Raw genomic sequence first — 144179 nt, forward strand, 5'->3', positions numbered from 1 at the left:
AGAAGTGAGGAGTTACTGTTTAAATCTGGACACAGTATTTTCTAAACCAGAGTTCCATTATTCCACCCATGCAAACAGGTAAAATTCTCCAGGAGGTGTCTTGTATGAACTGGAGTGGGTCTGACTTACAGGCATCAGGAGGGAGTGGTATGCTGGAATAAAAACGGTAGAGTTAGGTGAAAGTCTGAATACTGAACTTGAAACCCATAGCCCCTGCATTTTCACAGAATTTCTGTTTCCTGGCTAATTCCCATCATATTCCTAATTCCTCAAAGGCAGAGGATTGTAAAAACAATTGTCTCAGAGAAAAGATCTCTAAATAATAACATTTGGGAGAAACATAACTAAAAAATGGCATGTTGTCTATCACTTGACAAGTAGTTCTTTTTAAATATTTTATTTATTTATTTTTAGAGAGGGGAAGCAAGAGAGAAAGGACTGGAGAGAAACATCAGTGTGTGGTTGCCTCTCAAGTGCCCCCTGCTGGAGACCTGGCCTGCAACCCATATGCGTGTGCCCTGATTTGAGAATCAAACCTGCAACCCTTTGGTTTGCAGGCCAGCACTCAATCCACTGAGCCACACCAGCTAGGGCAAACAAATAGTTGTTCTCAAAGTAAGGACTGTGGACATGAGTAGTCCTGAGATCCTTTCAGGTGGTTCAAAAGGTCAAAATTATTTTTATAATAATACATCAGGTGCTATAACATAAAAAGTGATATGTTAATTTTTGCATGGATTTGGCATGAATCAAGGCAGTGGTACCAAACTGTACTAGTAGTCATTTTCTTCCTTACTGCCACACACTGAAAGGTTTAAAAAAAAAGCCAGTTTCACTTAATGTCCTTGAGGAAGTAAAGTTTATTAAATTTATTTAAATCTTGACCTTTGACTTTTTAAAATTCTCTTTAAAAAAAATGGGAATTAGCCCTGACGGTGTGGCTCAGTGGATTGAGCATGGGCTGTGAACCAGAGGGTTGCGGTTCAGTTCCCGGTCGGGGTGCATGCCTGGGTTGCAGGCCAGGTTCCCAGTGGAGGCCATGTGAGAGGCGGCTACACACTGATGTTTCTCTCCCTCTCTTTCTCCTTCCCTTCCCCTCTCTCTAAAAATAAAAAAAAGAAGCAAAATCTTTTTTAAAAAAATGGAATTATGCACAAAACATTGAGCAATTATTTGAGTTTGTTAGCTTAAGTAGCTGCTTTTTATTACAGAAAGAATCAGTTTTCCTTGAAAGAATTACATACAAAATATGTGTGTTCAGACTTGGGTATTTGGCTTTTTCTCAAAAACTAATAAAACGAGCCTGTCACTCGAAATTTGTAAATGCCACGGAGAGTTTGTTAGTGCCCCAATACCTAAAAGTGTTTCTGATAAGATCAGTAGTAATATTAATGATATTTTGAACTTATAAATGAAATATGTTAACATTTGAAAGACCTTCATATCTTAGTAAACTAATATTTTCCAAGTAGCCAATGCATGATGGGACAAACTTATGTATGGGTAAAAAATATTTATTCAATGTGCAAAAATAGCCTAATGTAATGGATTTTAATGTAATGGTATGAGAAATTTTTGATAGGTATTTTAGATTCCACATTGCAACTAACTTTTCAGATGCTATCAGTTCTTGAATTTAGGTGTTATATCAAAGCAGAATAACCATAATGATCCTAAAGTGCTATTAAAACACACACCCCTATTCCAACTATATATTGGTATGAGGCTGGGTTTTCTTCATGTACTTCAACTGAAAGAAAGCATATCACCACAGACTGAATGAAGAAGCAGATATAAGAAACTGCTTGTCTTCTATTAAGTCAGACTTTAAAGAGACTTGCAAACATGTCAAAAAATGCCACTCTGTTCCCTGTTTATTGTTTTGAAAAGTAGTTTACTTTTATAAGATGCTATTTATCTTAACATGTAATAGGGTTATTATTATAATAGGGTTTTTAAATAAAATGAGTATTTAAATTTTTTCTCAATTTTAATTTCTAATGTGGTAGATATTTGATACACTTAAACAGAAATTCTTTGATGACTTCAATAATTTTTAAGAGTCTAAAGGAGTCCTGAAACCAAAACATTTAGGAACACTGCTCTGGAGGTTATAATATACATCTGTCACTTACTGCCTACCTTTAAAATATATCATACTACATTGTGGGCAATGTAAGAACTGTGGTGACAGTGTACTTCCAATGCCCACCCCCGCATACTCTGGACTCCTGTTGTCATATAACTTACCTATATGCTAAATCCTGACATTATGTTGTTTTTCCTTTAAACAAGTGAGGAAGCTAGGAAGTGTGCTGCTCAGAGCTGCCTTTAAGAAAAAACTTTCTGTTCAGCTGTGAGAAGTGCAGTTACCTGGAAGCCTCCAGTTACAGTGCCTTCAAGCATCTGCCTCAGCTCTGCTACTGAGACCAGGATTTCTCAGGCTGGCCCCAGCCTTCTAGTAAGCTTGCTAGGCACGCCATTTCAAGCAAGTGTGGGGCCCTCTACTGGGCTCTTTTTGCTATCCAGCTCCCTTTTAGGCTGGCTGAAGTTTCAACCGACTTCTTTGCCAAATCCTGCTTCCTCCCCCATTCCTTTCTTTCCTGTTCAATTTACATTGTGATCTGAAGGCTTCCACTGCCAAATTCTAACCCCTATTTTTAATCTTTCACAGATATCACCCTCAATAAACCTCTTGCACTTCTAACTTTGTCTTATTTGCTTTCTGAAAGATCCAACTGACACAAACAGTCTGTGTTCCAAAAAGATTTTTACTCTATCTGGTGTTTTTCTTTTTTCTTTTTCCTTTTTAAAAGTATTTTAAGGCCCTGGCTGGTGTAGCTCAGTGGATTGAACACGGGCCTGCGAACCACACAATCGAGGTTCGATTCCCAGTCAGGGCACATGCCTGGGTTGCAGGCCAGTTCCCAGTTCCCGGTTCCCGGCAGGGGACGAATGAGAGGCAAACTTACATTGATATTTCTCTCTCTCTCTCTCTCTCTCTCTCTCTCTCTCTCCTTCCCTTCCCTTCTAAGATAAATAAATAAAATCTTTAAAAAAAGATTTTATTTTTATTTATTTACCTTTAGAGGGAAAGGGAGGGAGAGGAGAGAAATGTCAATGTATGATTGCCTCTCGTGAGTCCCCTGCTGGGAACTGGCCTGCAACCCAGGTATGTGCCCTGGCTGGGAATTGAACCTTGATCTTGTGGTTCACAGGCTCGTGCTCAATCCACTGAGCTACACCAGCCAAAGCTTATCTGGTGTTTTTCTATTTCTCCCTGCAGAACTGAGTTTCTTCCTGGTATCATTTCTCTTCAGGAGACTCTTTTCACATTTTGTAGTTCCAGTCTAGAGACAAAACCTTTTATCTTTTATTTGCCTGACAGAATCTTTATTTTTGAACACTGTTTCCACAGAGTACAGAATTCTAAGTTGACAAATTTTGTCTTTCATCTTTTAAAAGTAAGATGTAGTTCATTGTCTTCTGGCCGCCATTGTTTTTGATGAGATATCATTTATTTTTTTCACTGTTCCCCCATATAAATCATATATATTGAACAATATATATATACTGAATATATATATATATACTGAATATATATATATATATACTGTATATATATACTGAACATATTGAACAATATATATATAATGTTCTGCCTGCTCTCAAGAATTTGTTATAATCTTTGGGTTTTGGCAGTTTGACTGGAGTGTGCCTGTATGTGGATTTCTTAAAATTTTTTCTGTTTGGGGTTTTCACAGACCATCTTAGAATTGTGGGTAGATATGTTTTATTGATTTTGGTAAATCTTGGCCACCACATTTTCAGATATTTCATCTGTTCTATTATTTCTTATTCTTGCACTCCAGTAACACATAAGTTAGACCATTTGATAGTTTCTTCAGAAATTCTGTTCTTTTTTAAAAAAATAGCTTCATTGAAGAATAATTGACGTAAAATAGGTAACATTTTATTTTTATTTTTTAAAATAATTTTTTAATTTAATTCTTGTACAAGTACAGTTTTCTGTCTTATATTCCCAACCCTGCCCGCCCCCCACCCCATGCTCCCCACCTCCCTCCCATTTCCGCCCCCCACCCTTTGCCATTGTCTATGTGTCCTTTATACTTGTTCATGTGAGTCCATCCCCTTTTCCCCTATGATTCTCTCCCCTCTCCCCTCTGGACCCTGTCAGCCTGTTCCGTATTTGAGTGTCATTGGTCCTATTTTGCTTGCTTGTTTGTTTTGTTTAGATCCCTGTTAACGGTGATATCATATGGTATTTGTCTTTCACCGCCTGGCTTATTTCGCTCAGCATAATGCTTTCCAGTTCCATCCATGATGTTGCAAAGGGTAGTAGTTCCTTCTTCCTTTCTGCAGCATAGAATTCCATTGTGTAAATGTACCATAGCTTTTTGATCCAGTCATTTACTGATGGGCATCTAGGTTGCTTCCAACTCTTGGCTATCGTAAATTGTGCTGCTATGAACATCGGGGTGCATAGGTTCTTTTGGATTGGTGTTTCAGGGTTCTTAGGATATACTCCCAAGAGTGGAATTGCTGGGTCAAAAGGCACGTTCATTTTTAGTTTTCTTAGAAAATTCCATACTGTTTTCCATAGTGGTTGTACCAGTCTGCAATCCCACCAACAGTGAACTAGAGTCCCCTTTTCCCCACAACCTCTCCAGCACTTGTTGTTTGTTTCTTTGTTTATGATAGCCAATCTGACTGGTGTTAAGTGGTATCTCATTGTGGTTTTAATTTGCATCTCTCTGATAGCTAGTGATATCGAGCATCTTTTCATGTGTCTCTGGATTCTCTGTATGTCCTCCTTGGAGAAATGTCTGTTCAAGTCCTCTGCCCATTTTTTGATTGGGTTGCTTGTCTTCTTTGAGTGGAGCCGAATGAGTTCTTTGTATATTTTGGAGATTAAACCCTTATCTGAGGTATCATTGGCAAATATGTTTTCCCAAGCTGTTGCTTCTCTTTGTATCTTGATACTGTTTTCCTTAGCCATGCAGAAGCTTTTAATTTTGATGAGATCCCATTTGTTTATTCTTTCCTTTATGTTCCTTGCTCTAGGGGACGTATCAGTAAAAATATTGCTGCGTGGAATATCTGAGATTTTCTTGCCAAGGCTCTCCTCTAGGGTTTTAATGGTTTCACGGCTTATATTTAAGTCTTTTATCCACCTTGAATTTATTTTGGTGTATGGTGTAAGTTGGTGCTCAAGTTTCATTTTTTTGCATGTAGCTGTCCAGTTCTCCCAACACCATTTGTTGAAAAGGCTGTCTTTACTCCATTTTATGTTATTGCCCCCTTTGTCGAATATTAATTGACTGTAGAGAGTTGGGTTTATTTCTGGGCTCTCTGTTCTATTTCATTGGTCTATGTGCCTGTTTTTATGCCAGTACCAGGCTGTTTTGATTACAGTGGCCTTGTAACACAGTTTGATATCAGGTATTGTGATCCCTCCTACTTTGTTCTTATTTCTCAAAATTGCAGCTGCTATTCGGGGTCTTTTATGGTTCCATATAAATTTTTGAAGTGTTTGTTCTATGTCTGTGAAATATGCCATTGGTACTTTAATAGGTATTGCATTGAATCTGTAAATTGCTTTGGGTAGTGTGGACATTTTGATGATGTTAATTCTTCCAATCCATGAGCATGGTATATGTTTCCATTTGTTCGTGTCTTCCTTGATTTCTTTCTTCAGTGTTGTGTAGTTTTCCGCATACAGGTCTTTTACCTCCTTGGTTAGGTTTATTCCCAGATATTTTATTTCTGTTTTTGCTATATAGAATGGGATTTTTTTCTTGATTTATGCTTCTGCTATTTCATTGTTGGCATAGAAAAATGCCTGGCATGGCCCAGCGGAGGTCCTGCAGCCTCTGTGCTGTTCCCTCATACCTTGTTGATCTTCGGTCGTCTCCTCTCCTCAACCTCTGGTCATTCAGTGTCCGCTACACTTTCTGGGGTCCTGCTGTCCCATATGCTGGGTCCCTGTTGGGTGTTCGCTGTGCTCCTCTGCATATCAGCCTGGTTTTTCTCCGGTGCATGGTGGGAAGTGAAATCGTTTGTCCTACTCCGCTGCCATCTTCCTCTCTAGATAACATATTTTAAATGTGCATTCAGATTTGATAAGGCATGCATTAAAATTGATATAAAAATTTAAATTTGTTAAGTTTCAACATATTTATACATCTGTAAAGCCATCACTACAATCAAGATAGTAAACATATCCATCACTTCCTAATATTTCCTCATGTCCCTCTGAATGCTCTCTTCTGTCTCACCAACTCCAATCACTTCTCTCTATTCTATAATTATTTATTATCTTTTTTACAAGAGAACAAATCCATTTTATTTATTAATTTTCAATAAGTTTAAATCTTTTAGGGGAACAGCAATACATGTATTTTGTTTCCATCACCTTGGTAGGAAGGTTCCTTTGGAATTTAGCATGAACCATACTACTGTTTCCATTAGCATGAGCTACCTTTCATTAGATTACTCTGTTTTGGTTAGTTTGCCACCAGAAGTCATTGTGTTATTCTTTGCTTTGTACACACAAGCACATCTCTTGCCTACACAGAATCCAGTTTCACCTCAAGCATAAACACCTTCGATTTTAAGAAGAGCTGTGTTCTGCCCCTGGCTCCACAGACCCTACTTATAGCCAGAAAAAATGGCCTTGGACCACAGCCTTCCAGACATATTTGTCATCACAGAAGTCCTGTTCCCAACCCTGACCAGTGTGGCTCAGTTGGCTGGGTGTCATCCCACAAACCAAAGGGTCTCCAATTTGATTCCCAGTCAGGACATATGACTGGATTGTGAGCCAGTTCCCCAGCTGGGAGCATGCAGGGGACAACTGACCAAGGTTTCTTTTGCACATCAATGTTTCTCTCCCTCTCCTTCTGCCTCCCTCCCTTCCTCTCTAAAAATAAATGAGTAAATAAAGAGACCTGCTCTCAGCAGGCCTCTACAGACTCCCAATGGTGGAAAAGGTCTACTATATAACTATTGACTAGTTGCCATTATCTAAACATTTGTATTAAAGGAATCATAAAATAAATACTGTTTTAAAAAATCTGGCTTCTTTTCCTCAGCATAATTTTATTATAATTGTTCCACATGTGTCAATAGTTCATTGCTTTACTGCTAAATAGTACTCCATTGTATGGATATACAAAAACTTATTTATCCATTCACCTGTAAATGGATATTTTGGGTTATTTTCAGTTTTGGCTATTACAAATAAAGTTGTTACAAAGTTTGCATATAACTATTTTATGAAGATACATTTCCTTTTTGCAAGGGGTGGGGAGAACTTAGGAGTGGAATGACTGGATAATATGGCAGTTATATGTTTAACTTTTAAAGAAGCTATCAATCTCCCAAAGTGGTTATACATTTTATATTTTCACCAAGGGTGTGTCAGAGTTCTAGTTCCTCTACACCCTTGACAACATACAATTTTAGACATTCCAAATGGTTTGTGGTGATACCTCACTGTGGTTTCATTTGCATTTCCCTAATGACTAGTGATGTTTAGTTTCTACCCATATGTTTATTTACCATCTACTTATCTTCTTTGGTAAACTTCCTATTCAAATCTTTTGCTCATTAAAAAATTAATTGTTTGGTTTCTTCTTATTGAGTTTTGAGCATTGTTTCTATAATTTGGTAGAAGTACTTTATCAGATATTTGATTTGTGAATATTTTCCCACCCACTGGTTTGTCTTTTTTATCCTCCTATCAGTGTCTTTTGAAGATCAGTTTTCAAATTTTATAAAGATGAATTTATTAATTAATAATGCTTTTATGTTATATCTAAGAAATCTTAGCCTAAGCAAAAGTCCTGTAGATTTTCTCTTATGTTTTATTCTGTAAGTTTTTTTAGCTTTTAATTTTGAAATAATTATAGATTGCTGCGCAGCTATCAAAAATAATACAGAGGAGAGGACTTCTGGCCAAGATGGAGATATAGGTAGTTACACTGAGCCTCCTAGCAAAACCAAAAGGAGGACAACAACAAATTTAAAAATGAAAAACAACCAGAACTTCCAGAAAAATAAAACTGTATAGAAGTCTGACAGTCAAGGAGTTAAAGAAGAAATATTCATTCAGACTGGTAAGAGGGGTGAAGACGGGAAGCTGGGACAGAGAGAACTCACAGCAAGGTGGTGATTAAGGACCTGGGTGGACAAGGTGGCAGCTGATGGAGTGGGCAGTCCCACATTTGCATGTGAATAAGCCAGAAGGAATAACTGGAGAGCAAGATAGACCATGCAACTCAGGATTCCAGCATGAGAAAATAAAGCCTCAAAACCTCTGATTGAAAATATCTGTTGGGGTTGTAGAGGAAAGAGAAACTCCCAGCTTCACAGGAGAGTTCATTGGAGCGATCCACAGGGTCCTAGCATGTACACAAACCCACCCACCCAAGAATCAGCACCAGAAGGGCCCAATTTAACTGTGGGTAGTGAGGGAAGTGACTAAAAGCCAGCTGAGAGCCAAGCAAGTGGCATTGTTCCCTTTTGGACCCCTCCTCTACATATAGCACCACAATGCAGTGATGTGGGTTGCCCCAGCATGGTCAATACCTAAGACTCTGCCCCTTACTATGTAACAGGCACACTGAGACAAAAAAAAAAATGGCCCAAATGAAAGAACAGATCAAAGCTCCATAAAAAATACAACTAAGGGATGAAGAGATAGCCAACCTATCAAATGCTGAGTTCAAAACTGGTAATGAGGATGCTCACAGAAATGGTTGAGTGTGGTCACAAAATAGTATAAAAAGTGAAGGCTATTCAAAATGCAATAAAGGAAAATGCACAGGGAACCACGAGTGAAGGGAAGGAAAACAGGACTCAAATCAACAGTTCGAAGCAGAAGGAAGAAAGAAACATTCAACCAGAACAGAATGAAGAAACAAGAATTGAGAAATATGAGTAAAGGCTTAGGAACCTCTGGGACAACTTTAAACATTCCAACATCTGAGTCATAAAGGTGCTAGAAGGAGAAGAGTAACAGCAAGATATTGAAAACTTATTTGAAAAAAGAATGAAGGAAAACTTCCCTAATCTGGCAAAGGAAATAGACTTTCGGGAAGCCCAGGAAGCTCAGAAAGTCTCCCAAAAGTGGGACCCCAGGAAGCACACACTAAGGCACATTGTAATGACATTACACAAAATTCCAGATAAGAAGAGAATCTTAAAAGCAGTAAGAGAGAAGGAGACAGTAACCTACAAAGGAGTTCCCATCAGACCATCAGCTGATTTCTCAAAAGAAGCCTATAGGCAAGAAGGGGCTGGAAAGAAGTATTCAAAGTCAGGAAAGGCAAGGACCTACATCCAAGATTACTCTATTCAGCAAAGCTATCATTTAGAATGGAAGGGCAAATAAGGTGCTTGCCAGATATGGTAAAGTTCAAGGATTTCATCATCACCAAACCCTTATTATATGAAATGTTAAAGGGACTTATTTAAGAAAAAAGAAGATGCTCAAAAACTATGAACTGTAAATAACAAACTCAAAACTATCAACAACTGAACCTAGTTAAAAAAAACTAAGAATGAACTAAGCAAACAACTAGAACAGGAACAGATTCACAGAAATGGAGATCACATGGAGGGTTATCAGGAGTGGAGAGTAGAACAATGGGGGGAAAGGTACAGGGAATAAGAAGCATAATTGGTAGGAACAAAACAGAAAGGGGGAGGTTAAGAATAGTATAGGAAATGTAGAAGCCAAAGAACTTATATGTACGACCCATGGACATACACTAAGTGTGGGGGACCATGATGAGGGTGGTGGTGGTGGTGGTGGAGGGGAATAAAGGAGGGAAAATGGGACAAATGTAATAGTATAATCAATAAAATATATTTAAAAAAAGAAATAATACAGAGGGATGAGTATACTCTTCACCTGTTTTTCCCAGTGATAACACCTTACATAATTGCGCTGTAATATCACAATCAGAAAATTGAGATTGGGTACAATCCACCAAACTTATTTAGATTTCATGAGTTTTACATGCCCCACTTTGTGTGTGCGTGTGTGTGTGTAGTTTTATGTGATTGTATCACATGTGTAGATTCATGTGGCAAGCCCCACAGTCAAGATAAAAAATAATTCCATCTCAAGGATCACTGACACTAACCTTTTATGGCCATAGTAAATTTCTCCCTCCCCCATCCCTACTTTTTGGTAATTAGTAATAGTGATTACCAAGTGATTACTGATAGTAATCAGTAATGGTGATCTCCATTTCTATAATTTTAGCATTTCAAGAGTATTATATAAATTGAATCATATTGTACGAAACTATTTGATGCTGACTTTTTCACTTGGATCCATCTACATTGTTGTGTAGATGTTTTTTATGGCTGAATAACATTCACCTATTGAAGGACAATATGTTATGTCTAATTTTTTGGCCATTAGGAATAAAACTGCTATGAGCATTTAGCTACAGGTTTTTGTGTGAATGTAAATTTTTGATTCTCTGTGATAAATGCTATAGAGCACCATGTGATAGGCACATATTTACTTTTGTAAGAAACTGCTATATTCTTTCCTAGAGTAACTGTATCATTTTTCATTCCCAACAGCAATATATGAATTGCATTCTCACTAGTATTTCCTGTTATCACTACTTTTATTTTGCCCATTCTAAAAAGAATGCAGTGATTTTAATTTGTATTTTCCTAATGGTTAATGATGTTGACTATCCTTTTATGTGCTTAATTGTCACTGTATATCTTCTTAGAAATATCTGCTCATGTTTTTTGAAGTTTTTAAAACTAGGTTTTTTGATTATTACTACTCTTAAGTTTTGAGAGTTTATTGTATAGTCTAGTCCTTTGTTGTGTATGTGGTTTGAAATTATTTTCTCCCAGCTTATAACTTGTCTTTTCATTTTCTTTACAGTGTCTTTTACGTAGTAAAAGTCTCAATTTTTTATTATGTTCAAAAATTTTCAACTTTATCAATTTATCAATGTATTGATTTTTATTATAAATCATGCCTTTTGTGTCAAGGTTAAAAATTCTAAAGTCCGTGACCCATTTTGAATAAATTTTTATATAAAGTATTAGTTCTAGGTTGAGGTTCATTTTTTTTCTCTATTGATGTCCAATTACTCCAGAACCATTTGTCAAGAAGGTAATACTTCTTCAAATGCATTGCTTTGGCACATTTGTCAAAAATCAGTTCAGCATATTTGGAGACTGACAAACAGACATAGGCAGGCCTAGGAGGAATGAAAAATCACCAGGTGAGAAAACAGCATTGTGGGAAATTGTACTGTGGGAAGTTGCCTGGTGACCCTACCCAGGACAAACAGATGCTTGGCTAAGATTGGGGTGTGGGGTTGGCCTATCTGGCATAGCAGGATGCAGCTTTAACTGGAGGCTGATAAGATGTATCAAGAACCATGGTCAGCAGAAGTGGCACCCAGGAACCAGCTCTAGCTAATGACTCTGACACCCCAACCAGTTACTCTTGTCGGGTTTTTGCACTTAAAAACCCTGACCTAAGAACAACTGAGCGAGTCTTAACCTCCCTTGGTTGGCTCTCCAACCTCCCTTGGTTGGTTACTCAACCTCCCTTGGGTGGCTTCACTTTCCACTTATTCCTTGCTAATAAACCCTGCTCCTTGGCTCACTGTGTCCATCTGGTTTCTTGAGCGACTCTGACCTAACAGGGACTGGGTTCTCTATTCTGTTCTGTTGATCTGTGTATCTATCCCACAGTTTCTTGATTACTATTACTATATGGTAAGCTCCCATTTCTCTTTTCTGAAACTGTATTAACAATTTCTAGGTCTTACACCTTTCCATTTAAACTTAAAACAGTTCTCAAAATCTTGCTAGGATTTAAAAAATCAAAATTTAGGAGAGGAAAATGGTGACACGATAGGTGGGAGTGGAGTCCACTTCCCCCTGCGCATGGGTGAAACACCTACCTGATCTACAGAGGTACAGAGCAAACAGCCAACAGTAACCCAGGATATATGAAGATAGGAGAACAAGAATTGTAGAGGACATTGAAAAAACAGATGGTAAGGAGAGTGCTTCAAGACAGTAAGGACCCTGGGTCCAGCTGGGGGACCAGGGTGGCTGCAACCCAGGTCCAGCACCTGCAGGGTCTGCTGCAGGATTCTTGGGAGAGAGCTGGGTCAATAGCTCCCTCCCCTGCCAAATGAAGTTTGAGCAACACTGGGAGAGACCTGATTGCTTGAAGTTACAGGGGGGCGGGGGGATAAGGACAAAGTGGCAAAAGCACGGGGGCTGTGTGCACCCACGAAGTCTGCGGACCTGGCTGGGGAGAGTTGGGCTGTGACAGATCCTGACTGGGTCAGTCCCCAGTCTGGTTGTAGAGATGGGTGGTGTGAGAGGCCAGGCCCTTGTATGGAGTGGCAAGCTTGAGCAGGAGGAATTTTTTAAAAAGAAAAAGTGAAAAAACAGACTCTCTGCCACTGTTTGGGAATTCTCCTGCAGCAGCTGCTCCGGCCTCTGCACCCTTAGCCTTGCCCAGCTGTGCAGAGCTTTTCCCATTGTGTGGGAGGCCCTGCACTCACACCCCAAGTGCCGGGGAGAATGCACATTCGAACCTGTGGGACCAGTGGCTGCTCATCCCGCCTGCAGGCCCCAGATGGAGGGTACCTGACCCTGATGCCCAGAGGCATTGCACACCCAACCCCAGAGGCACCGTATGCACGCCCAACCCCTGTGCCCTGGGGGGGAGCAACAGAGGAGGCACAACACCTACCTGCATCTGCAGTGGCAGCCATGAGGCACCACTGAAGGGCCTACTGGCTCTCTAAGAGGAAGGTGGAAATGCTGCTGCAGAGGAGAACTGTAGGGCCCAGGGAGTCAGCAATCCCCAGAAAGACTTAATTCGGTGGGGAGGCTGAACTAGACCGAAGGGGCACTAACAGTCTCTAGCATCTAGGACAGCAAAGAGTGAAAAGGTTGTGTGTGAATTGCCCCTAATTTGTGCATCTCAAGGGCAGCACAACTGGTGGACTGAAGGCCTAGGCTGGGTGCAGGAGGGCACTGAGGGCCCAGCAGCAAACTGAGTAACTGGGATGGAGGCTGGGTGAGTGCTGCTCAGGAAGGGAGAAAAGCAAAACCGATTCCCCCTCAGCCTGCTGCAGCCAGGAAGACCAGCAGAACTGGCTTGACCAGTTTGAAGCAAGAGGAGGTTTTTTCTTTTTAAGAATTTTTCTTTCTTTTAACTCATTCTTCTTTTCTTTCCTCCTTTCTTTTTTTATTCCTCTTTCCTTTCTTTCCCTTTTTATCTCTTCTTCCTTCCTTCTTTTTTTCCCTACAACTGAGACAATAAAACCTGTAACTGTGAAAAGACAAGAGTTGGACCCAATGAAGGGTCATTCCAACAGCTGAGTCAGTGTGACAAATTTCACTTTGCTACTCCAGAGAACTTGCAAGTTATTGTATATTTGTATTATTATTTTTTCATTATTCTTACACCTTTAATTTTATTAGTATTTTTGTATTTCTCTTCTTTCTGTTTAGTCTTCTTCACTTGGCTGGTTAAATTGCATTGTTTGACTGATTTCCCTGTTCTCTCTTTCATAGTGTATTTTTAATTTTCCATCTTTCACTTCACTTGTGTTCCAATAGCACACTAGTCTAGGTCCTATGCTTCCTATTCTTGTTATTCAGATCACAGATTCTGTCATATAATTGTTGCTCCATTACTATTGTAAATAATTGCCATTCCATACAATTGTACATACTATATAGCACCCCTCCCAGATCTTAGCCCACTTCACTGTTTCCTGAACTTTATTACTATTGTTGTTAACTGTGTTCTCTCACACACTACACCTATTTTCTCTCCTTTATTCTCACTTTACCTCATAATCTGACCACCCACAAACTTGCTGCTTTCCAGATCCAACTCACAATCCTTTCCCCTGCAACAAGAGTCTTATCTTCTTTCCACCCTTTCTAAAAAGTGGCTAATTGAATGAAATATCACAGTTAACATATACATGTATAGATATCCAAAGGGTCTCCTATCTCTTCTCTACAGGTTGGTACTTTAAATATCATAGAATACACTTCTGCTGTCCTAAACCATTTTGCCTCCCCCCCTCCAAGTAATGACAAAAAAGAGTAGGTGGAAGCTGTGAGCACCAGGATACCTGCTGGAAGAGAAAAGCCATCAGTGAAGGAATCACCAACAAGTAACAGAAGTAGGTGAAGGAGGCAGTGGAAGGCACAATAACTCAACCCAGGTCCTATATGGAATTACAACAAAATGGTGGAGAAATTACTCAGAACACCAACTGAACAAGAGCAAGGGAGAATCCTCAAAACCTTGTACACACAGAAGAACTAGCTTCAAGACAACCTGTCCACGCAACAGAATACAGAGATGGTGGACAGAGTAACCCTCAGTAAAACAGCTGGAGGGAAGGACTCACATAGAAAGACCCAACAACAGTCAAACCCAAAGACATACAGAGAACCAACAAAAACTCAGCCCAAGACCAGTGAGCTCAGGAGATCAATGAGGGTGCACCACTGAATCTCACAGATATTCTACCACAGATGTTCACACCACAAACTCAGGGAGTCAGAACAGATCAATTTAAGAAGCTGAGGCTATCAATAAGAGTCTCACAAACAATGGGAAGACAAAGAAACAATCCCAAAATGAAAGCAAAGGAGTAAGCCTCAGAAAGAATGCAAAATGAAATAGAGACAAGTCAACTATCAGATATTGAGTTCAAAGTAATTGTGATAAAGAAGCTCAGTGAGCTCACAGACAATTATCAAAAAGCACAGGGAAATTACAATGAACTCACTGAAAACTATATCAACATGAAAAAGGAAATAGAAACTATCAACAAGAGCTAAGAGGAAATGAAGAATAAAACATCTGGACTAAAGAACACAGTAGAAGTAATGGAAAGCAGGTTCAATAAAGCAGAGGATCAGATCAGCGAGCTAGAGGACAAGGTAGAAACGAACACCTGGAATGAGCAAGAAAAGGAAAAGAGGCTCAGAAAAAAGAAAGAGGGATTAAGGGAAATGCAGGACAACATGAAATGTATTAATATCAACATAATAGACATACCAGAAGGAGAAGAAGAAGAGCAAGGGGTAGAAACCCCGTTTGAAAAAGTAATGAGGGAAAACTTCCCTAATTTGGTGAGAGAAAAAGTCACACAAATCTAGGAAAAACAGAGTCCCCATTAAGAGAAACCCAAAGAGGTCCACTTTAAGACACATCTTAATTAAAATTGCAAAATTCCAAGACAAGGAGAGAATCTTAAATGTACAAGAGAGAAACAGGAAGTAACTTACAAGGAAGCCTTGATAAGGTTTGTAGCTGGCTTCTGAATGTAAATGCTCCAAGACGGGAATGACAAGAAATATTCCAAGTAATGAGAACCAGAGGCCTGAAACAAAGGCTTATTTTCCCAGCAAGGCTCTCAATCAAGATAGAAGGCCAAATAAAGAGCTCCCCAGACAAAAGAAGCCTCAAAGAATATAATTCCTCCAAACCAGCTCTGCTAGAGATGATAAAGGGTTTGCTTTAAGAACAGGAAGAAAAACAGTGAGAGAGAGTGGAACACAGGTATGAAAAAATGGCAATAAATAAGTACCTATCCATAATAACCTTAAATGTAAATGGATTAAATGCCTCAATCAAAAGACACGGAATAGTGGAATAGATAATAAAAAACATGATCCACACATATGCTGCCTACAAGAGACCCACCTCAGGACAATAGACCTACACAGACTGAAAATGAAGGGCTGGACACAAATATTCCAAGGAAATGGACAAGAAAAAAAAGCCGGGGTAGCAATACTCATATCAGACAAAACAGACTTCAAAAAAAGAGCAATAAAAAGAGACCCAGAAGGTCGCTTCATAATACTCAAGGGAAGAATCCATCAAGAAGACATAAACAGTGTAAGTATATATGTACCAAACACAGGAGCACCCAAATACATAAAGAAAATTTTGGAGAACTTCAAGAAAGATATTGACAGCAACACGATTATAGTAGGTGATTTTAACACTCCACTGTCAGAGACGGGCAGATCTTTCAAACAAAATGTTAACAAAGATATTGTGGCATTGAACAATGCCCTAGACAAAATGAACTTAACTAATATATATAGAGAGCCTTTCATCCCAAAGAAGTTAAATACACATTCTTTTCAAATGCAAATGGAACATTTTCAAAGAGAGACCACATGATAGGACACAAAACAAGCCTCAACAAATTCAAGAAAATTGAAATCATACCAAGCATTTCTCCAACCACAAGGGACTGAAACAAGAAACCAACCTCAAGGAAAAAACCCAAAACACTCAAAATCATGGAGATTGAATAGCATGCTATTAAACAATGAATGGGTGAAGTATGAGATTAGGAAAAAAAAATTTCTGGAAACAAATGGAAATGAACTCACAGCAGTCCAAAACTTAAGGGACACAGTGAAAGCAGTCCTGAGAGCGAAGTTCATAGTGATATAGGCCTAACTAAAAAAGATAGAATCATTTCAAACAAACAACCTAACCGTATGCCTACAAGAACTTGAGGAACAACAACAAAGACAGCCCAGAGCAAGCAGAAGGAAGGAAATAACCAGGTCACACCAGAATTAAATGACATACAGAGTAAAAGCACAAGTCTAAGGATCAATGAATCCAAGACTAGTTCTTTGAAAAGATAAACAAAATCAACAAGACTTTAAGCAGGCTCAGCAAGAAAAAAGGGAGAGAACCCAAAATAAGCAGAATCAGAAATGAAAGAGAGATTACAACTGATACCGCAGAAACACAAAGGATTGCAAGAAATGACAATGAAGAACTATATGCCAAGAAATTTGAAAACGTAGGTGAAATGGAAAAATTTCTAGAAAAATATAATCTTTCAAATCTGAATGAAGAAGAAACAGAAAACCTGAACAGACCAATAATACCTGATAAAATTGATACAGTAAGCAAAGAGCTTCTGACACTCAAAAGCCCTGGACCAGACAGTTTCACAGGATAATTTTACAAAGCATTTAAGAGAGAGGTAACCCCATCCTCCACAGATTATTTTTTAAAAAATCAAGAAGATGGAAGTCTCCCAAATTCTTTTTATGAAGTCAGCATCATCCTAATCTCAAAACCAGATAAAGACATAACAAAGGAAGAACTTCAGGCCAATATCACTGATGAACTAGATGCTAAAATCCTCAACAAAGTATTGGCAAACCACATTCAGCAATGTGTTAAAAAGATCATACACCATAATCAAGTGGGATTCATCCCCAGGGTGCAAGGATGCTACAATATTTGCAAATCAATAAACACAATACACCACAAAAACAAAACAAAAAACAAAAATCACATGATTATATCAATAGATGCAGAAAAAGCATCTGATAAGGCACAGCACCCATTTATGATTAAAACACTCAGGAAAGTGGGAATAGACGAAGCATTCCTCAACATAATAAAGGCCATACACTTGAGACCTACAGCCAACATCATACTCAATGGACAAAAACTTAGACTTTTCTCACTAAGGTCAGGAACAAGACAAGGATGTCCACTTTCACCACTCCTATTCAACATAGTACTGGAAGTCCTAGCCACAGCAATCAGACCAAAAAAAAAAAAAAAGAAAAGAAAAAAGAAAAAAAGGCACCCAAATTGGAAGGGAGGAAGTAAAACTGTCATTGTTTGCAGATGACATGATAGTGTACCTAGAAAATCCTGAAGACTCCACCAAAACTACTCAACCTAATAAATGTATCTGGAAAAACAGCTGGATACAAAGTCAATACTGAGAAATCAAAGGCATTTTGTACACCAACAATAAAATATCAAAAACAGAAATCAGGAAGAAAAATCCCATTTGATATAGTAACAAGAAAAATAAAGTACCTAGGAATAAACCTAACCAAATAAGTAAAAGACCTGTAGTCAGAAAACTATACAACACAGAAGAAAAAAGTTAAGTAAGACACAAAAAAATGGGAGCATGTATCATGCTCATGCTTTGGAAAAATTAACATCATCAAAATGACCATACTACCCAAAGCAATTTAGAGATTCAATGCAATCCTTACTTAAGTACCAATGACATATTTCACAGATGTAGAACAAACATTTCAGAAATTTATATGGAACCATAAACAACCCTGAATAGCTGCAGCAATTTTGAGAAAGAAGACCAAAGCAGGAGGGAATACAATACCTGATATCAAACTATATTACAAGGCCACTGTAATCAAAACAGCCTGGTACTGACATAAAAACAGGCACAAGAACAATGGAACAGAACAGAGAGCCCAGAAATAAACCCAAGTCTCTATAGTCAATTAATATTTGACAAAGGGGGCAGAAGCATAAAATGGAGCCAAAATAGCCTCCTCAACAGATAGTGTTGGGAGATCTGGATGGCTATATGCAAAAAAATGAAACTCGGTTGCCAACTTACTCCATACACAAAAAGAAATTCAAAGTGGATCAAACACTTACATATAGGTTGTGACACCATAAAAGTCCTAGAGGAGCATATCGGTAGGAAAATCTCAGACATTCCATGCAGCGTCTTCACAAATATGTCCCCTAATGCAAAGGATATAAAGGAAAGAATAAACAAACAGGACTTCATCAAATTAAAAAGCTAAAGAAAGCAGCACTAAAATGAAAAAAGGAACCAACTGTATGAGAAAACATAATTGCCAATGATACCTCAGACAAAGATGTGATCTCCAAAATATACAAAGAACTCATATGACTCTATTCCAGGAAGACAAAAAAAAAATTTAAAAATGGGCAAAAGACTTGAACAGACACTTTTTCAGGGAGGACATACAGAGGGCCCAAAGACACATGAAAATACGCTCAGCATCACTAGCCATAAAAGAGATGCAAATTAAAACCACAATGAGATACCACCTCACACTGGTCAGAATGGCCATCATAAACAAATCAACAAACAAGTCTTGGAGAGGATTCAGAGAAAAGGGAATGCTAGTGCACTGTTGGTGGGAATGCAAATTGGTGGAGCCACTGTGGAAAACAGTGTGGGATTTCCTCAGAAAACTAAAAATGGAACTGTCTTTTGACCTGGCAATTCCACTGCTGGGATTACTTTCTAAGAACCCTGAAACACCAACCCAAAAGAACCCATGCACCCCAATGTTCATAGCAGCACAATTTACAATTTAGCCAAGTGCTGGAAGCAACCTAAATGTCCATCAGCAAATTAGTGGATCAAAAAACTGTGGTGCATTTACACAATGGAATTCTACACAGCAGAGAGAAAGAAATAGCTCCTACCCTTTGCAACAGCATGGATGGAACTGGAGAGCATTGTGCTAAGTGAAATAAGCCAGGCAGTGAGAGACAAATACTATATGATCTCACCATTAACTGGAACATAATCAACAAAAGGAAAATGCAAACAAAATATAACAAAAGACATTGAAATTAAGAACAATCTAATAATAGCCAGAGGAGAGTGGTGAGGGGACAGAATGGAGAAGGGTTTTCAGGAACAACTATAAAGGACACATGGACAAAACCAAGGGGGAAGGGAGAAGCAAGGGAGGGAGGTGGGTTTGGCAGGAATGGGGGTGAGTGGTGGGGAGAAAATTCAGACAACTGTAATTGAAAAGCAATAAAGTAATTATAAACAAACAAACAAATAAATAATCAAAATGTAGTTGTCACTCCTTGCTGAGATTTTGATAAGGATTATAGGAATTGGGTCAAACCTATGTATCAATTTCAGTGTAATTAACATCTTTACTATGTTGAGTTTTCCAGTCTTTAGTCATGGTATGTTGTTGGGAAACACTTCTTGTGGTTTCAGAGATTTCAGCCCCACAAGAGGATGCTCGGAAACGGACTAGTCTGGCAATCTGAGTCTCCATGGAAAACCAGATAATGCAAGTGGTAGACATGACCTGACTCTAACACCAAGGGTTCCCGGGGGAATCAGGCCTGATTCATACATTGTGTCCTTTGAAGCTTGCTTTGCTTTGCTTGGTATAGCCCTGTCAATATAATCCAGATGTTTAAGATCAAGGTATAAGGAGTAAACTCCTTTTCTCATGAAACAGGTCTCAAAGACCCTCTGGCATCAGCATGACTAATACTCTGACCTATGACACATCTCTGTGTTCCTTCAATTGTTATCTGTAGATATTACCTGCTTTTGTGTGACTACAACCTTTTTGACATTGATCGATGAACTATGCATGTATGATGTATACACCTACACATACCATTCCCAATAAAAGCCGTTTTGGAGAAGGGCTCAGGGCATTCTCCACTAGGGGGAATCACCACCCCCTTTCCCAGGGAACAGCAAGATTGTGTCCAGGATGACTTATTTCTCATCCACAGCGGCCGGGAGGAGCTCTGCGAGCTGGAGTTCCTTCCACATCATATGTGTTCATTTATGTGGATATCTTTGATTCTTTCTATCAGCATTTTATAATTTGTATCATACAAGTTTTGTTAGATTTATATCTAATTATTTCATTTTCTTTGGAAGAATTGCAAAGGTATTGTGTTTTTAGTTTTCAAATGTTTTTGTTAATATATAGAAAGGTAATTGATTTTGTGTTTGATTTTGAATACTGTGACTGTCCTGAATTTCTGCTATAATTTTTTCAGTTGTAGGATTTCCTATTAGGTCTGTAATATACCTTGAGTAAATTTTTAATACGATGTGAGGTATGGACTAAAGTTCTTTTTTGCATATGGGCCTATAATTATTCCAGCACTATTTGTTGAAAAATTTATCCTCTATCCACTGAATTGCCTTGGCATCCTTGTCAAGATTAAGTTTTCTCTATGTGCGTGTATGTATTACTAGACTTTCAACTCTATTTCATTGTCTAATTGTCTACCTTGATGTCCATACCACAGTGTCTTGATTGTTGTAGCCTTACCATAAGTATTGAAGTCAGATTTTAAAAAGTTGTTTAGACTCTTCCAGGTTGATGAATTTCCATATGAATTTTATGGAGTAAAGACAGAGTTGCTGTGTCAGCTCGTCAGTTTTTACAAAGAAGTCTTTTAGTGTCTTGATTGGATTTTTATTGAATCTGTAGTTCGATTGGGGGAGAATTGACATCTTAACAATATTTGAGTCCTCCTATATACAAATAAGGTTTTTTTAAAGGTCTTTTAAAAATACCTCTCATTAATGTTTAGAAGTTTATGGTGATGCTATAGACTGCCATAGCCTTGTGCTACTTGTAAGACCCAGAGTGCTTAGACTTCCCTCAATTCTCCCACTCTGCTCCTAGATTTCAGTAGACACTGCCCTCCCACACCTTAGCCTGTTCTTTCTCAGCAACTCTACCTTTCCCTCAGCTGTGGATTGTGACTGCCTTGTACTCAGTATAATGTTTAGAATTCCTGCCAAGTCTCTCTCCATTTTCCTTTTTTGTCCTTGTTTTTTCCAAGCAATCTCTCTGTGTTTAGCATACCCTTATATTGAGGGCTACTGAAGATTTTAAACTCTTAAACCAGCCCACATTCAGCCTTAAAAATTTGTATTCATGTCTATGTCATCCTCCTCTTCTTCCCACTGCTCTTTCTATGATAAAATAGCTAGAGTGCCTTTCTTTCAAGGAGGGGGTCTGTCATTTTTTGTGTTTTGGTTTTGTAGGTTTCTTGGTGACCTCAGCTTTCTGATGGGCTAAACCACCATTTTTCAAAAACTATGATTTTGTAGGTTATCCGGCTTTGTTGTTCCTTTTACAATTTATTTATTTGTTTGTTTGTTTATTACCTTTATGGGTGCTTTATCCAGATGGCTGGCAATCTGAGAAGATAAGAGGGTTTATACCCTAACAGACCATCTTAAATCCCATTTTTAAATGGCCCTTTTTATAAGGAGAACAAAGTGTAGGTAAGGGGTTTGAAATTCACGGGGAAAATAATTGGATTTAAAAAACTGCAGCATTCTTACCCTGGGCAGTGGTTTTTAGCTGTGTCCTGGATGGTGGTCATCTCGCTCTGGCCTACAATGGCTTAGGACCATCTTGAATTGCTTGCAGTCCTCCTGAGGCATAATGGTGGAACTGTTTATGCTGTCCTGGAGTCAAGGTGGGTCATACCTTTAGTTCCTAGCTTTTACATGCATTGATTACTAAGCTTATTAGCTATTACTTACACTAAAATTTTCCAACTTTTGACTCCCCTTTATTCCCCCATTGTTAATTTAAACTATCTTATCTATATTAAATCAGTTTCATATGAAAGCACTCATTTTGTTGAGCACACATCTTAGCATTAGACCATCTGTTAGGGGCCTTAGAAATACATTTAATTGCAGATCCACATAAGGGGGCACATTGTATGCAACAACAAACTATGATAAAACACAAAATAGTTTTCAGCACTACTGACAAAAGTTGCACACTCTCCAGCTAGGATTACATTAGTGACTTTCAAGGAAAACATTTACCTATCCCTTAGAATCACCACAGGTTCCCAATTATAAATATGGGATTAAATTATTTTCTTATAGATATGCTGAAACAAAGTATAATTTCAAAGGCTTTCTAGAGGAGTATAAGTTTGTTCATGTAAGTTCCTCCTACAAGACAAAATTCAGAGATGTTTAAAACATTTCTGCTAAATATGCCCAAATATTTTCATCTTATTTGAAAGGAACAAATTCTGTATAACATAGGGTTAAATAAAAAGTAGTGGAAAGAATATAAGTCATTGCTTTTGAAAGATGGCTTTCAGGTTTTCTTGGGGTTTGGCGATCAATTGTTCCTCTGATGATTTTTTTTTTGCTCTGGTGTGATAAATCCAAGGTTTTATTTCTGCCAACTTCATCACAGTAGGGGGTTGCTGAGGAGTATATCCCAAGGCCGGGCCCACTTTTGTTCTAGTTGGGTTTCTGGAGGTTCTGGCATCCAAGTCTTGAGTAGCACCTGATCTCCAGGCTCAAAGGAATGTAGTGAACCTGTAAGGGAGAGGACTGTAATACAAGCAAGGCCATCAATCACAGCTAAGGACTAACTTATGTTTGCACATTTTCTTTACCTCCACTTCTTGATCTATATATGTATCTCCTACCCCAGTCATAGCCTGAAATGGTCACCTGTACACAATCTCATAAGGACTCAACTGAGTCCCATTTCAAAAACCACCCTTACTCTGAGCAGGGCAATAGGTAAAGCTTGATGCCAATGAAGATGAGTTTCTTGACACAGCTTGGCTATATTTTTCTTCAAGGTGTGATTCATTGTCTCTACCTTCCCAGAAGCCTGAGGTCTCCATGCCATGTGGAGTCTCCACCTGATTTCTACAATTTACTAAACTTCTGTGTAATTTCTGAAACAAAAGCAGATCTATTATCACTCTGGATGCTGCTGGATAGACCAAAGCAAAGAATTATTTCCTTTAGTAAGTCTTTCACTACCCTTTTCATTTATGTCCATGTGTCACAAGTTCTTTAGATTCTGTATTTCCCATAGTATTGTGCCTTCCCCCGTCTATTTTCTACCCATCATATATGCCACTTATTCTCTGTACCTTCTCCCCTCCCTCTCCTCCTCCCACTCCCCTGTTGCTAACCTTCCATGTGATCTTTATTTCTGTGGCTTCCCTCCTGTTTTAGCTGTATGCTTAGTTTGCTTTTGTTGTAGGTTTGGTTGTTGAGTGTTGCGAGCTTGTTGTCATTTTACTGTTCATATTTTTTTATTTTATTTTTTTTAAATAAGTCCCTTTAACATTTCATATAATAAGAATTTGGTGGTGATGAACTCCTTGAACTTGACCTTGTCTGAGAAGTGCTTTATCTGCCCTTCCATTCTAAATGAAAGCTTTCCTGGATAGAGCAATCTTGGATATAGGTCCTTGCCTTTCATGACTTGGAATACTTCTTTCCAGACCCTTCTTGCCTGTAAGGTCTCTTTTGAGAAATCAGCTGACAGTCTGATGGGAATTCTTTTGTAACTGTCTGTTCCCTTGTCTCTTACTGCTTCTAGAATTCTCTCAATTTTAATCTTGGGTAATGTAATTATGATGTACCTTGGGTCCAACTTCTTTGGGACTCTCTGAGCTTCCTGGACTTCCTGGAAGTCCATTTCCTTTGCCAGACTGGGGAAGTTCTCCTTTATTATTTGTTCCAATAACTTTTACACTTGTGGCTGTTTCTTTTCCCCTTCTGGTACCCCTATAATTCAGATGTTGGAACATTTAAAGATGTCCTGGAGGTTCCTAAGCCTCTCCTCATTTTTTTTAATTCTTGTTACTTCACCTTTTTCTCTTTGGTCATTTCTTCCTTCTGGTCCACTCCCTTGATGTGAGTCCCAGTTTCCTTTCCACCACTATTGGTTCCCTGTGCACGTTCCTTCATTTCACTTAGCGTATCCTTCATTTTTTCATCTAATTTGTGACAAAAATCAATCAGTTCTATGAGCATCCTGATTACCATTGTTTAGAACTGTGCATCTGGTAGGTTGGCTACCTCTTGGTTGCTTAAAAGTATTGGCCCTGGGGCTTTGATTTGTTTCATTTGAGCCATTTTTTTATTTGGTCTGGTCACACCTGTTATGTTATGAGGGGTAGAGCCTTAGGTGTTCACCAGGGCAGGGCAACCCAGTTGCTGGGATGTGATGCTATATGTGGGGGTGGGGTCAGAGAGGGAGCAATAGAGCTTGTTCCATGCTCTATTGGATTTCAGCCCACTCTACTACTTCCCACAAGCAAATTGTGCCCTTTTGATGCTGGTTCTCAGGTGGGTGGGCTTGTGTGTTCTAGGACCCTGTGGGTCTCTCCAATGAATTCTCCTTTGAGGCTAGGAGTTTCTTCCGGCACCTTTTCAATTGGTGCTTTTAGGCTTTATTTCCCAGTGCTGGAGATCTGGGTTGCACAGTCTGTCTCACTGCCTGTTTTTGCCTAGTTTATCTGTATGCAAATGTGTGACCATGGTCAGCCCCACACCGCCTGTGCTCCCAGATCTGACAGCCACTGCCTTTTCCTGCCACAACCCCTCTCTGCCTGCCAATTCCATCCCTCTTACCTGTCTGGTTGAATGGTTGTTGGACTTCCATACAGTTAGATTTTCTGTGTGTTCTGGTTGTGTTTTCATTTCTAACTCTTTGTTGTCCTTAATTTTGGTTGTGCAAGGAGGCACAGTATTTCCACCTATGCCTCCATCTTGGCCAGAAGTCTATTTATAATGTTTTCATGGCCTATCCATGTTTTAGCATGTATCAAAATGTCATTTCTTTTTATGGCTGAATAATATTCCATTGCACGTACATAGCACATTTTAATTTTTAATCCTCACCTGAGGATATTTTTATTGGTATTAGAAAGAGAGAAAGAGAGGGAGAGGGAGAGAGAGAGAGAGAGAGGCACCGATCGGTTGCATCCAATCTGCACCCTGAGTAGGGACTGAAACAGCAACCTAAGTGCATTCCCTGAGTAGGAATTTAACCCACAACCTTGTGATGTACAGTATGATGCTCCAACCAATTGAGTCACCTAGCCATGGCTACATAGCATATTTTGTTTATCCATTCTCTTACTGATGGACTTGAGTTTTTCCCACCTTTTGGTTATTATGACTTAATCTCTATGCCCATTGGTGTATGGATATCTGTTTAAGTTCCTGCTTTCAACACTTTTGGATATATACCTAAGAGTAGAACTGTTGTGTCATATGATAGTTCTGTTTAACTTTTTGAGGAGCCATTAAACTGTTTTCCACAGCACTTGTACTATGTTACATCACTGCCAGCAATGCACAAGGTTCCCACTTCACATATTTGTCAACACTTGTTATTTTTTATCTTTTAAAAATGAAAACCATCCTAGTAGGTGTGAAGTGGAATGTCATAGTGGTTTTGATTTATATTTTCCTAATGGTTAATGATGTTGAGTATCTTTTCATGTGTGTATATGATATGTGTATCTTCTTTGGCAAAATGTCTTTTCACATTCCTTGCCTGTATTTTGAACTGGGTTGCTTTCTTGTCAATGAGTTGTAGAGGTTCTTTAGATAGTCTAGATACTAATACCTCATCAGACATAGTATTTGCAGATATTTTCTCCCATTCTGTAGATTGTCTTTTCACTCTCTTGATGCTGTCCTTTGATGCAAAATATCTTGCATTTTGATAAAGTCCAGTTTATCTATATTTTCTCTTGTGGGTTCTTTGATATTACATCCATAAGATTATTGTCGATTCTAATGTCATGAAGATTTTCCCCAACATCTCCCCTGAGAGTTACATATTCTTAGTGTAACAAAAAATGCAGATTCAGCTGCCTGCTTCAACAAAAGCCAAACTCATGAGATAAGTGCTGGTGCAAAAGGAAAAAGGTTTATTCAGGTGCTGTGATCTGGGAGAATGCAGGACTTCTAAGTCCAAGACCATCCCCCATTTCTGTCAAGCTCTCAGTTCTTATAGAAATAGGGAGGGAAGGGCTTTTTTCTATCCAATTATTTTGCTAGCTGTTAGTGCACTTGGGCCCTATTCATTTATATTTCTAGCTTTTGGTGGGTTCTCAGTGTAAGAACCTCCTACTACACCATCTTGGCCACTGGGGGCAACTCTCCAGTGCTCCTTTACTATTCATGATATCAGGGTCACTGGACAGGGGAGGGCTTCAGGACCCACTGTCAGGAAGGCTGGAGATACTTCAGCCCTCAGTATGCCTCCTGATGCTGAACACAGTGCCCACACATCTCTGGGAACCTGTTGGAGTTTACAGGACACTGCTGAATTCTGTCCTCTGCATAGCCCCTGTGAGGACTGCCCCTCCAAAGTGGCCAGGTAAACCCATACTCAGCTGCTGCTAGCTGCCTATGCTGTGACTGACTGTCTATAGATCCCTCTCTCACACTCTGGACCCTTGTAATTTTACAACAGTAAATGGATGAAGGTCTAATCTTCTGTAGTTTCTTTCTGCTATCAAGAAATGTAGTCTTACCCATCCCCAGGTCCAGATATCCTTATTATCTATTAAAGGAAGAAGGGGATTAAGGATAGAGGGAAGCTGACTTCCAGCCAAGATGGAGGTGTAGGTATATGCACTGTGCCTCTTCAACCAAAAGAAGGACAACAACACATTTTAAAATAAAAAACAACCAGCACTGACAGAAAATCAAACAGTATGGAAGTCTGACAACCAAGGAGTTAAAGAAGAAACATTCATCCAGGCTGGTAGGAGGGGCAGAGATGGTCAGCAGAGCAGAGAGGACTCACAGCAAGGTGGTGGCTGGCAGAGCAGGCAGTCCCACATTTGTGAGCAGATAAACCAAGAAGAACAACTGGGGAGTGAGACAGACCACACAACCTAGGGTTGCAGCTCAGGAAAATAAAGCCTCAAAACCTCTGACTGAAAAACAACTGTGAGGGTTGAAGTGGTGGGAGAAACTCCCAGCCTCGCAGGAGAGTTCACTAGAGAGACCCACAGGGTCCTAGAATGTACACAAAACCACCCAAGAAGGAATCAGCACCAGAAGGACCCACTTTAATTGTGGGTAGTGGGGTAAGTGACTGAAAGCAGGCAGAGAACTGAACAAGTGGCATCCTTTCTCTCAGAACCCCTCCCACACATACAGCACCACCAACACAGCAATGTGAGTTGCCCACCCTGGTGAACACCTAAGGCTCTACCCATTACTATGTAACAGGTGCACCAGGACAGAAAAAAATGACCCAAATGAAAGAACAGATCAAAGCTCCAGAAAAATACAACTAAGCAATGAGAGATAGTCAACCTATCAGATACACATTCAAAACACTGATAATCAGGATGTTCACAAAATTGGTTGAGTATGGTCTCAAAGTAGAGGAAAAAATGAAGGCTATGCAAAGTGAAATAAAGAAAAATGTAAAGGGAACCAATAGTGACTGGAAGGAAACCAGGACTCAAATCAATGGATTGGAGAAAAAGGAAGAAATAAACAGTCAACCAGAACAGAATGAAAAAACAAGAATTCAAAACAATGAGGAGAGGCCCCAGGACAAATTAAACATTTCAACATCAAAATCATAGGGGTATCCAAAGGAGAAGAGGAATAGCAAGATATTGAAAACTTATTTAAAAAATTAATGAAGGATAACTTTTCCAATGTGGCAAAGGAAAAACACTTCCAGGAAATCCAGGAAGCTCAGAGAGTCCCAAAGAAGTTGGATCCAAGGAAGCACACACCAAAGCACCTCACAACTAAGTTACCCAAGATTAAAATGAAAGAGAGCATCTTAAAAGCAGCAAGAGAAAAGGAGACAGTTACCTACAAAGAAGTGCCCATAAGACTAAGCTGATTTCTCAGAAGAGACCTTAGAGGCAAGAAGGGGCTGGAAAGAAGTATTCCAAGTCATGAAAGGCAAGGCCCTACATCCAAGATGACTCTATTCAGCAAAGCTATCATTTAGAATGGAAGGGCAGATAAAGTGCTTCTCAGATACGGTAAAGTTCAAGGATTTCATCACCACCAAACCCTTATTATATGAAATGTTAAAGGGACTTATCTAAGAAAAGGAAGATAAAAATATGAACAGTAAAATGACAACAAACTCGCAAAACTCAACAACTAAGCCTAAAACAAGAACAAAACCAAAAATGAACTAAGCAAACAACTAGAAGAGGAACAGAATCACAGAAATAGAGATCACACAGAGGGTTATCAGTGGGGAAGAGGAAGGGGAAATAGGGGAAGGTACAGGGAATAAGTAGCATAAATGGTAGGTAGAAAATAGACAGGGGTAGGGAGGTTAAGAATAGTATAGGAAATGTAGAAGTCAAAGAAGGTATATGTATGACCCATGGAGATGAAGTAAGGAGGGGGGTAATTAAGTTGGAAGGGGCTATGCAAGGCCAAGGGGAATAAATGGGGGAAAATGGGACAACTGTAATAGCATTATCAATAAAATATATTTCAAAAAAGAATGGAGGGAAGCCTTGTGATCCTAGCCCAATAGCTCAGTTGGTTAGAGCATTATCCCGATATACCTAAATTGTGGGTTCACTCCCCTGTTAGGGCACATACAAGGATCAATCAATAAAACATAAATAAGTGGAACAAGAAATCAATATTTCTCTCTCATGCTCTCTTCCTCCTTTCCTTTCTCTCTAAAATTAATAAATAAAAAGAAAAACAAAAATAATGGAGGGAAGCTTTTATGTGAGGGAGAAGGATTGCTGTCTCTGAAAGGCAGCACAGATGCCAGTAGAAGATGGCAGTACTGAAGTAGTGATGCTGGTAGATTATTTTATAGTTCAAGAGACAGTGTTGCAGATGGGCTTCCAGACTAAAACTTATGGTGCAGATAAACTACCAAGTGTTTAGTGAGGGGCATGTCTAGTAGTGCAGGGTGAATTGTAGTGAAATCAGGAACTGCAGAGACTAAAGGATACCCATGATTTAATCCTGATTGGGGATCTTGGTGGCACTCCCAACAGCAGGACAGATTTGCCTAGGAAGCCAGTCTGGGAAATGCAGAATAAAATTAAAAGTATAATTGTCACTTAACTTTGGGAGTTGCTATCCCTTTCCAGAAGAGGAATTTTAAAAATCCTTTAGGAATGCAGGTCCAGCTTTCCCTTGCCGTTTCAACAGCAGCAACAAGATCTGAGTCCTCCTTAGGTGGCACCTGCTTTATCCGTGTGTAGTGGATTCAAGCCTTGACTCCCATGAAGTTTAGGGAAGAGTGTATTGTCAGCAAACTGTCACAGAGACTGGTCTATTGCTTGGCCAACTACTTTTCAGGACCTTGAGTCTTCCAGGTCTTTAGTAAGACTCGGTCTTCCAGCTGGAATAAGCATAAGGGCTTGTGAGCGGGGTAGATAGACCTGCAATGAGAAAACCTGTGCAAAGTTTAAGGCTGTGTTTGCCTTAAATGTATGTATTGTTTGATTTTTGTTTCATGTTCTAAATCTAAAGGTCATGTTCCTAAAACAAACTTGGAAGGGTCTCCAAGGAAGTTATTTCAAAAGGGCTTAATTTAAGACTGCTTCGAGGTGCTACTCTAATCCAGTGGAAGGCAACACAGTGTGTGGGTTCCATTTCAAATGTGTTTCCTGACATATTTTTGCCAGGGTCTTCTTTATTGTGTGGTTCATTTTCTCAGTCTTCCCCATAGATCGGGGTCTCCAAGATGCATGTAGTTTCCTTTGTGTCTGTAGTGCCTTTCTTATCTTCTAGGAGATTTCTAAAGTGAATGACAGTCCACTGTCTTTTTGAATGCTGTAAGGAAGTCCAAATCTAGGGATTATTTCTTTGAGTAGAAGTTTTGCTACCTCAGTTGCCTTCTCACTTCTATTGGGGCATGCTTTTACACATCTGGAAAAAATATTTATAAAAACTAATAAAAAATTAAAGTTTCCTGTGGTTTTAGGCATGTGTTAAGTCAACTTGCCAGTCCTCAAAAGAACATATTCTTTATATTGTACTCTCTTTCCTGTTAGGGCATGTTGTATCTTAGGATTGTTTTTGGCATGTATCTGACAGACTTGGATAACTTTCTGATGGTCCTTTATAAATGAGGGCCCTTCAAATGTGGTCTAATGAGGTCTAGTAAAGCATCCCTTACATAATGGATCCCTTCATATAGGTGTTTGAGGATGGGATACACTAGAGTTTTAGGGAGTAAGATTGTAACATAAATGTTGATATTCCATACAGAATTAGGGTCAGTGTTAGAGAATCCCTCTTCATGGGCCCATTCCTCATCTCATTCTGTGTAATGGGGTTTAAATTCTGACAAGTCCAGGTGGGAAATCAAAGTCCCAAGAAGTAGCAGCCCCTGGGCAGCTCCTCTTGCTGCTTTGTTGGCAGTTTGTTTTCCCTGGCTTGTCTGGTAACCATTCCTCTGATGTCCTGGGCAGTGCATTATGGCAATCTGGTTCGGTAGATTCACTGCCTCTAGAAATTGAAATTTTTCTTTTGCATGTTTAGTACACTTATTCCTTGAGATTAAGAGCACTATTTCTTTCCATATTGCCCTATAGGCATGGACTAGCATGAAGGCATCTTTCTCATTTATTTATTTATGTTTTTATCTTCCTCTGAGAATATGTTCACTAATTTTAGAGAGAGAAGGTGGGGGGAGAGGGAAACAACAATGTGAGAGAGAAACATTAGTCAGTTGCCTCCTCTATGTGCTCCAGCTAGGAATCAAATTCACAACCTAAGTATGTGCTCTGATCAGGAATTGATCCTGCAACATTTTGGTGTATGGGACAACAGTCCGACCATTAAGCCACCCATCTAGGACATGAAGGCATCTTTAGGGTCAGTGTAGGTGTCAACATTCTTTCCCTGGGATAATTCTAAGGCTCTAGTGAGGGCTATGAGTTCAGCCTTTTGTGCTGAGGTTCCTATAGCAAGGGCTAGGGCTTCTATTACCTTGTCTATGGAGACTATCACATAGCTGACTTGTCTCTGACCATTTTCCATGAAGCTAATTCCATCTGTATATAATTCCCAGTCAGGTTCTGTCAGCAGCTGGTCCAACAGATCTGGTCTGCTGGAATATTACTTTGTCAATAACTTCTAGGAAGTCGTGTTGAAGGTCTGAGCTTCCCTCTGAGTCCAGGAAGTAGGGTAGATGAGTTTAAGGTGGTGGTGGCTTATAAGGTGACATTTGAGTTGTCTGAAAAAATGGCTTGGTATTTCCCCATGCACCCTGCTGTCAGCCAATACCCTCCTTTCTGTTCTAATAGGTCTAGGACCTGGTGTGGTACAAATACTGTAGAAGGTGGCCCCAGAGTGAACTCCTCTGCTTCCTATAAAACGTCACAGGTAGCTGCTATTGCCCAGAGGCATGGTGGCCATCCTTTTGTTGTGTGATCTAGTTTCTTTGAGAGAGAGACTATGGGTTGGGAGTATTTCCCATGGTCTGGGTTACAATTCTTTGCCTTTCATGAATGTATAATTTGAAAGTTTTCTATAAATTGGGCAATTCTAGTGTGGGAGGTGAAACTAGTTTTTCCTTCAGGTTATCAAATGCTTCCTGACAGTCTCATCCATTCAAGGAGTTCAGAGAATGGTTCTTTCAAAGAATTATACAACGGTTTAGAAAACCATGCATAAGTTTTTGTGAAGGAATGACTGTTTTTTTTTTTAACTGTTTGGTCACTCCAGTAATGGACATTGCAGCTGAACTTTTCTTGCTTAGTTTTGTATTTGGCACTGAGTATGTAACTCCCACACCTACGAGGGAGTCAATTAACTTTTTCCCCACTGTCAGTTGTACCTGGGACCCCTGTGGAAAATAGTAATGGGTCAGGAATTGTCTAGGCAGCTCCTCAGCCTCCTTATTATTTATCAGATTTGCCATTCCTTTCTAATATTTCTCAGCAAGGGTTTCTGTTCATTTTATTTTTCTTTTGAGTTCCAGGCAGTGCTTTCTACAGTGGCCTTCCCCTCTGCAATTGGCACATTGATTGGTACCTAGAGGGTCTTTCTTTTTCCTTTTGGGTTCTGCCTATCCTTCTCATTTCCCCTTATTGTTTCTAAGAAAATGGTGACCTGCTTTGATTTCCTTTTCTCCTGGGCATGATAAACTTTAAAGGCTACATCCACCTGCTAGGAGGGATTCACTCCCAATGCCCTATCAATAACATTGGAGCTTCCTGCTGATATCTGGGGTACTTTGCCCAATATAAGTCATGTTTACCATAGAGACATCTTCTGGTGCCTATAGGTCAGCATCAGTGTGCTTTGGTAGACCTGATTGATCCTTTCTAAAAATTCAGAAGGCTCTTCATTTGGTTTCTGTATCATATTAAGGCTCTTTTGTGTAGGCACTCCTTTCTTAAGCCCTTCCAATATGCACCTTTTTAATGTTCTAGGAAGGCTAGGTCCCCACTCTTTGAGTCCCATTTGGGCTCTATCAAGGGGATCACCACACCTGGGTTGGGGATTCCCTCTGGGATTCTTTTGATGGACGAAATGAGCCTCTTCATCAGCCTTGTCTATACCTACCTGCCTTTCACCTGCCATTAGCAGGATGTTAAGGGAAGCCTGTATATCTATCTGCAGTTTAGATGGCGAGTGGCAAAAATTAAGGTGATAAAATCTGCTATTTATGAGGATGCTCCCTACATGATGGGTTGGAATTCTTTCAATTCAGCACATCTGAAAGTGAAATGAAGTATGGCCTGAGTAGTAGCCAGAGGGCTGGACTTCCTTGTTTATTCCATCTATAGGGTATTGCTTCAAAGGGAATTGTCCTGCTCTGTATAGAAACTCTCCATGGACAAATCTGGGGCCGTGTCAGGTAACTCTGAGGGGAGATGATTCCTTTATAACACAGAGGCGGGGCTGTTTCAGGATAACCGAGCAGAGGAGCTAGTGGCATGGGAAATCTTTCTGCTATTAATCTGGGTTTCCTGGGTTTGGGACATTAAGGAGACTCATATCTTCATTTTCCATTTTTTCCTGTGTCTTACTATCAGGGAGGCATTTTGAAGTCAATTACCTTCTCTACATCATTAGGTTGTTCCCCTTCTTTGCCAAATCCTTATTGTGTAGAGATATAAATGTCTGGACATAAGGGATTTTGTCCCACTTCCCTGACCATTGGCAAAACAATTCCAACTATATGATGGTGTAGTAATTTGGGGAATTATTTAGGGGACATTTTCTTCATCTTCTAAAGTATACATGGAAGTATACATAGGGGCCAACCAGTGTTACAATAGAAAAACAACTTTTCTTAGTCATTCAATCATAGCTATACATAGGCCAGTATGCTAAAATTTGGCCCAGTGGACTCCCTTCAGGAGTCAAAACAGAACATACCCGTACCTGATGGCAAGAAAGCACAAACACAAAACCATAATCATAGAAAGGCTGCTTTATAGATAAGTGGGAATATATGAACAAACTTAGATCTATAATTCCATTAGCCTAAACAAGCACTCACAAGCCAGTCATAGCATTTATCTCTTGCCAACCAGCAATTCAACTGGTTCTGACCAAACCCAAGTGGCACAAAGCCCAACTGTCATGAAGCTCAAGTTTCAGGGATAGTCTGCCAACTGGTACTGCCAATGGTCCTAACTAGACCCAAGTGGAACAGAGCCAAAGTGGCATGCATGAGGCCCAAGGAGCAAGGATAGAGAACCACCAGTGTGTTGCTGGTTTGACTCACCCAGTCTTGGAGTCCATTTGCTCCCCAGAAGTTCATTTCCTCTAATCAGCCAAGCATTTCAGGTGGTTGGGCCTTGATAAGGAGTGTAAGGAAATTCCCTGAGCAAAGCTTTTGGCAGCTTCTGGGAAGTCTCTACAGTCCCAATCCTGGGGTCAGCCTACCACAGGGAGCTGGGATCCCAGCCTGAGACCTCTGGGACTTACTGAGATCTACACTATCCTGCTGTAGTCACCAAAAACTATAACTGAAAATGCTGATTTGGCTGCCTGCCTCCACAAAAACTGAACTCTTGAGACAGGTGCTGATGCAAAAGAAAAGAAGTTTATTGAAGTGCCCTGACTTGGCAAAATGGTGGACTCCTGTGTCAAATGCCATCCCCCCTTTCTGTTCAAGCCTGCAGTTCTTTAGAAATAGGGAGTTGAGGGCTTCTATCCAGTTATCTTGCTAGGTTTTTGATACACTTGAGCCCTGTCCATTCATCTTTGTAAATGTTGGTGTGCTCAGGCCCTATCAATTTATCTTTCTAGCTTTTGGTGGGTGTTCAGTGTAAGAACCTCCCCCTTGGCCAGTGGGAGAGACTCCCTGGTGCTCCCCTCCCTATCTATGGTATCAGGGCCAGCAGTGGTAAGGGCTTCAGGACCCACTGTCAGGAAGCCTGGAGATGCTGCAGCCCTCAGCCCACCTCCCAATGCTGGATGTAGCATCTGCACATCGGGGGGGAACTAGTTGTAGCCCACATGGTACCCCTGAATCCTGGCATGTCCATGTACTGTGTAAAGTCCCCTGCATAGTCCACCCCTCTGAAGTGGCCAGTTGGGCTTATTTCCTGTACTGCCACTAGCTGCCTGCACTCTGACTCCCTGTGTAGGTAATGTATGTTTAGATCTCTGATCTATTTTGAATTAATTTTAATATGGTATAAGGGAAGGGTATAACGTTGTGCTTTTCAGATGGATATTCAGTTCTTCCAGTGCTATTTGGAGGAAATATTGTCTTTTCCCCATTGAACAGTCTTAACACCTTGTCAAAAATCATTTGACCATTGCTGAAGGTTTATCTCTGGGCTCTATACTATTCCATTCCAGTATTCTATATGTCTGTCCTTATGCCAGTACAATAATGTTTAATTACCATAGCTTTGTAGTAAGTGTCACAGTTAGGAAGCATGAGTCCTCCAAGTATATCCTTGTTTTACAAAACTGTTTTGGCTATTTGAGGTTTCTTGCAGTTCTACATGAATTTTATAATGAGTTTGTCCATTTCTGCAAAAAAGGCAATTGTAAACAATTTTAAAGATTTTTTTTATTTACTTATTTATTTACAGGGGAAGGGAAGGAGAAAGACAGGGAGAGAAACATCAATGTGTGGTTGCCTCTCATGCACCCCCTACTGGGGACCTGGACCGTAACTCAGACATGTGCCCTGACTGGGAATCGAAATGGCAACCCTTTGGTTCACAGGTCCACACTCAATCCAGTGAGCTACACCAGCCAGGGCGCAATTGAAATTTTGATAGTAATTACTTTGAACCTATAGATCACTTTGGGTAGTACTGACATCTTCACAATGTTAAGTCTTCCTATCCATGAACACAGTATGTCTTTCCACATATTTAAGTCTTCTTTAATTTCTTTCAGCAATATTGTGCGGTTTTAGCTTGCAAGTTTTTTTAATGTTTGGATATGTTTATTACTAAATATTTCTTTTAGATGCTATTTTAATTTGAATTGCTTTCTTAATTTTCTTTGGGTTTTATTGCTGGTACATAAAAATACAACTTTTTTTTCATCTTTCAACTGAAGCTTTAATGATTTGTTAGCCATAATAGGTTTCCTGTGAATTCCTTAAGACTTTCTGTATATAGAATCATGCCAACTGTGCACAGAGATAGTATTATTTCTGCTCCACCCCACCCCCAGTTTGAATGCTTTTATTGTTTTTCTGGTCCAGTAGCTCTGGCTAGAACTTCTAGTACAATGTTGAACAGCAGCAGTGAAAATGGGCATTCTTGCCTTGTTCCAGACTTCAGGAGAAAAACTTACACTCTTTTACCATCAAGTATGAAATCAGGTATGGACTTCTGATTAAAAAAAAAACTATTATCATCTTGGAAAATTTTTCCTCAATTCCACTTTTCTGAGTTTTCATGAAAAAAATTTTGGATTTTGTAAAGAGCCTTTTCTGCATCAGTTGTGATGACCATCTTTTTATCCTCTTTATTATATTAATGTGGTAAATTACAGATTATTTTTATTTTCCAAAAATTCTTTTAAAATTATTTTATTGTTGCTTAATTACAGTTATCTGTATTTTCTCCCCACCACTCTGGCCCACCCCATCCAAACCCACCTCCCTCCCTTGCTTCCACCTTCCCCCTTGGTTTTGTCCATGTGTCCTTTATAGTTGTTCCTGAAAACCCTTCTCCCCTTTGTCCCCTTCCCACTCCCCTCTGGCTATTGTAAGATTGTTCTTAATTTCAATGTCTTTGATTATATTTTGTTTGCATTTTCCTTTTGTTGATTATGTTCCAGTTCATGGTGAGATCATATAGTATTTTCCCCTCACTGCCTGGCTTATTTCACTTAGTGTAATGCTTTCTAGTTCCATTCGTGCTGTCACAAAGGGTAGGGGCTCCTTCTTTCTCTCTGCTGTGTAGAATTCCATTTGTAAATGTACCACAGTTTTTTGATCCACTAATTGCTGATAGGCATTTAGGTTGCTTCTAGCACTTGCTGCTATGAACATTGGGGTGCATAGGTTCTTTTGGATTGGTGTTTCAGAGCTTTTAGGGTATAATCCCAGCAGTGGAACTGCTGGGTCAAAAGGCAGTTCTGTGTACTTGAACAACAGTTAAATAAAAAATTTTTTAAAAAGGCAGTTCTGTTTTTAGTTTTCTGAAGAAATTCCACACTTTTTCCCACAGAGGCTTCATCCATCTGCATTCCCACTAACAGGGTGCAAGGGTTTGTTTTTCCTCACATACTCTCCAAGACTTGCTTGTTGATTCATTTATGATGGCCATTCTGACAAGTGTGAAGTGATAGCTCACTGTGGTTTTAATTTGCATCTCTCTGATGGCTAGTGACGCTGAGTATATTTTCATGTGTCTCTGGGCCCTCTATATGTCCTCCTTGGAGAAGTGTCTGTTCAAGTGTTTTGTTCATTTTTTACTTGGGTTTTTTGTCCTTCTGGAGTGAAGTTGTGTGAATTCTTTATATATTTTGGAGATCAAGCACTTGTCCAAGGTGTCATTGGCAAATATGCTTTCCCACACTGTTGGTTCTATTTTCATTTTTAATGCTGTTGTTTAGCCATGCAGGAGCTTTTTTAATTTGATGAGGTCCCATTTGTTTATTCTTTCCTTTATGTCCTTTGCTTTAGGGGACATATTTGTGAAGATGCTGCTGCATGGAATGTCTGAGATTTTTCTGCCAATGTTTTCCTCTAGGACTTTTATGGTGTTATGACTTATACTTAAGTCTTGTATCCACCTTGAATTTATTTTTGTGTATGGTGTAAGTTGGTGATCAAGTTTCATTTTTTTGCACGTAGCTTTCCAGTTCCCCCAACACCATTTGTTGAAGAGCCTATTTTGGCTCCATTTTATGCTTCTTCTCCCTTTGTCAAATATTAATTGACCATAGAGACTTGAGTTTATTTCTGGGCTCTCTGTTCTGTTCCATTGGTCTGTGTGCCTGTTTTTATTCCAGTACCAGGCTGTTTTGATTACAGTGGCCTTGTAATACAGTTTGGTATCAGGTGTTGTAATCCCTCTTACTTTGTTCTTCTTTCTCAAAATTGCTGCAGCTATTCAGGGTTGTTTATGGTACCATATAAATTTCAGAAATGTTTGTTCTATATCTGTGAAATGTGTCATTGGTACTTTAGTAGAGGTTGCATTGAATCTATCAATTGCTTTGGGTAGTATGGCCATTTTGATTATGTTAATTCTTCCAATCCATGAGCATGGTACATGTTTCCATTTGTTTGTGTCTTCCTTAATTCCTTCTTCAGTGTTGTGTAGTTTTCTGAGTATAGAATGGACCATAGTTTTTTGATCCACTCATTTACTGCTGGACACTTAGTTTTCTTCCAGCACTTGGCTATTGTAAATTGCTGGTATGAACATTGGGGTGCATAGGTTCTATTAAAGTGGTGTTTCAGGATTTTGGGGGTATAATCTCAGCAGTGGAATTGCTAGGTCAAAAGACAGTTCCATTTTTAGTTTTCTGAGGATATTTTACATGGTTTTCCACAGTGGCTACACAAGTTTTTATTCCTACCAAGAGTGCACTAGAGTTTCCTTTTCTCCACAACCTGGACAGCACTTGTTGATTTGATTATGATGGCCATTGTGGCCTGTGTGAAGTGATAGCTCACTGTGGTTTTAATTTGCATCTTTCTGATGGCTAGTGATGCTGAGCATTCTTTTATATGCCTCTAGGCCCTCTGTTTGTCCTCTTTAGAGATCTGTCTGTTCAGGTCCTTTGCCCATTTTTTAATTGTATTATTTATCTTCCTGGCATTGAGTCCTATATGTTCTTTACATATTTTCCATGTCAAACCATTGTCAAATGTATCATTGGCAAATATAGTTTCCCATAAGGTCGGTTCCCTTTTCACTTGCTGATATTTTCTTTGGCCATGCAGAACAGAATAGAGAGCCCAGAAATAAGCCCATGTTTCTCTGGTCAATTAATATTTGACAAATGGGGTAAGAATAGCATTTTCAACAAATGGTGTTGAGAGATCTGGACAGCAACATGTAAAAAAATTAAACTTGACCACCAACTTACACACAAAAAAGCCCCTCAAGATGGATAAAAGACTGAAATATAAGTCATTACACCATAAAAGTCTTAGAGGAGGAGATAGAAAGGAAAATCTCAGATATTACATGCAGCAATATTTTCACCAATATGTCCCCTACTCAAAGGACGTAGAGGAAAGAACAAACAAATGGGACTTCATCATAATTAAGATTTCTTTAAAACTTGTTTTACATAAGAACATGTATAAACTTGCACATGTAATTCATGCAAAAATAAAAGTAACTTTTAAGATTTCTGAAACATATTCAACCTACTTCTCCCCCAATTCAATACAAAAATAATCTCATTTAAGGACTAATTTTGTTCCACGACTGAGACAAACCCTTGTGAGTACAGTAAGTCCTCACTTAATGTCATGGATAGGTTCTTGAAAATTGCAACTTTAAGCAAAATGACATTAATGAAAACAGTTTTACCATACATCAATTGATATAAAGAAGAATTAGACTTCTGGCCAAGATGAAGGCATAGGTAGACACACTGTGCCTTCTCGCACAACCAAAATAAGAACAACAACAATTTAGAAACAAAAAGCAACCAGTACCGACAGAAAATTTAACTGTATGGAAGCCTGACAACCAAGGAGTTAAAGAAAAAATATTCATCCAGACCAGTAGGAGGGGTGGAGTTGGGTGGCTGACAGAGAGGGGTCGCAGCAAAGTTGTGACTGTTGGACCCAGGTGCACAAGGCGGAAGCTGGCGGACCCAGTGAAGTAGCAGATTATGGAGAGGCACAGTGCACAAGGTGGCTGGCAGACTGGGTGGTCCCACATTCGCACACAGAGAAACCAGGCAAAACTAAGGAGTGAGACAGATTGTGCAATCCAGGGTCCCAGAGTGGGGAAATAAAGCCTCAGATCACTAATTGAGGACACCCATGGGGGTTAAGGTGCTGGGAGAGGCTCTCAGCCTCACAGGAGAGTTTCTTGGAGAGACCCACCGGGTCCTAGAACATACACAGCCCCATCCACATGGGAGTCAGCACCAGGGTTGCCCAGTTTGCTTGGGGGAAGTGAGGGAGGTGACTGGGATCTAGCAGAGAGCTTACCAGGTGTCATTGTTCCCTCTTAGACCCCTCCCCCACATACAGAGTCACAACCCAGAGACTGGGTTGCCCCTCCCTGGTGAATACCTAACGCTTTGCTCCTCACTAAGTAACAGGTGTGCTGGGACAAAAAAAAAAAAAGAGGCCCAAATGAAAGAACAGTTCAAAGCTCCAGAAAAAATACAACTAAGGAATGAAGAGATAGCCAACCTATCAGATGCACAGTTCAAAACACTGGTAATCAGGATGCTCACAGAATTAGTTGAATTTGGTCACAAATTAGATGAAAAATGAAGGCTACGCTAACTGAAATAAAGGAAAATGTACAGAGAACCAATAGTGATGGGAAGGAAACTGGAACTTAAATGAATGGAGTGGACCAGGAGGAAGAAACATCCAATGAGAAAAGAATGAAGAAACAAGATTTTTAAAAAATGAGGAGAAGCTTAGGAACCTCCAGGGCATCTTTAAACATCCCAACACCCAAATTATAGGGTTCCAGGAGGAGAAGAGGAAGAGCAACAAGTGGAAAAATTATTTGAAGAAATAATAGCCCTGGCTGGTATAGCTCAGTGGATTGAGCTCGGGCCTGTGAACCAAAGGATCGAGGTTTGATTCCCAGTCATGGCACATGCCTGGGTTGCAGGCCAGTTCCCAGCAGGCAATGCATGAGAGGCAACCATAAATTGATATCTCTCTCCCTCTCTCCTTCCTTTACCCTCTAAAAGATAAATAAATAAAATCTTTTAAAAAAAGAAATAATAAAGGAGAACTTCCCCAGTCTGGCAAAGGAAATAGACTTCCAGGAAGTCCAGGAAGCTCAGAGAGCCCCAAAGAAGTTGGACGCAAGGAGAAACACACCAAGGCACATCATAATTACATTAGCCAAGACCAAAATGAAGGAGAGAATCCTAGAAGCATCAAGGGATAAGGGGACAGTCACCTACAAAGGAGTACCCATCAGACTGTCAGCGGATTTCTCAAAAGGGACCTTACAGGCAAGAAGGGGCTGGAAAAAAGTATTCCAAGTCATGAAATCCAAAGACCTACAGCCAAGATTGCTTTATCCAGCAAAACTTTCATTTAGAATGGAAGGACAGATAAAGTGCTTCTCAGATAAGGTCAAGTTCAAGGAGTTCATCATCACCAAGCCCTTATTATATGAAATGCTAAAGGGGCTTATATAAGAAAAAGACGATGAAAAATATGAACAGTGAAAGGACAGCAAACACACAGTTATTAACAACCACACCTAAAACAAAAGCAAACCAAGAGGACAGCTAGATCAGGAGTGGAACCATAGAAATGAAGAACACATGGAGGGTTAGCAACAGGGGGGTGGGAGGGGGAGAAGGGGGGAGAAGGCACAGAAAATAGCATAGATGGTAGGTAGAAAATAGATAGGGGGGAGGGCGAGAATAGTGGGTGAAATATAGAATCTAAAGAACTTGAGACACGTGGTTATAAACTAAGGGAGGGGAGAATGGTGGGGGAGGGAGTGTGTGGGTGGAGGGGAATGAAGGGGGGAATAGAACAACTGTAATGGTATAATCAATAAAATATATTTAAAAAAAGAATGGAAGGGCAGATAAAGTTCTTCCCAGATAAGGTCAAGTTCAAGGAGTTCATCATCACCAAGCCCTTACTATATGAAATGTTAAAGGGACTTATCTAAGAAAAAGAAGATGAAAAATATGAACAGTGAAAGGACAGCCAACTCACAGTTATTAACAACCACACCTAAAACAAAAGCAAACTAAGAGGACAGCTAGATCAGGAGTGGAACCATAGAAATGAAGATCACATAGAGGGTTAGCAACAGGGGAGTGGGAGGAGGAGAGAGGGGAAAAGGTACAGAGAATAAGTAGCCTAGATGGTAGGTAGAAAATAGATGGGGAGGGTAAGAATAGTATGGGAAATGTAGAAGCTAAAGAACTTACATGTGTGACCCATGGACATGAACTAAAGTGGGGAATGTGGGTGGGAGGGGGTGCACAGGGTGGAGGGGAGTGAAGGGGGGGAAATGGGACAACTGTAATAACATAATCAATAAAATATATTTAAAAATAATTAAATCCTTACATTTCTGGTCACAAAAACATCACCAAACTTTTAAATAAAGACTCAAAACACTTCTAATATTAAACACTGAAATAAGTACCAGCTGTGCATATATTTAAGAAGGATGAATAAAAACAAGTATGATATTTTCCAACCCACTTATTCCACTTTAGGACTGAGGGAGGCTGGAACCTATCCTGGCAGCTCAGGGTGCAAAGCAGGAACCAACCCTGAACAGGATGTCATTCCATTGTAGGGTGTACACACACACGCGCGCACACACACACACACACACCCTCACTCAGAGTGGGCCAATTTTGACACACCAATTAACTTAATGTGCACATTTTTTTTATTCTGGGAAGAAACTGGAGTACTTGGAGAAAACCCACAAAGACATGGGGAGAACATGAAAACTCCACACAGAGAGAGCCTGTGACTAAGAATCAATTTTTCTTCACACCATTATAATGAAGTGATGCTAAATGAAACATTTTTGAGGACCTGCTGTATTTTACTCTATGCCATGTGTATTACGAAGATTACCACTATGACTGATGGGGACAGACACTGTTTCTGGCTCTATGCGAGCTTATGGAATTTCCCTGTAATTCTTTCTGGTGGTTCTGTCCTGGGGTTTGCAGGACCATGTGTTGACTGGTACTCAAGCACCCTCCTCTTGGGTTTCCCTGTGGGTCTGTCCTGTTACCACAAATTTCTCTTCACTGGGCAGTTCAAGGGCTCACCTTGTTCCTTCCCCATTTCTTTGTGTTCACTGTTCTTCACTATCTCATGCCCCATGTCTTCAAACCTGTTGTTTATATATTTTGTCCTTTTAAAGTTGTTTAAGACAAGAAGCTAAATCTTGTTCCTGTTACTTCATTTTGAGCAGAATAAAATAGAAAGTAATTTGAAACACTTCTGTGAAATTTCTAGAAAAAGGGTGTGTGTCCCTTTATAATAAATATGTTTCTGAGCTTTCTATTCTGTCATCTCTAATAAATGACTTTTTAATTATTGTAGCATTAAATGTCCTCACGTTTATATTTTTCCACTTTATAAAAAAATCAAATTCATAATCATTAAAAAGGGAAAATGCTAGTACCTTTGTCATTTGTTAAAAGTTCATTAATTATGTGCTTTTACTTAACTGTAAAAACACAAGGATGAACATGAAGGATGGAGAGCATCCAGGTAAATATTTTTGTTTACAAAAAATAACTTAAACGAAAATTACAAAAACCCTACAAAGTAAAAAAGATGGGATTTTAGGGTTCTCCTGAATCAGCCTTTTCAGGTACCCCATAGTTGGTTTGATTTTACTTGTCTGATATTCACAATTTCTTCCAGAGCCCAAGTGGCTTTACTTCCCAGAGTGAGGGCGCTCTAAATAGAGCTGAAGGGGAAAGTACCGAGCCTTTGGTTGAAGGTCCACGTCCAGTTGGGCTGCACGGACAAACGGACCTGCACCCTAGGGGTTTGTGGGAGCGCGCTCCATCCTGGGAGGTCTGAGAAGCCTGCGAAAGCTCTCTAGCTGGTAGCGCGAGTGGCTCTGGAAGAAACTAGTGTGGCATAGTCCCACCCTCAGCGTTATAGGTAGTGTAATCCCCTTCTCTGGGGACACATTGCATACTGTAGCCCCGAGCCCCTGCAGCGGTCTGCGGTGCTTGCTACCGAGTCCAGGGGTACGGGTTGTGGGCGGAGGACACAATAGTTCCGACGAGGGACTCTGAGAATATTGCGGGTGTTCGCCCCGGGGCATTATGGGTATTTTAGCTCGGCTCCCCAGAAACACAGTGAATAGTGTGGTTCCGTGTCCTGGGGCACTGTGGGTATTGTAGTCCCGCCCTGAAGCACTTTGTTTAGCGCACCTCCTAGTCCCACGGGCGTTGCTTGGCGTGGTGACTGTGTTTCTGTACTGGTGGTGAGCGAGGTTGGGATGGGGGCCGGCTTCTGGGAAGGACAGTGGGGAAAACCCGGGAAGGGAGGGCCGGGCAGTACTGCTCAGGCCCGGGGTTTCTTGAGGTGTGATTTTTCTGGGCGGGGGCAGAGGGCCCAGGTCCTGTCCTGCTGAGGCTGGGCATAACTCGGGTGATTAGCCACCAATACCCTGGCTGGAAACTGGCTTCCCCACAGCTGTGGACCCGTGACAGGGGTTTATTCTTGGGTATCCATGGTGGCCTGTGGTGCTCAGCATGGTGGTGGAGGAGGAGCTGCTTGCCCCCCCCCCCCCCCCCCCCCCGCAGGACCCTGGTTTTGGGGGAAAGCACTAGCTTGCAGACTTATTGGGGGGGAGGGTGGGACTGAGGCAGCCGAGGCCAAGCAACTAGGATTAGAGCATTGGGGAAGTTGGAAGGCCTAGTGGGGTCAGTTTTTCAGGTGCATAGGGCGTCCCTGAGTCAATACTGGCTCCCTCTGATGTGGGGCCTTTCCAGAAGCCCCAGGTAGAGTAAGTGGAATGAACCCACAGGCTGGGAACTTTTCCCAAGCCCAGTGGGGCTGCTGGCTGACCCCCTGAATTTCTGGGAGTGAGGGTAGGGTAAGACATCTAAACCTACGCTCTTACTAACTTTTCGTTATGAAAACCTAGAAGTAACCGTGAGGTTCCATGGCTTCATTGCTCTGATTTATCACTTATCAGTGAGAACCTGTACTTTCCCCCAAAATCTGCATGAGTGCATCTCTTTGGGCACTATCTCTACCCAGAGGCTATGCCAGGCCTGCATTAGAATCCCTGTCTCTGTAGGGAGCGGTTGAAATCCAGGTGTGCCTTTTTCTCACAGAAGCTGTCATTAGTATGGAAAGAGGTAAACTTGTGCCTAGCACATGCTAAGTGCTTAGTAACTTCCTTTGTGTTTTTATTAAACTTCATAGGCAAATAGAAGATGATGACATGCTCAGTGTTAGCTTGTAGGCTTGTTCTAAAACCCATTCCCTGACTATAGGGACATAGAACCTTCTCACTTTTGATACTTTGATGAAGAGGATCCCAGCTGCATGCTTGGGGGTTTCCAGCCTGCCTTCTGGACTGAGAGAGAATCCTAAGGCTGGAGCTGCTTCTCTCTGTTCAAGTCTGCCCTGGAGCACCTCATGCCCCACCCCACCCACATCCAGAGGGATTGCCTGTTAGGGTGGGGAGAACTCCTAAGGGCCTGGCAGTGCTCTCTTGGGCAACGCTTCCTTATGTTCCTGTGATCTCTTTGCTCATAATGGAGGTGGAGGGTGCATTGCTTTGCTTGTCTTTGGTATCTTGAGTGTAGTTTTCCCCTCTGGGCTCAGAGCTACAGGTGGTTTCCCTGGGGCTTCCCAACATCTCCAGGGAACTCCCAGCTGTATTCTCAGGGTCTCTGAGCCCGCAACAGAAAGGTGATGAGAAGTAGTGTGTGTAGGCATGTATATATGAGGTCTGTCCAGAAAAAGCCCAGCCGTTATTAATATAATGAGAACAGTTTGTGCAACATCGATATAACCTGGCAGCCAAGAAGAGTGGACTGGAATGCACATGTGTGAACAATGATGACTTCACTGGACTGGTCAGTGGGGGCAGTAGATGCCACTGGCTGAGCATGTATACTGTGTGGCTCTCACACTCAATATGACTGAGCGAGTAGAGCAATGAATCTGCATCACATTTTGAGTTAAGCTTGAGCATTCCTCTGTGGAAACTTTGGATGATTCAGAAGGCTGCAGCTATATGAGCAACTGGTGATTAGCAGCCTTGTACCAACAATGCACCAGCTGATACATCATGTCTTGTGTAGAGTTTTTTGGCAAAACATCCAATCACCCAGGTGACTCACCCCTTCTACAGCCCAGATTTGGTGCTCTATGACTTCCGGCTTTTCCCAAAACTAAAATCACCTTTGAAAGGAAAGAGATTTCAGACTGTTGATGAGATTCAGGAAAAATGATGGGGCAGCTGATGTCGATTGGGAGAACCGGGTGAGGTCCCAAGGTGCCTACTTTGAAGGGAAGTGAGGTATCATTGTCCTATATATAGTGTTTCTTGCATCTTGTATCTTCTTCAATAAATGTCTCTTTTTCCTAGCACATGGATGGATATTTTCTGGACAGACCTTGTGTGTGTGTGTTTATCTTTACTTGAGGACATGCTTATTGAGTTTTAGAGAGAGGACAGAGGAAGGGAAGGAGAGAGAGGGAAAGAAACATTGATTCGTTGTCTCTTCTAAGCTCCCTGACTGGGGAACGAACCCAAAACCTAGGCATGTGCCCTGATTGGGAATTGAACATGCAGTTTTCCAGTTTACAGGAAACTCCAACCAAGTAGGCCACACTGGTCAGGGCAAGAGAAGTAATGTTTAAGATCAGTAGTCCTTTGTTGGTGGTATGCTTTCTGTGTACTGCCATAGTTTATTTCCTCAGCCATCCTTGTACCTTTTGTAGTAAAATTCTCACATTATAGAGAGGGAAATGGTACAGGAACTTTTACTTTGTAGCTAACTGTTCTTTAACTTTGAAAGTTTTAATGAAAATTTAAAAGGAGTTATTCTATATTTCAAGTTTGTCTCATGTATCTAATCCTGGTGAAGATAAAATATTTGTTCACTTTCTCCTGATCCTTTGTCCCAGCCCCTAATGTCATTAACTTCTGTTGACTTTAATGACACCACAGACCATCCAGTGTTTGTAGCTTATCCCCTCTCCTTTTACATTTTCCCCCCTACTTTTGGAGGTATGAAGGGACATGCTTTATCAAACTTAAAATTATGAAAATTTTACAATGCCAAAAGTAGTGAGAATACTGTAAGAGCACCCATGTGCCCCTTGCTCAGCGTCAGCAAGTGTCAACATTCTGTTCTTCCTTTTAGTTTTCTCTACTGAAGTGTCTTGCAGCAAGTCTCAGAAAACATCTTACTTGTAAATATACTTCAGTGTGCATCTCTTTTGAATAATGACTTTAAAGAAAACAACCTTTATATCCCATATATGTATGTATGTGTGTGTGTGTATATATATATATCTCCAGCAAAATTAATTCAAATTCATTAACGTTATCTGATTCAGGCTATGTTCAATTTCCCTAGTCCTCACAAGCTGCCTTGCTCTCAACAGCACAGGTTGTGGAGGACAATTGGGGGAATTCTGCCATCTGAATCCCTCCTTGGCCCTTCTCACCGGTTCTGGCCCTGCTGATCTTGTTAATGGCAGGATTGTCCCTCTTGGCACACACTGCAGGACCTCAGGGGTCATGCGTCCTGGAGTTTTCCAGATTTCCCACTAATCTGATGAGCTGTTAAGTCTTGTCGATTCTTCCTACTCCCCTCCTTTCTCCTTCCCTTTATGTTAGCTCAGCATATAGTCCTTCCCCATGTTCTAGTTTATCTTCCTCTTACAAAAAGGTCCTCCTCTCTTTATTGCAAATTCTGCAGTCAGACTCTGAGGCTCCGCTACACTAGTACTGACTCTGTGACCCTGGGCATTTGCCGGCATTCTGTGTCCCTTCTCATCTGTAAAATAGGGCTAATAGCGATGTCAGGGTCATGAAGTGGAAATGTGATCTTTGGAAGTTGTGAGGGTTCCTGGCACACACAAGTGGGTGCTCAGGGAGAGTACTTTGTGGGGATAATGATTATCCATCCTCAACTGCCCCCTAAACAGCCTTTCCAGAATCATTTTCATCATTCACTCCAACTGGACTGTGGTTTACAGCCACGTGGGGATCTATGCTAATCTGTGCAGTTTTTTTTCCCCTCAGACCTTTATGTTTCACACATTCATCCTTGTTAACTAGCTTAAATGTTTCTCTAGTGCAAAGATTTCTGAGTACTCTCTGGCAGAATATGTCCCAGAGCACTTGTACATAAGGACGTTGGGGCTAGCATGGTGCATCCCAACTGTCTGATTATCCCACTGGTGTTGAGATGGTATTTTGAGGAACAGGTACCTTGTCTGGCTCCTGGCTCCTTCTGGGTGACTGCTTAGCACCCAGATGTGAGGATATCAGGGGTTGTCCTTTCTTCCCGGAAAGCGACATTTGTGGGGCAGTGATGGGATCTCAGGTGGGAAGGGGTTAGGGTGTTACTGGAGACGGCCATGGGTGGCAGATAATAGATGTGGATCTTGTTCTGTGGTCAGTGAGACCCACTGCATGTTTTGTCCAGAGGGGGATCATGATTCCTTCCTTTTTACCCTCATCTCTGCTCCCCTTTATAATGAAAGTCATCAGGACAGAGTTGTCTACACTTGATAAATACAGTTTTGCTGCACTGAATCTCTATTTAATTTCCAGATATTTTGGGATGTTTTTTAGAGAACTTGTTGTTACTGATTTCTTATTTAATTCCATTTAGAACAAAGAATGTACACTATCAGTCTGTGTAAGTTGGCAGTTATTTCACAACCCAGTATATACAGTGTCTTGGTGAATGTGCCTTGGTCCCCAGAATGGAATCCATTCTGCAGTTGTTGAGTGTTGTTCTAATACTGTGTTAGGTCAAGTTGCTTGTTACATTCAGATGTTTTATTTCCTTATGATTATTTTTATCAGCTTATTTAGCAATAGTTTCTTCATTTTATCAATTACTGTGATGGCATTTAATTCTCCAACTAGGATTGTGGAATTTTCTGTTTTTCATTAAATCTGGTTTTATTTTCTTCATGTATTTTCAAGCACTGTTATAAGATGCACATACATTTACCTTTGGTATATTTTTTGATGCATCAGCCCTTTTATTATCGTGAAACATCTCTTTGTGCCTCTGGTAATATTTTTGTTTTGAAATATACTTTGTCTGGTATATTGCCACTCCAATCTTATGCTTACTGTGTGCATTTATGTCTTTTTCCATCTGTTTTCCTTGAGCTAACCTGTGTCTATATTTAGAGTGTGCTTTTTTAAAAAAGATTTTGTTTATTTATTTTTAGAGAGAGGGGAAGGGAGGGAGAGAGAGAGGGAGAGAAACATCAGTGTGTGGCTGCCTCTCACACACCCACAACTGGGAACCTGGCCTGCGACCCAGGCATGTGCCCTGACCAGGAATCTAACCCACGACCCCTCGGTTCACAGGCTGGCACTCAGTCCACTGAGCCACACCAGCCAGGACTAAACTGTGCTTCTTGTGGATGGCTTGCTTTTTTTTAAATCCAGTCTGACAGTCTGTGCCTTTTCAATTAATTGGGTTTATTTCATGTAATTATCAGTATAGCTAGATTATGTCTCTACTTTTATTGTTTGTATTTCATTTGCTGCCTCTGTTTTTTGTTACTCCTGCCTTCTTTGGGTCAATGTATTACTTTTTGGAATTCCATTTACCATATTTTTCAGATTATAAAATGTGTCCCCCCAATTTGAGAGGAATAATGGTTGTTAATGCCACCGTTGAGTTCTGTCTTCATTTACATTGGTGAAATATTATGTTGTTAAATATTTTACCACATTTTTTGCTTCAAAATTTTTTTTCTATTTTCCTCTAAAATCTAGATGTGTCTTATGGTCTGAAAAATACAGTAATTTAAATTGCCACTTAACCATAGTGCTTTGCATTTTTACTTTTTATTTTTAGTGGTTGCTCTAGATATGACAGTATAGTGTGTTTTTCTATGTATAATGTGCTCCCATGTGTAATGAGCACCCACATTTTTGGCCCAAACTTTCAGGGAAAAAAATTCATTTTAATTTTTAATTCAGTTATTTATTTATTTATATTTAGAAACAAAACAGATAATCATAGTCCACAGTATTATTTTGCATACAGATATTGTTATTGCATTCTAGAGTTATACTTTTAATGCATAAGCATAAATAAAAAATTAAAAGCATTTATATTGATACAAAATTAGTACTACCCATGTATAATACGCTTCCTTATTTTTCCCTAAGAAATTTGTGCAAAGAAGTGTGCATTATGCACAGTAAAATACAGTACATCCATAATGTTTCATAACCTACTTGGAGTTAATATTATACTAGTTCATGTAAAATGAGGAATCTTGCTGTCTTTATTTCAAGGTTTCCATTTAGCATCATTTTTCTTTAGCTTGATGAAACAGACCACTTCCTGTAAGGCAACTCTGCTGGCAATAAATTCTCTTGGTTCTCTCATTAATCAGGGGTAATTTGGAAACTGCTGGATCATAGGATTATTAGGCATTATAGGAAACCGCTTTACAGTTTCCAAACATCACTGTATAATTTTACACTTCTTCAAGCATTGTAAACATGTTGTATTTTCTTTAATTCATTTTAGTTGATAAAAAGTTTATTATCTGTTTTTTTTACTTTTTTTCAATCTTTATTTTAATTATTGTCTTTCACTTTTGACATTATTTATATCTACTGTTCAAAACTCCATAGAGCTGTGGCAAGACATCCTTGCCCTCTTCCCGATTTGGGGGAATTCATTCAGGATTTTATCAGTAAGTGTGGTATTAGCTCTCTGTATTTTTTTAAATGCTTATTAATTTAGCTGAGACATTTTCTTCTGTTACTATAGTTCACTGTGCATTTTTAATCATGCATGGCCATTGAATTTTGTCATGTTTTTTTCTGCATCTATTGAGGTGGCTTTTCTCCTTTATTGTTAATGAAAATAATTATGTTGATTGGTTTATGTATTATTTTGTTATTTTTATGTTTTATAGTTGTTCCAGTTATTTCCCTTTTTACCCTCTAGTCTCAGCTTGCCCCACATTTCCATAGTCATTCCTAACCCCATTGTCCATGTCCGTGTGTCCTTCATATATATATTCCTTGATTAATCTCTTCACCTTCTTTCAAACACTCACCTTTCCCTCCACCATCTACCACTGTCAGTCTGTTCTGTGATTCTATGCCTCTCATTCTATTTTCGTAATTAACTTATTTTGTTCATTAGATTCCTTTTACAAGTTAGATCATATGATATTTGTCTTTCACCTCCTGGCTTATTTCACTTAGCATGATAGTCTCCAGTTCCACCCATGCTGTCAAAAAGGTGGGAGCTCCTTCTTTCTTTCTGCTACATAGTATTTCATTGCATAAATGTAGCATACTTTTATTGTCTATTCATCTACTGATGAGTACTTAGGCTGTTTCCAACTCTTGGCTATTGTAAATAGTACCACTATGAACATTGGGGTGCATAAGTTCTTTTGAATTGGTGTTTCAGGGTTCTTAGGGTATATACCCAATAGTGAAATTGCTGGGTCAAAAGGCAGTTACATTTTTAGTTTTTTGAGGAAATTCCATACTGTTTTCTACAATGGCTGTACCAGTCTGCTTTTCCACCAACAGTGTTATAGGGTTCTCTTTCTGCCACATCCTCACTAGCACTTGTTTGTTGATTTATTAATGATAGCCATTCTGACCAGTGTGAAGTGGTATCTCATTGTTTTTTAAATTTTCATCTCTCTGCTGGCTAATGATATCGAGCATTTTTTCATATGTCTTTGGGCCCTCTGTATATACTTGGAGAAATGTCTGTTCAGGTCCTTTGCCCATTTTTTAATTGGATTGTTTGTCTTTATGGTGTTGAGTCATATGATTTCTTTATATATTTTGGAGAGCAAACCCTTGTCTAAGGTGTCATTGGCAAATATATTTTCCCATATGGTTGGTCCCCTTTTCATTTTGCTGTTGTTTTCTTCAGTTGTGCTGAAACTTTTTAATTTGATGTAGTCCCATTTGTTTAATCTTTCCTTTATCTCCCTTGCTCTAGGGGACATATTGATGAAAATATTACTGCATGGAACATCTGAAATTTTCTGGCCTATGTTCTCCTCTAGGACTTCTATGGAGCCACAACTTATATTTAAGTCTTATATCCACCTTGAATTCATTTTTGTGTATGGTTTAAGTTGGTGATCAAGTTTCATTATTTTGCATGTAGCTGTCCAGATCTCCCTACACAATTTGTTAAAGAGGCTATTTTTACACTATTTTATGCTTCTCCTCCCTTTGTCAAATATTAATTGACCATAGAGACATGAGTTTATTTCTGGGCTCTCTATTCTGTTTCATTGATCTATGTGTCTGTTCTTATGCCAGTACCAGACTGTTTTGATTACTGTAGCCTTATAATACAGTTTGATATCAGGTATTGTGATCCTTTCTGCTTTGTTCTTCTTTCTCAGAATTGCTGCAGCTATTCAGGGTCATTTATGGTTTTATATAAATTTCTGAAATGTTTGTTCTATATCTGTGAAATGTGCCATTGGCACTTTAATAGGGTTGCATTGAATCTATAAATAGCTTTGGATAGTATGGCTATTTTGATGATGTTAATTCTTCCAAACCATGAGCATGGTACATGCTTCCATTTGTTTGTGTCTTCCTTAATTTCTTATTTCAGTGTTGTGTAGTTTTCTGAGTACAGGTCTTTTACCTCCTTGGTTAGGTTTATTCTTAGGTACTTTATTTTTCTTTTTGCTGTATCAAGTGTGATTTTTTTCTCCTGATTTCTGTTTCAGATATTTCGTTGTTGGTGCACAAAAATGCCTTCAATTTCTGAATATTGACTTTATTACTACTGTTTTGCCAAATTCACTTGTTAAGTCTAGTAGTTTTTCATTGGAGTCTATAGGGTTTTCTAACTACTCTGTTATGTCATCTGTAAACAATGACAGATTTACTTCCTCCTTTCCAATTTGTATGTCTTTTATTTCTTTTCTTGACTGATCACTGTCAAGAACTTCCAGTACTATGTTGCACAGTTGTGGGGAAAGTGGACACCTTGTTTTGTTTTTGGTCTTAGTGGGAAAGGTTTTAGTTTTTGCCCACTGATTATGATGTTGGCTGTAGGTCTCTCATATATGGCCTTTATTATATTGAGGAATGCCTCTTCTACTGGCACTTTGCTGAGTGTTTTTGTGATAAATGGGTGTGGTACCATATCATATGCTTTTTCTACACCTATTTATATAATCATGTGATTTTTGTCTTTCCTTTTGTGTATGTGATGTATTACATTTGTTGATTTGTGAATATTGTACTATCCTTGCATCCCTGGGATGAATCCCACTTGATTATGGTGTATGATATTTTTAATGTATCACTGGGTGTTATTTGCCAATATTTTGTTGAGGATTTTAGTGTCTATGTTAACTAGCGATGTTGATCTGTAGTTTTCTTTGTTGTCTCTTTATCTGTTTTGAGGATTAGGATGATGCTGGCCTCAAAAAGAATTTGGGAGTTTTTCCTCTTCTTGACTTTTTTGGAATAGTTTGAGAAGTATTGGGGTTATCTCTTCCCTGAACATTTTAAAAAATTCTGAGAAGCTATCCAGCCCTGGGCTTTTGTGTGTTGGGAGTTTTTTTGATTACTGCTTCAATTACCCTAGCTTGTTATTGGTCTCTTCAAGCTTTCTGCTTCTTCTTGATTTAGTTTTGGAAGATTGTATGCTTCTATAAATTTCTCCATTTCATCCAGGTTTTCAAATTTCTTGCCATATAGCTATTCACAGTAATTTCTTACAGTCCTTTGTATTTCTGTGGTATCAGTTGTAATCTCTCCTCTTTCATTTTTGATTTTATGTATTTGGGACCTGTCTTAGTTTTTCTTGATGTGTCTTGATAAAAGCTTGTCAGTTTTGTTTATCTTTTCAATGCATCAACTCCCAGATTTATTAATCCTTTGATTTGTTCTTTTCATGTCTCTGTCACTTAGTTCTGCTCTGGTCTTGGTTATTTCCTTCCTTCTACTCACTCTGAACTTTGCTTGTTGTTGTTCTTCCAGTTCTTGTAGATGTAGGGTTAGGTTGTTTATTTGAAATGTTTCAGTCTTTTGTATGTAGGTCTGAATTGCTATAAGCTTCCCTCTCAAGACTGCCTTTGCTGTGTCCCATAGCTTTTAAGCTGTTATGTGTTCCTTTTCATTTGTTTCAAGAAACTTTTTGATTTCTTCCTTGATCTCATTATTAACACATTCTTTGCTTAATATAATGCTATTCAATCTCATGAGTTAGAATGTTTTTAAGTTTTTTCATTGAGCTTTACGTGCTGTTAAGGGGCATATATTTAATGCATATATGAGCCCTCTCCTGGCCCAGCTATAGGGGCCTTATTTACAGGACACTGATTAAGAATGAGCTACTCTGATGCTCTACTACCTGCCTTGCATACCTCCCCTGACTGCTGCTGAACTGGGATGCTAGATGGAAGGGTACTCCTTCTTATTTCTCTCCTTTTTTCCCCCAGCTCTGCTTGTGCAATTTGACTCTTCTCTAGGAAGAGCAATCGGCAGACCAGGAATATGGCTCCAGGGCTCCTGACGAAGAGTGATGAGGTGAGTCCTGAGATCTTTTTAGCTCTTGCAGGATGGACCCATTGCCTTTTTTTTGTCCTAATACCTTGCTGGTATTAGGCCATATCTGGCCCTGACCTCGGAGATGTGACCCATCTTACCTGGATCCTTCTCTTAGACTCTTCTGCTTTATTCATGCTCATGCATTCACTAAGTAGAAAACTGTGATTGCAGTTAAATTATAAATACAGAACATTTGTGTTTACATGCCTAGCAATTTCCAGGGCCTGATAAAGTGGAGGAAAGTCTTCAAGGGTGGAACTGAATGTACACCCCACCCCTGCCACGATGGAGTTGGCAAGTTGAAGAGCTGAGGGAAGGCATTCTTGTTGAAATGGGACAGGAAGCATCGTGTGTCTGAGTCTGGGTGACTAGCAGGCTATCCCTCACCCTATGGGAAGCTTGGAGCTGCTAATGGCCTTTGGTCACATCAGTTTTCTCTGTGTAGAGTTAAGGGTGCTGAATTGCTGTCACTTGATACTCTTGGATAAATTTAGTGTGACTGGCCCTGTGCTTTATGTTGAAATGAGTTTTCCACTTAAAAACCGGAAGATTACAACTAAAAGTCTGGATTGCCAACTTTTCTGAGAATAGATTATTTCTCACTGTTGTACATTCATGCTCTTGGCAGATGACAAATGCCTGGAGCCAAACAGTGTCTCCACCATGTAGTCACACTGTTGTGCTCCTTGGCCCCAAAGCCAAGGTGCCTGCTTCACTCATTACTCACCTGGCCCCTGGAGCCTTTGCCTCATCCCCTCTGAGCCTGGATAGAGACAGTTGAGGCAGAATCCTGAAAGCCACGCTGAGGAGTATGGACTTAAACTTGAAGTAAACTGGGCTTTGAAGGATTTTGAGAAGGAGTTTGCCATGTTGAAATCAAGAATTTGGAAATAAATACTAATTAAGTGAGTATATATCTTAATAGAAAGATTTTCTAATCTCTAAGACTAGAGAGGATGGGAACTTGTCATTATTTAGTGCAGTTAACATTTACTGACCAACCTAACAGATGCCTGGTGGGGCATTTCTGTGCTGATTGTGTCAGTTACACAAAATAGTATTAACTGTGCTAATTCAGATTTGTATTGCCTGTTCTATAAAGATATCAAAGGTAGATTTTTTCTGCAAGAAGATCTGAATTTGATCTATATATATTATTAATTATGCTATTACAGTTTTCCCAATTTTTCCTCTTTGTGCCCCACCAACTAGTACCCACCAAACCCTCAGGCAAATTCCCCACCCCCAGTTCTTGTCCATGGGTCATGCATATAAGTTCTTTAGTTTCTCCATTTCCTATACTATTCTTACATTCTCTGGTCTATTCTGAGCCAATTTGTACTTCTTAAACCCTGCACCTGCCCCCATTCTCACCCTTCCCCCTCCCAGCTAGTAACCCTTCAAATGATCTTCATATCTATGATTCTGTTTCTGTTCTGCTTGTTTTCTTAGTGTAAGATTCAATTGGTAGTTGTGAATTTATTGCCATTTTAATGTTCATACTTTTAATCTTCTTTTCCTTAAATAAGTTCCTTTAACATTTCATGTAAAAATTGCTTGGTGCTGATGAACTCCTTTAGCTTTACCTTGTCTAGGAAGCACTTTATCTGCCCTTCAATTCTAAATGATAGCTTTGCTGGATAGAGTAATCTTGGATGTAGGTCCTTGCCTTTCATGATTTTGAATGCTTCTTGCCAGTGCCTTCTTGCCTGTAAGGTCTCTTTTGAGAAATCAGTTGACAATCATAGGGGAACTCCTTTGTAGGTTATTATCTGCTTTTTTCTTGCTGCTCTCTCTCTCTCTCTTTTTTTATTTTAACCTTTGGCATTTTAATTGTGATGTGTCTTGGCGTGGTCTTCTTTGTATCCATCTTGTTTGGGACTTTCTGTGCTTCCTGGACTTGTTCGTGTATTTACTTCACCAAATCAGGGAAGTTTTCTTTCATTCTTTTTTCAAATATGTTTTTAATTTCTTACTCCTTTTCCTCTCTTTCTGCCACCCCTATGATTTGAAAGTTGGCATGTTCTAAGTTGTCTCAGAGGCTCCTTAGCCTATCCTCATTTTTTTAATTCTTTTTATTTCTTGCTGTTCTGATTGAATGTTTTTTCTTCCTTATGTTCCAAGTCATTCTTTGGATTCTTGGCTTCATCTACTCCACTGTTGATTTCCCTGTAATTTTTTCTTTATTTCACTTAGGTAACATTCATTTCTGTATGAATTCATTCTGTAACATTCATTTCTTTTTTTCATGTTGGTGAAGGACCCAGTGAATTCCTCGAGCATCCTAATAACCTGTGAGTTGAATTCTGCATCTGATAGCTTATTTGCATTTAATTTAGTTCTTTTTTTGGAGTTCTATTGTGTTCTTTTATTTAGGCCATATTTCTTTGTCTCCTCCTTTTGGCAGCCTCCCTGTGTTTGCTCCTATGTATTAGGCAGAGATGCTTTGACTCTGTGTTTTATTAGTGTGACCTAATGTAGAAAAGCACACCTATAAGTTGGATGGGCAGGGCCTAAGGTAATCGCCAGGGTGGGGCTAACCAGGTTGATGGATTTTCCCATATGGTGTTGCTGCTCTGTGACTCTGTGTTAGGGAGGGCTCAGAAAAGTGACTATGGGCACTGCTCGGCCTCCGGGGTTTTGTCCAGGAGGAAGCTGTTCCCAAGCACTTGCCCTGATGCCAGACACTTTAGTTTCTCATTGTATATCACTGAGCCTCCCAGCTGCTGCCCCAGTGCTAGAGCCCAGAGGGAGTGAGTCTGCATAAGTTATAAGTCCCTTCCTGGCCCTTTAAGTGGAGACTCCTGAGAATCCTTCAAATTCTTCCTCCACCCCAACCCCCACTGATTTTTACAGCTAGAAGTTATGTGGACTTGTCCTGGCACTGGAACCATGGGCTGGGTGGTCTGCTGTGGGGCAGGGATCCCTCTCACTCCTAAGATTTCCCTCCCAATTTTTATGCACCACATGTAGGTATGGAGCCACCCATTCCATGTATCTGCCCCTGATGAATATGACTTCTTTAATTCCTTGGTTGTTGGACTTCATACAGCTTAATTTTTGATGATTCTAGATGATAGTTGTTTTTATATTTTGTAATTTTTGCTATGGTTGTGTGAGGAGGCAAGCCATGGTTACCTAGGCCTCCATCTTGAGTAGCAGTCCTAAACTGGATCTTAATACTGGACTCATATGGTAGATATTTATTTGTTACTGTATAAGTTAAAAATGATTGGTTTTGATATTATTAGATGTCATTGAGAGCTGCGTCCCTCAATTATCAAACCTTTTATATCTTCGAGAAAAATGGATATGTGATGCATACAAATCAAAATGTTCCCTAACGTAACAGGGGAAGCTTTCCTTTTGGGTTTCACTTTACTATTACTAGAGAAGTATTATCTGCCAAAATGGAATTCTGTACCAGCTCACTTTTTCCATCCCTATTCTGACACTTCCTGTGGGATCTTTAGCATACCCTGAACTTAATTCTCTCTGTGACCAACATCTCTCCATATACATTTTTTCCTTTGATTCGCTTCTTTGTGAAAAACTCATGTCAGAACATGAGTATCTGAGTGTCTTAGTTTTTAAGATGAAGTTTCCATACCTTGAAGAGTGTCAGGCATTCAACATACTTGTTTCCTAAAGGGACCACAATCTTAACTTATTTTGAAAGAATGAAAGAACAAAGGGGTTTGTTTTGCTGTTGCTTATTTGAGGCATAGAACTTACATATTTTAGGATTCTTTAAATAGCATTTCCAGATACTTTGTTTTGTGTTAGATCTGAATTATATAGAATAATCTCAACCATACATACAACATGACACTTAGGCATTTCTGCTAAGGGCTTTTGCATTGGAGCAGAAATTGGAATATTGTATTTGTACGTATTATCCCTTCAGATTTTCCTAGCATACACTTACTAACTTCTCCAGCCTCTACCCATCACACGGTGCCAAAACTACTCCCATATTGCTAGATATTTGTTATAGTAGTGTCCTACTCTCAGAACCAAAATCTGTATTAGTCTGCTAGGGCTGTCATAACAAAATACCAAACTTGTGGCTTAAACAACAGAAATTTATTTCTCATAGTTTTCAAAGCTGGGAAGTATAAGGTCAAGTGCCAACTGATTTGGTTCCTGGCGAGGGCTCTTTTCGTGGCTTGCAGATGGTTGTCTTTCTGTTGTGTGCCCACATGGCAGACACAGAGAGCAAATGAGCTCTGGTGTCTTCCCTTTCTTATAAGGTACCACGTCCTATAGGGCCCCACCTTTGTGACCTTACTTAATCTTACATCCTTAGAAGACAATAGCATCCCATAAATATTATGAGTGTGGGAAAACCATTAGTCAAAATTCACAACAGGCATTAGAGAATCCACAAGTGAAAATTTATAGGAATAGAGAGACCCCTATAAATACAGTGAATGTGAAACTCTGAATACAAAATCAACATGAAAAGTCAGTTGTGTTTCTGTACATTTCCAGTGAACTATCCAAGCAAAATTTTTTTCAAACAAATTTTTCTTAAATTCCATTTATAATAGCATCAAAAGAATAAAATACTCAACAGTGCATTTATAGAAAGAAACAAAAGACTTATTTACTAAGAACTATAAAATATTGCTGAAATTAAAGATGACCTAAATGTGGAAAGACTTCCCATGCTTATGGATTGGAAGACTTAATATTGCTAAGATGACAATACTAAATGAAAGTGATCCGTAGATTCAGTACAATCCCCATTTCTGTAAAAAATATTTAAAGATATATTTGGAATCTCACAGGACCCAGAGTAGCCAAAACCAGCTGAAAAAGAAAAAGAAAAATTGAAGGATTCACACTGCCTTATTTCAATACTTAGTGCCAAGTGACAGTAGGAAACCTGGTGTATTGCTATCAGTATAAAAATAAAGATCAATGGAATAAAATGAAGAACTCAGGGGAAAAAAGCATCACATGTGTACATGGTTAATTGATTTTTGTGCCATAACTGTTCAATTGGAAAAGAACAGTCCATACAAGTGGTGCTTGGACAACTGGATGTCCACAGCTAATAGAATACACTTGAGATTGTTGACACAAGAATCATTCAAACTTGTAGAGGATTTTTGTGAGTTTATTTGAGCCAAACTGAGGACAATTGCTAGGAAGCAAAATCTCAACTGACTGAGAAAATGCTCTGGGAAATGGCAGTTTTGCACCTTATTTTGTTATACATTACAGTAAAAGAGAATGTGTAAGTTGTTTACATGAAATCCATCGGTGATATGTTAGGGAGATAGGAGAAATCAAAGCGGGGGAGTGGGGACCTTTGTGATTGGATAAAAAGTAAAATGATAGACGCATGCTTCTTTCATATAGGTGGGTACAGATAGTTAACAGTCAACAATTGACACAATAACAATAACAATAACAATAACAAAAAGGGGATTCGTGGCCACCTTCTGGTTCTATGCCTGTGCTTGAGGAGTTTGGAAAAAGGAAATTATTTTGACATTCCAAAAGTATGCAAAAAAGACAATAGACAAACTCAATTAAGGCAAAGACTAACTTTTATCAGGGAAGATTGAGCCTAGGGCATGCCTACTGGCCATAAACTGCTTTTAGTTGATAAGTTTTAATTTCAGACCACCCTTTGTGGGTTACGTTAGGTCTCTGAGTTTGTAAGGCCACCATGCAGGCCTCCCCTGAGTTTGTCACATTAGTATGTGACTCCTTTTCTTCCATAAGATAAGTGGAACATTAGAGAGCCTTAGCAAAGAAATAGAAGTTATAATGACTAAGTATATGGAAATTTCATAACTGATGAATATAAAAAAAGCTCAGTAGATGAGCTTACTAGCAGATTAGAGGTAGCAGAAATCATTGGACTAGATGATAGAACAACATAAATTATCCAATCTGAACAACAGGGAAAAATAGACTGGAAAAAAATGAACAGAGTCTCAAAACCTATGGGACTATAACAAAATATCTAACATTTGTGCTTGTAGTTTTGGAGAAGAAGTGAAGGACAGGTTTGAAAAAGTGTTAGGAGAATCAATAGCTGCAAACTTCCCAAATTTGATAAGATATATAAACCTACAGGTATATAAAACCAAGTGTGTGACAAACATGATAAATGTACTGAAGTCCATGCCAAGACTCATTTTTTCCTTTTTTAAAAAATGAATGACCTTGGGATGACCTTTTTTTAAAAAGGAATTTATTGGGATGACCTTGGTTCACAAAACCATGCAGATTTCAAGTGTACAACTCAATAAAACACCATCTGCACAGTGCATCATGTCCCCATAGCCCAAGCAAAGTCTTTTCTCTGTCCCCACTCCCCACCTTGCCCACTCCACCTAATCCCCATCTCCTTTTCCCTCTGGTTATCACCACATTGTTATCCTTGGAGACGATGTCTGATGGCATGGAAGGAAGGCCTAGAGGAGAGCTTAGATGCGCAGGACTTCATCTAAACCTGTACCTCGAGAACCTACAAAACTAAGAGCAAAAGGCAGAAATCAATGAAATTGAAAACAGAAATGGAGAAAAAGTGAAATAAAAGCTGCTTCTTTGAAAACAACATTGACAAACATCTAGCAAAATGGCTCAGGAAAAAAGAGAATACAAATGAATTACCAGTATTAAGAATGAAACAAGGGATATTACCACAATGCTGTACCCATCAAAAGAAGAGCAACCCATTTACAAATTTGGAAACTTAGATGGAATAAACTTATTTTTTGAGTAACAACAACTACCTTAACTTGCAATATGAAATAATTGGAACATCCCTATAACTTTTAAGAAATACCAGTTTGTAGTTTAAAAACTCTCACAGAAGAAATCTGTATGCCTAGGTGATTTTACTGTGGATTTCACCACTGCTACATGATTTCTTCCAGAAAATAGAAGATAAGAGAACAGGTTTGAGAAAAAATGGCGGAGGAGTAGGACGGAGCCACTCCAGTTCTCGCACCCATGGGAGAAAATCCTGGCAGATTTACTGAAGAACAGCACAATCAATTCCCCAACCAACAATTCCCCAGCATTTATGAAAATAAGAGACCAGAGATAGTGACGAACCAGACAGCCACAGGTTATTGGGGTCTCAGGCACGCTGGTAAAGACAGAGGCGGACAGGCCAGCGGCCCCCATTGGCCGGCACCAAAAGACCTCTGAGTCAAGGGCAGTGGCAGTGGTGGCGGCAGTGGCAGTGGTGGCGGCAGTGGTGGTGGGACGGCAGCCGTTGGCCAGTGCTTAAAGACCTTGGAGCCGAGGCTGCTGCAGCGGTCGGGGCCCAGAGGCTTCCTCCTGCACCCAGCAACAGGGGCATCTGCCAGAGGACTCATTGGGAGCCCGGCACCTGTGAGTAAAGACAAAAGTGGCAGCGGCAGGGCCAGCTGCCCTCGGCCAGCCCTTAACACCTGGAGCCACCGCTCCTGCCTCATTAGGGGTGTAGAGGCTTCCGTCTGCCTCCAGTGCCATGGAGGACTCATAGGGACCCCAGGACCCAGTGGAGCATTGGGCTGGCTGCGGGGTCCATGGAAGAGCTGGCTCCCTCCCTCACCATCTAGGCGGGGCTGGGTGGCAGAAACCTGTCTGCCTAGGTGTGCAGGGAGGGTGGCAAAGATAGAGGGCCATGTTCAGTTGCAATCTCTGTGGTTGCCAGCCCACCAGCCTGCCAGCCCAGGAAATTTGAGAGGAGCATTGTCCTAACCAGTCAGGTTGGGGATTGGGCTGGGCTGAGAGGCACGCTTTCTGGAGAAGTTTTTACTGGAAAGTGGACTGAGGTGTTCTCCTGTGAAGGCAGCTTGACTTGCTTCTCACCCAGCCACAGAACTGGGAGGCACCAGTATCAGATCCCGTGGGACCCAGGCAGCCTGCTGGGTGGGTGGGCACCCACACCCCAGTCTGGTAGCCTGACTGGCGGTCGGGTATGTGCCTGGGCCTACAACCCAGCCCACAGAGGGGTCCTGCTGAAACCAGAAAAACTGGATTGGACAGTTTGAAACCAACAAGGAAGGAGGTTTTTTTTGTGTTTTTTTTAAACTTTTTTTAACGTTTTTTAAAACTTTTTTCAGTAATCGTATATATTTTTCAATTTTATTGTTGCAGTATCTTTCAGTACTCTGTTCTTCTCCTTTCTTTTTTCCTGTTTTAGTCCTTCTTCCTTTAACCCCCAACTTCTTGCTTTTTCCTCACTTCTCTTGCCCTTTTTTTGTGTGTTTGTTTGTTTGTTTGTTGCTTTCTATACCACTGTAAATACTTCACAACACATCTCTTGGGTCTTAGCCCACTTTACAGGTTCCTGAATTCTTTTACTGTAGTGATTAACTCTACTTGCTCACACACTACACCTATTTACTATTCTTTACTCTCACCTTACATCAAAATCTGACCACCCGCTACCTCACTGCTTTCTAGATAAAACTCACAAGTCTTCTCTCCCCAACAAGAGACTTACCTTTGGTCTATTCTTTCTTAAAAGTGGCAAATTGTGTTGAAGATTACAGTTAACACTGTATAGAGCCTAAAGATCTTCTATCTCTTCTCTACCAGCTGTGACTGTAAATATCATAAAGTACTCTCCTGCTGTCATAAACCATTTTGCCTCCCCCTCCAGCTAATCACACACACACAAAGAAAGGAGTAAGTGGAAGCGGAGAACATCAAGATACCTGCAGGAGGCTGCACCACTGAATTTCACAGGTATTCTACCACAGAAGTTCACACCAAAAACCTAGGGAGTCGGAACAGATCAATTTAAGAAGCTGAAGCTAACAAGAAGAGTCTCATAAGCAATGTGAAGACAAAGAAACAATGCCCAAACGAAAGAAAAGGTGGAGTCTCAGAAATAATGTCAGATGAAAGAGACGCAAGTCAGCTATCAAATATTGAATTCAAAGCACTAGTTATCAGGAAATTCAAAGAACTCACAATGAGCTACCAGAAACTAGAGGGGAGCTACAATGAGCTCTCTGCACACTATATCAACATGAAAAAGGAAATAGAAACCATCAGCAAAAAACAAGAGGAAATGAAGAATACAATTTTGGAACTGAAGAACACAGTAGAAGGAATGAAAAGCAGGATTGATGAGGCAGAATATCGGATCAGCGAGTTGGAGGACACAGTAGAAAGAACCTCCCAGAAAGAGCAAGAAAAGGAAAAGAGGCTAAAAAAGAATGAAGAGGGACTAAGAGAAATGCAAGATAACATGAAACTTAATAATATCCGAATAATAGGAATACCAGAAGGAGAAGAAGAAGAACAAGGGATAGAAAACCTATTTGAAAGAATAATGATGTAAAATTTTCCTAATTTGATGTGAGAAAAAGTAACACGAATCCAGGAATGAAAGAGAGTCCCATTCAAGAGGAACTCAAAGAGGCCCACTTCAAGACACATCATCATTAAAATGCCAAAATTCCAAGACAAAGAGAGAATCTTAAAGGCAGCAAGGGAGAAAAAGGAAGTAACATACAAGGAAGCCCCAATAAGGTTAGCTACTGACTTCTCAGTAGCTATGGAAACACTCCAAGCAAGAAGAGAATGGCAAGAAATATTTCAAGTAATGAGAACCAGAGGCCTACAACCAAGGCTACTTTACCCAGCAAGGCTCTCAATCAAGACAGAAGGCCCAATAAAGAGCTTCCAAGACAAAAGAAGTCTAAAAGAATATGCCTCCACCAAACCAGCTCTACAAGAATTACTAAAATGACTGCTTTAAGGAAAGGAAGGAAAAGAGAGAGACAGAGAGGAACTGTGGTACAAAAATGGCAATGAATAAGTACCTATCAATAATAACCTTAAACATAAATGGATTAAATGCTCCAATCAAAAGACATAGAATAGCTGAGTGGATAAGAAAGCATGACCCACACTTATGCTGTCCACAGGACACCCACCTCAGGACAAAAGACCATCACAGAATAATAGTGAAAGGCTGGAAACAAATTTTCCAAGCAAATGGTCAAGAAAAAAAACAGGGGCAGCAGTTGTAATATCAGACAAAATAGACTTCAAAAAAGGGCCGTAAAGAGAGACCCAGAAGGTCACTTCATAATATTCAAGGGAAGAATCCACCAAGAAGACATTAACATCATAAATATATATGCACCCAACACAGGAGCACCCAAATATATAAGAAAAATCCTAGAGGACCTCAAGAAAGATATTGACAGCAACACAATTATAGTAGGGGATGTTAACACCCCACTGTCAAAAATGGACAGATCTTCCAAGCAAATTATGGACAAAGATATAGCTGCACTAAACAACACCCTAGATGAAATGGACGTAATTTATATATATAGAGAGAGCCCTTCATCCCAAAGAAGCTAAATACACCTTCTTTTCAAATGCACATGGAACATTTTCAAAGATAGACCACATGATAGGTCACAAAATGAGCCTCAACAAATTCAAGAAAATTCAAATCATACCAAGCATTTTCTCTGACCACAAGGGACTGAAATTGTAAATCAACCCCACAGGAAAACTCCCCAAACACCCAAAATCATGGAGACTGAATGGTATGCTATGAAACAACAAGTGGGTCAAGATTGAAATTAGGGAAGAAATCAAAAAGTTTCTGGAAACAAATGAAAATGAGCTTACAACAACCCAAAACTTATGGGACATGGCCAAGGCAGTCCTGAGAGGGAAGTTCATAGCAATACAGGCTTACCTAAAGAAAATAGAAACATTTCAAACAAACAACCTAACCCGAAGCCTCCAAGAACTCGAGGAACAACAACAAAGACAGCCCAGAGCAAGTAGAAGGAAGGAAATAACCAAGATCAGAGCAGAATTAAATGACATAGAGACTAAAAGCACAATTATAAGGATCAATGAATCCAGGAGTTGGTTTTTTGAAAAGATAAACAAAATAGACAAACCTTTAAGTAGACTCATTAAGAAAAGAAGAGAGAGGACCCAAATAAACACAATCAGAAATGAAAGAGGAGAGATTACAACTGATACCACAGAAATAGAAGGGATTGTGAGGAATTACTATGCAGAGCCATATCCCAAGAAATTTGAAAACCTAGGTGAAATGGACAAATTTCTAGAAAAATACAGTCTTCCAAAACTCAATTAAGAATAAGTAGAAAGCCTGAACAGACCAATAACAGCAGATGAAATTGAAGCAGTAATCAACAAACTCTCATCACACAAAAGCCCTGGACCAGATGGTTTCACAGGAGAATTCTACAAAGCATTTAAGGAAGAGCTAACCCCTATTCTTCACAGACTGTTTCAAAAAATCCAAAATGATGGGAAACTCCCCAACTCTTTTTGTGATGCCAGTATCATCCTAATTCCAAAGCCAGATAGAGACACAACAAAGAAAGAAAACTTTAGGCCAATATCGCTGATGAACATAGACGCTAAAATCCTCAACAAAATATTGGCAAATCGCATCCAACAATACATCAAGAAGATCATACACCAGGACCAAGTGGGATTCATCCCAGGGATGCAAGGATGGTTCAATATTGGTAAATCAGTAAATTTAATACATCACATAAACAAAAGCAAAGACAAAAACCACATGGTCATATCAATAGATGCGGAAAAAGCTTTTGATAAGGTACAACACCCATTTATGATAAAGGTACTTAGCAAAGTGGGAATAGAGGGAGCATTCCTCAATATAATAAAGGCCATATACGAAAGACCTACAGCCAACATCATACTCAATGGGCAAAAACTAAAAGCTTTTCCACTAAGATCAGGTACAAGACAAGGTTGTCCACTTTCACCACTTCTATTCAATATAGTATTAGAAGTTCTAGCTGCAGCGATCAGACAAGAAAAGGAAATAAAAGGCATCCAAATCGGAAAGGAGGAAACAAAACTGGCATTGTTTGCAGATGACATGATAGTGTACATGGAAAACCCTATAGCCTCTACCAAAAAACTGCTGGAACTAATAAATGAATTTGGCATAACAGCGGGATACAAAGTTAATATCCAGAAATCAAAGGCATTTTTGTATACCAACAATGAAGCAGCAGAAGCAGAAATCAGGAAAAAAATCCCATTCGATATAGCAAAAAGAAAAATAAAATATCTGGGAATAAACCTAACCAAGGAGGTAAAAGACCTGTATGCAGAAAACTACACAACACTGAAGAAAGAAATCAAGGAAGACACAAATAAATGGAAACATATACCGTGTTCATGGATTGGAAGAATTAACATCATCAAAATGTCCATACTACCCAAAGCAATTTACAGATTCAATGCAATACCTATTAAAGTACCAATGGCATATTTCACAGACATAGAACAAACACTTCAAAAATTTATATGGAACCATAAAAGACCCCGAATAGCAGCTGCAATGTTAAGAAAGAAGAACAAAGTAGGAGGGATCACAATACCTGATATCAAACTGTATTACAAGGCCACTGTAATCAAAACAGCCTGGTACTGGCATAAAAACAGGCACATAGACCAATGGAACAGAACAGAGAGCCCAGAAATAAACCCAACTCTCTACAGTCAATTAATATTCGACAAAGGGGGCAATAACATAAAATGGAGTAAAGACAGCCTTTTCAACAAATGGTGTTGGGAGAACTGGACAGCTACATGCAAAAAAATGAAACTTGAGCACCAACTTACACCATACACCAAAATAAATTCAAGGTGGATAAAAGACTTAAATATAAGCCGTGAAACCATTAAAACCCTAGAGGAGAGCCTTGGCAAGAAAATCTCAGATATTCCACGCAGCAATATTTTTACTGATACGTCCCCTAGAGCAAGGAACATAAAGGAAAGAATAAACAAATGGGATCTCATCAAAATTAAAAGCTTCTGCATGGCTAAGGAAAACAGTATCAAGATAAAAAGAGAAGCAACAGCTTGGGAAAACATATTTGCCAATGATACCTCAGATAAGGGTTTAATCTCCAAAATATACAAAGAACTCATTCGGCTCCACTCAAAGAAGACAAGCAACCCAATTAAAAAATGGGCAGAGGACTTGAACAGACATTTCTCCAAGGAGGACATACAGAGAATCCAGAGACACATGAAAAGATGCTCGATATCACTAGCTATCAGAGAGATGCAAATTAAAACCACAATGAGATACCACTTAACACCAGTCAGATTGGCTATCATAAACAAAGAAACAAACAACAAGTGCTGGAGAGGTTGTGGGGAAAAGGGGACTCTAGTTCACTGTTGGTGGGATTGCAGACTGGTACAACCACTATGGAACACAGTATGGAATTTTCTAAGAAAACTAAAAATGAATCTGCCTTTTGACCTAGCAATTCCACTCTTGGGAGAATAGCCTAAGAATCCTGAAACACCAGTCCAAAAGAACCTATGCACCCCAATGTTCATAGCAGCACAATTTACAATAGCCAAGAGTTGGAAGCATCCTAGGTGGCCGTCAGTAAATGAATGGATCAAAAAACATGGTACATATACACAATGGAATTTTATGCTGCAGAAAGAAAGAAGGAGCTCCTACGTTTTGCAACATCATGGATGGAACTGGAAAGCATTATGCTTTCCAGTGAAATAAGCCAGGTGTTGAAAGACAAATACCATATGATCTCACCTTTAACAGGAAGCTAAACAACAAAACAAACATGCAAGCAAAATATAACCAAAGACACTGAAATAGAGAACAGGCTAACAGTGACCAGGGTGGAGAAGGGCAAGAATTTCAGGGGAAATAGTGGAGGGATTTAGAGGAACATATATAAAGGATACATGGACAACAACTGAGAAGGGTGTAAATGGGAGGGGGAGCATGGGGGTGGGATGGGATGGGAGTAATAGACAGAAAACTGTACTTGAAAAATAATTAAATAAAAATATTGGGGGAAAAAGAAAAATAATTAAATAAAAAATTGGAAAAAAAATAAGGGAACACTTTCCAGTTTGCTTTATGGGGAAGGTATTATATGGATAACCAAAGCAGACAAGGACAAGAGAAAAATAAACTAGATATCAGCATGTCTCATGCACATAGAAACAAAATTCCTTAAATTATCAATAAATTGAATTCAGCAATATAGAAAAGTAACTATACACCATTACTAAGTACCATTTATTCCAGGGATACAAGTCTGGATCCATATTTGAAACTCAGTTAATGTAATCCATCATATTAATAGACTAAAGAAGAAAAACCACATGATTACATCAGTTAATGCAGTAAAAGCATTTGACAGAATTCAACCATTTGTGGAAAAAAAAACATCTCAGTATAGTAGAAACAGATGGCAACTCCTGTGTTAGATAGGGACATCTATCTACAATCTATAGCTAACATTATTCTTGTTTATTCCTAACATTTATGTAACAAATTACTATTTTAACTTTTTTAGTGTATAGCAGGTCCTTGAAAATGTATTTTTGTTCAATGTTTTGTTACTATGATGAGATATTATAGGAACTTAACTCTTGTTTATATCAATTAGTCTGTGGTAAATTGGTTTCATTATATATCATTTTGCTTAAATTCTCAGAACTTATGGACAATGGTAAGAAATTACTGTACAGTTCAGTTGCATTAAGTACATTCACTGTGTTGTATAACTATCACCATTCTTCATTTCCAGAACTTTTTCATCTTCCCAAACTGAAGTCTATTCATTAAACAATAACTCTCCATTTTCCATTCTCCCCAGCTACTGGTAACCTCTATTTTACTTGTTCTCTCTGAGTTTGCCTATTTTAGGTACCTGTTATAAGTGGAAGCAAACAATGTTTGTTCTTTGTGACTGGCTTCTGTCACTTAGCAAAATGTTTTGAAGGCTAATGCATGATGTAATATGAATCAGAATCTCTTTCCTTTTTAAGGCCAAATGGTATACAATTGTATATATTACAGTCACTCTATTTGTTCATAGACATTTGGGTCGTTTCCACCTTTGAGCTAATGTGAATTACACTGTTACAGACATTGGTATACTGCTTGTTTGAGTCCCTGCTTTCAGTTCTTTGCTGAATCCTATGGTAAATTGAGTGTTTAACTTTTTGGGGAACTGTCCAACTCTTTTTCATAGAGACTACAATTTTACTTTTCTCACTAGCAATGCACAAAGGTTGCAGTTTCACACTCTGCCGGTTGTTCTTTTCTATTTCTGGGATAATAGGTATCCTAGGCAGTGAGATGTGGAATCTCAGTATTCTTAATGCTGTGAGACACAGTACTTTCCTCTATATCAAGAACAAGACAAAAATGTCTGCTCTTACCACTCATATTCATTATTGTTCTAGAAGTGCTACAGTAAAGACAAGAAGAGGAAATAAAATGCATATAGATTCTAAGAGAAGAAATATACCTATCCCTATATGCAGATGCCAGGATTGTCAATGTAGAAAATCTCAAGGAACCTAGGAGAAAAAAAATGCTCTGAGAGCTGATAAAGTGAGTACAACCAGGTTGCAGGATTCAAGATAAAACATACAAATGATTGTACTTCTGTATCATAGCAATGAACATATGGTCGCTGAAACTAAAAATACCATACCATTAAAATCACAAAAAAAGAGAGAGAGAAGAAATTCTTAACAAAACATACCGAGGATTTGTATGCTGAAACCACCCAAATGCTGATGAAAGAAATCAAAGAATGTCTCAATAAATGGAGAGACGTATCAATGAGTTCAGGGATTTTTTTCTTGTCTTTTTTTTTCAGCAATTTTTAAATTTAATTATTGTTCAAGTACAGTTTTCTTCCTTTTACTCCCATCCCAGCCCATCCCCCACCCCCGTGCTTCCCACCTCCCTCCCATTTGTTTTTGTTCATGTGTCCTTTATACTTGTTCCTGTGAATCCTTCCCCTTTTCCCCTAAAATTCTATACCCTCTCCCTTATGGTCCCTGTCAGCCTGTTCTGTACTTCTGTGTCTTTGCTTGTATTTTGCTTCTTTGTTTTGTTGTTTAGCTTCCTGTTAAAGGTGAGATCATATGGTATTTGTCTTTCAATGCCTGGCTTATTTCACTCAGTGTAATTCTTTCCTGTTCCAGCTATGCTGTTGCAAAGGGTAGGAGCTCCTTTTTTCTTTCTGCTGCATAGAATTCTATTGCATAAATGTACCATACTTTTTTGATGCATTCATTTACTGATGGGCACCTAGGTTGCTTCCATCTCTTGGTTATTGTAAATTGTGCTGCTATGAACATTGGGGTGCATAGGTTCTTTTGGACTGGTGTTTCAGGATTCTTAGGCTATTCTCCCAAGAGTGGAATTGCTAGGTCAAAAGGCAGATTCATTTTTAGTTTTCTTAGAAAATTCCATACTGTGTTCCATAGTGGTTGTACCAGTCTGCAATCCCACCAACAGTGAACTAGTGTTCCCTTTTCCTCACAACCTCTCCAACATTTGTTGTTTGTTGCTTTGTTTGTGATGGCCATTCTCAGCAGTGTAAAGTGGTATCTCATTGTGGTTTCAATTCGCATCTCTCTGATAGCTAGTGATATTGAGCATCTTTCCACGTGTCTCTGGATCCTCTGTATGTCCTTCTTGGAGAATTGACTCTTCAAGTCCTTTTCCCATTTTTTAATTGGGTTCCTTGTCTTCTTAGAGTGGAATCGTATAAGTTCTTTGTATATTTTGGAGATTAAGCCTTTGTCTGAGTTATCATTGGCAAATATGTTTTCCCATACAGATGGTTCTCTTTTTATCTTAGTATTGTTTTCTTTAGCCATACAGAAGCTTTTTATTTTGATGAGATCCCATTTGTTTATTATTTTCTTTATGTCCCTTGTTGTAGGGGACATATCAGTGAAAATGTTGCTCTGTGAAATATCTGAGATTTTCCTACCAATGTTCTCCTCTAAGACTTTAATGGTGTCACGGCTTATATTTAAGTCTTTTATCACCTTGAACTTATTTTTGTGTATGGTGTAAGTTGGTGCTCAAGTTTCATTTTTTTGCACATAGCTGTCCAGTTCTCCCAACACCATTTGTTGAAGAGGCTATCTTTACTCCATTTTAAGTTACTGCCCCCTTTGTTGAATATTAATTGACTATAGAGATTTGGGTTTATTTCTAGGCTCTCTGTTCTGTTCCATTGGTCTATGTGCCTGTTTTTATGCCAGTACCAGGCTGTTTTGATTACAGTGGCCTTGTAACACAGTTTGATATCAGGTATTGTGATCCCTCCTACTTTGTTCTTCTTTCTCAAAATTGCAGCTGCTATTCGGGGTCTTTTATGGTTCCATATACATTTTTGAAGTGTTTGTTCTATGTCTGTGAAATATGCCATTGGTACTTTAATAGGCATTGCATTGAATCTGTAAATTGCTTTGAGTAGTATGGACATTTTGATGATGTTAATTCTTCCAATCCATGAACACAGTATGTGTTTCCATTTACTTGTGTCTTCCTTGATTTCTTTCTTCAGTGTTGTGAAGTTCTCTGCATACAGGTCTTTTACCTCCTTGGTTAGATTTATTCCCAGATATTTTATTTTTGTTTTTGCTATATCGAATGGAATTTTTTCTTGATTTCTGCTTCTGCTGATTCATTGTTAGCATACAAAAATGCCTTTGATTTCTGGATATTGACTTTGTATCCCCTTGTTTTGCCAAATTCGTTTATTAGGTTGAGCAGTTTTTTTGTAGAGTCTATAGCATTCTCCATGTACACTATCATGTCATCTTCAAACAATGACAGTTTTGTTTCCTGCTTTCCAATTTGGATGCCCTTTATTTCCTCTTCTTGTCTGATTGCTGAGGCTAAAACTTCCAATACTATATTAAATAAAAGTGATGAAAGTGGACAACCTTGTCTTGTTCCTGATCTTAGTGGGAAAGCTTTTAGTTTTTGCCCATGGAGTATGATATTGGCTGTAGGTCTCTCATATATGGCCTTTATTATATTGAAGAATGCTCCCTCTATTCCCACTTTGCTAAGTACCTTTATCATAAATGGGTGTTGTACCTTATCAAAAGCTTTTTCCGCATCTATTGATATGACCATGTGGTTTTTGTCTTTGCTTTTGTTTATGTGATGTATTAAATTTACTGATTTACCAATATTGAACCATCCTTGCATCCCAGGGAAGAATCCCACTTGGTCATGGTGTATGATCTTCTTGATGTATTGTTGGATGCGATTTGCCAATATTTTGTTGAGGATTTTAGCGTCTATGTTCATCTGCGATATTGGCCTGAAGTTTTCTTTCTTTGTTGTGTCTCTATGTGGCTTTGGAATTAGGGTGATGCTGGCTTCATAAAAAGAGTTGGGGAGTTTCCCATCATTTTGGATTTTTTGGAATAGTCTGTGAAGAATAGGGGTTAGCTCTTCCTTAAACGCTTTGTAGAATTCTCCTGTGAAACCATCTGGTCCGGGGCTTTTGTGTGATGGGAGTTTTTTGATTACTGCTTCAATTTCATTTGCTGTTATTGGTCTGTTCAGGCTTTCTACTTCTTCTTCATTGAGTTTTGGAAGATTATATTTTTCTAGAAATTTGTCCATTTCACCTAGGTTTTCAAATTTCTTGGCATACAGTTCTTCATAGTAATTCCTTACAATCCCTTCTATTTCTGTGGTATCAGTTGTAATCTCTCCTCTTTCATTTCTGATTGTGTTTATTTGGGTCCTCTCTCTTCTTTTCTTAATGAGTCTACTTAAAGGTTTGTCTATTTTGTTTATCTTTTCAAAAAGCAACTCTTGGATTCATTGATCCTTATAATTGTGCTTTTAGTCTCTATGTCATTTAATTCTGCTCTGATCTTGGTTATTTCCTTCCTTCTACTTGCTCTGTGCTGTCTTTGTTGTTGTTCCTTGAGTTCTTGGAGGCTTCGGGTTAGGTTGTTTGTTTGAAATGTTTCTATTTTCTTTAGGTAAGCCTGTATTGCTATGAACTTCCCTCTCAGGACTGCCTTGGCCGTGTCCCATAAGTTTTGGGTTGCTGTAAGCTCATTTTCATTTGTTTCCGGAAACTTTTTGATTTCTTCCCTAATTTCAATCTTGAGCCACTTGTTGTTTAATAGCATACCATACACTCTCCATTTTTTTTTGTTTTTTGTTTTTTGCTGTGGCATTAGTTTCCAATTTCAGTCCCTTGTGGTCAGAGAAAATGCTTGGTATAATTTCTCTTTTCCTAAATTTGTTGAGGCTCATTTTGTGTCCTATCACGTGGTCTATCTTGGAAAATGTTCCATGTGCATTTGAAAAGGTGTATTAAGCTTCTTTGGGATGAAGGGCTCTATATATATCAATTAGGTCAATTTCATCTAGAGTGTTGTTTAATACTGCAATATCTTTGTTGATATTTTGTTTGGAAGATCTGTCCATTTTTGACAGTGGGGTGTTAACATCCCCTACTATAATTGTGTTGCTGTCAATCTCTTTCTTGAGGTCCTCTAGGATTTTCTTTATATATTTGTGTGCTCCTGTGTTGGGTGCATATATATTTACGATGTTAATGTCTTCTTGGTGGATTCTTCCCTTGAGTTATATGAAGTGACCTTCTGGGTCTCTCCTTATGGCCCTTTTTTTGAAGTCTATTTTGACTGATATTAGAATTGCTAGTCCGGCTCTTTTTTCTTGTCCATTTGCTTGGAAAATTTGTTTCCATCCTTTCACTTTTAGTCTGTGGTGGTCTTTTGACCTGAGGTGGGTCTCTTGTAGTCAGCATATATGTGGGTTGTGCTTTCTTATCCATTCAGCTAATCTATGTCTTTTAATTGGAGCATTTAATCCATTTATGTTTAAAGTTAGTATTGAAAGGCACTTATTCCTTGCCATTTATGTACCTGTGTTCCTCTCTGTCTCTCTCTTTTCCTTCCTTTCCTTAAAGCAGCCTCTTTAGCAATTCTTGTAGAGCTGGTTTGGTGGAGGCATATTCTTTTAGACTTCTTTTATCTTGGAAGCTCTTTATTTGGCCTTCTATCTTGATTGAGAGCCTTGTCGGGTACAGTTGCCTTGGTTGTAGGCCTCTGTTTCTCATTACTTGGAATATTTCTTGCCATTCTCTTCTTGCCTGGAATGTTTCCATTGAGAAGTCAGTATCCTACCTTCTTGGGACTCCCTTGTATGTTACTTCCTTTTTCTCCCTTGCTGCCTTTAGGATTCTGTCTTTGTCTTGGAGTTTTGCCATTTTAATGATGATGCATCTAGCAGTAGGCCTCTTTGAGTTCCACCAGATTGGTACTCTCTGCGATTCCTGTATTCGTGTGATTTTATCTCCCCTCAACTTAGGAAAATTTTCCGTTATTTCTCTTTCAAGTAGCTTTTCTATCCCTTGTTCTTCTTCCTCTCCTTCTGGTATTCCTATTATTTGGATATTATTACATTTCATATTGTCTCGCATTTCTCTTAAACCCTCCTCATTTTTACTGAGTCTCTTTTCCATTAGTTGGTCCATCTCGGAAATTCTTTCTACCCTGTCTTCGATCTCACTTTTGCGATCTTCCACCTCATCGATCCTACTCTTCATACCTTCTACTGTGTTCTTCACTTCCAAAATTGTATTGTTTATTTCCTCTTGGCCTTTATTAATGTTTTCTATTTCCTTTTTCATGTTGGTATAGTTTGCAGAGAGTTCATTGTAGCTCCCCTGTAGTTTCTGGTAGCTAGTTGTAAGCTCTTTGAATTTCCTGTTAACCAGTGCTTTGAATTCCATATCTGATAGTTCACTTACCTCTATTTCATCTAACATTCTTTCTGAGACTTCCTCCTTTTCTTTCATTTGGGGATTGTTTTTTTGTCTTCCCATTGTTTGTGATACTCTTCTTGTTGGCCTCAGCTTCTTAAATTGATCTATTCTGGTTCCCTGGTTTTATGGTGTGAACTTCTGTCGTAGGATGCCTGTGAAATTTATTGGTGCAGTCTCTTGCAGGTATCTTCATGTTCTCCGCTTCCACCTACTCCCTTCTTTATTGTGTGTGTGTGATTAGTTGGATGGAGAAGCAAAACAGTTTATGATAGCAGAAGATTATTTTATATTATTTACAGTCACAGTCGGTAGAGAAGAAATAGGCAATCTTTAGGCTATGTATAGAGTTAACTGTGCTCTTCGACCCAGCTTGGGACTTTTAAGAAAGGATGGACATAAGTTAAGTCTCTTGTTGGGAAGGGGAGTCTTATGAGTTGTATCTAGAAAGCAGTGTGGTTGTGGGTGGTCAGATTTTGAGGTAAGATGAGAGTACAGGTTAGTAACTAGGTGTAGTGTGCGAGGAAATAGAGTAATAGAATTCAGGAACCTGTAAGGTGGTCTCAGGTCCAAGAGATGTGTTATGAATTATTACCATTTTATAGAACAACTCTTATTTACAATAATATTAGAGCAACATTCACGTGATCGACTCTATTCGATCTGTCTAAATGGGGGTTATAGAGCTTGGGTAGTATGCCAAAGGAAAGCAAGTGAAGTATATAAATTTAGCAATACACTGTGGAAGAGCAGTGGGAACCTGTTAGGTAGTATAATATAACCAGCCAGGACTAAGAAACCTGTACAGAAAGAGGACGAATACAAAGATATTCTTAAAATAAAAAAAAGAATTGAGAATAATGCAAAAAAATAATAATACACCTAAAAGAAAACTAAGGAACACACAAACAAACAATCCAACACACACACAAAAGTCAGGAGAAAGGAGGAATAAGCGGAAAATTTGGGAAGAATGGAAGGACTAAAACTGGACTAAAAGAAAAAGAAATGAGGGACAGAGTATTGAAAGATAGAGCGACAATGCAGTTTAAAAGTATAAGATTACTTAGAAAAGAAGTTGAGAGAGAAAAAAAGGGAAGGGAAACACACACACACACACACACACATCCTTTCTTTGTTGGTTTCAAACTGTCCAAATCAGTTTTTCTGGTTGTGGCCGGCCGGGCCTCTCTGAGGGCAGGTATGCAGGGCACGTGCGCTAGCCAGGCTACTGGATTGGATTGTGGGCGCCCATACCCCTGGGTGGCTGCCTAGGTCCTTCTCTATCTGGCACTGTCCTTCTCAGTCCCATGGTGGGACCCAGGTGTTCCCACCCCTCCCCTGGATGGCTGCTGGGTGGTTGGGTAGCGAGGCAAGCTACTATTGCAGAGCACCTCAGTTCACTTTCCAATAGAGACTTCTCCACAAAGCCTGCCTCACAGCCCAGCCCAATCCCAAAAGACCGACAATGACAGTGTCCTTCTTAAATCCCCCGGGCTGGCGTGCTGGTGGGCTGGTGGGCTGGCGACCACAGAGTCTGCAGTTGAATAGGGCCCTCCACCCTTGCCACCCTTTACGTTAACCTAAGTCCACAGGTCTCTGCCCAGTATTAACCTGCCTGCCTAGATGGGGAGTGGGGGAGTCAGTTCTCTCCCTCGGACCCTGTAGCAGGCCCACAACTCCCACGGAATCTGTTGCCGGCCCACAGGGTGCTGGGCCTCTGGAGTTCCCTCTGCCACAGGCGCCCCAGCCCTGGATTCACATGAGGACTCTGTTTCCCACTGATGGTGCCGACCCAGATTGCCTGCCGCTTCTCGTCTGTACTCACGCACTGCACCGCCGGAGGTCACCTGCCTTGCACACGCCGTGGGACAGAGTCCGCTGCCAAGAAGGCTGTGCACGCAGCCGCTTTTGCCCTTACTCGCCTTCTGGAGTCCTCACCTACCTGCAGCTGTCTGGTTCCTCTGTCACACTCTCTGGTCTCTGTTGGGAAATTGTTGGTTGATTATGATGTTCTTCGGTAGATCCACCTGGATTTTCTACCAGATGCACGGGAGCTGGGTTCCCTCCGTGCTACTCTGTCGCCATCTTCCTCTCTCTCTGGGCTGTCTGTGTTGTTGTTCCTTGAGTTCTTGTAGGCATAAGGTTTGGTTGTTTGTTCAAAATGTTTCTATATTTTTTAGGTAGGCCTGAATTGCTGTGAACTTCCCTCTCAGGACTGCCTTCTCCGTGTCCCATAAGTTTTGGGTTGTTGTGAGTTCATTTTCCTTAGTTTCCAGAAACTTTTTGATTTCTTCTCTAATTTCATTCTTGACCCATTTGTTATTTAATAACATGCCATTCAATCTCCATGATTTTGGGTACTTTGGGTCTTTTCCCTTGCAGCTGATTTCCAGTTTCAGTCCCTTGTGGTCTGAGAAAATGCTTGTTATGATTTCAATTTTCTTAAATTTGCTGTGGCTTGTTTTGTGTCCTATCATGTGGTCTCTCTTTGAAAATGTTCCATGTGCATTTGAAAAGAATGCGTATTTAGCTTCTTTGGGATGAAGGACTCTCTATATATATCAGCTAAGTCCATTTCATCTAGGGCGTTTTTCAATGCCACAATATTTTTGTTGATTTTTTTGAAAGATGTATCCATTTTTGACAGTGGGGTGTTGAAATCCCCTACTATTAGTGTGTTGCTGTCAATAGCTTTCTTGAAGTCCTCTAAGATTTTCTTTATATATTTGGGTGCTCCTGTGTTGGGTGCATATATATTTATGATGTTAATGTCTTCCTGGTGGACTCTTCCCTTGAGTATTATGAAGTGACCTACTGGATCTCTTTTTATGGCCCTTTTTTTGAAGTCTATTTTGTCTGATATGAGTATTGCTACCCAGGCTTTTTTTTTTCCTGGCAGTTTGCTTGGAAAATTTGTTTCCAGCCCTTCACTTTCAGTCTGTGTAGGTCTTTTGTCCTGAAGTGGGTCTCTTGTAGGCAGCATATGTGTGAGTCATGCATTCTTATCCATTCAGCTATTCTATGTCTTTTGATTGGAGCATTTAATCCATTTATGTTTAAGGTTATTATTGATAGGTACTTATTCATTGCCATTTTTGTACTTATGTTTGTCTCTGTCTCTCTCTTTTCCTTCCTTTCCCTAAAGCAGTTCTTTTTTTTTTTTTCGTAAAGCAGTTCTTTTAGCATCTCTTACAGAGCTGGTTTGGTGGAGGCATATTCTTTTAGACTTCTTTTGTCTTGGAAGCTCTTTATTTGGCCTTCTATCTTGATTGAGAGCCTTTCTGGGTAAAATCACCTTGGTTGCATGCCTCTGTTTCTCATTACTTGGAATATTTCTTGCCATTCTTTTCTTGCTTGGAATGTTTCCATTGAGAAGTCAGTAGCTAACCTTATTGGGGTCTCTTGTATGTTACTTCCTGTTTCTCCCTTGCTGCCTTTAAGATTCTCTCTTTGTCTTGAAGTTTTGTCATTTAAATGATGATGTGTCTTGAAGTGGACCTCTTTGGATCCTCTTGATTGGGACTCTCTGTGACTCCTGGATTTGTGTGAGTTTTTCTCTCATCAAATTAGGAAAGTTTTCCCTCATTGCTTTTTCAAATGGTTTTCTATCCCGTGTTCTTTGAGTTTATGGATTTAAAGAGTTAACATAGTAAAGATGTCAGTTCTTTCCTAATTGGTATTCGTGTTTAATGCAAATCTTCCCAAAATCAGCAATTTTTGATTGCTATTAAGAAGATTATTCTACAATTTATAGGGAAAAGCACATGTCCTAGAATAGCTAAAATATCTTTAAAATGAAGGATACAGTCAGAGGAATCAGTCTAGCTAATTTCAAGGCCTACTACGTAGCTGCAGTCATCAAAACTGTTTTTTTCATAGTGCCATAACATAGAGATCAACAAAAGAAAAAAATGAACTCCTAAATAGACTTACCAGTAATATGGGCAAGGGATTTATAGCGTTGAACACATGGCTTCAGGGTTCAGGTTAAAGGTAGGATCTATGGAGCTCATCTAGGTGCCCCATGCCAGCCTCTTTGCTGCCATCTTATTGCTGGATGTGGCTGGCTCTTGGGTGAGCAGGGATGTTTCTGTTACAGGCATTAATGGCCTTCAGAGATGTAGCTGTGACTTTCACCGAGAAGGAGTGGAAACTACTGAGTCCTTCCCAGAAGACCCTGTATCGGGATGTAATCTTGGAGAACTACAGCCACTTGGTGTCATTGGGTAAGGACAGCCCTTGCAAGGTCTTGGACTCTGCCTGTGGGCATTTCAAGATTTATGTAGTAGCTGCCATGCTTTTGGCTGAGAGAGAAAAATACTTTCTCTGTACCCCCAGAATGTCTGGATTGTATAGATTTAAAAATACTGAAGTTATTTATGTGTGTGTATGTGGTATCTTGCTGCATTTCATTTCATCCATCATTGTATTCCCAGGCCTCTTTCAAGCCCCAGCCCTTTCTTTCAAGAGATTGTGTTTAAAATGGGGAAATATTTGTATTCACTCAAGCACAATTTAGAATCAGTGCACTGCCTTCAAGTTCAGGATTACCCCTTTCCTTAGTCATTCTTTGTTAGCCTTCAGAGAACCTTTGCCCTCTTCTGGGTTATTGCATTCCCCAACTGACTCTGAGTCCTGTGATAGCCTTTTAATCCACTAACCCCAATGTAACTTTGGTTTCTTTTCCTGTATGTAGGAATTGCCTTTTCTAAACCAAAACTCATCACACAACTGGAGCAAGGGGATGATCCCTGCAGAGAGGAGAGCGAATGTCTTCTGGACCTTTGTCCAGGTGAGTGGGAAGCACCAGGCAGACAAGGAGACAGGCCAGTGAGGCACTCGGCAGGTGATAAAGGAGAAGCAGCTATGAAGTCCTGGGTGGGTGGAGCTCTTCTCCAGGCCTTACATGCCATCCTGCTCACCCTAGAGAGGGCCTCCCTGACACACTGCCGTCCTCCATGAGAGAACCCTGCTCCACTCACTTGGTGTTTTCATCCAGCATGTCTAGGATCTCCCTATTCTTGCATTTTTCTTGGGGGATTTGATGTTCAACATGGCAGTTTGCCTTCTGAACCTAAATCGTCTGCTGTGCTAGACTCTGTCCAGTTTCTGTTCTTAACTTGTTAACATTTTTGTGTATCAGTTTTAACCCATAAATGTTCATAACTTTATTTTTTATTTATGGTGGATTTTTAAAAATTACAATACAGTGTAATTATGCAGTGAGTGCCAGTGTGCCTTCCCAATATCGTATAAAATGCTGTAAATCCACACAACAGCCCTGTACCCTTTCTGGTTGTATTTTGCTCTTCCACTCTGCCCTGAGAATCCAGTTTCTGCATTAGTATTGCCATGACTACCTTCATCCCTTTTATCCATTTGATGGTTCTTCAGCCATATATAGCAGCAATTTTCAACCACTGTGCTGCAAGAGTTTTTAAAACATGCCTTACATGACTGTTTAGTGAGGAGCACTGACCTCTTTCCCCTCACATTGTCAAATGAAAAAATGACAACAGCCAACACAACAACAGTTGTGTAGTGTGACTGAATAAAAATTATATCTACTTTTTGTGTCAGATCAGCAAAACATATATTTTTGGTATGCCACAGAATTTTAGTGATTAGTTTATGTGCGCCATGATATGAAAAAGGCTCAAAATGGCTGATGTAGAGTGTTTGTTTTGCATGTTTGCAAACTTCTTTGTACATAGTATCATAATGTACATATCCTTCTGGAATATGCCTTTTTTACCAACTTTCTGTGAGATTCATGTTACAATGTACAGGTTTACTTTATACTTTTTAAAGCTGTTATATGATTCCATTATATGAATATTTCCATTTTAATATACTTTAAGTATCAACCTCCTTCTTTTGGAGATTTCAGTTATTGCTAATTTTTAGCTATTAAGTAATGTTGCAATATATCATAAAAGTTTCTCTAGAGGCCTAGTACCCAGGAGCACAGTGGCTTGTTCATAGGCATGAGTGGCCTCAACTGATTAGGGTGTGCCACATTGTGTTCTGAAGCTATAATGCCACTTTGCACTCCAGCAGCAGTGATGAGAGCTCTGTGTCTTCCACATCCTCACCAGCACAAGGTATTGTCAGACCTAGTTTTTCACCCATGCACTCGTTCTGTGTTGATATCTGAAGGGGTGTACTTTCCAAGGTAGCATGATTATCTTTTCCTATGTTGATTTGCCATTGGTGTTTCTTCTTCTGTAATGTAACTATTCAAGGTGTTTCTTTTATATTTGGGATGGTTCTTTCTGTTATTGATTTGTACACATTCTATATAAATTCTGGGAACATTATAAGTCTTTAATCCAACTAGAATTAATTTTATGTGAATGTTGGTAGGTAAGGGTAAAATTTTTCATGATTTATCTTTTTTCCTTACTTATTTTCAATATTCTTATTTTTGTTATTTCGGTGCTTCTAAATACAAGTATACATTGAGAATTGAACTTTACAGAAAATTCACTGCTTTTGCCTGTTTCATCAAATAAATTTTATATGAGGTATAATTATAGTATAATAGAAAAATATGTTATTTGGTATAGTACTTAAGGGATAATAAGGTATGTTATCAAAGTATAATAAGCAAAATATATTGAAAGTATAAAATTAGATAAATTCTGATATGTGTACAGCCATCAAACTGTCACCACAATCCAAAAAACCAAATGTACCTATCACTCCAAAGTTCCTTTGGGCCTCACTGTCCTCACTCTCCTCCCCATACCCAGGCAACCACTGATCTGCTTTTTATCAATATAGATGTTTGTATTTTCTGGAATCCATGCGAATTGAATCATATAGAATACATAGTGGATTCTTTCACTCAACATAATTACTTCTAATTTCATCCATAATGTTGTGTAGAGATCAGTAGTTCATTTCTTTTTATTGCCATTTAGTTCATTTTATAGATATCACAATTTATTTAACTATTCCTATTGAATGACTTCAGGTAGTCTCCAGTTCTGACAAACACAAATAAAGCCTGTGTGAATAAATCATGACAAGTCTTTGTGTGGACATATGCTTTTTTTTTTTTGGTGGGGGGGACAAATTCTTGGGATTGGAATGGTTGATATTTATAGTACATCATATGTTTAACTTCTTACTAACTGCACAAACTATTTTCCAAAGTGGCTGCACTCTTTCGCATTCCAACCAGTAGTGTATGAGAGTTCCAGATCTTTGTCAACACTTGGTATTATTTTAATGACGTTCTCATAAGCGGAGTAGTGGCATCTGACTGTGGTTTTACTTGACATTTTCCTAATGAATGATGATGAGGATCTTTTCATGTGCTTAGTTGCCATTTGTATATTTTCTTTGATGAAATGTCTTCTCAAATCTTTTACCCATTTAATGAATTAGTTTCTTTTTATTATTGAATTTTGAATGTTCTTCATGTATTTTGTATAGAAGTCCATTATCAGATATTTGATTTACATATATTTACTCTGTAGCTTGTGTTTTATTTTCTTAATAGTGTCTTTCAAACAGGAAGTCCAAGTTTCAATTTTTTTCTTTCATGAACGTCACTTTTGGTGATATATTTAAGTAATCTTGCCTAAAGTAAGTTCTAAAAGATTTTCAGATATATATTTTTCTTTTAAAAAGTTTTATAACTTTTATTTTACATTTAGGTCTATAATATATTTTGAATAAATTTAAAATTTTTATGCTAGGTACCAGGTCTGAATTTAAGTACATTTTTTTTTTTGCATCAAAATACCCATTTTTTCGGCGCTATTTATCTGAAAGGCAACCCTTTCTTAACTGATGGGCTTATGCACTTTTGTGGCATATTAGTTGACTTTATGTGTATGGGTGTATACCTGGATTCTATTTTTTCCACTCCTTTCTTTGTATATCTTGATGCCAACACCACATATTCTTAATTATTGTGGCTTTATAAGAAGTGTCGAATTTAGTGTCAGTCCTCCAACATTTTTTCTTTTTTCTCAAGTTGCTCCCATTATTTGAGAGTTTTTGCATTTCCAAATGGATTTCAGAATTTGTTTGGTAATTTTTACCAAAACAAGCCTGCTGGGATTTTGATTGGGATTGGGTTGAATCTATGTCAGTTTGTGGAGAATTTACTTGTGTCATCTAATACAAGAACACAGACTATCACTTCATTTTCATGGGACTTAATTTCTGTGAGTATTGTTTTATAGTTTTGAAACTTCTTTTCAGAATTACCCCTCTTTTTCATATTTTGATGCTAAATAAATTAAACTTTTAAAATTTCTCTTTTCAATTGTTTGCTGATAGTACACTGAAATACAGTTTCTGTATGATGATCTTATCTCTGGTAAACATGCAAAACTCATTTGTTAGTCCTTATAGCTTTTGTAAGGGCAGATTCTACAAGATTTTTGACCTAGACAATCTTGTTATTTGTGAATAAGTATAGTTTCCTTCTTTCTTTCAATTCAGTATATCTATAATTTCTTTTTCTTGCCTCCTTGCACAGGTGAGACTATCTAGTGCAATGATATATTTAAATGGCAAGAGTGGACATCCTTTCCTTGTTCCTTATGTTATGAGGAATGCTTTCTTCCTCAGTGTAAGTTTTATAGCTGCCCTTTATCAGCTTGACAAACTCTCCTAGACCTTTTTTGATGAGAGTTTTTATGGGGACTGGATTTTGGACTATTGTAAAATGTGTTTGTGGCATCTTTTGAGATGATCATGTTTTTATATTATCAGTTTTTTAATTTAGTGAATTACATTGATTTCTTTCTTGTTAAACCAGCCATGTATTCCTGTTGATATAATGCACTGACCTTATTCAGATTTGTTTTACCTTCACTAATATGTGTATTTGATTAGTTCTATGAAAATTTTCCATCTATATTCATGTAACTGCCAATAGATTTAAAGATAGAGTTTTATCAAAATGATCCCTTGTGCTACACTTTTATACCCACAGCCAACTCTCCCTTCCTCTGTTTCTCTGGCAACCACTAACTTGTTTTCTGTCTCTATAATTGTCATTTCAAGAATGTTACATGTTACCTTTGGGACTGTTTTTTTCATTCATCATTAACTCTCTTTAGATTCATCCAAATTGTTGCATGTATCAATATTTCCTTCCTTTAATTGCTGAGTAGTATTCTGTGGTACGAATGTACTAGTTTGTTAAACCTTTCACCCACTGAAGGACATTTGGCTGATTTACAGTTATAAACATTTGTGTACAGGTTTTTATGTGAACATAAGGTTTTAATTTCTGGTATAAATGCCCAAGAGTGCAGTTGTAGTGTCACATGGTAAATACATGTTTAGTTTTGTAAAAAACATGTGCCATGAATATTTCTAGAACACCTATACCACTTTACACTCCTACTAGCAAGTATTTGAAAGATCCAGTTTCTTTGTATTCTTGCTGGCATTTGGTGTTAGCACTATTTTTTATTTTGGCCATTCTGACAGATTTTCTGTTAATATCTCCTTGACTGGTAAGAGTGCCGTGTTTAGTGCAAGTAGTTCCTCTTGGGGAGAACTGGGTAGCTGAGCATACCTGGATAATCCAGTGTATCAAGGCTTTACTCTCCTTGGAAAAGAGACTGGTGTTCTCTCTGTGGGTAGGTAAAGAGCGTATGAGGCCCTGTTCATGGGTGGCTACTGCTGTCATTTTGCAGTCTTCATGGCATGTCCTTAGCATCTGCTCATTCTTTTCAAACAACCTCTACCCCTCATTGTGGTTGGTAGGAATGCGTGTGTTAAAATCTGATCTGACTATCAAATGCTTCTGGCAAAGGTGATAGAACAAGTGTTAAGAGGAAAAGGATATTCTGTGTTGGCTCATGGGGGTGGTTGGCAGGTAGGGACGTATGACTCAGGTCCAGGGCTTCTGTTTGAGCATCTCCACACATTGCTGTTTAAGAGGGCCAGTTCCTGGCAGTTCATCTCAGCTAAGTGGGCCTCATGAAAGGTAGTTGACCCCAGAAGTAATAGGGCATGTATATAATTGCCTAGAGTTATTTTTTCTTGTTAAGTGGAATTTACTTACAGAAAATGTGATTCTCAAGTGTATTAGTCCACGACTTCAGATAACTCATGTACCTCCATAACCCAAACTTGATCAAAATACAGATTGTTACTGTCATCTTGTCAGATGGTTTCCTAGTGGCACATCCCAGTAGACTCCCACCCTTGTCCCTCAGAGTTACCACTGATCTGATTTTTACTTCACTGTAAAGTAGCTTTCTCTGCTGTACAATTTTGCATAAATGGGATCATAAAATACATACTCCTTTGTAGACAGCTTCTTTCACTTAATGTAAAGATTTTAAGTTTTGTCCATGTTGTTACATACATATCAGTAATCTGTTTATTTTTAATGCCCAGTAGCATCCAGCTGTTTATATATGTTCCTTGATAGAGACCTTGGTGGCTTGTAATTATTTTGAAAAAGCTGCTATTAATATCCTTATGCTAGGTTTTTGTTTGTTAAATGTGTGTTTTTATTTCCTTTGGAGTAATACCTAAGGTATATGCTGAATATAATGGTTTCCTAGGCTTGATGTAACAAATTACCACAAATTGAAAGGCTTAAAACAACAGAAATATATTTTCACAGTTCAGAAACCAGAGGTCCAAAATCAACCTGTTGGTAGGGTTGCCTCTTTCTGGCACTTCTGAGAGAGAATATGTTCATTCTCCTAGCTTTCAGTAGTTGCTGGCATTTCTTGGCATCCGTTGGCTTGGAACTGCACATTCCAATTTCTGACTCTGTGGTTGCACAGTCTTCTTCTTTTTATGTGTCTCTGTATCCAAATCCCCCCCTCCTTGTAAGAATACCAGTCATTATATTAAGGTTCAGCCTAATCCAGTAATACCTTATCTGATATTGATTGTACCTACAAAGATTTAATTTCAAAATAAGGCCACATTCATGTGTTCCAGGTAGACATGAGTTTTAGTGGAGTGCTATTCAACCTAGTAAACTAGGTAAATAGGTAACTTTATGTATAGTTATAAGAAATGACTGGCTCATTTGCAGAGTGGTTGTACCATTTTTTTTATTTCCATGAACAACATATGAGAGTTCTTACTGCTTTACATTATCCCTGATAATTTTCATTTTATCTCTGGTGATGGATATCTAGTGGTATTTCGTGTGGTTTTTAATCTCCATTTTCCTAGTGGTTAGCAAAATTGAGTACTTTCTGTGTGCTTTTTGATCATTCACAGATATCATATACCTGCTTCATGAAGTATCCATTCAAATCTTTTTTTTTTGTTCTTTTTATTGCATTGTTTTTCTTTTTATTATTAATCCTGGATATCTGTCCTTTGTCGTATGTACATTTTGCAAATGTTTTCTCTGATACTTCCATTTTTAATCAATTGGGGTGACATTGGTTAATAAGATTATATAGATTTCAAGTGTAGATTTCTATGATACATGATCTGTATATTGCATTGTGTGCCTACCACCCAAAGTTAAATCATATTCCATCACCATATAGTCAGCTCCCTTTACCTTTTTCTAAACTCCACCCTCTCTTCACTCTGGTAACCACCATGCTGTTGTCTGTGTCTTGAGTTTCAGTTTTACATCCCATATCAGGGCAACCATATGATTTTTAACTTTTTATGTTTGACCCCTTTTTGTTAGCATGATAACCTTAAAGTCCATCCATATTGTCACAAATGGTAGTATTGTATATCTTCTTACTGCTAACTAATATTCCATAGTGTAATGTACCACATTTTCTCTATCCAATCATCTGTCAAAGGACACTGGTTGTTTTCATGTCTTGGCCACCTTGAATAGTGCCACAATTAAATAGGGATGCATATTTCTTTGCAAATAAATGTTTTCAAGTTTTTCAGGCAGATATGCAGAAGGATTGCTGGATCATATGGTTACTCTATTCTTAATTTTCTGAGGAACCATCATTCATTCTGTTTTCCATAGTGGCTATACCGGTTTTACATTCCCACCAGCAGCGAATGAGGGTTGCTTTTCTCCACAACCTCTCCAACACTTATTATTCTATTATTGTTGTGTTGATAATAGGCATTCTAACAGGTATGAGAAGGTATCTCATTGTAGTTTTGATTTGCATTTCCCTAATTGCTAGTGAAATTGAACATCTTTTCATATATCTGTTGGCCATGTGTATCTCTTCTTGAAAGAAGTGTCTGTTCAGGTCATCTGCCCATTTTTTTAATTGGATTGCTTGTTTGGCGGTGGTGTATGAGTTCTTTATATATATACAATGGGCATTAAACCCTGCTTGGAGCTGTTTTTTGCAAATATCATCTCCCATTCACTTGGTTTCCTGTGTGTGTGTGTGTGTGTGTGTGTGTGTGTGTGTGTGTTGGTGGTGGTGGTGGTTTCTTTTGCTGTGCATAAGCTTTTTGGTTTTTTTTTCCACAATTTTGAAATTGTTGTTCAAATCCAGTTGTCTGTTTTTCCCCCACAACTCTCCCCTCACCCCAGCCATACCCACTTCCCACCTTTGATCCTACCCCCTTTCGGTTTTGTTCGTGTGTTCTTTATACATGTTCCTGAAAACACTTCCCCCGGTTTGTAGTCTGATATAGTCACATTCATTTATTTTTGCCTTTCCTTGCCCTTAGGGTTAAATTAATAAAATCTCCAAGACCAAGGTCCATGAGTTTAGTAATCTAAGTTTTCTTCTATGCAATTTATTGTTTCTGATCTTATATTTGGGTCCTTGGTGAATTTTGAATTAAGTTTTATACATGAAGACAAACTGTAGTCTAGTTTCATTCTTTTACATGTGGGTTTCCAATTTTCCTGGTACTATTTATTGAAGAGGCTTTCTTTTTTTTCCATTGTGTGTTTTTGGCTCCTTTATCAAAAATTATGTGTTCATATACATGTGGCTTTATTTCTGGACTCTCATTTCTGTCTACTGGTCTGAGTGTCTGTTTTCTGCCAATACCATGCTGTTTTGATTATTATTGCTCTGTAGGATAATATGAAGTCAGATATGTGTTACCTTTGGTTTCATTCTTTTTTTCTCAATTGTTTTGGCTATTCAGAGTCTTTGTGATTTCATTGAAATGTAATGATTTTTTATTCAATTTCTTTAAGAAATGAAATTGGGATTTTAATGAAGATAGCATTAAATCTGTACATTGCTTTTGGTGTTATGACCATTTTATAAAAACATTTCATGTGTTTATTTTTAGAGAGAGGGAAAGGGAGGGAGAAAGATGGGGAGAAACATTGATGTAAAAGAGAAACATTGATTGGTTGCCTCATACATGCACTGACCTAGTACCAAACATGCAACCCAGACATGTCCCCTGACCAAGAATCAAACTGGAACCTTTCATTTTGTGGGACAACACCCAACCAACTGAGCCACAGTCAGGGTGTTAATATGGTCATTTTAACTATGCTGATTCTTCTAATCTATGAACATGGAGTATCTTTCCATTTTGTTGTGTTGTTTTCTTTTAAAAAATAATTGTTCAAATAGAATCGTCTGCATTTACCCCTCAACACTCCCCCCACACCCCAGCCATCCCCACCTACCTCCCCTGCTTCCATCTCCCCTTGGTTTTGTCTGTGTATTCTTTATGGTGGTTCCTGAAAACCCTTCCTCCCCTTTATCCCCTCCCACATCCCTTCTGGTTACAGATTGTTATTAATTTCAATTTCTGTGGTTATATGTTATTTGTTTGTTTGTTTTGTTGATTAGGTTTAACTTATAGGCGAGGTCATATGGTATTTATTCCTCACTGCCTGGCTTATTTCACTTAGTATAATGCTCTCCAGTTCCATACATGCTATTACAAAAGATAGGAACTCCTACTTTCTTTCTGCTGCATAGTATTCCATTGTGTAAATGTACCATAGTTTTTTCATCCACTCACTTGCCGATGGGCATTTAGGTTGCTTCCAGCACTTGGCTATTATAAATTGTGCTGCTATGAACATTGGGGTACATAGGTTCTTTTGGATTGGTGTTTCAGTGTTCTTAGGATAAGATCCCAGCAGTGGAATTGCTGGGTCAAAAGGCAGATCCATTTTTAGTTTTCTGTGAAAATTCTGTCCTGTTTTCCATAATGGTTGTACCAGTCTGCAGTCCTACCAACAGTGCACTAGGGTTCCCTTTTCTCCACAACCTCTGCAACACTTGTTTGTTGCTTTATTTATGGTGGCCATTCTGACCAGTGTGAAGTTGTATCTCATTGTGATTTTAATTTACATCTCTCTGATGGCTAGTAATGCTGAGCATCTTTTCATGTGCCTCTGGGCCCTCTGTATGTCCTCCTTGGAGAATTGTCTGTTCAAGTCTTTTGCCCATTTTTCCAATTGATTTTTTGTCTTCCTGGAGTGGAATTGTATGAGTTCTTTATATTTTGGAGATCAAACTCTTGTCCAAGATATCATTGGCAAATATGTTTTCCCATATGGTTGGCTCTCTTTTCATTTTAATGCTGTTTTCTTTAGCCATTCTGAAGCTTTTTAATTTGTAAGGTCCTATTTGTTTATTCTTTCTTTTATGTCCCTTGCTTTAGCAGACATACCAGTAAAGATATTGCTGCGCGGAATGTCTGAGATTTTCCCACCTATGTTTTCTTTCACGACTTTTATGGTGTCATGGCTTATATTTAAGTCTTGTATCCACCTTGAATTTACTTTTGTGTATGGTGTAAGTTGGTGCTCGAGTTTCATTTTTTCACATGTAGCTGTCCAAGTCTCCCAACATCATATGTTGAACAGGCTAGTTTTTCTCGATTTTATGCTGCTACCCCCTTTGTCAAATATTAATTGACTGTAGAGACATGAGTTTATTTCTGGGCCCTCTACTCTGTTCCATTGGCCTATGCATGTGTTCTTATGTCAGTACCAGGCTGGTTTGATTACTGTGGCCTTGTAATATAGTTTGATATCAGGTATAGTGATCCCTCCTACTTTGTTCTTCTTTCTTACAATTGCTACAGCTATTCGGGGTCTTTTATGGTTCCATATAAATTTTTGAAATGTTTGTTCTATATCTGTGAAATATGTCATGGTACTTTATAGAGATTGTGTTGAGTCTATAAATTGCTTTGGGTAGTATAGACATTTTGATAATTTTAATTCTTCCAATCCATGAACATACTGTATGCTTCAATGTGATTGTGTCTTCTTTAATTTGTTTCTTCAGCGTTGTGTAGTTTTTTGATACAGGTCTTTTACCTCCTTGGTTAAGTTTATTCCTAGGTAGTTTACTTTTATTGTTGTTTTACCAAATGGGATTTTTTTCCTGATTTCTATTTTTGATATTTTATTGTTAGTGTACAAAAATGCACATTTTTGAATTTCTGAATATTGACTTTGTATCCTGCTGTTTTGCCAAGTTCATTTGTTAGGTCCAGTACTTTTTCAGGTGGAGTTTGTAGGATTTTCTATGTCTACTCTCATATCATCTGAAAACAAGGACAATTTTGCTTCCTCCTTTCCAGTTTGGATGCCTTTTATTTCTTCTTCTTGTCTGATTGCTATGGTTAGGATTTTCAATACTGTGTTGAATAGGAGTAGTGAAAGAGGACATCCTTGTCTTGTTCCTGATCATAGTGGGAAAGCTTAGTTTTTTTGTCCATTGAGTATAACATTGGCGGTAGGTCTCTCATATATGGCCTCTGTTATGTTGAGGAATACTCCCTCTATTCCCACTTTGCTGAGTGGGTGCAAATGGGTGCTGTGCCTTATCAAATGCTTTTTCTGCATCTATTAATATGATCCTATGATTTTTGTCTTAGTTTTCTTTGTGTGATGTATTACATTTATTGATTTGCAAATATTGTATCATCCTTGAATCCCTAGGATGAATCCCACTTGCTCATGGTATATGATCTTTTTAATGTATTGTTGGATGAGGTTTGCCAGTATTTTGTTGAGGATTTTAGCATCTATTTCATCAGTGATATTGGCCTGAAGTTTTCTTTCTTTGTTGTGTCTTTATCTGGTTTGGGAATTAGGATGATGTTGGCTTCATAAAAAGAGTTTGGGAGTCTTCTATCTTCTTGGATTTTTTGTAATAGTCTGTGTAGGGTATGGGTTAGCTCATCCTTAAATGCTTTGTAAAATTCTCCTGTGAAATCCTCTAGACCCAGGGTTTTGTGTGTCAGGAGGTTTTTGATTACTTCTTCAATTTCATCTGCTGTTATTGGTCTGTTCAGGCTTTCTGCTCCTTTTTCATTCAGTTTTGGAAGATTGTATTTTTGTAGAAATGTGTCCATTTCAGCTAGGTTTTCAAATTTCTTGGCATATAGTTCTTATCTTTGTTGAATATATTTGTTGATTTTTTTGAAAGATGTATCCATTTTTGACAGGGGGATGTTAAAACCCCTACTATTATTGTGTTGCTGTCAATATCTTTCTTGAAGTCCTCTAAGATTTCTTTATGTATTTGGGTGCTCCTTTGTTGGGTGCATATATATATATATTTACAATGTTTATGTCTTCCTGGTGGATTCTTCCCTTGAGTATTATGAAGTGACCTTCTGGGTCTCTTTCTATGGCCCTTTTTGAAGTCTATTTTGTCTGATATGAGTATTGCTACCCCAGCTTTTTTTCACTGTCTATTAGCCTGGAATATTTGTTTTCAGCCCTTCACTTTCAGTCTGTGTAGATCTTTTGTCCTGAGGTGGGTCTCTTGTAGGTAGCATATGTATGGGTCATGCTTTCATATCCATTCAGCTATTCTATGTCTTTTGATTGGAGCATTTAATCCATTTACAGTTAAGGTTATTATTGATAGGTACTTATTCATTGCCTTTTTTTGTACACATGTTCCTCTCTCTCTCTCTCTCTCTCTTTTCTTTTTCCTTTTCTTAAAGCAGACCCTCTAGCATCTCTTACAGAGCTGCTTTGGAGGAGGTGTATTCTTTGAGGCTTCTTTTGTCTGGGAAGCTCCTTATTTGGCCTTCCATTTTAATTGAGAGCCTTCCTGGATAAAGAAGTCTTGGTTGCAGGCCTCTGGTTTTTATTACTTGGAATATTTCTTGCCATTCCTTTCTGGCTTGGAATGTTTCTATTAAGAAGTAAGCTGCTAGACTTGTCTGGGCTCCCTTGCTGCCTTTAAGATTCTCTCTTTGTCTTGGAATTTTGCCATTTTAATGATGATGTGTCTTGAAGTGGGCCTTTGGGTTCCTCTTAATTGGGACTCTGTGTTTTTGGATTTGTGTGATTTTTTTTTCTCTCATCAAATTAGAGAAGTTGTCTATCATTACTTTTTCAACAGGGTTTTCTATCCTTTGTGCTTCTTCTCCTTTTGGTATCCCTATTATACGAATATTATTACATTTCATGTTGTCTTGCAGTTCCCTTAACAGCTCTTCATTCTTTCTGAGTCTGTTTTCCTTTTCTTGCTCTTTCTGCTTGTTTTTTTCTGCTTTATGCTCCAGCTTGCTGATTCGATCATCTGCTTCATCTAGCCTGCTTTTGATTTCTTCTACTGTGTTCTGCAATTCAGAAATTGTATTCTTCACTTCCTCTTGGCCCCTGTTGATAGCTTCTATTTCCTTTTGCATGTTCATATAGTTTGCAGTGAGTTCATTGTAGTTTCCCTGTAGTTTTTGGTAATTCTCTTTGAGCTCATCGAGCTTTGTTATAACCATTGCTTTGAACTCAGTATCTGATAGTTGACTTGCTTGTATTTCATTTAGCATTCTTTCTTAGGCTTCCTCCTTTCCCTTGTTTTGGGGTTTGTTTCTTTGTTTTCCCATAGTTTGTGAGCCTTCTTGTTAGTCTTTAATACTTAAATTGATGTGTTTTGACTCACTGTGTTTATGGTGTGAACCATGGTAGGATACCTGTGAGATTTAGTGGTACAATCTCCTTGATCTCTTGAACTTGCTGATCTTGGGCTGTCATTTATGTTGGCTCTCTGGATATTTGGGTTTTAATTGTCATTGGGTCTTTCTTTGGTGATTCCTTCCCTCCAGCTGGTTGACTGAGTGTCACTTCACCCAGCACGTCTTACTGTTATATGGCTGCTAGCAGATTGTGTTGAAGCTGGTTCTTCTGTCCACAGTTTTGAGGTTCCTCTCTCGCTATTGTTCAATTGTTTGTTCTGAGTAATTTCTCCACCATTTAGTTGTAATTCCAGATTGGTTCTGGGTGGAGGTTAGTGTGGCTTCCACTGGCTCCTTCACCTTCTTTTATTATTATCTGTTGGTGATTCCTTTGTTGGTGAGTTGTCTTTTCCAGCAGGTATACAGGTGTTTACAGCTCCCACCTACTCTTTTATGTGATCAGTTGGTGGGGGGAGGCAAAATGGATTAAGACAGTGGGAGTGTATTCTATGGATTTAAAGTACCAACCCGTAGAGAAAAGTTGGGGGATTCTTTGGATATGTATAGTGGTAATTGTGATATTTCACCCAACTAGCCACTTTTTAGAAAGGGTGGAAGAAAGGTAAGACTCTTTAGAGGGGAGAAGGATTGTGAGTTGGATCCAGAAAACAGTAAGCTTGTGGGAGGTCAGATTATGAGATATAATGAGAGTAAAGGATAGAAAGTAGGTGTAGTGTATGAGAGAACAGAGTTAACCACAACAGTAATAAATTTCTGCAAGACAGTGAAATGGGCTAAGATCCTGGTGCTGTGTAGTATGTGACATTGCAATGAACAACAATTATTTACAATAATACTGAACAACAATGGTATGGCAGAATCTACATGATCTAAATAACAAGAATAGGAAATACACGACCTAGAGCAATGTGCTGTTAGAACGCAGTCAAGTGAAAGAAGGTAAATTAAAAATATAAACCCTGGCTGATGTAGCTCAGTGGATTGAGTGCGGGCCGGCGAATCAAAGGATTGCGATTCGATTCCCAGTCAGGGCACATGCCTGGATTGCAGGCCAGTTCCCAGCAGGGGATGCACAAGAGGCAACCATACATTGATATTTTTGTCCCTCTCTCCTTCCCTGCCCCTCTAAAGATAAATAAATAAAATCTTTAAAAAATATATACTGTGTAAGAGAGAACAAGGAAAACCAAACAATGTAATTAAACAAATAAGAAGAATACAAAAAGAAGAGAAATAAAAAGAATACTAATAAAATAAAATAAATAAAAATAATGAAATAATAATAATACAAATAATAAATATATTCCTAGTTTTCTGGAATAGCAAAGTGAAATTTGTCTCAGTTTCTCAGTTGTTGTGAATATCCCTTTTGGGGTCTGACTCTGGTCCTTTCACAGCTCCAGGTCTTATTGTCTCATTTGGGGGGGGGGGAGAGAAAAGAGAAAAATAAAAAAGAAAGGACGACAGGGAAGGGAGGAGGCAGGGAGGGAGGGAGGGAGAAAGGGAAGGGAAAGGAAAAAAAGGAAAGAAAGAGCTTCCTGCTGGTTTTAAACTGGCCAAGCAAGTTCTGCTGGTCTTCTGCTGCAGCAGTCTGAGGGTAGTTGGCTTTGCTTTTCCCCCTTCCTGAGGTTTTGGGAAGATGGGGGTTAGGTCTGGGCACTGCTCTTCATGTTGCCCAGCTTCTGGCCCAGTTGGTCAGTTTGTTGCTGGGCCCTCAGTGTCCCCCTGCACCAGGCCTGTGCCTTCAGTCCACCCATTGTTGTGTTCTTGAGGTGCACCAATTAGGGGCAAGTCATACACCACCTTCTCTCTCTTTGCTGCCCTAGGTGCTAGGGACTCTCAAAAATTTCTTCAGTGTAGTATGGCTCCCCCACTGACTTAAGTCTTTCTGAGGAGTGCTAACTTCCTGAGTCCTGTTGCTCGAATCTACTGGAGGGGCCTCCTCTTCCTCTTAGCAAGCCTGTCCCACCTGGCAGGGTGGGAGAGCTGCAGTGGCTGCCTAGGTGGCTAGGGGTGCATGCCTCTGGGGAGAAGGTTGTGGGCATGCAGCCTTCGCTGCTGTAGCTTTGGGTGTAGGGATGCAGCCATGTGGCCGGCTGGGCTGGGCTGGGCGTGCACCTTTTGGGCAGTGGTCATTGGCATGCAGTTTCTGCTGGTGCGGCAGCAGCACAGCAATAGGGCAGCAGGGTCAGGCATGCACTGACTCCCAGACAGGCGCTTTGCCTTGGGGTGGGGATGGTGGATAGGCAAGGGTTCAGCCATGGGAGATGGGGGTGGCTGATGTGGGAGAACCCCCTAAACAGCCAGGGAGAGCCTCCCTTTTTTTTTCTCTCCATACAAATCCCTCCTCTTCAAGTTGCTACTCCAAACAAGTGCCCAGCCTCTTTCACAGCCCAACTTTCCAACCAGACCAGACACTATCATGGTCAGGGTCCGTCACAACCCACCTCCCCTCCCTTCTCCAGGAGTCACCCAGCTCCCCAGTTTCTCTGATTCAACCGTCGTCCACAATCTCAGCCAGTGGACACCACCCCTGTGCATTTGCCACTTTGTCTTTATTCCCCTCAGCGACTTCAAGTATCCAGGTTCATCCTGGTGCCACTCTATCCTCCCTATTTGGCAGAGGAGGGAGCCATTGAACTGGCTGTCTTCTAAGAATCCTGCAGCAGGCCTGGCAGGTGCAGGGCCTGAGGCTGCAGCTGCCCTGGTCCCTGCACTGGTCCCAGGGACCTTACCATTCAAAAGTAATTTCCTTACCAATTTTTCAACGTCCTCTACAGTTTTGGTGTCCAATCTTCATATACGCTGGAATACTGTTGGCTGTTCAGTCTGCTCCTCTCAAGATCAGCTACATGTTCCACATGTGCACAGAGGGGAGTGACTCCGTTCCCACCTATCTGGCCGCCATCTTGCAACCTGGTTTCCTTCGGACCTCGCTGTGTCTTTTGTAATCACTCTTAATAATACTTTGCAGTTTTCAGTATATAGGTCCTTCACATCCTTTGTTAAGTTTATTAATAGTTATCGTATATTTTTGTTGCAATTGTTAAAGAGATTGTCGTTTTTCATTTCTTTTTCTGAACTTTCATTGTTAGTATATTAGAAAAGCAGTGGATTTTAGACACTGACTTTGTATTTTGCAACTTTAGCATATTTGTTTATTCTTTCCAATAATTTTTGGGTGGAGTCTTTAGGATTTTCTATGTATAGAATCATATTATCCACAAAAATTGACCCTTATATTTTTTCATTGCCAATTTGGATGCCCTTGTTTTCTTTTTTCTTTTCCTTTTTTTAATTTAATTGTTCAAATACAGTTTTCTGTCTTTTACTCCCATCCCAGCCCACCCCCCCAAGGCTCCCCACCTCCCTCCCATTTCCACCCCCCTTAGTTATTGTCCATGTGTCCTTTATACTAGTTCCTGTAAATCCTTCCCCCTTTCCCCTGAAATTCCCTCCCTGTTGTGGACCGCTCTGCCTGGTTTCAGGAATTGTAACTCTCTACTCTCTACCCCTTGTGGTTTAAGGACGAGTGATCGACTACTTCTGAAATGTGAGCCGCAGGAGACAAAGCTTGTCTCTGGTAGCAAATGCTGCCTCAGTTCCTCTCCCTGCCCCCAGAGCTTGGTCAGAAGTCAATGATGAATAAGACCCCTCACAGCAGGGGGCAACCTAAGCCAGACTCGATCACTTTGGAGGCCTTCGTGGAAGGACTTGAGGGGCTGCAACAAAGAGCAATGGACTCTCGCCCCCCGGCTTTGAGATAGCCCAAGTCCCCATGTTCTCTGGGAAAAGTGCTTTCTGGCTCTAATCCCCTTAAGCCGGAATACCTGTTGGGGAGAGGTGCAGCTCCTTGCCTTGCTAGAGCGTGTCCTGGGGAAAATTCTGGTATCACAAAGACTTCCTGATAAATCTGTGAAATCTGCTCTGCTAAGAGTGCTTTCATTCATATGTTAAGGGTTTGAGCAGGAAACCCTAAAACTCTGTTCCTGACAGACTCAGACTCATAGTAAGCCCTCAGATTTCTTTGAAACATTATCTACTGTTTGATCCTTGCCGCCCTGTATTTCTGTGTATTAGAACCTAATAAAAGCCCTGGAGGTGGGGACTTGAGGAATTTTTTTCCTCGGAGAAACTGGCCTCTGCTGGCCTTTGTCTCCCCTGAGAAACTGGCCATCCCTCCTCCCCAAGCAGATCACATCATATCTCTGTTACATTCATTCCCACCCGTGGCACTCACGGGGACTTACAGAAGTCACCCCCACACCTCCCCTCTCCCCTCTGGTTCCTGTCAGTCTGTTCTGTATTTCAGTGTCTTTGGTTATATTTTGCTTACTTGTTTGTTTTGTTGTATAGCTTCCTGTTAAAGGTGAGATCATATGGTATTTGTCTTTCAACACCTGGCTTATTTCACTCAGCATAATGCTTTCCAGTTCCATCCATGCTGTTGCAAAGGGCAGGTGCTCCTTCTTTTTTTCTGCTACATAGAATTCCATTGTGTATATGTACCATAATTTTTGGATCCATTCATTTACCAATGATACCTAGGTTGATTCCTACTCTTGGCTATTGTAAATTGTGCTGCTATGAACATTGGGGTGCATAGGTTCCTTTGGATAGGTGTTTTAGGGTTCTTAGGATACAATCCCAGCAGTGGAATTGCTGGGTCAAAAGACACGTTCATTTTTAGTTTTCTTAGAAAATTGCATACTGTTTTCCATAGTGGTTGTACTAGTCTGCAATCCCACCAACAGTGAACTAGGGTCCCCTTTTCCCCACAACCTCTCCAACACTTGTTGTTTGTTTATGATGGCCATTCTGACTGGTGTAAAGTGGGATCTCATTCTGGTTTTAATTTGCACCTTGTTGATAGCTAGCGATATCGAGCATCTTTTCATGTGTCTCTGTATCTTCTGTATGTCCTTCTTGGAGAAATGTCTGTTCAAGTCCTTTGCCCGCTTTTTAATTGGGTCCTTGTTTTCTTGGAGTGGAGTCATGTAAGTTGTTTGTATATTTTGGAGATTAAACCTTTGTCTGTGGTATCATTGGCAAATATGTTTTCCCATACAGATGGTTCTCTTTTTATCTCAATACTGTTTTCTTTACCCCTGCAAACGCTTTTAATTTTGATAAAATCACATTTCCTTATCCTTTCCTTTATGTCCCTTTCTCTAGGGGATATATCAGTAAAAATGTTGCTGCGTGAAATATCTGAGATTGTCTTGCCATTGTTTTCCTCTAGGACTTTAATGTTGTCATGGCTTATATTTAAGTATAAGTGGCTTATATTTATCCACCTTGAATTTATTTTGGTGTATGGTGTAAGTTGGTGCTCAAGTTTCATTTTTTTGCATGTAGCTGTCCAGTTCTCCCAACACCATTTGTTGAAGAGGATATCTTTACTCCATTTTATGTTGCTGCCTCCTTTGTCCAATATTAATTGACTATGGAGATTTGAGTTTATTTCTGGGCTCTCTGTTCTGTTCCATTCATCTATGTGCCTGTTTTTATGCCAGTACCAGGCTGTTTTGATTATAGTTGCCTTGTAATACAGTTTGGTATCAGGTATTGTGATCCCTCCTACTTTGTTCTTATTTCTCAAAATTGCGGCTGCTAGTTGGAGTCGTGTATGGTTCCATATAAATTTTTGAAGTGTTTGTTCTATGTCTGTGAAGTATGTCATTGGTACTTTAATACGTATTGCATTGAATCTGTAAATTGCTTTGGGTAGTATGAACTTTTGATGATGTTAATTCTTCCAATCCATGAGCATGGTATATGTTTCCATTTATTTGTATATTCCTTGATTTCTTTCTTCAGTGTTGTGAAGTTCTCTGCATACAGGTCTTTTGCCTCCTTAGTTAGGTTTATTCCCAGGTATTTTATTTTTCTTTTTGCTATATGGAATGGGATTTTTTAAATTTCTGCTTCTGCTATTTCATTGTTGGTATACAAAATTGCCTTTGATTTCTGGATATTGACTTTGTATCTCGCTGTTTTGCCAAATTCGTTTATTAGGTCTTGCAGTTTTTTAGTAGAGACTATAGGATTTTCCATGTACACTATCATGTCATCTGCAAACAATGTCTCCTCTCTGATTTGGATGCAGTTTATTTCCTTTTCTTGTCTGATCACCTTGGCTAGAACTTTCAATATTATATTGAATAGAAGTGGTGAAAGTGGACAACCTTGTCTTGTTCCTGATCTTAGTGGAAAAGATTTTAGGTTTTCCCATTGAGTATGATGTTGGCTGTAGGTCTCTCATATATGGCCTTTATTATATTGAGGAATGCTCCCTCTATTCCCACTTTCCTGAGTGTTTTTTACCATAATTGGATGTTGCACCTTATCAAAAGCTCTTTCTGCATCTATTGATATGATCATGTGATTTTTGTCTTTGGTTTTCTTTATGTGATGTAATACATTTACTGATTTACGAATATTGAACCATCCTTGCATCCCTGGGATGAATCCCACTTGATCATGGTGTATGATCTTTTTAATGTATTGTTGCATGTGGTTTGCCAATATTTTGTTGAGGATTTTAGCATCTGTGTTCATTGATATTGACCTGAAGTTTTCTTTCTTTGTTAGGTCTTTATCTGGTTTTGGGATTAGGATGATGCTGGCTTCATAAAAAGAGTTTGGGAATCTTCTATCCTTTTGGAATTTTTGGAATAGTCTGTGAAGAATAGGGGTTAGCTCTTCCTTAAATGCTTTGTAGAATTCTCCTGTGAAACCATCTGGTCCAGGGCTTTTGTGTGTTGGGAGTTTTTTGATTACTGCTTCAATTTCATCTGCTGTTATTGGTCTGTTCAGGCTTTCTGGTTCTTCTTCATTGAGTTTTGGAAGATTATATTTTTCTAGAAATTTGTCCATTTCACCTAAGTTTTCAAATTTCTTGGTATACAGTTCTTCATAATTTCCTAAAATACTTTGTATTTCTGTGGTGTCAGTTGTAATCTCTCCTCTTTCATTTCTGATTGTGTTTATTTGGGTCCTCTCTTGTCTTTTCTTGATTAGCCTGCTTAATGGCTTGTCTATTTTGTTTATCTTTTAAAAAAAACAGCTTCTGGATTCATTGATCCTTAGAATTGTGTTTTTAGTCTCTGTGTCATTTAATTCTATTCTGATCTTGATGATTTCCTTTCTTCTACTTGCTTTGGGCTGTCTTTGTTGTTGTTCCTCAAGTTCTTGTAGGCATAGGGTTCGGTTGTTTGTTTGAAATGTTTCTATCTTCTTTAGATAAACCTGTATTGCTATGAACTTCCCTATCAGGACTGCCTTGGCTGTGTCCCATAAGTTTTGGGTTGTTGTGAGTTCATTTTCATTTGTTTTCAAAAACTTTTTGATTTCTTCCCTAATTTCATTCTTGCCCCTTTCATTGTTTAATACCATGCCTTTCAATCTCCATGATTTTGAGTGTTTGGGTTTTTTTCTTTTGGGGTTGGTTTCCAGTTTCAGTCCCTTATGGTTGGAGAAAATGCTTGTTATGATTTCAATTTTGTTGAATTTGTTGAGGCTCATTTTGTATCCTATCATGTGGTGTGTCTTTGAAAATGTTCCATGTGCATTTGAAAAGAATGTGTGTTTAGCTTCTTTGGGATGAAGGGCTCTCTCTATATATCAGTTAAGTCCATTTCATCTAGGGCATTGTTCAATGCCACAATATCTTTGTTGATTTTTTTGAAAGATGTATCCATTTTTGACAGTGGAGTGTTAAAAAATCCCCTACTATTAATGTGTTGCTGTCAATATCTTTCTTAAAGTCCTCTAAGATTTCTTTATGTATTTGGGTGCTCCTCTGTTTGTTGCATATATATATATTTACAATGTTTGTGTCTTCCTGGTGGATTCTTCTCTTGAGTATTATGAAGTGACCTTCTGGGTCTCTTTTCATGGCCCTTTTTTTGAAGTCTATTTTGTCTGATATGAGTATTGCTACCCAGGCTCTTTTTTTTCCTGGCAGTTTGCTTGGAAAATTTGTTTCCAGCCCTTCATTTTAGTCTGTGTTGGTGTTTTGTCGTGAGGTGGGTCTCTTGTAGGCAGCATATGTGTGGGTCATGCTTTCTTATCTATTCAGCTACTCTATGTGTTTTGATTGGAGCATGTAATCCATTTATGTTTAAGGTTATTATTGATAGGTACTTATTCATTGTAATTTTTGTACCTGTGTTCCCCTGTCTCTCCCCCCACACCCTTTTCTCTCTTTTCCTTCCTTTCATTAAAGTAGTCCCTTTAGCATCTCTTGCAGAGCTGGTTTGGTGGAGTGTATTCTTTGAGACTTCTTTGGTCTGGGAAGCTTTGTATTTTGCCTTCTATCTTGATTGTGAGCCTTGCTGGGTAAAGTAGACTTGGTTGTAGTCCTCTGGTTCTCATTACTTGGAATATTTCTTGCCATTCTCTTCTGGCTTAGAGTGTTTCCATTGAGAAGTCAGTTGCTAACCTTATTGGGGCTCCCTTGTATGTTACTTCCTGTTTTTCCCTTGCTGCCTTTAAGATTCCCTATTTGTTTTGGAATTTTGCCATTTTAATGATGATGTGTCTTGAAGTGGGCCTGTTTGGGTTACTCTTGATTGGGACTCTCTGTGATTCCTGGACTTGTGTGACTTTTTCTCTCATCAAATTAGGGATGTTTTCCATCATTACTTTTTCACATAAGTTTTCTATCCCTTTCTCTTCTTCTCCTTCTGGTATTTGAATTATTCAGATATTATTACATTTCCTATTGTCTTGCATTTCTCTTAATCCTTCTTCATTCTTTCTGAGCCTGTTTTTTTTTTTTTTTTTTTGCTCTTTCAGGGTGTTTTTTTCTACTTTGTCCTCCAGCTCACTGATCCGATCTTGTGCTTCATCCATTCTGCTTTTGGTTCCTTCTACTGTGTTCTTCAGTTCAGATATTGTATTCTTCATTTCCTCTTGGCCCTTGTTGATAGTTACTATTTCTGTTTTCATGTTGATATAGTTTGCAGTGAGTTCACTGCAGTTTCCTGCAGTTTCTGGTGGTTCACTTTGAGCTCATGGAGCTTCCTGATAAACATTGCTTTGAACTCAATATCTGATAGTTGACTTGCCTCTGTTTCATCTAGCATTTCTTCTGAGGCTTTCTCCTTTCCTTTCATTGGGAGATTGTTTCTTTGTCTTCCCATTGTTTGTGAGACATCTTCTTAGCTTCAGCTTCTTGAATTGATTTGTTCTGGCTTCCTGGGTTTATGGTGTGAACTTCTGTGGTAGAATACCTGTGAGATTCAGTGGTGTGGTTTCCTCAATCTCCCTAGCTCACTGGTCTTGGGCTGACCTTTATGTTGGCTCTGAGTTTGTCTTTGTATTTTGGTTGTTTTGGGGTCTTTCTTTTGTGGGTCCTTCCCACCACCTGGTAAACTGATGGTCCCTCTGTCCACCACCCGTTTTAATTTATTGTGCTTGTGGGGGCTGGTTGTGTTGAAGTTAGTTCTTCTATGTGTACAGGGTTTTGAGGATTCTCTTTTGCTCTTGTTCATTTGTTTGCTCTCGGTAGTTTCTCCACTGTTTAGTTGTATTTCCAGGTAGGTCTTGGATTGAGGTTTGTGTGGTTTTCACTCCCCTTCACCTTCTTCTGTTGTTATCAGTTGGTGGTTCCTTTGTTGTTTGGTTTCTTTTCCAGTGGGTATTCTGGTGTTCACTGCTTCCACCTACTCTTTTGTCTTGTATCAGTTGGAGGGGAAGGCAAAATGGTTTACAACAGCAGGAGAGTATTATATATTTACATTAGCAGCCAGTAGAGAAGAGATAGGAGATCCTTTGGTTATGTATAGTGATAACTGTAATCTTCAATCCAACTAGCCACTTTTTAGAAAAGATGGAAAGAAGATAAGGCTCTTGTTGGGGAGGAAAGGTTTATGAGTTGGATCTAGAAAGCAGTGAGGTTGCGGGAGGTCAGATTCTGAAGTAAGCTGAGAATAAAGGATGGTAAATAGGTGTAGGGTGAGAGAGAATAGGGTTAACCACTACAATATTATAGTTCAGGCAACAATGAAATGGGCTAAGATCTAGGTGGGGTATTGTGTGGTATTTACAATAGTATGGAATAGCTATTATTTACAATAATATTAGAGCAACAATCATATGACAGATTCTATGAGATACCAAGAATAGGGAGTATTGGACCTTCAGTAGTGTGCTGATGGAGCACAGGTGAAGTAAAGGACAGTACATTAACAATAGATTATGAATGAGGGGAGAAGGGAAACTTGTCAAATTATACAATATATCCAGCCAATGCAAAGAGGACTATACAGAAAGAGGAGGAATACAAAGACACTATTAAAATAAAAGGTGTAAGAATAATGAAAAATAATAATACAAATATACAGTAACTTGTAGTTTCTCTGCTATAGCAGAGTGAAATATGTCTCTCTGTCTCTACTGTTGGGGTGCCCCCTCTTTGGGTCCAACTCTGGTCTTTTCACAGTTCCAAGTTTTTAGGCTCACTTGGCAGGGGAAAAAGGCAGCAGAAGACAGGAAAAAGCAGTAAGGTGGAAAGAAAGGAAGAAGGAATAAAACAAGAAAGAAGAAAATGGAGGAAAAAAGTATTGAAAGATAAAACAGTAATAAAGTTAAAAAATAAAAGTTTACTTTAAAAAAAACCCACAATATCTCTTGTTGGTTTCCAGCTGCACAAACCAGTTTTTCTGGTCTCACTGGCTGCAGCAGGCTGAGGGGCAATTGGTGTGGCCTTTCTCCCTCTCGGTGTTCTCAGCCAGTCTCACGAGCACTCCCCCAAGATTCAGACCAGCACCTTTCCCCAGCACCACACCTGGGGAATCCAGGTCCTTTTTAGAGCACTCTTTCCCCAGGAGTCACCGCTGTGGGCTGTGGTGCGGGTGTGGACACGCGTGCCTGGCCAGGCTTCCCTGGTCCTGCAGGCTTGGGTGCGAACCTTTCCCAGTGCTACCAGGGAATGCAAGGGCGACTCTCAATTCCCCTAAGCCTCTGACCACAGACTCCACAGGTGATCAAGTCACCTCTGTTTGGTTCCTCATGCCCATTCCTCTCTCTGACACTATAAGCAAATCGGTCTCTCCTGGTGTTTTTCAAACTGCGCCTGGCCAGGTAGGGAGGGAACTGATGACCTGGCTCTCTCCCAAGGACCTTGCTGCCAGCCCTTGGATCCCAAGGAGTCTGAGGCAGACACAGTCTGGGCCCCTGGCACCCGGCTGGGCGGAGGCAGAAGCCGAGGCCTGTGACCACTGTGCTGGTCTCTCGGACCTTATTGACCTGCAGCCATCTCCTCACAGTCTGGTCTTTCAGTCTCTGCTACAATTTCTGGACTCCTATTTTCCAATATGCTGGGGCACTGTTGGCTATTTGCTGTGTTCCTCCACAGATCGGCCAGGATTTTCGCCCATGCGTGGGGGAAGCGGAATCCTCTTTGTCCTACTTCGCCGCTATCTTCTCCATTGTCCCAGATGCCCTTTTTTTCTCTCGCCTGATTGCTCTGGCTAGCACTTTCAGCACTGTATTGAATAAGAGTGGTGAGAGAGGGCATCCTTGTCTTGTTCCTGATTTCATAGGAAAAGCTTTCAGTTTTCACCATTGAGTATTATTATTGAGGATTTGTCACATTAGGGCTTTATCATGTTGAAGTACTTTCCTTTTATACCCATTTCATTGAGTGTTTTAATCATAAATGGATATTATATCTTATCAAATGTTTTTTGCACCTACTGATAAGACTATGAATTTTACTCTTTGTTTTGTTAATGTGCTGCATTACATTGATCTATTTGCCTATGTTGAACCACCCTTGTGCCCCTGGAACTAACCCCACTTAATCATGATGTATTTTAATATATTGTTGTATTCAATTTGCTAATATTTGGTTTAGGATTTTTGCATCTGTATTCATCAGAGATATTGTTCTGCAGTTTTCTATTTTGTGTGTTATCCTTGTCAGATTTTGGTATCAGGGTTATTTTGTCATAAAATGTGTAAGAAGTATTGCCTCTTCTTCAGTTTTTTTTTTTTAAGAGTTTGAGAAGGATAGATAGCAAATCTTTTTTTGAATGTTTGGTAGAATTCACTAGTGAAGCCATCTGGTCCTGTACTTTTATTTTGTGGAGAGGTTTTTGATAGTTGTTTCAATTTCCTCTTTACTTTTTGCAGTTGATTTGTAATTTCAAAGTACCGTGGTCAGAGACTACAAGATCCGTCCAGAAAAATTCTGGCCATTTTTAATATAATGAGAATGGTTTGCATGACATTACAGTAAGCTAGCAGCCAAGGACAGTGGACTGAAATGCACATGCATGAACAGTGATGACTTCACTGTACCAGTCAGTGGGGGCAGTAGATGCCGTTGAGTGAGTGTGTGTACTGTGTGGCCATTGCATTCAAAATGATTGAGTGAGCAGAGCAACAGACCTGCATTCAATTTTGTGTTAAGCTTAAACATTCCTCTGCAGAAAGTATTCAGATGGTTCAGAAGGCTGCAGCTACAAGCAACTGGTGATTAGCAGCTTCATCACAACATGCTTGCTCACACATGTCTCTTGCAGTTTTTTTGTGAAACATCAAAACTTTGTGAAGTCCCAAGGTGCCTACTTTGAAGAGGACTGAGGTGTCATTGTCCTTTGTTGTACAGTATTTCCTTGTATCTTCTTCAAAAATGTCTGTTTTTCATATTACATGGCTGATAACTTCTGGACAGACCTCTTAGGCTTGGTATGATTTCAATGTTCTTAAACTTGGTGAGGCTAGTTTTGTGACCCAACATATGGTCTATCCTTAGAATGTTTCATGTACACTTAACAATGTATAATTGGATATTCTCAGATGAAAGGCTCTGTAAATGTCAATTATGTCCATTTGGCCCAAAGTGTCATTTAATAACAGTATTTCTTTTTAGACTTTCTGTTTGGATGATCTATCTGGAGCTGCCAATGGCGTATTTAAATTTCCCATTATGATTGTGTTTTTGTCAGTTGCTACTTTTTGTTTTGTTAGTTTTATATATTTTGGTTTTCCTTGATTTGGTGCATATATAATGAAAAGTGTTATCTCTTCTTAGCATAGTGTTTTTTTATTTATCATTAGAAAATGTCCATCTTTCTGTCATTATATCTTTTTAAAATCTTGAAATCTATTTTTCAGATATAAGTTGGCTACACTGCTTCTTTGTGGATACTTTTTGAAGAATCATTTTCCACACTTTCACTTTAAGCCCATCTTTGGCTTTGCAGCTTAGATGTATCTCCTGAAGGCAGCATATGGTTGGATATTGTTTTTGATTCAGTCTGCTACTCTGTGCGTGTTTATTGGTGAATTTGGACCATTTACATTTAGAGTCCTTATTGATGCATAAGGATTTTAATAGCCATTTTATCTTTTGTCTTTTAGTAGCTCTGTGCCTCCATTGGTTCTTTTCCTTTGGGCTTCTGTCTTGTTTTTCTTTGGTGGTATTTCATTCTTTTCTCCTGTTTCCTCTTTTTTTAATTTTAATCCTCACGAGATTTTTAGAACAAGTATAAAGGACACATGGACAATAACTAAGGTGGAGGGCAGAGATGGGAGGGAGGTGGGGAGCACTGGGGGGGCAGGGCTGGGAATACAAGAAAGAAAACTGTACTTGAACAAGAGTTAAATAAAAATAAATAAATAAGTAAAAACCAAAAAATATAAATAAATAAATAAATAAAAATAGAACCTTTTTCAAAATTTTTTTTATTTTATATAAGAAGAAGGGAGAAATATTGATGTGAAAGAGAAACATCATTAGTTGCCTCCCTTATGTGCCCTATTGGGGGTTAAACCCATAACCTAGATATGTATGTGCCCTGACCAGGGATTTAACCCACAACCTTTTGGTGTATAGGACAATGCTCCAACCAACTAAGCCACCCAGCCAGGGCTGTTTCCTCTTTATGTGTCTCTGTTATAGAGTTTGTGTGTGTGTCTACCATTAGGTTTATTAAGAAGAAAGTTTCATTCACACACACGCAGTATTTCTTTTTCTTTTGAATGCATCTGATCTCCATCTTCCTTTGCAAATTCAGACCTTTTTTCTCTCCTTTTATGGTCTTGTCACAAATTATCCCTGTAAGTTTTATCCCCACAAATTATGCTGTAAGTTTGTCACTGATTTTACTCATAGTGTTGTGACCTTTTCTTCCTTGTTTCAGATAGAATAACCTTATTGAGTATTTTCCGCAGTGGAAGTCATCTGGCAATACATTTCCTCAGCTTCTATATATCTAGAAAAGTCCTTATTTCTCCTTCATATCTAAAGGATAATGTTCCTGAATATATTATTCTTGGCTGGTAATTTCTCTCTTTGTATAGTTTGAATATTTGGTTCCAGTCTCTTCTAGCTTGTAGAGTTTCTGCTGTGAAGTTCAGTGATTACTTAATGAGCTTATTTTTATAGATTGACTTGTTTTCCCTGGCTTAATAAATAAATAATCCCTTGATAATTATTTATTTAATTAATCCCTTAATTAATAAATAATTATTTATTCTTAATAAATAAAGAATCCCTTGAGATTCTTTATTTATTATTTTTACATTTTATTTATTTACTTTTAGAGAGAGGAAAAAAGAAAGACGGAGAGGAACATCAATGTGTGGTGGCCTCTCAAATACCCACCACAGGAGACCTGGCCCACAACCTAGGCAAGTGCCCTGACTGGGAATCAAACTGGAGATCCCTTGGTTCATAGGCCAGCACTCAGTCCTCACTGAGCCACACCCACCAGGGCATCTTTATTAATTTTTGACAGTTTTAATTCATTGTTTCTTGGAGAAAGCCTTTTTGGATTGAAGTAGGTGCTTTGTTTGCTTCGTGGACTGGAGGATCTAGCTCCTTCCATAGGTTTGGTAAGTTCTCGTCAACTATTTGAATAGGTTTTCTATTTCCTTCTCCCCCTCTTCTTCTTCTGGCATTCTTATTATTGTTATATTGCTCTTTCTGATGGGGTCAAATAGTTCTCAGAGTTATTTCATTTTTTTAATCTTCAAGTCTTCTTCTTCTGCAACATTTCTAGATTTCATTCTTTGATAACACTAATTCTTTCCTCTATCTGGTCAGCTCTATTTTCTATGTGGGTGAGTTCATTCTTGGTCTCTTTTATTGAGTTCTTCATCTCCAGAATTTCTGTTTTGTTCTTTTTTAAAGTTTCAATCTCATTTGTAAATTACTCATTTTATTCATTTATTTGTTTTTCTGAGCTCATTAAATTACCCATGTTTTCTTGCATCTCACTGAGTTTCTTCAGAACTGCGATCTTGAATTCTCTGTAATTGAAGTCACATATTTCTATGTCTTCATTTTCTGGAGGTTTTTCATTTTCTTTCTGTGGTGTTTGTTACCTTGTTTATTCATGCGTTTTGATGATTTTTTTTCTCTGTCTAGGCATCTATTTGTAAGTAACACTTCTCGCCCTGGCTGGTGTAGCTCAGTGGATTGAGCATGGGCCTGTGAAGCAAAGGGTCACTGGTTAGATTCTTAGTCAGGGCACATGCCTGGGTTGCAGGCTAGGTCCCCAGTAGGGGACACATGAGAGGGAACCACACAATGATGTTTCTCTCCCATGCTTTCTCCTTTCCTTCCCCTCTCTCTAAAAATAAATATATAAAATATTCAAAAAATAAGTGACACTTCTCTAGTAGATTGATAATCTTTTCTAGTAAGTGATGCTGAATCATAAGGTTTTTAATTTTTTAATTTTTTAGCTCTCTGGCACTTCTCTGGCTTCTCAGATCTCTTCAGGGTAGTGGAAAATGGCCTGTGTTCCCTGGGAAGGTGGGTGCCTCTCCTGTGACCCAGTAACCCAGGGGACTAAGCCTGCAGAGGAATGCAGTGGGCGAGGTGGCTCCAGTTTTTCGAAATCCCAGTGCTGTCCCCTGCAGCCAGATCCTGCTAGCATCGTGGCTTCAAATCCATGAAACCCCGATACTGTCTCCCATAGACAGATTCCACCTGCAGTGTAGCCATGGTGCAAGGAGCTGTGATGAATTGGGGGAACCCACCTGCCTCTTTAGTTTGCTTTCCCGGCACTGGCTACCAGTGGACTTCTGTCGTGTGCCCACTGTGTCTCCAGCAAAACCTGGGATTAGTCACAGAAGTGCACCTGCTTAGGGAAAAAGTGGTTCTGTAGTATCAGTTCTCAGTTATCAGTTCTCAAAGGGTGAAGGGAGAAGCTCTAGGGGAGGTGAAGAGGCAGCCAGGCTCTGTGGCTTTGTTCCTCTGTCTGGAATGGTGACTCTAAGACAGCTGACATGGCACCTATATACTTTGTCCCTGCCCTGGTCACTGGACTCAGCCACAGCTCATATTTCCCACCCCTCCAAGAATGCTCACTAAATCTCATTGCTTATCCTGGCTGAAGGGAGTGCCAGCCACAACCTGATACTTCTCTCTGAGTAAGTCTTATTGTGAGCTCCCGGCTGCAGGGCTTTGTCCATGGTTCCTCTCATTTTTTTCTCTCTTTTCACCTCCCTGGTTTGCTCCCACTTTAGATGGTTCACCTTCTAGATGGTTCACCTTTAGATGGTTCACTTGCTCACCTTTAGATGGTTCAATGCACAGGTCTCTCAGAAGTGTTTGTGCACTGAGCAGGAATCCTTTGTTGAATTATAGCTGCTCAAATTATTGAAACTTCAAGGGGAGAGACGAGTGGGAATCTCACACCACTATTCCTCTTACATCACTGTTTATTTTCTCAACAATAACTTTTGATGGGTAGATGTTTAATTTTCAGAAAATGTAACTTTTTACTTTTTAAATTTTTTCATGATTATAATCTACTTTTTCTTCTAAATCCTATCTAGTTTTAGTTTTACATTTAGGTCTACAATCCATCTTGAATTAATTTTTATCTATGGTATGAGGCAGGCAGGCATGACGGTTTATTTATTTCTTTTTCGAACAGCTGTCCAGTGGCTCTAGATCCATTTGATGAAAAGTCTTGCCTTTCATCAAATGAAAGTGTTGAAAATCTAATGACTGGTTAAGTAGAGGTGTATTTTACATTTTATGTTTTGTTCCTTTGATTAATATGGCTATCCTTAAACCAGACAACATTCCTGTATTACTGTTGAATCATAGGAAGTCTTGAAGTCAATTAGTGTTAGTCCTCTCCCTTTTTTTTTTCAAAATTTCTTTGGATAGTTGAGGTCCTGTGCATTTCCACTTAAATTTTAGGATCAGCCTCTCCTTAAAAAAAAGAAAGAAAAACTGAAAATCTGGATACTGTTTATAATTGAGATTTTATTGTATGTACAGGTGACTTGAGGTAGAAAATACACCTTACCAGTATCAAGTCTTTATGATTCAACCCAAGATCATTTAACTTCCTCTCAGTAAAATAAAAGTTTGTGAGGTGCAGCTAAAGCAGTGAGTAAAAGGAAGGGATAATGATAGTAAGAGCAGAAGCCAATGAAATTACCATTAATTAATAACAGAAAAATTTGCAAGCCAAATTGATTCTTTAAAAAAGATCAACAAAATCATATATCACTAGGGTAGACTAACCAAGGGGAAAAAAGATATGAATAATCAATTCAGGAATGAAAGGGAAGTTACCGCTGTGTATTCTACACACTTTAAAACACTAAAGGGCCCTGGCTGTAGCTCAGTGGATTGAGCGTGGGCCTGCGAACCAAGAGATTGTGGTTCGATTCCCAGTAAGGGCACATAACTGGGTTGTAGGCCAGTTCCCAGCAAGGGACACACAAGAGGCAACCATACATTGATATTTCTCTCCTTCTCTCCTTCCCTTCACCTCTAAAGATAAATAAATAAAATCTTAAAAAAAAAACTAAAGGCATATTAGGAACAAGTTTATACTAACACGTTTAACAATTTATAGGAAATAGTTGAATTCCTTGAAAAATACTATTACACAGGATGATGGAACAAAATAATAGTAGTACTACAATTATTAAGGTAATTAAGTTGGTGGTAGATCCATGAAACTAAATATATGATAAAATATTCAAATTGGATCCCCCCTTTTTAGAAAAAGAATTATGCAACATGCCCAAGTGGAATTTATTTCACATATCCAAGCTAAACAGTAGCAAACCTGTACTATGGTATACTACGCAGTTCATATTTATGTATCCTCTAATGAGGCAGAAGCTTTCTCTCCACCTGTCCACTTTTTTCTTTTTGAGTCTAATTTCCATATTTCTACCAGCAATCTCTTGTCAAGCTAGGCTTTTTCTAGCATGCACCTCAAAACTCTTGTAGCCGTTACTTATCACCTAGATCTAAAACCACTTTCCAATTTTAGGGATTTATTATAGTAGAACCCTAGTTCCCAGTACCAAAATAAGTGTTGTTTATCCAGAGTAACAAAACTAATAGGTGCATGCACACACACACACACACACACACACACACACATGATTATAAGGAACTGGCTCACACTATTATGGAGGCTAAGAAGTCCCAAGGTTTGCATTCAGCAAGAGGGAGGTCTAGGAGAGCTGACAGTGTGGTTTCAGCACAAAGGCCAGCAGGCTGGACACTCATGAAGAACAGATGTTTCAGTCTGAGTGCAAAACCAGGAAAAACGAAAACACCCTCTCATACTCGGCTTACAATCAGTCAGACTAGAAAAATTCCCTCTTATTTTAGGGTCTGCCTTTTCTATTCAGGCCTCAGCTCATTGGATAATGGTCACAATCATAAAGGAGGGCAACCTACTTTCCTTAGTATACCCATTTATAAGTCATCCAAAACACCCTCACAGAAACACTTGGAATAATGTTTGACTAGATGTCAGGGCAACTTGTGGCCAGCTAAGTTGATATATAAAGTTAACTATCGTATATGCTAGTATTTCTTTTATATTGTCTTAAAATCGGGATATAGCATGTTGGGGAAAATTGTGCAGTTTCTAAGAGCTAATTCTGATTAACATTGAAAATATCCACCTTTTACATTTGTGGACCAAGTCTTAGAATTCTTTAAATTGCTTAAAAGCAGTGAATGCACGCAGTATTCCACCTGTGAGCTGGTGTCCGAGGTCATTTACTCGATTCACAACTATGTTTCTATATTACATCCTGCTGCTGCAGAAGGCAAATCTTTTTTTCCCTTTGTACTGGAGGGTTTTGAGTTCATGTACAATTACTGATATACCTTTATTTACCTTACTAATCAGTTGGCACAAGAGCAATTGTGGATTTTTCAATAGTTTATGAACTGATTTTCTTCTACATCCTGGAAATTGTTTTGAATCACTGAAAAGCATGACCGTGGTAAAAGTTTATTTTTATTACTCCTTTTATCCAGAATTTCTAGGTTTTTCCTCAGCTTTTCAGATAGGTAGAACCATGGCTTAAAACCATGTTAAATTTTAGGGGTTTCACTTGGTGTGCCACATGACTAGCTAGGCACAAAAACTATGATGAATTAACATTATTAGAAGAGTGGTTAGAATTGGTTCCTGTAAGGGCAACATTAACCATATGTAACTCATTCAGCATATTTAATACTAAAGACACACAAAAGTGCTTTATTTTCCACTGAAAGGCACTCTTGTGATGATGTGTGCTTCACCAATAGCCTTAGGTGTGGCTACTTATCTGTTCCCATCAAATCACAGACAAGTAAATAATTGTGCAGAACTGAAAGATCAGCTCTCAGAATTCTAGAATGACAACAGACTATTGGAAGCTGCTAGCCAGACATATACACCTTCTACAGGCTATGAAAATGTGGACAGCCTAGCTTAAGAAAATAAACTCATTGATGGTTTAATGAACTACACTAGCGCACATCTGTTGATGAGACCAAACATGATGGACTCTAATGGCCAGACAGTATGCAAGACTGAAAGGATGTTCATGTTCACATGTAACTGTCCAGTGAGGTCAGCACTTGTGAGTGATTACCAAGGCCATTTCACAGGAGCTTTTAGGTTTAGCTGCACACAAACAACTAATTTTATAGAGTGCTTTGCTGAGAAGCAGATCCAGAGTGCTTTAAGTGTTAGGAAGGGGTTTCATCATGGCTATACCAAAGCTGGCATTTTAGACAAGATGGAATGAATTAATAATGTAGATCAGGTTTTAGAAAGATTTTCCTCCAAAGGGCCATACAGTAAATATTTTAGGCATTACAGCTGTTACGTTCTTTGTTGCAACTGCTTAACTTTGCCATTTTGTGAAAGCTGTCAAAAACACTATGAGAGTGAGTGTGGCTATGGTCTAATAGACTTTTATTTACAAAACACCTGGTGGCCTGTAGTTTGCTGACCCACGTTGAAGTGATTCACAAAATACATCTCATTTTGACTGGTGAAGAATGAATCAGGTAGGTCTGAATAGGCCTGGGTTTAAGGGTCATGGTGCTTTTCCTCAGCTTCAGATGGATAGAGGCAGTGTGGCTGAACAAGGCATACAAATTATCTCCTAGGCAAGAGGATACTGTAGACAGAAACATTTTCTTTTGCAAGAGTTTGTAGAAAACTGAAAGAAAAAACAGGTCTTGGATTGACTGGGTACACCAGGAGCCAGAATCCTTTAAGGGGCTGCAGACCTAACCTGAGTCTGTTTCACTGCCAAGTCCCAGCTTTGACAGAGAACCCAGCAAACATCCTCCAGGAAGCAGTTGTTTAGGATGGTGGAAACACCTGATCATTCATATCCCTGATGGGTTTCTGACTTCTCCTTTGTACTGCCTCCCCAACAGGCCTCTACCTGGCATGGATCCTTTATTAAAATACCTCATTATTTCATATAGGAAAAGTCACAAAAAATTTGTGATAAGTCATATACTTTAACTCTCAGTGAAAGAATATACAGGCTGTGGCAAAAGTCAATTTACAGTTCATATGGGAAATAATATAATAATAAATAATAATAAATAATACAAGAATAAACTGTTTTTCACAAGCTGAAAACTGTAAACCTGCTTTTGCCACCCCCCATATTTGTAGATAATGTTTACATCAGTGTTAATGCCTGTGGCTTGTGAGATAACTGTATTTGTGAAAATGTATAACACTAATGACAGCAATTTACAGGGCTGGTGCTGTCATGATGTTTTCTTAAAACTGTTTAAGTCAGCCTGATCATTTAGAACTGGCTGGTCTTGTGAGTTTTCTGTGTTGCAAAAAGATACACATTAAGGTATCACTGTGGCAAGGACGGTAGGTCTATAAAGAAAGTCTGTAGGTAAAAATCTGAGAAATGACTCTTGAGTAAGTTTTAACTGTCCACACAGTACCTGTGGTGATTCTGACAGAGACTTTCTCTTTAGCAGAACCAAAGACAGAATTCCAGCCTAGTCTCTCCTGCCCAGTGGCCTTTTCCAGCCCGCAGTTCCTCCAACAATATATGCTATGCAGTGATCCCCTCCAGATCTTCCCAAGCTCTTCTGTAGGAATTCACTTCCCAGTGGAGTCTCAAAGCTGCTCAAGTGAAAAAGCAGATGATGGAGAGAGAGAAGGTTCTGGCACCATGTTCCGGAGGCTGCAGCTGAGTGGGACTTCAAGAGCATTCTTTGGCCTATTTCAAGGTCAGCCAGTAGACAGGGTGGAAGGCAACGGGAGTAGGGGGATAGACCAGGGGATGACTTCTGAGAAGGCAGACACAATGTTCACAGGGGCAGACTGCTCAGAACCTGGAGCAGTCATATCAGAAAAATATACACTGGGACATAGCACATTTTCAAGCCTCTTTAGCCTCCAGAAGCATCATGTGTGTCCTGAGTGTGGCAGAGGTTTTTGCCAGAGGTCAGACCTCCTCAAGCACCAGAGGATGCACACAGGGGAGAAGCCTTATAGTTGCAGGGAGTGTGGGCGAGGCTTTGGCCGGAAGTCTTCCCTCACCATACACCAGAGGAAACACTCAGGGGAGAAGCCGTATGTGTGCAGGGAATGTGGGCGACATTTTAGGTATATATCCTTGCTCACTAACCACAAGAGGATACATTCTGGGGAGAGACCTTTTGTGTGCCAGGAGTGTGGACGAAACTTTCGCCAGAAGATTGCCCTAGTCCTGCACCAGAGGACACATTTGGAGGAGAAGCCCTTCGTGTGTCCTGAGTGTGGAAGAGGTTTTTGCCAGAAGGCATCGCTCCTGCAACACCAGAGCTCACATTCAGGTGAGAGGCCCTTCTTGTGCCTAAAGTGTGGGCGTGGCTTCAAGCAGCAGTCCCTGCTCCTCATTCACCAGGTGACACACTCAGGGGAGAAGCCCTATGTATGTGCTGACTGTGGACATGGCTTTCGCCAGAATGCCACCCTCATCAGACACCAGAGGACACACACAGGGGAAAAGCCGTACCTATGCTCTGAGTGTGGTCGTGGCTTTCGTCAGAAGGTCGCCCTTGTGGGACACCAGAGGACACACACAGGGGAGAAGCCCTATGTGTGCCCTGACTGTGGGAGGGCCTTTGGTCACAAGGTCACCCTTATCAGGCATCAGAGGACACACACAGGGGAGAAGCCTTACCTGTGCTCTGAGTGTGGCCGCACTTTTGGTTTCCAGTCACTCCTCAACAGACACCAGAGGACACATTTAGGGGAGGAATCTGTTGCTTATGGAGTATGTAAGCAAAGACTTGGCCAGAAATCTGACCAGAGGACACACTCAGGAGAGAAGCCATGTGTGTGTGGTGAGTGCGGGCGCAGCTTTGGCTTCAAGTCAGCCCTCATCAGACACCAGCGAACTCACTCAGGAGAGAGGCCATACATGTGTAGGGAGTGTGGTCGCGGCTTCAGTCAGAAGTCTCACCTCCACAGACATAGGAGGACTAAGTCTGGCCATCACCCCCTGCCACAAGAGCTCTTCTCCTGACTTTTCTTTTCCTATCATCGTGAGTGAGAAGATGGCAGAAGTCACTAGGAAATGTTCTACTTTCCTCAAATGCAGTAGAAGAAAAAAAATACTGTATTCTTTCATTGGTAAGATAGTGGATTTATAATTACCTCCTGCATTAGGGATGTATTTTAATTTGCTATGGCTGCCATAATAAAATACCACAGACTTGATGCCTTAAAGAACAGAAACTTATTTTCTTGCAGTTTTAGAGGCTAGGAATTTACTATCAACATGTAAACAATTTGGTTTCTACTGATGCCTTTCTCCTTGGCTTGCAGATGTGACTATTCTTGCAGTGTTCTGAGGTGGCCTTTTTCTGTGTGCTTTCCTGCTGTCTTTCTCTCTTGTAAGGACACCGGCTATGTTGGGTTAGGGACCTCATAACATTTACCTTAGAAAGACCCCGTCGTCAAGTAAATCACATTGTAGGTTATGGCCTCAACATATGAATTTGGAGGAAAAACTCAGTCCATAAAACTCAGCTCTCTAGTCCCCTCCAATTCACAGTCTTCTCACATGTAAATTACATTCACCCCATCTTAAAAGCCCCAAAAGTTTTAACACATTCCAACATCAACTGTATGTCCAGAATCTCACCTAAATCAAGTGTAGTTGAGACTAGAGATGTGTTTCCTCCAGAGACAGAATTCCTTGTCAGCTGTGAACCTATAAACCAAGTTAATCTGCTTCCAAAATACAATGGTAGGACAGGCCTGGAATTCACATTTTTTATTCCACATGTGGAGAGAAGGAAGGATTGATGATCCCAAACAAGTTAAAAACCTAGCAAGGCAGATTGTTACACTTAAGGCTCAAGAATAATCTTTGGCTGGACCCTCTGCTCCTCGATTCCACTCCAGTGGCATCAGCACTGCTGGGCCCAATGACACTATGAAAGAGACATATTGTCCCTGACTGTTGCACTCTGGGTCCGCTTTGGAACTAGCAGACCTCTCATCTCTGTTTCACCTTTAGGGTCATTCTTCTCTCTTCTTGATGAGTAACACATACTTGTAGTTGGATAGATCTATCCTACCTGTAGTTGCTTTCATTCAGTCCCATGTGCATCACCATTAGTCCAGTCTGCCAGAGTTCCTGCTGAGATCATTGATTGGTTCCAAGGTAATTTCTTTATTAAATGACTGTGTAGCCATATCATGGTGTTCTTTCCACAATGTGCTTTCTAATTTTTGGGGGGGGGATGGGAATCAGACAAGCTGAGATTTTCTAAATCTTCAAGTTCTGGTTCCTTCTTGTTTTAACAGTTCCTTCCATTTATGCCACTACTATCAAATTTTACTACAAGAAGCAAGAAGAAACCAGGCTGCATCTTCAACACCTTGTTCAGTAATCTCAGCTAAATATTTGTCACTTATGTTCTCTGGGTACTCGAAATTTATACAACCACATATAAAGTCCTGTCATGAAACGTGTTCTTTTCCCATGAGTGTGAAGAAGGCAAAAACTGCTAGGAAATGTCCTGCTCCTCTGAAATGGAAGGGAAGAAAAACAATGTTGCTTTCTTTCTGTGTTCATGAGATGGTTTGTTTACGATCTACTTTCTAAGCAGTAGTCCTTCTCTACGTTGTATTTCTGTTTAATAAACTGCTTCTTTAAAAAGATGCACAGCTTGTTGTGTACCTTATTCTGTCAAAAACCTCAAGATATTCATCCTCTTGAAAGACATGGGGGAATAACTGTATTCTGGACTCTGGTCCTATAAAGGGGAGAACAATGTTATAATGGACTTCATTCTTACCCCTTCCTAAGTTTCCCAACAGACATATGGAATCCTTAGCCACATCCTCAACTTCCCCCAATAGGAGATTGAAAAGTATCTATTAATACCAGTCCTTGCAGGTTGAGGCCTCATCCCATTAGCTGTGACTACGTGCCAGTGATTGAGCCCAAGGACTGAGAACTTTGAGCCACAACCGTCCCTAGTCCGGAGAGTCTAGAGCATGCACCTTCATACTCTGGCAGGGAGGGCACTGCCCCAGTAGCCATTGCCTCTTGTGTTCTCCAATCCCCAGAGCCTAACAAGTGCCCAGCCCAAGGCTGGCCATAACCCCTTGCCTTGGGCACTGAGTGGTTATTACAGGGTGATTTAGCCCAGGCCCAGATGCTTTCCTGCCTTAAAATCCAGAAATAGTAACAATTATTAATGAACTTTAATACAAAAACAAGATTTTGCATGGCAACAAATAGTATTATCAAAAGTCAAGTGACTGGAAGAAAAATAATATAACATAAATCAACATATTTCACAGATAATGGGTTAATAGCCCTATTTTATAGGAACTTTTAAAAATCAAGGGAAAAGGACCATAAGTTCTATAGAAAATTGGGCAAGAAACATGTTCAGTTTACAAAAAGGGGTAAAAACAAATGAAAAGATTCTCAACTTCACTCATGATAAGAAAAATGCAAATTACAACTTCATGGAGACAGCATTTCCAGAGGGCAATTTGGCAATATTTGAACTATCTATGTACCTGTTGATACAACAAGCACACTTCTAGAATCTATTGTGAAGGGTCACTTCCACTGTTTGGAAATACACATGCACGTGGTTATCATGCACAGCATTATTTATAGTTCCAATTATAGTGTTGAATATTACTTTAATGTTTAGCATAGTAAATTGTACAAACAAACATACAAACAGTGGAGAAAAATGCAGCTGAGAAAAACACTGAGAACAAGATACTACAGAAACACTATGGAGGAAATGTTATTAAATGAAAAGAGCCAAGTGCCCTGAGCATACATAATTTCATACCTTTTGTTTAAGAAAGGGGGAAAATGGACATGGTATCTTACCTATGACCTTAGTCTTGGGCAGTTTATTTGTGTGTTAGAACTACAAACAAATCCTAAACTCTCTAGTAGATTTGTTTCTTGTAGCAGTATGGTTGAGCAATTCTGAAGGTATTTTGGATACAATATAGGATTGAACAAATGTCTGTGTTGGGACACAGGGTTCTCACTGTGGAAGGAAAGTCACCCAGATGAAGAATGGGATGAAGCAAGAATGAACCCTGTAAGGATGAGCTGGAATTGTACGTACTGGTGTGAATTTAAGATTCCTAAGAAATTTGTAAATGTGAGTCTGTACGTGTTTATGTGCTCATGCATATTCATGTGTATGTGTATATACTTGTATATATATTCTACTTTTGTCTGTGGAAAAGACCAAGAAGCAAGGACAATTCAGAAGCAGTGAGCACATCTAGCATCCATATCTTATTTTCAAACACCATTTTCCCTTTTTGGAAACCCTGGCCACTTGAATTAATTGCCACTTCCAGGGTTGAGGCAGGGTAGGTATAAGAGGATCCCAAAATATCTAGTAACACCAGACAGAAAGGAAGTGCTTAAAAGAAACATAAGAGAGCATGACACTAAAATGCTGAAGCCAGTTTGAAGGCATTCCCACCCACTGGCCATATCTGGGACAGTTCAAGCATAAACTAATTTGAGTACACTGAGTTACAATCCATTAGGGGAAAAGAAGAGAAACTAATGACTCTATAAAATAACATATAAGTGAATGAAGTCTGTTCATTATAGTACAATGCCAAGAGCAAATGGTAATTACATATTTTCTCCAAATATAAACATCTTACACAATCATAGTACATTTACTGAAGTTAAAATTTAACATTGAGAAACTATTAGGAACTGCATATTGTGTTTGAATTTTTCACTATTGTCCCTTTTATAATCTAAAATCCCAGATAGGACCCCACACTGTGTTTAGTCATCATATGTCTTTAGTCTCCACTAATCTGTGGCAGTTCTTCAGTCTTTTTTGTCTTTCATGACCCTGACACTTGAAGAGATATGGTCAGGCATTTTATTGAATGCCTTCAATTTAGGATTGTGTGTTGTTTTATATTATTAGATTCGAATTATGGATTCTCTTAAAAAACACCACAGAAGTGAAATGTCATCACTGTATCTCATCCAGGGATACATGATGCCAACAGAACTTATTCCTGGTGATGTTAACCTTCCAAGAGCTGGAAACTAAGTTCTCTCTCCTGCAGAGTGGACCTTGTGACTAGAAGAGCAACACAGTGACAGTGGTCCTTACATTCCCCCTCCCCACAAAAGAAAGTGGCCCAGTCTATCTTGGTTCCCAGACTATCCTAGGTATGTTTGTTCCTCCCTGGATGAGGTGTAAATGGTGCTGATAACACCAGGTGAGCCCAGCAGCACCCGCAGGTGGAACTGATTAAGAACCCCTTCTAACAGTGGTGAAGGGAAGTCCTCTGTTTTTTCATAGGATGACATTTTTCTTACCTTGATACAGAAGGCAGTTAGGTGGCACCAGCCAGGGGAATTCTGCCACAAAAATTCCTATCCTGAAAAGTGTTCTTTATCCCCACAGACCTGAGACTCCCCAACTAAATGCAAGGCAACTGGCAGCCAGTTGGTACCAGAATGACATTCCCCATACACTGCCCAGCCCAAGGAGACTCCTGTCCCCTGACAGACATCCAGTGGCCAGGAGGCACAGGGAAGTAGAATCCTGACACCTCAGTGGCTCAATTTGTGAAGTGTTTCCTCCCTTTGAGGCTAAAGTATTCATTTCCCTATCTGGAGATAAAGCAGCCTGTTTTGGAGAAACTCTTAATGCACTTTCTAACAGTAGCAGAGAAAACTTTGAGTAATAGTACCCCAGATAGTGTGGCTCAGGGGATTGAGTGAGGGCCTGTGAACCAAAGGATTGCTGATTTAATTCCCAGTCAGAGCACATGCCTGGGTTGTGGCCAGTTCCGCAGTGGGGGTCATGCCAGAGGCAACTACACATTGATGTTTCTCTCCCTCCCTTTGTTCCTTCCCTTCTCTCTAAAATAAATAAAATATGGTTTTTGTCTCTCACCACCTGGCTTAATCCACTTAGCATAATGCTCTCCAGTTCCATCCATGCTGTCGCAAAGGATAGGAGCTCCTTTCTTTCTGCTGCATAGTGTTCCAGTATGTAAAGGTACCATAGTTTTTTGATCCACTCATTTACTGATGGGCACTTAGGTTGCTTCCTGCACTTGGCTATTGTAAATTGTGCTGCTATGAACATTGGGGTACATAGGTTCTTTTGGATTGGTGTTTCAGGATTCTTAGGGTATAATCCCAGCAGTAGAATGACTAGGTCAAAAGGCAATTCCATTTTTAGTTTTATGAAAAAATTCCATACTATTTTCCACAGTGGCTGCACCAGTCTGCATTCCCACCAGCAGTGCACTAGGGGTCCCTTTTCTCCACAACCTCTCCAACACTTGTTTTTTGTTGAATAGTTTATGATGGCCATTCTCACTGGTGTAAAGTGGTATCTCATTATGGTTTTAATTTGCATCTTTCTGATGGCTAGTGATGCTGAGCATCTTTTCATATGCCTCTGGGCCCTTTGTATGTCCTTTTTGGAGAAGTATCTGTTCAAGTCTTTTGTCCATTTTTAAATGGATTGTTTGACTTCCTGGAGTGAGAGAAAAAGCAAGTAAAATATAACCAGAGACATTGAAATTAAGAACAATCTGATGGTAACCAGAGAGGAGGTGGGAGGGGATAATGGGGTGAAGGGTGTTCAGGAACAACTATAAAGGACACATGGACAAAATCAGTGGGGTCGGGGGTGGAAGCAAAGGAAGGAGGTGTGTCGGCTGGGGTAGGGTGAGACTAGTGGGGGGTAAATGCAGACAACTGTAATTGAACAACAATAAAATAATTTTTAAAATAAAAGCACAGTTTTTAACTCAAAAAATAAAAATCTTTTTTAAAGAGCTAAAATAAAAAAAGTGTGAGCAATGGTGTTACTGAATGAGCAGATGAAAGTAGCATCACAAGAGCTCTGACACTTAAACTGTGTTTGGAGAAAGAAGAGTTGACCAGGATCTGGATGTTAAACCTAAAAACAGGAAGACATCTTGCAAAGTCAAAGATTTAAATAGGACCAAGAGTCTCTTAACAGTTAAGTGTTCCAGATAAAATAAAAGATTAACCATCATAACAAGAAGCAGGAGATCAAAACTTCAGTGGAAAAAGACAATAAACTGATACCAACACTGAGCAGGATATTGCATGAGCATTATCTGACAGGGATATTAAAGCAGCTACCATTACAGAGGTTCAAGCAATTTTAAGTTGTCTTAAAACATGAAAAAGTATAAAATATTAAAAAACAGAAGTATGAAAATATCAAGTGGAAATTATTTATAAACAAATACTGTATGATTTCATTCATAGGAAATAAATAAAATAGCAAAACTAGAAGCAGGTAGTAGAATGTTCTTTCAGAGGGTTTAAGATATTCTACCAATCATTTGAGGGAAGATTAACATCAATTTTACACAATCTCTTCCAGAAAATAAAAGAGGACACATTTCTTAATTTATCTTATGAGGCCAATACTTCCCTGATACCAATGCAAACAAAGTGCAAAAATGTAAAAGTGCTGACCAGTATCTCTAATGAAGGTGGATAAAAACACGTTAAAAATTAATTAGCATATTCAACCATGATTTTTAAAAAAATTCTACAGACATACCTCAGAGATATTGTGGGTTTGGATCCAGACCACCATAATAAATGAATATAAAAATAAAACAAGTCACATCAATTTTTTCGTTTCTGATTATATATAAAAGTTTAAACCAAACTGTAGTCAATTAAGTGTACAATGGCATTATCTCTTAAAAAATGTACATGCCTTAATTTAAAAATACTTTATTGGCACAAAATTGCTAACCATCATCTGAGTCTTCAGTGAGTCATAATCTTTTTTTGTTGTGAATAGTCTTACCTTCAGTTTGAAACACAATTATCACCAAAGTGCAATGAGGCTAGATAAAATAAAATGAGGTATGCTTGTACCTCATGTCCAAGTAGAATTTATTTCACATATGCAAGTGTGGTTTACTATCAGGAACTCAGCAATGAAAAGGAATGAACTATTGATTAAAACAACCACTTTCGTTAGTTTCCAGAAAATTATGCCAACTGAAAAAGCCAATCTCAAAAGGTTATAAACTATATAACATTTTTGAAGTGACAAGATTATAGAGAACAGATTAGTTATCATAGGTTAGGGAAAAAGTTACAGGGACAGGAGAGGGATTATGACTGTAAAAGGGCAACAAAAGGGATCTTTATACTAAAACTCTTCTGTGTCTTCACTCTGGTGGTGGATACATGAACATACACATGAGATAAATATGCATGAAGTAAATACACATGCACATACAAATTCATATATGTAAAACTGGGCAACCTGAGTAAGATTGATGGATTGATAGTCTAGATGTTAATACCCTAATAAATTCTTGTACCATAGTTTTGCAAGGCATTGCCATTGCAGGAAGCCATAAAGCTACACAAGAACCTCTATGTATTATTTCTTAAAAATTCTATGTGAATGTACAGTTACCTCAAAGTAAAAAGATAATAAAAAAGAAAACATCTGAGATCAAAGAACAAAGGTAAATTTTAAGCCATAAATACCATGTAGGGACACTGGTCTAAACAGGATGTCCTTAAGGCCATCAGAGTTAAAGCAGAATTATAGGATACACTTTAGGCCTTTTTTGTTTTATGAATTCCACATTTTTGGGGTTGGTAGGGTGTCTCTCCTGCTAAATGGAAGGAATGCATGATGGAATGGAATATACAGAGAAGGAAGGAAGGGAGGGATGAAGGGAAGGAGGAAGAGAGGAAGAAAGAGAAAGAAAAATGGAAGGAAGGAAGGAAAAGGAAAAAGAAAAACAACGAAAGAAAGAATGAATACTTGTCTTCCAATGTACAGGCCTTTTCAAATGTTGGTCTTGGAGTAAAGCAAGCAGATTACCCTCCATAATATGAGTGATCTTCACCAATCAGCTGAAGGCCTTAATAGTACAAAGATGGAACTTCTGGTCAAGATGGAGGTGTAGGTAGACACACTGTGCCTCCTTGCATAATCAAAATAAGGACAACAAAAATTTAGAAACAAAATAACAACCAGTACTGACAGAAAATTGAACTGTATGAAAGTCCAACAACCAAGGAGTTAAAGTAGACACATTCATCCAGACTGGTAGGAGGGGCAGAGTCAGGTGGCCTGGTGGAGAGGGATCACAGGGAAAAAAAAAGCAGTGGCTGGTGGACCCTGGGCTTGCAAAGCAGCAGCTGGCAGACTGCATGGGTGTGTGGGGCAGCAGCAGGTGGACCCAGCAAGGCAGCAGATTGTGGGGGGGTGCAGCACACAAGGTGGCTTGCGGAACCTGCTGGTTTCACATTCGAGTGCAAATAAACCAGGCGAAACTGGGGAGTGAGGCAGACTCTGCAACCCAGGGTTCCAGCGCAGGGCAATAAAGCCTCAAAAACACTGATTGAAAACACCTGTGGGAGTTGAGGTGTCGGGAGAGACTCTCAGCCTCACAGGAAAGTTCATTAGAGAGACCCACAAGGTTCTGGACTGTACACAAACCCACCCACATGGGAATCAGCACTAGAAGGGCCCAGTTTGCTTGGGGGAAGTGGCAGAAGTGAATGAAATCCGGTAGAGAGTGGAGCAAGCACCATTGTTCCCTCTCAGACCCTGACCCATATACAGCATCACAACCCAGGGACTGGGTTGTCCCTCCTGGGCAAACACTTAAGGCTTCACCCCTCACTACATAACAGGCATGTCAAGACAAAAAAAAATGGCCCGAATGAAAGAACAGATCAAAAAGTTCCAGAAAACATACAACTAATGGACAAAGAGATAGCCAACTTTTCACATGCACAGTTCAAAATAATGGTAACTAGGATGCTCACAGAAGTGGTTGAAATTGGTTGCAAATTAGGTGAAAAAAATGAAGGCTATGCCAGGTGAAATAAAGGAAATGTGCAGGGAACCAATAGTGATGGGAAGGAAACTGGGACTCAAATCAATGGTGTGGACCAGAAGGAAGAAAGAAACATTTAACCAGAACAGAATGAAGAAACAAGAATTTTAAAAAATGAGGAGAGGGCCCTGGCTGGTGTAGCTCAGTGGATTGAGCATGGGCCTGTGAAGCAAAGGGTCGCTGGTTTGATTCCCAGTCAGGGCACATGCCTGGGTTGCAGAGTAGTTCCCAGTAGGGGACACATGGGAGGCAACCACACATTGATGTTTCTCTCCCACCCTTTCTCCTTCCCTTCCCCTCTCTCTAAAAATAAATAAATAAAATAATTTTTTAAAAATGAGGAGAGGCTTAGCAACCTCCAGGATATCTTTAAACACTCCAACACCTGAATTGTAGGAGTATCAGTGGGACAAGAGGAAGAGCAACAAGTGGAAAAGTTATTTGAACAAATAATAAAGAAGAACTTCCCCATCTGGCGAAGGAAATAGACTTCCAGGAAGTCCAGGAAGCTCAGAGAGTCCCAAAGAAGGTGGACCCAAGGAGGAACACACCAAGGCATATCATAATCACCTTAGCCAAGATTAAAATGAAGGAGAGAATCCTAGAAGCAGCAAGAGCAAGAGATAAGGAGGCAGTTACCTACAAATGAGTTATCCTAAGACTGTCAGCTAATTTCTGAAAAGAAACCTTGCAGGTAAGAAGGGGCTGGAAAGAAGTATCCCAAGTCATGAAATCCAAAGACCTACATCCAAGATTGCTCTATCCAGCAAAGCTTTCATTTAGAATGGAAGGGCAGATAAAGTGCTTCTCAGATAAGGTCAAGTTAAAAGAGTTCATCATCACCAAGCCCTTATTATGTGAAATGTTAAAGGGACTTATCTAAGAAAATGAAGATAAAAAACATACAGTAAAATGACAGCAAACTCACAATTTTTAACAACCACACCTAAAACAAAAAGAAACTAAGTAAACAACTAGAACAGGGACAGAACCACATTAATGGAGATCACATGGAGGGTTAGCAACAGGGGAGTGGGAGGAGGAGAGAGGGGGAAAAGGTACTGATAATAAGTAGCATAGATTTTAGGCAGAAAATAAGCAGGGGAGGGTAAGAATAGTATGGGAAATGTAGAAGCTAAAGAACTTATAAATATGACACATGGACATGAACAAAAGGGGGGAAATGTGGGTGGGAGAGGGTGAGCAGAGTGGATGGGAGTAAAGGGGGGAAATGGAACAATTGTAATCACATAATCAACAAAATATATTTTTAAAAAATAAGGGGAAGTGTAGTCAAGAAACATGTATAAAGGACCCATGGACAAAGCCAAAGGCGGGTAGGATTGAGGGTGGGAGGTGTGGATGAGTGGGGTGTGGGAAAATGATGGAGACAACTGTACTTGAATAACAATAAAAAAAACTGATAAAAAATAGTACAAAGACAGTGACACTGGTCATAATAGGGCCATGGATTAAATGTGTTAATAAGTGCAAAATGCTTAGAATAGTGCTCAGAATGATGAAAGTGCTATATAAGTATTATCTGTTGCTATTTTAATATGCAGAACTCCAAATCATGATTCTTGAGTCAACATAGGTTACAGGATGCAGTTAAAGAGTGTTTTCTTAGCAAAACTATATTTCTTTCTTTCAGGTCTTCATATAGTCTGATTAACTTAAGCCTGAAATCATCTATGTCTTCAAGGACAGCACTGAAAATGCCAAAAAATGACAAACGCGCAATGACGTTCTAGATGTTTTCCTACTATTTCTCTTTAGCCTATATTTTGTGTTCCAAGATAAGTAGGTATCTTTTTTACCATGCATTTCATCACCTTGTAATAAAGATCTCTAATTTTATTGCCTGGAATAAGTAGGTATTCTTTCATACTTCCCCCATTCAGGCAATTTCAAACACTAGAATCTGCATTTTAGAAAAGGGAACCAACTGTATGGGAAAATATATTTGCCAATGATATCTCAGACAAGGGTTTGATCTCAAAATATATAAAGAACTCACACAACTCCACTCCAGGAAGACAAACAATCCAGTTAACAAACAGGCAAAGGACCTGAATAGACAGGTCTGTCACCTCTCCAAGGAGGACATACAGAGGGCCCATAGACATCAATCAATGCTCAGCATCACTAGCCCTCAGAGAGATGCAAATTAAAACCACAATGAGATACCACCTCACACTGGTCAGAATAGCTAATATAAACTAATCAAAAAACAACAAGTGCTAGAGAGGTGGAGAAAAGGGAACTCTAGCACACTGTTTGTTAGGAATGCAGACTGGTACAGCCTCTGTGAAAAACCATGTTGAATATCCTCAAAAAACTAAAAATGAAACTGCCTTTTGACCTGGCAATTCCACTGCAGGAATTATACCCCAAGAATCTTGAAACACCAATTCAAAAGAACCTGTATACCCCTATGTTCATAGCAGCATCATCTACAATAGCCATGTGCTGGAAACAGCTTAAGTGCCTTTCAGTAAACAAGTGGATAAAAAACTCGTGGTACATTTACACAGTGGAATACTATGCACCAGAAAGAAAGAAGGAGCTCCTACCTTTTGCAACAACATGGATGGAACTGGAGAGCATTCTGCTAAGTGAAATAAACCAGACGGTGAAAGACAAATACCATATGATATTACCTATAAGAGGAACCTAATGAAGAAAACAAACAAGGAAGCAAAATAGAACCAGAGACATGGAAATAAAGAACAACTGACAGTGACCAGATGGGTAAGAGGGGGGTGGGTAATTGGGGTAAAAAGGGATAGGGCCAAGTCAAGGAACATATAACAAGTCAAGATACATGGACTAGGACAATGGGGGGATAGATAGGGCAGGGGAAAGCAATAATGGAAAATGGGGTCAAGTGTAATTGAACAACAATAAAAAGTTTTTTAAAAATTTGCATTTTGCAATTCCATTTCTAGGTGGGTCATTCTTTATCAGGAATGGAGGAAACCAGAGCAGGGTTTCTTGCTCTAGTTAGTATCAGAGTTAATTCTTATCTAACGAAAAATCCAAGGTTGGAGAGAAAGCAGCTCAATTACATGATAAATGAGCAGGGCTAATTTTATCATTCTGCCCCATCATATTTGGAAAGTGTTTTTTTGCTTTTGTGTATTTGTGATTGACCTGAAAAAGACAACAGAAGTGGGAAACAGTCCTGCCCGGATCAGAAGACAAGTACATTCTCAGAAACTGCTGATGTGCCAAACTGGACCTATATGGTGACCAATTTTTAGAACAGTAACAAAAGGGGGAGCAAACTCTAAGTGATTAAGGGGAAAAACACCTGTCATCCTGCCCCTTTGTATTGTGCCTTAAAGACAAAGAATACCTAGAAGGAAAACTACTTTTAGTTTCATTGTGGGCCAGCAGAATATCAACAAGAAGTCCTTGTTACAAACTTCTGAAGTGTCAGAATGACATCTTTTAATAATGAATAGAAAATCCAGACAGAGTAACAGTATAGAAAGAACTAAATTGCATAACACTACTGGAAAACAAACTTGACAACATAGATGAAAGACCTCTACCCTTAAAAGTACAAAATGATTGATTAAGGAAATTTCCACTGATATATGAAAAGACATGCCATTTTATGGATTTCAGGTCTTAGGATTGTTAAAGTGTCCATACTACCAAGATTGATCTACAGATTCATTGCAATCTCTATAAAAATACCAAAGAAAAAATTTCAGAGAAGTGTAAGAAACAATCCCATATGTATGGAACCACAAAGAACCCCAAATAGGCAAAACAATCTTTAAAAGAATAAATCTTGACGTATCACACTTACTGATTTGAAAATATGTTACATATTGGGTTCTGGCCAAGATGGAGGCATAGATAGAAACCTTTTGCTTTCTCACACAATCAAAAGGAGTATAACAACCAACCTAAAATTAATAAACAACCAAAAGCACCAGGAAATCAAACTGCATGGAACTCTGACAACCAAGGAATTAAAGAAAAAAAAATCTACCAGAACAACCAGACCAGTAATGCAGCAGACCACATGGCCAACTCAGAAACACTGAGCTGAGGTGGCAGACCATGGAGGCAGGGTCTGCTGAGCTGAGGGCAGGGTCTGCTGAGCTCAGCATGCTGAGTGGGAGGGGCTGACTTAAAGGGAAAACTGAGACCCAGAGGTGGCTGGGGACTACAATGGTTGTGTTGGTGGGAGAAACTCCCAGTCTCACATGAGAGTCCCTTGGAAAGTGGGACTAGAGAAGAGCCGGTGAGCTGCATTTTTCCTTCTCTTGGCCCCTCCCCCACAGGCAATGCTGAAATGCAGGAAAAAGGGTTGCCCCACCCAGGTGAATACCCAAGGCCCTGCCCCCTTATAATTTATCAGCTGTGCCAAGACAAAGAAATATGGCCCAAATAAAAGAACAGAGCCAAACCTTAGAAGTAAGCTATGCGGAGACTGTCAACTTATCTGATGGATAATTTAAAGCCCTGGTAATTAAAATGCTCACAGAACTGATTGTGTTTGTTCAAAAAGTGAAAAAACAAATGAAGGATACCCAAAGTTTAATAAAGCAAAATATTGAGTGAACACTGACAGGAAGGAAACCAGGTGTCAAAGCAACAATCTGGAACAAAAGGAAAAAATAAACATCCAATCAAAACAAAATGAAGAAACAAGAATTCAAAAAAAATAAAGAGGCTCTTACAAACCTCTATAACAACCTGAAACATTCCAATATCTGAATTATAGGGGTGCCAGAAAGAGAAGAATAACAGTAAGAAATTGAAAACTTATTTGAACAAATAATGAAGGAAAACATCCTCAATCTGGTGAAGAAATTAGACTTCCAGGAAGTCCAGGAAGCCCAGAGAGTCCCAAAGAAGTTGGACCCAGGAAGGAACACACCAAGGCACATCATCATTAACTTATCCAAGAATAAGCATAAAGAGAGAATCCTAAAAGAAGCAAGAGGAAAGGAGAGAGTTACCTACAAATGAATGCCCATAGGCTATCAGCTGATTTCTCAAAAGAAACCTTACAGGCAAGAAGGGGTTGGAAAGAAATATTCCACGTCATGAAAGGCAAGGACTACATCCAAGATTACTCTCCTGCAAAGCTTTCATTTAGAATGGAAGGGCAGATAAAGTGCTTCCCAGATAATGTCAAGTTCAAGGAGTTCATCATCACCAAGCTATTATTACATGAAATGTTAAAGGAACTTATCTAAGAAAAAGAAGGTAAAAATATGAAAGCAAAATGACAACAAACTCACAACTATCAACAAGTGAACCTAAAAGAAAAGAAAAAAATGAAAGCAAAAACAAAGCAAACAACGAGAACAGGAACAGAATCAGAGAAATGGACATCACAAGGAGGGATTTCAGTGGGGAGGGGGAAGGGAGGAATAGCAAGGAAAAGGTACATGGAAGAAGAAGCATACTTAGTAGGCATAAAATAGATGGGGAGACATTAAAAATGGCATAGGAAACAGAGGACTCAAAGAACTTGTATGTACAACTCATGGCCATGAACTAAGGGGTGAAGGATGCTGGAGGGTTGGGGAGGCAGGAAGGGGAGACAAGAGGAGGAAAATTGGAAAAACTGTAATAGCATAATCAATTAAAAATACTTACAAAATAAAATAAAATGTCTGAAAAAATATGTTATAAAGCTATAATAATTACAAACATTAAAGTACTGGTTTAAAGATAGACCAATGGATCAGAATAGGGAGCACTGAAAGATACCTATGCATATATATTGGGTTGGCCTTAAAAAGCCCATTTAGTTTTTTTGTAAAATAAATGCCACATTTTCATTTTTACCAATAACTTTATTGATTTGGATATTTTGAGTATGTCAGCTATCTCCCACGTGGTATAATGTTGATTGTTCTTAATTAACGTCTTGAGTTGATCTCTATCAAGTTTAACTGGTCTACTTGATTGTGGAGATCCAGTGAGAAATCTGCAGCATGAAACTTCACAAACCACTCTTGACAAGATTGATTAGCCAGAGCACCTTCTCTATACACTGCACAAATGTGGTTGTTTTTTTTGTTTTGTTTTGTTTTTGCATTTCAGTTGCATTTTTACCTTTCTTGAGGTTATAAAGCATCATATGCCAAAATGTCACTTATTTTCTTTCTTCTCCAATATTAAAATGGCCACACAAAAATTCACCGATAAGTTTTTTAATGCATGCTGATATGACAGCTGTCACAATACAATCTAATAAAATTGTTTCAAATGACAGCTTAAAGACAACTAAACTGTACTGGAGCCATCCTATGGAAAAAAAAACAAACGAATTTTTGGCCAACCCAATACAATAAGCAGATCTTTGACAAGAGTGAAAAGAATATATAACTGGGAACGGGCAGTCTCCTAAACAAATAGTTCTAGAAAAACTGGCTATTTACACTGAGGAAAATAAAACTCTATCTTGTACGATACACAAAAATCAACTCAAAATAGATTAAAGACTTGAATGTAAGGCCTGAAACTTGAAAGCCCCTAAAAGAAAGTGAGCAATCTTCATGACATTGTTTTGGGAATGAGTTCTTAAATGCAAAACCAAAAACACAAGCAACAGAAGCAAGTAGACAAATTTGACTACATGAACCTAAAAGGCTTCTGCATAGCAAATGAAGCATATATTCATTTGCTATGCAGCATATTGAATATAATATTCATTATATTTCAACATAATGAAAAGGCTACTGAGAGAATAGAAGAAAATTTTACAAACTATATATGACAAGGGGTTAATATCTAAAATATACAAGGAACTCCCTCAGTTCAATAGCATAAAGCTAAAAAACTAATTCAAAAATGGACAAAGGGCTTGAATAGATATTTCTCCAAAGAAGACATATGAATGGCTACCAGGTATATAAAAAAATAAATATCAACAAGAAATTGCACATCAAAACCAAAGTGAAATCACTTTATCCCTGTTAGAATGGCCATCAAAAAATGATGGCCAAAAAATCCAATCAAAAGATTGGATTGAGCACGGGCCTGCAAATCACATGATCACAGTTCAATTCCCAGTCAGGGCACATGCCTGGGTTGCAGGCAAGTTCCCAGCAGAGGACTCATGAGAGGCAAACATACATTGATATTTCTCTCCTTCTCTCCTTCCCTTCCCCTCTAAAAGATAAATAAATAAAATATTTTTAAAAAATCAAAACATAGCAAGTCTTTGCTATAATGTGGAGAAAGTGGAACCCCTGTGCTCTGTTGGTAAGAACATAAAGTGATTTTACCACTACAAACAGTATGGAGGCACCTCAAGTAACTAGAAATATCATATGATTCAGCAACCTTACTTGAGAATATGTTTCCAAAAGCATTAAATCAGGATTATAAAAGAAATATTTTCACTTCCATGTTATTGACAAATGAACAAATAAAATACATAATGGAATATAAATATATCCAGTATAGTTAGGAGCAAATCACTCAAACTTGTTTTTGTACCTTAGATTAACAAAAAGTTTATCTGAATTAATTCTGGGGTTCCTGTAATTGGTTCACTAATCTGATTGCATTCAAGGGCACTACTTTTAGTGTTTTAAAAAGATACTAACAGTCCATGGTGTCATAGCTTCATTGAATACTCTCAATCAGATGCATACAAAGAGGTGATCATGTTTAATACACTTTATCAAAGGTTTGAATGTTAAATGTTAGTAATCTAGAACAAAGAATTAATCCAAAAAAGCCATACTGTTTGGCTTTTTAAATTTAAAATAAAAATCACAAAAGCAGTATAGAGTTCTTTTTTATTTTAATTTTTATTTAATTTTTGTTCAAGAACAGTTTTCTGTCTTATATTCCCAACCCTGCCCGCCCCCCAGTGCTCCCCACCTACCTCCCATTTCCGTCCCCCACCTTAGTTATTGTCCATGTGAGTCCATCCCCTTTTCTCCTATGATTCTCTCCTCTCTCCCCTCTGGACCCTGTCAGCCTGTTCCGTATTTAAGTGTCATTGGTCATGTTTTGCTTGCTTCTTTGTTTTGCTGTTTAGATTCCTGATAACCGTGATATCATATGGTATTTGTCTTACACCGCCTGGCTTATTTTGCTCAGCATAATGCTTTCCAGTTCCATCCATGATGTTGCAAAGGGTAGGAGCTCCTTCTTCCTCTCTGCAGCATAGAATTCCACTGTGTATATGTACCATAGTTTTTTGATCCATTCATTTACTGACGGGCACTTAGGTTGCTTCCAACTCTTGGGTACTGTAAATTGTGCTGCTATGAACATTGGGATGCATATGTTCTATTGGATTGGTGTTTTAGGGTTCTTAGGATATAATCCTAACAGTGGAATTGCTGGGTCAAAAGGCAAGTCCAATTTTAGTTTTCTTAGAAAATTCCATACTGTTTTCCATAGTGGTTGTACCAGTCTGCAATCCCACCAACAGTGAACTAGGGTCCCCTTTTCCCCACAACCTCTCCAGCACTTCTTGTTTGTTTCTTTGTTTATGATAGCCATTCTGACTGGTGTTAAGTGGTATCTCATTGTGGTTTTAATTTGCATCTCCCAGATAGCTAGCGATATTGAGCATCTCTTCATGTGTATCTGGATCCTCTGTATGTCCTCCTTGGAGAAATGTCTGTTCAAGTCCTTTTCCCATTTTTAATTGCGTTGCTCGTCTTCTTTGAGTGGAGTTGAGTGAGTTCTTTGTATATTTTGGAGATTAAACCTTTGTCTGATGTATCATGGGCAAATATGTTTTCCCAAACTGCTGCTTCTCTTTTTATCTTGATACTGTTTTCCCTAGCCATGCAGACACTTTTAATTTTGATGAGATCCCATGTGTTTATTCTTTCCTTTATGTCCCTGCTCTAGGGGACATATCAGTAAAAATATTGCTGGGTGGAATATCTGAGATTTTCCTGCCAATGTTCTCTTCTAGGGCTTTAATGGATCCCAGGCTTATATTTAAGTCTTTTATCCATCTTGAATTTATTTTGGTGTATGGTGTATGTTGGTGCTCGAGTTTCATTTTTTTGCATGTAGCTGTCCAGTTCTCCCATTTGTTGAAGAGGCTATATTTACTCCATTTTATTTTATTGCCCCCTTTGTCAAATATTAATTGACTGTAGAGAGTTGGGTTTATTTCTGGGCTCTCTGTTCTATTCCATTGGTCTATGTGCCTGTTTTTATGCCAGTACCAGACTGTTTTGATTACAGTGGACTTGTAGTACAGTTTGATATCAGGTATTGTGATCCCTCCTACTTTGCTCTTCTTTCTCAAAATTGCAGCTGCTATTCGGGGTCTTTTATGGTTCCATATACATTTTTGAAGTGTTAGTTCTATGTCTGTGAAATATGCCATTGGTACTTTCATAGGGGTTGCATTGAATCTCTAAACTGCTTTGGGTAGATTGGACATTTTGATGATGTTAATTCTTCCAATTCATGAACACAGTATATGTTTCCATTTGTTTGTGTCTTCCTTGATTTCTTTCTTCAGTGTTGTGTAGTTTTCTGCATACAGGTCTTTTACCTCCTTGGTTAGATTTATTCCCAGATATTTTATTTTTGTTTTTGCTATATCGAATGGGATTTTTTTCTTGATTTCTGCTTCTGCTGTTTCATTGTTGGTATACAGAAATGCCTTTGATTTCTGGATATTGACTTTGTATCCCGCTGTTTTGCCAAATTCGTTTATTAGGTCGAGCAGTTTTTTGGTAGAGGCTATAGGATTTTCCATGTACACTATCATGTCATCTGCAAACAATGACAGTTTTGTTCTCCTTTCCGATTTGGATGCAGTTTATTTCCTTTTCTTGTCTGATCACCATGGCTAGAACTTTCAATACTATATTGAAAAGAAGTGGTGAAAGTGGACAACCTTGTCTTGTTCCTGATCTTAGTGGAAAATATTTTAGTTTTTGCCCACTGAGTATGATGTTGGCTATAGGTCTTTCACATACGGCCTTTATTATATTAAGGAATGCTCCCTCTATTCCCATTTTTCTGAGTACCTTTACCGTAAATGGGTGTTGTACTTATCAAAAGCTTTTTTCGCATCTTGATGTGATCATGTGGTTTTTGCCTTTGGTTTTCTTTATATGATGTATTACATTTACTGATTTACGAATATTGAACCATCCTTTCATCCCTGGGATGAATCCCACTTGGTCGTGGTGTATGATCTTTTTGATGTATTGTTGGATGCGATTTGCCAATATTTTGTTGAGGATTTTAGCATCTATGTTTATCAGCAATATTGCCCTGAAGTTTTTTTTCTTTGTTGTGTCTCTATCTGGCTTTGGAATTAAGATGATGCTGGCTTCATAAAAAGAGTTGGGGGGTTTTCCCTCCTTTTGGATTTTTTGGAATAGTCTGTGAAGAATATGGGGTTAGCTCTTCCTTAAAAGCTTTGTAGAATTCTCCTGTGAAACCATCTGGTCTAGGGCTTTTGTGTGATGGGAGTTTTTGGATTACTTCTTCAATTTCATCTGCTCTTATTGGCCTGTTCAGGTCTTCTGCTTCTTTTTCATTGAGTTTTGGAAGATTATATTTTTCTAGAAATTTGTCCATTTCACCTAGGTTTTCAAATTTCCTGGCATACAGTTCTGCATAGTAATTTCTTACAATCCCTTCTATTTCTGTTGTATCAATTGTAATCTCTCCTCTTTCATTTCTGATTGTGTTTATTTGGGTCCTCTCCTTTTCTTGATGAGCCTACTTAAAGGTTTGTCTATTTTGTTTATCTTTTCAAAAAACCAACTCCTTGATTCATTGATCCTTAGAATTGTGCTTTTAGTGTCTATGTCATTTAATTCTGCTCTGAGCTTGGTTATTTCCTTCCTTCTACTTGCTCTGGGCTGTCTTTGTTGTTGTTCTTTCAATTCTTGGAGGCATTGGGTTAGGTTGTTTGTTTGAAAGGTTTCTATCCTCTTTAGGTGAGCCTGTATTGCTATGAACTTCCCTCTCAGGACTGCCTTCACTGTGTCCCATAAGTTTTGGGTTGTTGTAAGCTCATTTTCATTTGTTTCCAGAACATTTTTGATTTCTTCCCTAATTTCAATCTTGACCCATTTGTTGTTTAATAGCATACCATTCAGTCTCCATGATTTTGGGTGTTTTGGTTTTTTTCCTGTGGGGCTGGTTTCCAATTTCAGTCTCTTGTGATCAGAGAAAATGCTTGGTATGATTTCTATTTTCCTGAATTTGTTGAGGCTCGTTTTGTGTCCTATCAGGTGGTCTATCTTTGAAAATGTTCCATGTGCATTTGAAAATAATGTGTATTTAGTTTCTTTGGAATGGAGGGCTCTATATGTATATCAACTAGGTCCATTTCATCTAGGGTATTGTTTAATGCTGCAATATCCTTGTTGACATTTTGTTTGGAAGATTTGTCCATTTTTGACAGTGGGTGTTAAAATCTTCTACTATAATTGTGTTGCTGTCAATCTCTTTCTTGAGGTCCTCTAGGATTTTCTTTATATATTTGGGTGCTCATATGTTGGGTGCATATATATTTATGATGTTAATGTCTTCTTGGTGGATTCTTCCCTTGAGTATTATGAAGTGACCTTCTGGGTCTTTCTCTATGACCCTTTTTTGAAGTCTATTTTGTCTGATATGAGAATTGCTACCCCAGCTTTTTTTTTTTCTTGTTCATTTGCTTGGAAAATTTGTTTCCATCCTTTCACTTTTAGTCTGTGGTGGTCTTTTGACCTGAGGTGGGTCTCTTGTAAGCAGCATATATGTGGATCATGCTTTCTTATCCATTCAGCTATTCTATATCTTTTGATTGGAGCATTCAATCCATTTCCATTTAAGGTTATTATTGATAGGTACTTAGTCATTGCCATTTATGTACCTGTGTTCCTCTCTGTCTCTCTCTTTTCTTTCCTTTCCTTAAAGCATCCCTTTTAGTAATTCTTGTAGAGCTGGTTTTATGGAGGCATATTCTTTTAGACTTCTTTTGTCTTAGAAGCTCTTTATTGGACCTTCTATCTTGATTGAGAGCCTTGCTGGATACAGTAGCCTTTGTTGTAGGCCTCTGTTTCTCATTCCTTGGAATATTTCTTGCCATTCTCTTCTTGCTTGGAATGTTTTCATTGAGAAGTCAGTAGCCAACCTTCTTGGGACTCCCTTGTATGTTACTTCCTTTTTCTCCCTTGCTTTCTTTAGGATTCTCTCTTTGTCTTGGAGTTTTGCCATTTTAATGATGATGTGTCTTGCAGTAGGCCTCTTTGGGTTCCACCTGATTGGGACTCTCTGTGATTCCTGGATTTGTGTGACTTTATCTCTCCTCAACTTAGGAAAATTTTCCATTATTACTCTTTCAAATAGGTTTTCTATCCCTTGTTCTTCTTTTTCTCCTTCTGGTATTCCTATTATTCAGATATTATTATGTTTCATATTGTCTTGCATTTCTCTTAAATTCCCTTCATTTTTTTCTGTTTCTCTTTTCCATTACTTGGTCTGTCTGGGAGATTCTTTCTACCCTGACTTCGATCTCACTAATGTGGTCTTCCGCCTCATGGATCCTACTCTTCATACCTTCTGTGTTATTCAGTTTAGATATTGTATTCTTCATTTCCTCTTGGCCTTTGTTGATGGTTTCTATTTCCTTTTTCATGTTGGTATAGTTTGGAGAGAATTTGTTGTAGCTCCCCTGTAATTTCTGGTAGCTCATTGTAAGCTCTTTGAATTTCCTGATAACCAGTGCTTTGAATTCAATATCTGATAGTTGACTTGCCTCTATTTCATCTAACATTTTTTCTGAGACTTCCTCCTTTTCTTTCATTTGGGGATTGTTTCTTTGTCTTCCCATTGTTTGTGATGCTCTTCTAGTTGGCCTCAGCTTCTTAAATTGATCTGTTCTGGTTTCCTGGGTGTGAACTTCTGTGGTAGGATGCCTGTGAAATTCAGTGGTACAGTCTCCTTCAGGTATCTTGGTGTTCTCTGCTTCCACCTACTCCTCTTGTTGGTTTCCAGCTGGTCAAACCTTTTCTTCTGGTCTCACTAGCTGCAGCAGCCTGAAGGGCTATTAGTGTAGCCTTTCTCGTGTCTTGGTGAACTCAACTGGTCTCGTCAGTGCCCTCCGAAGATCCAGACTGGTGCCAACCTTCTGTGCCCCACTGAGAACAGATAATTCCCCAGGCTTCCCAGCCCTGGTCTGGTGTGAGGGCGCACTGCCAGCCAGGCTTTCCTGGTCTCGCAGGTTTGGGCGTGGACCTTTCCCAGTGCTGTGGCTAAACACAGCGCAACTCACAATTCTCCCAAGCTGGCAACCATGGCCTGACTCCCGGGTTTTTCAGTCTGTGCCCGGCTGGGTAGGGAGGGACGGAGCTGATGACTGGCTCTCTTCCAGGGGCCTTGCTAGTAGCCTGAGGCTCCCAGAGTGTGTGGCGGACCCGGCTCTGACCCGGCACTACAGGGAATGCACGGGCGACTCTCAATTCTCCCAAGCCGGCAACTGCAGCCTGACTCAATGGGTTATCTGAGCTCTCTGGTTTGCTTCCCAATGCCCACTCCTCTCTCTGCCACTATAGGCAAACAGATCTCTTCTGGTGTTTTCCAATATGTGCCCTGCTGGATAGGGAGTGTGCCAGTGACTAGTTCTGTTCCAGGGTTGTTGTTGCCTGCCCTTGGCTCTCAGAGACCAGGGCGGCCCAGCCAGGGCCCTGGCACGGCCCCGGGAATCTCCTGCAGCCTCTGCGTTGTTCCCTTGTACCTTGTTGATCTGTGGTCATCTCTCCTCAACCTCTGGTCATTCAGTGTCCACTACACTTTCTGGAGTCCTGCCTTCCTATATGCTGGGTCCCTGTTGGGTATCCGCTGCGCTTCTCCATAGATCAGACCAGTTTTTCTCCGGCGCATGGATAGAAGCGAAATTCTTTGTCCTATTCCACCTCCATCTTCTCGCAACCTCAGTATAGAGTTCTTATCAGAAAACTTCCTGTCTACCTGTAACAACCAATACATCTTCCCAAAACAAGCTGGAGTCAAGCAAACAGGAGCAACAACAACACCAAACAGCTACAACAGCAAACCCTGGTGGAAGGAGAAAATCCGATATCCAGAATTTCTACTTTATATTATTTTACATACGAGTTTCAACGAAAAGTCACGAGGCATGGAAATAAACCAGGGGAAAAATTAATAGATAGCATCTATGAGATAACCCAGGCATTACAAAGACTTCAAATCACTGTCTTAGATATTCACATAGAACTAAATGAAGTAAAGGAAAAAAACCTAAAGGAAATCAGAAAAAATGGTTTCTCCCCAAATGAAACATATTAATAGAGACAGAAATTACAAAATAAAACCAAATATGTACTCTAGCATTTGGAAAGTACACTAACTGAAATGCAAAAGTCACTAGATGTGTTCAAAAGCAGACTTGAGCATGCAGAATAAAAAACTGGCAAACATGAAGAACTGGGTGAGAGTATCTACTCTGAGGGGCAAAAAGAGAAAAAAGTGAAGAGTAATGGGTAGAATCTAAGAGACCTAAAGGACACCACCGACTATACCAATATAGTCATATGTTACTTAATGATGGCAATATGTTTTTGAAAAATGCATAAACAGGTGACTTTGTTATTGGGGTAACACAACAGAACACACTGATACAAACCTATATGGTAATACCGAGTACTGTAATTGCATGCACCATACTTCTACACAACTGGTAGCACAGGTTTTACACCAACATCACCACAAACTTGTGACTAATGTGTTGTGCTAGGACATTATGATGTCTACGATGTCATGACAGCTATGATGTTGTGACTGGTAAGACATCATTGCATGATTCTAATTTTTCAGCTCAACTGTATCATTTATGTGGTCTGTTGTTGACAAAAACACCATTAAGTGGCATATACACATAATAGGGATTCCAGAGGGAAAGGGTAGACAGAAAGTTGGTGGAAAGACTTAAAGAAATATTTGCCCCAAACTCCTCAAATATTATGAAATATATGAATCTATATATCCAAGCAATTCAATGAAATCTAGCAAGATAAATATTATGAGAGCTATGCAAAAACAGTAAAAGTTATCAAAGCTAAAAACAAACAGAGAATTTTGAAAGCACCAAGAGGGAAGACAGGTGAATTATATATCTAAGTGATGAAAAAAACTGTTAACCAAGAATCTATATCCAGCAAAACCATCTTCCAAAAATGGAAGAGATGTGATGTAAGATGTTAGTGTAGTGTGGGGGCAACTTTTCCCGCAAGTCCCTCCGTCCGCCATGGATAAAAGTAAACACTGCCAAGACATGATCTGCTTGGAGAGGAGAGATAGCTGATCCCTCAAAGGGGAAGGGCCTCAAGCCCCTTCCTCCAGGGGCTTTTATTGGGTTGTAATACACAAGAATACAGGCCAGCAAGGATCAAACAGTAGATAACATTTCAAAGAAATCTGAGGGCTTAGTCTGAGTCAGTGTCTGTCAGGAAGGGGGTTTTGCAGAAACTTTAGGGTTTCCTGTTTGGACCCTTAACACATGAATGAAATCACTCTTAGCAGAGCAGGTTTCACAGGATTTTGAGGAATTCTTTGTGATGCCAGATTCCACCCCCACCCCTCAACACGCTCTAGCAAGGCAAGGAGCTGCACCTCTCCCCATCAGGTATTTAGGCTTAAGTGGCTTAGAGCCAGGAAGCTCGGGACATGGGGACTCGGGCTATGTCACATAGCCGGGGGGCACGGGTCTATTGCTCCCTTTTTGTTGCAGCCCCCGAGGCCTTCCATGATGGCCTCCCAAGTGATCATGTCTGGCTTAGTTTACTCCTCTCTCTGTGAGGATACTTAGCCGTCATCAACATAGACCATGCTTTGGGGGCAGGGAGAGGAAACTGAGGCAGCATTTGCTACCAGAGACTAGCCTTGTTTCCTGTAGCTCACATTCTGGAGGTCACTTGCTCCTCCTTAGCCACAGGGGGTAGAGTTACAGTTCCTGAAACCAGGCAGAGCAGTCCACAACAAAGTAGGAAGCTTCAGATCTTGAAAACATCAAGAAATAATGGACAGGGTAAAAATACCTTTGCTTTGTGGGAGCTCTAGAAACCAATCAGTGATCTGAAGCAACCAAGTGAATACCCAATAAAAAAGAACCACATTCAAACTTGTAGGATCTTTCATGGCATTTTTGCTCACTCTTCTCCTAACCCATTCTTGGCTCCTTATCATGTAGCAGGGTGAAAGCCATCCAATTACTGGTTCTCCACTGAAAGAAAAGTAAAAAAGGGTGCAACAGAATTGCAGTATTTGGCTTGCCAGGGGCTGAGAGACTGATTTCTGTTTCACATGATTCAGAGCTGAGATTGGAATGGTGGGATATTTTGTATATCAGATTGGTGACTGTGAAAGCAATAATGGATGCTATGGCATGTGAAAAATGTATGGCAACTGCAGACTTGTATGCACCTGTAGGTCAGAGATTACATGCACAGGAATAAAACAGAACATTTAAGGCTCAAGAAGCAAGAATCTTAGGAAAATTAAGACATTTAAAAATAGCTGTGTATGTGGGAGGCCACGCAAAGGCCCAGGCAAGGTGCATCCTCAGAAAAGATCTCAAAAAACCTTAAACCTGTGGAGGTCACAGATAATCTGAATGATACAAATAACTCTTTTTTGGATGTATTTTTTCCCTTACCATTTAGTCCCCTTATATGCCCATTCCTCCCCTGCAATCACCACACTGTTGTCCACATCCATGAGTCCTTTTACCTTTTTGCTCAATTGCTCCACCCCCTTCCTTTTCCCCCTTACCTGTCATTATGCTCTCTATCTATGAGTCTGTCTCAATTGTTCTTGTTAGTTCAGTTTGTTCATTAAATTCCACATATGAGTGAAATGATGTGGTATTTGTCTTTGTCTGACTGGCTTATTTCACTTAGCATTATTTTCTCCAGGTCTATCCATACTGTCACAAAAAGCAAAATTTTCTTCTTTATTACAGCCAAGTAGTATTCCATTGTGTAAATGTCCCATAGTTGTTTTATCCACTTCTCTGCTGATGGACACTTGGGCTGCTTCAATATCTTGGTGACTGTAAATAATGCTGCAATGAACATAGGGGTGCTTATATTTCTTCAAATTTGTGCTTTGGATTCCTTCATATATATTACCAGAAGTGAGATCACTGGGTCAAAAGGCAGAGTAATTTTTAATTTTTTGAAGTATCTCCATACTGCTTTCCACAGTGGCTGCACCAATCTGCATTCCCACCAACAGTGCAAAGGGGCTCCCCTTTCTCCACATTCCCACTAGCACTTGCTTGCTGATTTATTCATCATAATCATTCTGACTGGTGTGAGATTATATCTCATTGTGTTTTAATTTGTGTTTCTCTTATGATTAGCAACATTGAGAATGTTTGCATGTGTCTACTGGACTCTTTGGAGAGGTGTCTATTTAGGTCCTTTGCCCATTTTTTCATTGAGTTGTTTGGTTTTGGGTGTTAAGTTTTGTAAGTTCTTTATAAATTTTGGATATTAATCCTTATCAGATATATCAGCAAATATGTTCTCCTATTCTGTGGGTTGTCTTTTTATTTTGTTGATATTTCTTTGTTGTGCAAAACTTTTTAGTTTGATGGAGTCCCATTTGTTTGTTTATTTATTTATTTATTTTTGGTCTGAGGAGATATATCTGATAAAATATTGCTTTGAGTAATGTCTGAGATTTTGATGCCTATGTTTTCTTCTATGATTTTTATGGTTTCAGGTCTAAAATTTAAGTCTTTAATCCATTTTGAATTTATTCTTGTGTGTGGTATAAGAAGGTGGTCTAGTTTCATTTTTATGCACATAACTGGCCAGTTTTCTCAGCACCACTTATTTAATAGATTTTCTTTACTGTATGTTCTTGCCACCTCTGTCAAATATTAAAAGACCATAAAGGTGTGGGTTTATTTCTGGGCTCTCTATTCTGTTTCATTGTCTGTTTTTATGCCAGTACCATGTTTTTGTGTTGTTTTGATTACTATGGCCTTATAGTATACTTTGATATTAGATAGCATGATTTCTCCAACTTTATCCTTCTTTCTCAGGATGGCTGTTGCTATTCAGGGTTTTTAATGGTTCCATTTAAATTTTGAAATATTTGTTCCAGTTCTGTGCAATATGTCATTGAAATCCTGATAGGAATTGCACTGAATGTATAGATTGCTTTGGGTAGCATGGGCATTTTGATGTTAATTCTTCCTGTCCATGAACGTGGTATGTGCTTCCACTTGTATCTTCTTTAATTTCTTTATTCAGTGTCTTACAATTTTCTGAGAGCAGGTCTTTTATATCCTCAGTTAGGTTTATTCCTGGGTATTTTATTATTTTTGAAGCAATTGTTAATGGAATTGTTAGTTTCCCTTTCTGTTAGTGTGTTACTGGCATATAAAAGTGCAAACAAACTCTTTTCTGAAATATTGTAACATATATTGGGTGCATAGGTTCAAGGGCATGACTAGATACACATTTGTATGTGACTAACATTAAGCTGTAACATTTCAGCCATCAGTTCAGTTATAACATGTGTTTCATAAGGGTGTGTGATATTCAATAGTAAATTGTATCTGAGAGATATCACTTATCAAAATATTTTTGCAAGTGTTGTGAAAGGTGTTTATGCCTTGAACGTAGCAATACTGTTTGTGATGGCTGTTATGAAAGTTTTTCAAAGCCAACTATTGAAGATTCTAATTAATGAGAAAGACATTTTTGGTTGTATTTTCAGCAATATCCATGTTTCCATTATTTGAAAAGAAAAAATTGTATTTTTTTATATTTTTTGTTTAAAAATTCCTAGATCATAACTGAAAAAATAAAAAATCATGTACTTTATTGTATAAATATAAGAAATGCAAATTTGCAGTGTTTTAAATTTATTTTTGCATTTTAGCATGTACTAGTATTAAATGTCTCTCTGTAATACACACAACCTATGCTCTTTTTTTTTACTGCAACCTCTGCAGTGTTTAACCCTTACTCTGGGCTGATTAGTGAAGGTCTTCTGCTACACATGCACAGTCTGCAAGACTGTCAGGTAGCTTTTATTTCAAATATGAAATTTTTGACAAAAGTTTAGAAAACAGAAGAAAACAAGTTAATATAGTCCATTCAAGAAAACATCATAAATCTTCCAAATTGGCCCTAAAGAAACACAGGCTTCAGAATTCCTAGATAAATATTTTATAAGAGCTTTCTTATATATGCTCATAGAGTAATAGGGGAACACAAATAATGACTTAAAGTAAATCAGAAAGATGACATTAGGAATGAAATGAGAATATCACAAAGAGAATTTATTAAAATAAAAACTACCAGAAATTTGGAACTAAACAATATAACTACACTGAAAAATTCACAAGTGGAGTTCAAAAACAGAATCAAACAGGCAGAAATAGGAAGGCATCAGCAAACCTGAAGACAAGTCATTTAAAATTAATCAGTTCTCAAAGCAAAAAAGAAAAAGATTCAAGAAATGTCAACAGAGCCTAGGGGAATTGTGGGAATCCACCAACAAAACCAATATACAGGGTGGAGCAAAATAGGTTTACAGTTGTGAGTACATGAACAGAGTTTATTCTTTTTTTTAAAAAAGATTTTATTTATTTATTTTTAGAGGGGAAGGGAAGGAGAGAGGGAGAAAAATATGTGTATGGTTGCCTCTCATGCGCCC

At 39.2% G+C, this 144179-nt stretch overlaps 1 protein-coding gene across 4 annotated transcripts; it reads left to right on the forward strand.

The window, feature by feature from the left end:
• The first annotated feature begins 43957 nt into the window (after positions 1 to 43957).
• ZNF169 (zinc finger protein 169) lies at positions 43958 to 117253 on the forward strand. 4 transcript variants are annotated; one of them, XM_037056222.1, is made up of 5 exons: positions 43958 to 44029; positions 54238 to 54325; positions 79097 to 79223; positions 79694 to 79789; positions 114074 to 117253. In XM_037056222.1, the coding sequence occupies exons 2-5, from the start codon at positions 54293 to 54295 to the stop codon at positions 115612 to 115614; spliced, it is 1797 nt and encodes a 598-aa protein (XP_036912117.1). In that variant the 5' UTR covers positions 43958 to 44029; positions 54238 to 54292; the 3' UTR covers positions 115615 to 117253. The 4 variants fall into 4 exon arrangements, with proteins under 4 accessions (XP_036912117.1, XP_036912118.1, XP_036912119.1 ...); XM_037056223.1 differs by having other exon boundaries at positions 114077 to 117253; XM_037056224.1 differs by lacking the exon at positions 79694 to 79789.
• The last annotated feature ends 26926 nt before the right edge of the window (positions 117254 to 144179 follow it).

The sequence above is a fragment of the Sturnira hondurensis genome, unplaced genomic scaffold, assembly GCF_014824575.4.
Source record: "Sturnira hondurensis isolate 20B ecotype Veracruz unplaced genomic scaffold, ASM1482457v3 Scaffold0008860, whole genome shotgun sequence".
NCBI lineage: Eukaryota > Metazoa > Chordata > Mammalia > Chiroptera > Phyllostomidae > Sturnira > Sturnira hondurensis.

Excerpts from the sequence above, each read along its gene's own strand:
- ZNF169 (XM_037056222.1), top strand. The coding sequence starts at position 54,293 with ATGGCTCCAGGGCTCCTGACGAAGAGTGATGAG. Across the intron at positions 54,326-79,096 it reads TCCTGACGAAGAGTGATGAG|GCATTAATGGCCTTCAGAGA; the intron begins GTGAGTCCTGAG and ends TTTCTGTTACAG. Across the intron at positions 79,224-79,693 it reads CAGCCACTTGGTGTCATTGG|GAATTGCCTTTTCTAAACCA; the intron begins GTAAGGACAGCC and ends TCCTGTATGTAG.